The sequence below is a fragment of the Xenopus laevis genome, chromosome 9_10L (assembly GCF_017654675.1).
Source record: "Xenopus laevis strain J_2021 chromosome 9_10L, Xenopus_laevis_v10.1, whole genome shotgun sequence".
NCBI classification, from domain to species: domain Eukaryota; kingdom Metazoa; phylum Chordata; class Amphibia; order Anura; family Pipidae; genus Xenopus; species Xenopus laevis.
The window spans coordinates 135,789,536-135,911,350 of record NC_054387.1 but is presented as its reverse complement, the minus strand read 5'-3'; the positions used below and the strand labels follow the sequence as shown (position 1 = coordinate 135,911,350).

Here is a 121,815-nt window from a genome sequence, read left to right as displayed (position 1 = left end):
TTTAATAGAGTGACCTCTAATACATCTTCTAGGCAAAAGGAGCCCCCCTATAAGATATATTGGATGTAACTGTCAGTGAATATCTGACACCCAACTGCTGCATGAAGAGAGAATGAAGAGAAACAGATGCTGAGAGAGGAATAGTGAAGATAAACTTGATGATTTCAGAGACAATGCAGAATATTTAATTGATTGTATTTCAGTATGATGAAGTTTATATTACATTTTCATTTTTGCGATAGTTCCCCTTTAAAAGGGAGTTGGCCCAGGTGAGGGCGGGTCCAGAAAATCTGGACATCCCTATTGGTACATTCACCACTTTAGATCCATACCCCCATGTTTGCCCATGTGACTTTCATTCCCATCATGCATCTCTGCTAGGACCATGTACAGTTGCTCCCAGTATGGATGCCAGTGTGGATGCACTGCTCACTGATCAGCAAGATGGCTGCTGGGAACAGAAGGGTTAAAGGTGGCAGCTCAGTAGTTGTGGACATGATGGGGGGGGGGCAGATAAGTTGGGGTGAGTGTCCATGACACTGGGGAGGAGGCTCTGTACTGAAACTGTGCCAGGGAGGCTTTACTTCCCCTTTAAATAAATATTTCTACACTGTATTGGCTCAGAAACACTTGCAAAGTAATGGAAATATGAGGGGAAACCTGTTTTATGTTGTCAATAAGTGAATTTTATCCCATTTCATATAAGTCACTTTTGTTGTTTATACAAACGGTAACGAGTCTGTTCCACCTGTTGTTCTCATTGTACAAAAAACTGGGGCTTGTACCCCACCAATAGGCTGCTGCTCCCCATGAATATGCTAATAACTGCCCTACATGAGAAATAGGGGTGAATGAAGATTATTGGGGGGAAAGGAAGTGCCGGCCTTAGGCTGATTGGACAAAATTGGGCCCCGCCCCCAGACTGGATCCCTGCTTGAGTGAACGTGAACCAGTAAATCCTTATTTATTGTGTTATAATAAACAAAAGCCATGAATATCTTGTAAATTATATCCTTATAAATGGTGAGTTCTGATGTCATCAGTTATAAATGGTGAGTTCTGATGTCATTTCTGTCACATGACTCACTGAAACTTGTATTATATGTATATACATACTTATACACACACAAGGATTGGACCAATCTGGATGCAATAGCCATCCCAGCATGCACCACTCAGACTGTGAGAGCAAGGAGGAATATCACTGACTGAAGCTGCTGCACTCCATAGGCCACTTTGCTCGGGTTTCCCCAGATAGGTGAGGATGTGAAGCAGGGCTGTTATTACATGTTCCTCAGCAGCTTGAGGGGACAGAAACCACCGCTGCTGAGTTACATATCGAATCCTGTCTGTAAAAATTGGAGAATGTGTGGGGCATGGCAAGTGTCTCTACTACTCTCTGTTACACACAAACCCTAGGGTAGGCCTCAGCCAATCACCTCACTGCTAGTAGTGTAGATACTACTCATGTAGAAAACCCCTTGTGTTTCCAGATACGGGATTCAAAAGAAATACAGTCAATGCAGCTTGTGGACATCGGGGTACGAGGAGATCTTGGGATTGTCCTTGATTGATTTACTGAGAAGGTCTTGTATAATATGTGACATTACTGACAGTTTAGCTGCGTCTGAAGGAGACTTGGAAGGAATGAATCTTTGATGCCGAGGGAATTTATATCTAGTGAGACAGTTCTGAGTACCCAATAATCGGGTATATATTCTTGCCAAATGCTCCCAGTGTCTGAATGTGTTGTGACAGCAGAGTGTCAGAATCCCGACTTTTCGAGGGTCCACTCTTCCTGGAGACTTTGCTGTGGGATCCCCAGGATTTAAACCTCTTGTGTTGAGGGTCTGCCTCTATTGGAAGGTCTATTGAAAGAGCCCCAAGAACGGTGATGGTAGTTGTGTTTATGGGATTCTCTCTGTTCTCAAGCTTTGGGGAAGGGACGCTCCGGGATTTATACAATGATTTCCTTCAGTTCAGGCCCAAAAAGCTGTTGACCTTTGAATTGAAGAGAAACGAGTCAATTCTTTGATGCCGCGTCCCCTGATCACCGTCTCAGCCACAAGGCTCTTCTTGCAGCAATAGAACATCTGGCTGCCATTTTAGTTGTCTGTAGGGTTGCGTCACTGAGGAACGTCAGGTTGAGCTTGTCCAATAATATCACTGTGTGTGTGGAAGGTGATTTAACTCTTGCACCAATAATTAGCAGTGTGAGCTACACAAAATGATGCCGAGGCTGACTGAATAATCGCCGCTGAATAATAACTGCTGAATAGGGATGCACCGAATGCACTATTTTGGATTCGGCCGAACCCCCGAATCCTTTGTGAAAGATTCGGCCAAATTCTGAACCGAATCCGAACCGAGGGAAGAAAAGAAAAAATTTACTTCCTTGTTTTGTGACGAAAAGTCACTTGATTTCCCTCCCCACCCCAATTTGCATATGCAAAGAAGGATTTGGCCGAATCTGAATCCTGCTGAAAAAGGCCGAATCCCGAACCAAATCCTGGATTCAGTGCATCCCTACTGCTGAATAATAACTGCTGAATAGATAAAATCCCGGCTGACTCCATCTTCTTATCCATGGGACGAGCGGCATGTTCAGAAGGAAGAGAAGTATTTGTGGATAAGAGAAGAATTGCTGAATGAATTGAGGGATTTCTCCCAGCAGCCCTGCTTGTGTCCCACAAATCTGATGTTTCTGTAGCTACAACAGCTCCCCACATTCTTATTTACTCCCCAATCCTTATTGATGGGGGGGAGCAGCCGTTACTGACGCTACTTCCTGTCTGGCACATGTGCAGCAGCACCGCCTCACTTTGCGGCACTCAGGAGTCCGACTGTACAAAGAGGGGCGCGAGGCTACAGTGAGAGAAGAAGTCGCTCGCTGCTGATACATTGGCAGAGATTAGAAGCTTCCCGGGTGCAGAGGGATCAGTGAGACAGAGCGGGAATCTATAAGTCTCTCTGTGACAGAACAACGGCCCCAAACAAATCTACAGCTCGGACACTAGTAAAGCGCATGCGCAATAGACGTGTCTAACAAAAGGCCACAAAGATTAAAACTACAAATTCCGTAATCCTTCAGAGGGATAACTCGCTACATACCTGTCGCAACTCCAGCGCTTGGCATTCTGGGGACTGTAGTTCCGGAGCGAAAACGAGTCCTTCCTGTGCGAGTCTGCGCATGCGCGCTATAAAACTTTAGTCATCTCTGCGCTTGCGCATTACTAGGCCTCTGGTCCTTTCCTGCCTGATTACGAGCCGGGTTGCCGCGTGTGTGGAGTCGGGCGGTGAGTGAGGGGGAGACGGGACCGGGAGGGAATTTAGGCCGAAGCAGAGAACTTGTCTGTCTCCTCAGAACTCACAGAGGCGGATACAGGAAGTGGCTCTGCTCTAGTCTTTGTCTCTATCATTAACTTCAACTGAGGAGCTTCACTGACACTGAGAGATTTGGGCCCTAGGGACACTGAGAGACTTGGGGCCCTAGGGACACTGAGAGGGACAGGACATGGGGGGCCCTAGGGACACTGAGAGGGACAAGACATGGGGGGGCCCTAGGGACACTGAGAGTCATGGGGGGCCCTAGGGACACTTGGAGGGGAGGCAGAAAAAGTGCATAGGCCGCTGGGAAGCAAGAGAACAAACATGTAGGGGCCCCAGGGGATGCTGGGAAACTTGGCCAGACAGCTCTCTGTTCTACTATAGAGGGGCACTGGGCCCTGGAGCTTGCAGTCTAAAGCAACGCAGTCCATATGGCGGCACAGTGAGAGTCACATTCTATGGCCACAGGACAGATTTGGGGAGACAGGGCCCAGCATTGAGAGTCTTTTCTGTTGTGAGGGTTTGTTGGGGGCAGATAACTGGCAGTTGTGCCCCTCTGTGCCAGCGCTGATTGGCTAATAGAGGCTGTATGGGGAGGGATTACCCACAATCCCTGCTGACTCTGACTCCTCCCACAGTGACTGATCCACCGGCACCATGTCGCGTTTCTTTGCCACCGGCTCAGACAGTGAGTCCGAATCATCGCTCTCCGGAGATGAGATCCTTCCCAAGCCCGTGGGGGGCACCTTTGGCAAACAGTGAGTGTACCCGGGGAGTTGCAGGGAGTTAAAATAAGGGAGTGCTTGGGTGTCTGACTGTTGTGTAACCCCAATACAGGCCCATCATTCTCAGTGACGATGAGGAGGACACCAAGAGAGTGGTGCGCAGCGCCAAGGATAAAAGGTACGTCGTCCATTAATGTCATTAGGGTGGGTCATAATGTCTTCAGGACACTGGGAGTTGTAGTTTCCAGCCTCGTCCTGTTGCTGTGACTGACATTTCCTTTCCATTCTGCCCAGGTTCGAGGAACTGACCAACCTGATCAAGACCATCCGCAACGCCATGAAGATCCGGGACATGACCAAGTGCCTGGAGGAGTTTGAGCTGCTGGTCAAGGCTTTTATCAAGGCCAAGAACATCGTGGACAAAGAGGGGGTCCCCCGTTTCTACATCCGCCTGCTCTCTGACCTCGACGACTATCTGAATGAGGTGAGGCCTGGGCATTTCTTGTATAACTGTGTGTAGAGGAGACTGTGCATACAGGATCTGCCCCGCTGAGTGATGTAGGATACACTTAATAGCTCCTGGGTATGAGGCTGTTCCTTGAGTCAACTCATCCTGCCGTGCACTTAGTGTTGATCTAGAAACCTTGCCATCAAGCAAGACTGGGCTGCTGCTAATTGTCCACTCTTGGGCATTGGACAGCAGTGAGTAAATCCCCGATGCAGGGGGGTCACATGATCTAATATGGCTGCTGTTTTGACTCTCCATTCCTCATCTTCCTCAGTTATGGGAGGACAAAGAGGGCAAGAAGAAGATGAACAAGAACAACGCCAAGGCCCTGAGCACCTTGCGCCAGAAGCTGAGGAAATACAACCGCGACTTTGAGGCGTCCATCACTGCCTACAAACAGGTCTGATCATCTCATATTCATCCGGGCATTTATATATCTGGGCTACCAGGTTGCGGCCTTCCTGAGAGGGGCCGAATGTGTCTCTATTCCCCGTCAGTAACCCAAATCTAAACCTTCTGCCCCTCCCCAGAATCCTGAGGAATCTGCTGACGAAGACCAAGAGAAGGATGAAGATTCAGAGGGTAAGAGACTCAGAGCTTTTTTGTGAAGTCCCATACTCAGAACTAGTCCCTGCTGCTTTCACATGCTCAGCCCACAGAGATGGGCTATAAAAGGATCCGGTGTTATCTCCCCCAGTGCCCTCTGCCCCCCATGTGGGTGCCTGCTCTGGTGCCCAGTAGAGCCTTATCTCCAACTCAGTGCTTGCCTTGCAGCTTCCTCTTCCAGTGATGATGACAGCGATGAAGGGATGAGTGCCAGCAAGTTCCTAAAGAAGGCTGAATCCGCCCCACCTGAATCCCGCAGCAAGTTCCTCAAGAAAGAGGTGGGTTGGGTTTGGGAGCCAGTGATTATTACCCTACAGCAGCCGTTAAATATTCCCAGGGCAATAACTATTCTTCTCTTGCCCCCAAACACCTAATTTATGGGTTATTTATGTGGGACAGTCGGAGGGTTTTGGAAATTAATTCTTTGTTTCTGTGCAGGAGGCGGAGGATGAGGCGGAGTCGTCGGAGGATGAAGATTGGGGCTCAGACTCGGATGAATCTGATTCGGATGAATCAGATGATGAGAACAAACACGCGTCTATGGCTTCTCGCTTCTTGAAGAAGTGAGTAGTGGCTTCTGCCCGGGACGTGGCTAGTGAATAGCAGGGGGTACAGGGTGCTTCTCCCCTATCACCCTCATCCCTCACTATGATTGTGTCCCCCCCATAGGACGGTGACAGAGGGCGACCGCCAGGCAGTCGAGAAGAAGAAGGAGGACAAAGCCAAGAAGAAGCAGCATCGCAAAGTGAAGAGGAAGGATGAGGAGGGAGAGGAAGGAGAAGAAGATGACAACGAAGGTGGAGGCGAGTGGGAAAAAGTGAAAGGAGGCGTTCCATTGGTTAAGGTGAGTAATGGGGCTAAATGAACTGTTGCCCTTTTCTACTCAATGGAATCTCTCCATAGCTCTGCTCTGCTCAGTCTCTTTATAGTTTCTCTCTGCCCAATGGCGTCTCTCCATAGCTCAGCTCTGACCAATGCTGTCTCTTTATAGTTTCTCTCTGCCCAATGGCGTCTCTCCATAGCTCAGCTCTGACCAATGCTGTCTCTTTATAGTTCCTCTCTGACCAATGGCGTCTCTCCATAGCTCCGCTCTGCTCCGTCTCTTTATAGCTCTGCTCTGCCCAATGACGTCTGTGTTTAACCTCTCTCTCCCCTCATTGCAGGAAAAGCCCAAGATGTTTGCTAAAGGCACAGAGATCACTCCTCCTATCGTGGTCAAGAAGCTGAATGAGATCCTGCTGGCCAGAGGCAAGAAGGGCACAGACAGGTGAGTGATCATTGGCCGGAGAAGGACTAATGGCATTTCTTTCCTGCCATGCTGCATCGTAGCATTGAATTATATGATTGGCTGTAAAGTAGAAAGAAAACAGGCTTCTGGGGAAGTGACTAACATAGTCACGAAATGCGTCAAGCCATGCGCTCCCCTGCCTTCTTAAACAAATATACATTTGTGCAATGATTTTAGAGAATTATTTAAATAAACTTGGATTTTAACTTACTTGTCTTGCGAATCCTGCTGTAAGGTGGGCTGTAAGTGTGCCCTGAGGAGTTCTCGTGTAAAGCAGAAAGTGCTTGTGACTTCTCAGCTGTTTATATGTCTTGCCCCTGGCAGATGTCTGATTGCCCCATAATGTCACTTTAGGGCAGCTCAGATTGAACTCCTTCAGTTGTTGGCCGGAATTGCAGAGGAAAATAACTTGGGCCAAGGAATCGCTGTGAAGATCAAGTTTAACATTGTGGCTTCTCTGTATGATTACAATACAAACCTGGCTACCTACATGAAGGTAAGAGGCCATTTCTTTGGGTAGTTTGTCCCTTGGGGGGTAGGATAGAGGGGTGAATGTCTAATTGCTCCCTTGCCATTGGTCTATGGATCCCACAATAAATTTCTCTGTGTCTCCCCACAGTCAGACATGTGGAAGAAGTGCTTGGACTGTATCCATGATCTCCTGGACATTCTCTTCGCCAACTCCAACATGTTTATTGGGGAGCACATCGTTGAGGATTCTGAAAATCTGAGCAACTTGGAGCAGGTACCAAATCTGCTTTCTTGCCCCTAGTAGGGCCACAGGGTGTGTAGTCTATATATACAGAAGTCTCACCTCTGTCGTGTCTCCCCCAGCCCCTCCGTGTCCGTGGCTGTATCCTCACCCTGATCGAGAGGATGGAAGAAGAGTTTACTAAAATCATGCAGAATACAGACCCTCACTCACAGGGTAGGCAAAGCTCTTGTTCCATTGGCTGGAATCTGACACCCTTGGTGGGTTGTACTCACGTCTCCCCATTTTGCCTCCATTAGAGTATGTAGATAACCTGAAGGATGAGGCGCGAGTGTGCGAGGTGATTGAGAGAGCCCAGAAGTACCTGCAGGAGAAGGGGAGCACGGAGGAGATCTGCAGGGTTTACCTGAGAAGGATCATGCACACCTACTACAAATTCGACTACAAGGCTCACCAGAGGCAGCTCAGCACCGAACAGGAGTCCAAGGTAAGTCTCCCCAAAATATTGCCCCTTAGGAATCTGTCCCCATGCCTGGCTCCTTTCTATTCCAAGGACCTTGCACGGGTTTATGATTGGAGGAAGGGAGGTTAAATCATCCACAAGGTGAAAGGTTATGATGGAATCCTTTTGTTTCCAGTCGGAGCAAGACCAGGCGGAGAACGAGGCAGAGGACAGTGCGATCCTTATGGACCGACTGTGCAAGTACATATACGCCAAGGACAGGACAGACCGAATCCGAACCTGTGCCATCTTGTGCCACATCTACCATCATGCACTGCACAACCGCTGGTTCCAGGCTCGTGATCTCATGCTGATGTCTCATCTGCAGGACAATATCCAACATGCAGACCCTCCCGTACAGGTAAAGTGCACCCACCACCCTCACAGTGACTGCTCACCTTCCTATCCTTGCTCTTCATCTTTCAGTCTTTGTGTATCTCCAGATCCTGTATAACCGCACCATGGTACAGCTGGGCATCTGTGCATTCCGCCAGGGCATGATCCGAGATGCCCACAATGCTCTGCTAGACATCCAGTCCAGTGGCCGAGCCAAGGAGCTGCTGGGGCAGGGGCTTCTGATGAGGACCATGCAGGAGAGGAATCAGGAGCAGGAGAAGATAGAAAAGAGGCGGCAGATCCCATTCCACATGCACATCAACCTGGAGCTGCTGGAGTGTGTCTATCTGGTGTCGGCCATGTTGCTGGAGATTCCATACATGGCTGCACATGAGTTTGATGCCAGGAGAAGGATGATTAGCAAACAGTTCCACCACCAGCTCCGTGTGGGCGAGAGGCAACCACTTCTAGGTGAGGAACAGGGGGCCACCATGGTTCCATAGTTAATATGGCTTCTGGTCATTTGTGAAGATGGGGCGCTCGTAACCATAGCCTGTGTGCTTTTGTCCAGGACCCCCGGAGAGCATGAGGGAACATGTAGTCGCTGCTTCCAAAGCAATGAAGATGGGAGACTGGAAGACCTGCAAGAACTTCATCATCAACGAGAAGATGAACGGGAAGGTGTGGGACCTGTTCCCGGAGGCCGAGCGAGTCCGGGGCATGTTGGTCAGGTGAGAAGATTCGGCCAATTGCATGCTGGGATTTCTGGCTCTGTAAGAGTAGGGGTAATATCCACCATACAAATGGCTAGTAACCAACTCATTCTGACTCCATACACTTTGTAGGAAGATCCAGGAGGAATCTCTGCGCACGTATCTCTTCACCTACAGCAGTGTGTACGACTCCATCAGGTGAGGTTTCCCCTCCACTTCCTGCCCCGCCATCTTGCTTTATAATGTTCTAATCTCCTAATCTCCTGCCCCATAGGATGGGCATCCTGGGCGACATGTTCCAGCTGGAGATTCCCACAGTTCACAGCATCATTAGTAAGATGATTATTAATGAGGAGCTGATGGTGAGTTGGGCAATCAGTTATAGGGGGGAAGGAAGTAGGAATCAGCAGTTGGGGGGGGCCCTGCAGAAATGATGAACTCTCTCTCCCACTCAGGCGTCGCTGGACCAGCCCACACAGACAGTGGTGATGCACGGCACAGAGCCCAGCTCCCTACAGAACACCGCCCTGCAGCTGGCCGAGAAGCTCGGGAACCTGGTCGAGAACAACGAGAGGATATTTGACCATAAGCAGGGCAGTTACGGGGGCTACTTCAACAGAGGCGACAGAGGCGACAGAGGCGACAGAGGTGACAGAGGTAAATTACCCTAAATATTCATTTCCGATATGGCTGATGCCCTGGCCCTGGATTAACCAGGGGAAGTGATGCTCCACCCCAGAATAAACCAGGGGAAGTCATGCTCCACCCCAGAATAAACCGGGGGAAGTGATGCTCCACCCCAGAATAAACCAGGGGAAGTGATGCTCCACCCCAGAATAAACCAGGGGAAGTGATGCTCCACCCCAGAATAAACCAGGGGAAGTCATGCTCCACCCCAGAATAAACCAGGGGAAGTGATGTTTCACCCCAGAATAAACCAGGGGAAGTCATGCTCCACCCCAGAATAAACCAGGGGAAGTGATGCTCCACCCCAGAATAAACCAGGGGAAGTGATGCTCCACCCCAGAATAAACCAGGGGAAGTGATGCTTCACTCCAGAATAAACCAGGGGAAGTGATGCTTCACTCCAGAATAAACCAGGGGAAGTGATGCTTCACTCCAGAATAAACCAGGGGAAGTGATGCTTCACTCCAGAATAAACCAGGGGAAGTGATGCTTCACTCCAGAATAAACCAGGGGAAGTGATGCTTCACTCCAGAATAAACCAGGGGAAGTGATGCCCGCCCTCGAATAAACCAGGCGAAGTAGTGATGTGTGGGCCGGCCGTTACCCGCGGGTCAGAAGGGTTCGAGCCGACCCCGCACTACTCTTCGCGGGTGCAGGTTGAGCTCTTCTCCTGCTGTCCCTGTCCGCCACCTTCAAACGCTGACTTCTGGCTTCATAGCTGCCCATGCCTGCTCGCCCCGCCCCTTTTGTGACATCATTGGCAGGGCTGCGCGGGTCTATAAAAGGAATTTGAATGCGGGTGCATGGAGGGCTGTCAGGTATTTTGGGTTTTACTCGACCCGCACTATGGGGAAGTGATGCCCTGACCCTGAATTAATTGTAGTGAATCGGGCTCTGCCTTTAAACAGGCAGCAGTCGGGGGTATCCCAGTGACCTGCCCATCCATCTGCTTTTTCCCTCCCCACTGAAGGATCGGCTCATATCATTTCCTAGTGGCTGGCGGCTGCTGATAGGAGATCATTGTGAGTTTTTCACTATATCATTTCTGTTTCTCCCCACAGACCAGAAGGATCAGTACCAGAGGAAAGAGGGCGGATACATGAGAAGAGGCTACCGACGAGACCAGCAGGGCCAGAGCAATTACTGATCGGCCAATGGGCATTCATTCTATAGAAACGGATCATCAGCTCCACCTGGTGCTTTTATTTGTTATGTATTAATAAAGTGATTCTGCCGAGACCCAGCGCCTCCCTCATTGGTTCATATATAAACAGAGCCAGTTATTCGTACTCGGTACTTGTTTATAGACGTTATTCGGAGTATAACTCCAGTGTCTCATTCTTTGCGTTCAGCCTTGTAGTTGGACCGCACCAATTTCTGCTTCATTCAGCACCAGTCTTTGGTTTTATCCATGACACTTGTGGGTAGAAGCAGTCAGAATAAATCTGTCCTGTAATGTTCAGACCTGTAACCTGCACATTGGGTCCAGATGCTCCTCCCCCTGAGAGCGGCCCCACCTGTCTCCTGGGGCTCCTCCCCCTGAGAGCGGCCCCACCTGTCTCCTGGGGGCCAGATGGGAGAGTTCCCACTCTTTCATATCTTATTAAAGGGCCGGTACTACCTGTGTAGATTCCATGCAGAAATCCGATGTACCTAGAGTTCAGCGGTGTATGAGTGAGAGCCACAGTCCTGCTCCCACAATGCACTGAGCTCTGGGAGTTATTTGTAGTTCAGTGTTGTCGTCATGCAGAGTCTTTGCTTGTAAATAGGTGCCCAGTTTGAGTGGCAGCCTCCCCTGTCCTTGTGCCACCCGTATGGCCGGGGATCACTTTGTGGACAGAGGGGCTGTTTTTATCTGCCCCCCCCACTCAGGGACTGTCTGTGTTTACATGGAGTCTGCTCCCTTCCCTGTGTCCAGAGTGAATGTTAAACCTGCCGCCTCCCAGATCAGCACAACATGAGTTAATTAGTCGTGGCAGCAGGTTAATGACAAACTGACAGTGAGGGGGTGAATAAATGGGCCCTAGAGTTTTGCTCTTCTGCGCGAGAGTCTCCACTCCCAGCACCTCCTGACAGCAGTGCTATTGTAGTTCAGCAACTTCCATGTGGCACTGAGACTCTAAACATTACATATTGGGTAATTTGGGGATAACCTGTTAAACTTTCACTGACTGATAAGGGGTCAGGACCCGATGTACAGCTGCTGGTGTCTCGCGTCCCCCCGTGCTGTTTCCTGTCTTTCTATTGGCTGGGGGCTGCCCTCCTCCTGTACTCACAGCCGGTTACACTTTATCTAATGATTGTGTGAGTAACACACGCGGCACAGACTGGTGGGCAACATGCGGCTCCTGGGCAGGTACCTGAGACTCGGGTCCCCTCGGCTCTGCTCTGGGGTCTGGCCCACAGTTCCACCCTCCTGCTCTCCCCACAGTACGGCGGCTGCTGCCCAGGCTCAGGGGGCTCTGAGTTTCTCCGATGGGGGGGTATTTAAACTGAAGAGCAGCTGGGAAGTGGCCCGTGGGCTCCTGATATTTAGGATGTGCTCATTCCCGAGTCTGGTCAAGCATTCAGAGAAGGTAAGTGGGGATGAATGGGTTCCCCTTTAATATCTGTATGAATCACTTCTGCTGAGGGATGTGCTCATTCTGGGGAGTTGGGGTAACCCCCACTTGTTACATCAAAAAGAATCAAGAATCACTCAGAGAAGGTGAGTGGGCAGTGGATGGAGGGATCTCAGTCTTTGGTTGAGCAGTTCTATTCCCACCCAGTTCCAGATGGAATTTCCATCCCACATTGACTTTTCCACCATCTGACAAGCACAATGGGCACTCTCTCAAGGGTTGGCCTAATATTTTGGGGCTGGTAATGAGGGGAGGTTGGTAGAGGCAGCTGCTGAGCCAGTGAGTACCTGCACCCCCATAATCTGGCCCGATGTGTCCCATGTCCCCTGCAGATGCTGTCTGTCTCTCGTCGCCTCCTGGGCCGCCGTCTCTTTGAGTGGGGCATGAAGGGCTCAGTATATGGGCAGTTTGTAGCTGGGGAGACCCTTCCAGAGATCCGAGTGTGTGTGGATCGACTGAGGCAGTTGGGCATCCATCCCATGTTGGCAGTGCCCATTGAGGAAGATCTGGGCCAAGCCAAAAGCGGGTGAGACTGATTATTTTTGCAAAAAAATGCTCTTTATGAAGCAATACACCTACTGGTTAGCACAGGGTATTGCAGCTGAAAGTAACATTGCAGCTTTCATGATCAGAAAGATATTGGAGATCAGACTGTCTTTATAGGATAATTATTTAGAACAAGGATCCTTATTTGTCACCTTCACACAAACATGAAGATCTTTCCAGACTTATCCCGGTGCCACATATGTTGGCACGTGCCCTGGATATTTGGCTTGTGGCTCAGAAATAGGTTTGATACTGAGTCTCTTGCAGAGAGCGCTGGTACGAGCAGAACAAGTCGATCATGTTGGACTGTGTGGATCTCTCGGCCGCTGGGGGGGACCGACCCATGATGCAACTGAAAATCACTGCTCTCATGAGCGCCGAACTGTGTGTGAGTAGAGACTGAGCGGAACCTGACTGTTAGGCTGAGACACCCTAGAAATAGTGGAGGAAAGGGAGACAGAGAAGGACACAGGGGAGACAGTTAAGAAGACCACAGGGCAGACTACGAAGAAGACCCCAGGAGAGACAGAGAAGGAACCAAGGCAGACAGAAGAACACATGGAAGACAGAGAAGAAGGGCACAAGGGAGACAACAAAGAAGACTTTAGGAGAGACAGAGAAGGGTACAAGCCAGACAGAGAAGAAGAACACATGGAAGAAGGACACAGGGAAGACAGAGAGGAATGACATGGGGAAGAAAGAGAAAGGCTCAGGGGAGAAAGAGAAGAAGTACACATGGAAGACAGATAAGGGCACAGGAGAGACAGAGAAGGGGTAGGTAGAGCAGAGACAATTGCAGAGGGAAGGCAGAGATGAATGGACAAGAGAAGCTGGGATGACTACACAAAGGTAGAGATAAAGGTGCAGGAGACACAGAGATGAGGATGTAGGAGAGGCAGATCTGAAGGTACAGAGAAGAGAGAGAGGCAGAGGTTAGACTGTGGGAGTGTTAGAGTGTAAGAGAGGGGGACCAAGAAAAAGCCTACAGTCTAGATCTAGATCTACAGTAGATCAAATGTAATAGGGGATCAACACAAGCATGAAAAATGTTCCTGTGTGGTGCAAAATAAGTGCTATGACCATTTGGTAGCCCCTATTTTTTGCAACCACAACTTGAATTGGAATTCAAAAATAAGCTCCTGCTTTGAGGCCACTGAGAGCAACATCCAAGGGGTTGGTGAGTTGGCCACTAGTTGGGGATCACTGGTCTGGATCACTGGTCTGGATCATGAATGTGCAACATGTTACACCTTCACTGGTCTAGGTAAGAGCTCTGACAAAAAGTCTGACTGTTTCCCCAATAGAATTTAACATTCCTCTCCCCCCACAGAAGCTGCTGTCTGTGCATCTCTCCCACCCATCCAATGGGCCCCAGCTGTGTCCCAGAAGCATTGTCTCAATCATGGAGGGGAAGGTGAGTGCCCACTCAGGCCTTTGCACCCTATATATACCCTATACATATCTTCTCTTGCCTCTTACTTCTCTCCTGGACTTGTTCCTTGGGACTGTTCTCCCCTATTGGCTGCCTGTTTAACCCTTCATGTTCCTCACCCATTCTCTGCCGTTGGTTGCAGGAATCCGCATTTTCCTTCCTGTCGGAGGGAGAGAACAGTCACTTGCGGAACTCTGTGCGGAGACTGAGCCGCATCGCTAAGGTGAGGAACCGATGGAAAGAAGATAAAATAGGAGGTGTGCGGCTCTTGGTCAATATCGGAGCCAGGGGGTTGGTACCTGTAACTAAACAGCGGCTAGGGTGCAGGGGGTCCGACTCCTCAGACTTGGGCAATGTTGCTTCATTTACATACTCTTCTCTCTCCCAGCATGCAACAGCCAATAGGGTGCGTGTCCTGGTGGATGCAGAATACACCTATATGAACCCTGCACTCAGTCTGGTTACCATGGCAATGATGTCCCAGTGCAACCAATCAGAGCCTTGGATCTGGAATACCTACCAGTGTTACCTGAAGGTATGGGATAGAGTGAAGGATTCCCTGGTACTTATAGTCAACTTTCTACTGGGATGTCAGGGGCTCAGCAGAAAACCTCAGACCAGGGGTCCACGTTCCTCTCCTCACTCAACCTCTTTATCCTCCTAGTCTTTTATATGGATTTACACCGGGAGTTTTCCTGATATCCCTGTCGGCCAGTCCAACACTGCGTATAGTACAGTACTAAGTACAGTTCAGCAGGAACAGCCCCCCATTGTTGTGACTTTTACCCACAGGACTCCTTTTCCCTCCTCTCTCTGGATCTGGACACAGCTCGGAGCCTCGGCCTTTGCTTTGGGGTGAAGTTAGTGCGCGGCGCCTACATGGACAAAGAGCGGAAACTGTCCAAACAGAAGGGTTACGCTGACCCCATCCAGCACGACTGGGAAGCCACCAATAGAAGGTCAGGGGCAAGGGGCACAATGGGCTCTAGAGGGGGCGGGGAGTTGTTTAATCAGTCGCTATTTCTTTTTCCAAAAATAGTTCCTGTGAATTCCATTAGGACAGACAGTTGTACAGCTGCAGGGATTATTTTGTGACCCAGTAATATCTTGCATTATGGTTCCTGTAATGTCTCCTTAGTTACCAGCGCTCCCTGGATAAAATGCTGGATCTGATTGGCCAGAACGGGCAGCGGCACAACCTCATCGTAGCCAGTCACAACGAGGAGTCGGTTCTCCATGCAGTTACCAGGTAGGCACCCAGAGATAATGCTAATTACTGGTTCTGTTGCCGATCCGTTCAGATGTTACGGGCTCATTGCATAACTGCGTTCTGGTTGCAGGATGGCGGAACTTGGCATCGACAAGGGCAGCGGGTCTGTGAGCTTTGGCCAGTTGCTTGGCATGTGTGACCACGTGTCCCTGACGCTGGGTATGTTTATAGACATGTGACCCGTGTCTTTCCATGTGCCCAATGGGATGTCTCCTTTAATGGAATTCCTTGTGGAGAGGTGGCCAAATACTGCTGCTCCTCACCTGCACCATTCACTGGCCAACATGAAGCATCACCCGACCAATGAACTGACCGATATCCATGGTGTGGATTCATGGGTCGGGATTGGCCGGGCAGTGCACATGTGTTTCATGAGTATGATTTCATTGGTTCATGTATGTCCAGCTGTACATGGGCTTGGCTCCTTCACTGGGCTGGACATTCCTTTGTTCCTCTCATTTGGGGCAGATAAATGAGCAGTTATGAGACATATGAGGGCAGTTATGAGACCTGCTTGTCTACTATGTGGCTAACTGGTATTCTGTTCCCAGGCCAGGCCGGCTACCTCGTCTATAAGTCTCTCCCGTATGGATCCGTGGATTCCGTCCTTCCCTATCTGATCAGACGAGCCCAGGAGAACCAGAGTGTCCTGCAGGGGATCCGTAAAGAGAGAGACCTCCTCCGACGGGAGCTCAAGAGACGCCTGTTTAACCAGCGCTAGAGCCAACTGATGAATGAGACCTACACACAGAACCAGTTAGACACTTGGAATTATTGGGCTTTTAATGATACAAAATCTCAGGAACTGAATAAAAGGCTCTAGACCTCATGAACTTCCAAACATTCACTTATATCAGTTATGTACCCCTCGTTTTTATCTGCTCCCTTTTAATTCTCTGTCCCAAGATATGGTGCCCAAATAAATGCAGTTTGTTACCGTAGAAGTGACGTGGTCTATAGAGTTCCACCATGTCCTGCCCAGAGGGGTTTTATACCCAGACAAATGCCCCGGCACTGAACCCGAGTGCTGAGAATAATGACCAAGAGAGACATCAGACAGTAGTTGTCCTGGGGGTCCTTAATTACAGGGGTGCAGATGTGAACAGTGCCACATGGGTACAATGCGGGCGATGCTCAACTATAACTCACCGCTTGTTGTAGCTCCAAGAAATACACTGGCTGCAGCAGTCGGAATCCTGAGAAAAGTCATTTCTTGTGCCAACAAACAAGGCAACGTCTTGGGCTTGAGAAAGGGCGTTGGGCCGAAATGTTGCCCAGTTTGTTGGCACAATAAATGACTCCGAGTGCCGCAGCCAGTGTATTTCTTGCAGTGCCACATGGGAGCTCCTCTGCGCTTCCAGTTTCTCATTCTAACCCCTGCCTGGTTGCTAGGGTGAGTGAGACCCTGGATACAGGACCAACAGCTTATAGACACGAAAACCAGTCTGTCCCACTTTAAATAGCGAATGTTTGGCAAGCACTGCAGAGACACCCCCATCGTGTCTGATTAATGAGCAATTCCAAGGGTGCTGCAGACTGCACAGTAAAGGAAGGTGCCATGGTCACATGCCAATATTATACACAGGAAACACAATGAGAAGCACCCATGGGTGCACAACTGAACACGGGATGTGTGGCCAAGCTGAACTGAGCCAATGAGAGTGCTGGACTGCAATTCCCAGCATGCACTGAGAGGCCTTTGCTGCAGGTTGCTGATCCCTTGCACAAATACTTCTCGGGATCCTGTATACAGAGACATGAAAAAGAAAGGTTTGTTAATAAGAAGCCAGAAAGGGAGTTGCTGCTGCTGCTGCGCGGGACCTTTGCCCTGGGCAGTGCCAGTGGTGGAATAGCCGGTGCCCAGACTGAGTCCTGATATAGAAAGGGAATGTGCTGAGCCTGGAAAGTGCACTCAATGGGGCTGAGACACAGAGAGGCCTAACGATTGGGGGAGGGAAGGGAGAGGCCTAATGAGTTCAGCAGCAGAAAGGGCTGGAGAAAGAAACCAACAGACTTTGGATCTGGGGGGAGAGACAAGTGCAGGCAAAGAAGAAGAGATTACGCTATAAAGCTACATCTGTATTATATCTGTATTATATCTGTATATATATCTGTATATTATATTGCACCAACTGTCACACCAGGAGAACTGACACTGCAAGATATTCACCATGGAAACCAAGTAAGAACTCGCTGTACTGCACTGTCTCCCTATACTGTGACTTCTGCTGCGTCTCCCACCCCCTCCCCTACTACTACTGCGACTAATACAGCCCCTCCTGCCCCCCTGGGTTACTGCCCCTTTAAATCTGAAGCACATCACGTGCATCTACATTAACTGTTAATAAGCCATGCAGGGTATGGATTTTATATGTCTCTGCCATTACACAGGTAAGTTGGCACTGCTTATGTATATATTTAGGGTTGACACCTTTTCTTGAAAAAAAATACCGGTCTTCCTATATTTTTATGTATTTTCCCTATTAACATTAGAATCAAGCCTATATATATTATATATAATAAGCACCACTGCAGTATAGTAAATAGTGGCATTTTAGCCTGCAGCATGACGATTTTATAGGGAATATTACTGGATCCTATTCTGTTGCCTGGAGTTGTCATGTAATGACATAACAGTGAGTAATGACATAACAGTGAGTAATATCATGATGCAATAAGTCCATTATTCCTCTGCGGGATCCTTAGTTACATCCATGTGTTGCAGCCCTCCTTCCCGTGATCTGTACCGGGCGGCCATGCTCCTGAGTGCCGCGGGGGATGCCCTGGGTTATAGGAACCAGCTGTGGGAATACTGCAAATCTGGTCCCCAAATACACAACGAGCTGCAAGAGTTGGGGGGGCTGGGCAGTATCAGAGCGTCTCTCCCTGATTGGCCAGTGAGTGATGACACAGTGCTGCATCTGGCGACGGCTGAGAGTCTTGGGACAGGTGGGTCTCTTCTTTATGGTAAGGATGTTGGGGGGTATCCAGCCTTGGAGTAACGGGGGGAATCCAGCCTTGGAGTAATGAGGGGAATCCAGCCTTGGAGTAACTGGGGGGAATACAGCCTTGGAGTAACGGGGGGAATACAGCCCTGGAGTAACGGGGGGAATCCAGCCTTGGAGTAACTGGGGGGAATTTAGCCTTGAAGTAACTGGGGGATATGCAGCCTTGGAGTAACTGGGGAGAATCCAGCCTTGGAGTAATGGGGGGTATCCAGCCTTGGAGTAATGGGGGGAATCCAGCCTTGGAGTAACTGAGGGGTATCCAGCCTTGGAGTAACTGGGGGGTATCCAGCCTTGGAGTAAATGGGGTGTATCCAGCCTTGGAGTAACTGGGGGGTATCCAGCCTTGCAGTAACTGGGGGGAATCCAGCCTTGGAGTAACGGGGGGAATCCAGCCTTGGAGTAACGGGGGGAATCCAGCCTTGGAGTAACTGGGGGGAATTCAGCCTTGAAGTAACTGGGGGATATCCAGCCTTGGAGTAACTGGGGAGAATCCAGCCTTGGAGTAATGGGGGGTATCCAGCCTTGGAGTAATGGGGGGAATCCAGCCTTGGAGTAACTGAGGGGTATCCAGCCTTGGAGTAACTGGGGGGTATCCAGCCTTGGAGTAAATGGGGTGTATCCAGCCTTGGAGTAACTGGGGGGTATCCAGCCTTGGTGTAACTGGGGGGAATCCAGCCTTGGAGTAATGGGGGGAATCCAGCCTTGGAGTAATGGGGGGAATCCAGCCTTGGAGTAATGGGGGGTTTCCAGCCTTGGAGTAACTGGGGGGGGGGTATCCAGCCTTGGAGTAATGGGGGGTATCCAGCCTTGGAGTAACTGGGGGGGGTATCCAGCCTTGGAGTAATGGGGGGAATCCAGCCTTGGAGTAATGGGGGGAATCCAGCCTTGGAGTAATGGGGGGAATCCAGCCTTGGAGTAATGGGGGGTATCCAGCCTTGGAGTAACGGGGGGGAATCCAGCTTTGGAGTAACTGGGGGGAATCCAGCCTTGGAGTAATGGGGGGAATCCAGCCTTGGAGTAACGGGGGGTATCCAGTCTTGGAGTAACGGGGGGTATCCAGCCTTGGAGTAATGGGGGTATCCAGCCTTGGAGTAACTGGGGGGAATCCAGCCTTGGAGTAACGGGGGTATCCAGCCTTGGAGTAACGGGAGGAATCCATCCTTGGAGTAACTGGGGGGTATCCATCCTTGGAGTAACTGGGGGTATCCATCCCTGGAGTAACGCGGGGAATCCATCCTTGGAGTAACTGGGGGGTATCCAGCCTTGGAGTAATGGGGGGTATCCATCCTTGGAGTAACTGGGGGGTATCCAGCCTTGGAGTAATGGGGGGGTATCCAGCCTTGGAGGAAGGAAGTAAAATAAAGGAGTAGTTGTGAGAACCTTCAGTGCTCCAGCAGCTTTATAATTACAATTCCCAGAATTCCTCTGAACTCCAGTTTGTTTGGCTTGTGTGACCATTATGTTGTGGTGCAGGGAAGCTGCAGGAGGATCTGTATATGGAACTTGCTTCTAGATACGTATCAGCCATGTCCGATATGGAGGGGAGGAAGCCTGGACCCACCAGCATTCTGGGTAAGTGAAGTCCTTTCATATTATTTCTATGCTAATTCCTCAGTCTCATCAGATATAACTCCACCCAGGGACCTCTCAGCTGCACCCAGGGGAGCCAGGAGGCTACAGGATTCCATTTAACCCTTCAGCCACTGGCTGTGGGGCAGCAATGAGAGCCATGTGTATTGGACTGAGGTGAGTTGGGGTATAATGGAGGGTATTAATGCAACAAGGGGAATAATAGAAAAGGATAGGGCTACAGCCATGGGAAGGGCTCATTATGGGGGTGTAACAATTACACCTTTGATTACAGGTTTCCTCGGCCCTCGGATTTGCCTCAGCTGGTTGCCGTCAGTGTGGAGAGTGGGAAAATGACACACAATCACCCCACAGGTATGGGGCAATCCCAGTGTCCTCTGGGGCAGAACTGGTTCTCATAGGTTTCTATGAGTGTTGGTCCCATTCACTACTCACAGTAATGGAGATAAGCCTTGCACGATCCAGAAGAACATCTGAACCATCTGGTTTAATGTTCTAGTAATCGTTTCTCCCAGGTTTCTATGAGTGTTGGTCCCATTCACTACTCACAGTAATGGAGATGAGCCTTGCAAGACCCAGAAGAACATCTGAACCATCTGGTTTAATGTTCTAGTAATTGTTTCTCTCACTGATGCCTCCCTTTACTCCCGGTGTCTCTCAGGGTACCTGGGCTCTCTGGCTTCGGCTCTCTTCACAGCACTTTCTGTGCAAGGGGTCCCACTGGAGCTGTGGGGATGTCGCCTGCTGGAGGCCATACCACTGGCCCTTAAGTATGTGCAGAGCACGGAGACCGACCCAGGGCAGCATGTGCAAGTCTGGGAGTATTTCCAAGAGTCCTGGAAGAGGTGAGAAACACTGCAGCTTCCATGTCCTAAAACGTTGCTACCGACCATCTCATTGTTCCTCTACATAAGATGGAAATCCCATCAGCCTCAGCCATTCCCTTTCCTACAGGTACCTATCAGAGAGAGGTCTATCACAAGGCTCAGGCCCAGCAGTCTTTCCATCGGCTTACGGAGCTGCAGAGCGGGATGTGGAGTATAACAAGTGGAGTCTAGATGGCTGGGCCGGAAGGAGTGGACATGATGCCCCAATGATAGCCTATGATGCACTGCTTGGGGCTGGAGATTCATGGGAGGAGCTGTGCAGCAGATCAATGTTCCATGGAGGTATTTCTGTGCTGCCCTCAAACTATTGTCAATGAAACATCCTGAGATGAAGGATTTGTGCTCCTCCCCCAGGTTGTGGTCCATTGTGTATCTGATATAAGATGCTGGTGAGTCACAACATGGCCAAGAGAGAGCACTTGCCTTTAGTTCTTTATCTCCAGCACTGGCCCCTCACTCTCATACTGGTCAATAGCTGGAGATTCATGGCTGTTCCTTCTTGTGTTCAATGTCACTGGGCTGATGCTGAGATTTCTCTTTACAGGTGACAGTGACTCCACAGGAGTGATCGCCGGCTGCTGTTGGGGAGCCCACTATGGACTCTCGGGGGTACCACAGGGGAACTACATAGAACTGGAGTACAGACAGAGACTGGAGCGTGTGGCTGATGCTCTTCATGCAGTGACATGGGGAAGCTCCAACTAAATTGCCACCTGGATCTTGAAATGTGTCCCAACGGCTCTTCATTGTCCAAAATATATTCCCGCCCCTCCGACCCCAAAACTAAGAATGCGGCACCAACAATGTATAGCGAGTAAGGACTGATTGTTTATTAACCTTTAATGTCTCACAAAGTTGCAGAAATGTTTTATTTGCCCTGTAATATACAATAACCAAATAAATAGCCGTATTTTCACAAGGCAGGAAGGGGCCCTAAATGAACCCACATCATATTGGATATCATGTGTATTCCTTTAAAACACGGCAACCCTCCATAGTAGTGATCCTGCAACAGGAATCAGAAATCACGGGGCCCCACACAACAAACTTTTCTGGGCCCCCCTCACGACCCGCCCCCTAACAACGACCCCACCAGTACAAAGGTCACATGGACTCAAGCACAGAAACAGTAAATAAAATCATTTTGGCAAAAGGATTATTAAGGCTGTCACCACATCAAGGTGGACTCCTTAAAGGAGAAGCAAAGCTACCGAAACATTTTATTGCCATAAAATTTGTTTAGGATAGGAGCTGCAGTATTAAAGGAGAAGGAAAGCTACGGAGGCATTTTATTGCCAATAGATTAGCTGCAATAGTGCAAGCTAGAATGCTATATTTATTCTGTAGAATGCTTTACCATACCTGTGTAAAAAGCTCTAGAAACTCTCTGTTTGTTTAGGATAGCAGCTGCAGTATTAATGTGGTGTGACATCACTTCCTGCCTGAGTCTATCCCTGCTCTGGGCTCAGATTACAGAAGAGGAGCAAACTGAGCATGCTCAAGCCCTAGCCCTGGAGGTTTAAGCTGAAGGCAGGAAGTCTGATACAGAAGCCCATGAGTACACAATAGAAGGAAAGAAGTGTGGTGTTTCTTTTGACAGGGGACTCAGAGCAGCATTACTTTGGGGGTTTACTGGTATATTTAGATGGACCTTTCTGATAAGGCTTACTTAGTTTTACCCTTTCCTTCTCCTTTAAGGACCAAAACCCAAGGCAAAATGAAAAAGTAATTGAAATAAACACAAGTGCAAAAGTTTCAAGGTATCACACTAGGGACCAAAATCCTAGCAAAAGTACCAACACCCACAACAAAATAAATAAAGGGCAAGTTTACAAAAAATAAAGCTCTACAGTAAGCCCACAGCAGACAAAGTTAAAATAAGAAAACAGCTAAACACAAGGCACCACAAAGCAGCTAGGCCTGTAAATGCAAAAACTATATATATTTATATAAAAAAACCAACTGTAAAGATGATAGCAAGCCAAGTAAAAGTCCTATGAGATGTCAGAAAACCCAAAGTGCAAATAAATTTGATCCTAATTTGGGTGCTTTTTCATGGAACGCAAAGATACATTGTGATATGAGGCTGGAAAGTTAAAGCTTTGAGGCAATTTTCAGATATTAGAGCAGAGAGGCATAAGTTCCTATTTTAGATTCAGTAGGATGTGAACTTTCCAAAAATATATGGTTTTGGGGGGTAAATATATATTTCTGTGTTTTTACTCGACAAAAAATGCACAAAAAAGTACACAACTAACAAAAGAACTAAAGAGAACAGCTATGATACAATGACCATAACGACACTAAGGGGGGTATTTATCAAGGGTCACATTTTGAGGGGGTTAAAACCCTCGAATTAAACCATCGAATTGAAATCCTTCGAATTAGAATATCAAATTCGAAGGATTTAGCGCTAAAATAAGCATTCGATCGATCGAATAAAAATCATTCGATCGATCGAATTAAAATCATTCGATCGATCGAATAAAAATCATTCGATCGATCGAATAAAAATCATTCGATCGATCGAATAAAAATCATTCGATCGACCGAATAAAAATCATTCGATCGACCGAATAAAAATCATTCGATCGACCGATTAAAAATCATTCGATCGACCGAATAAAAATCATTCGATCGACCGAATAAAAATCATTCGATCGATTTTCAGCGATCGATCGAAGGATTTTTATTCAATGCCAAAAATGTAGGAAATGCTTGAAGAAGGTCCCCATAGGCTTATAATGCAATTCGGTAGGTTTAATTTAGCGAAGTATTGAATTTGAAGGATTTTTAAAGAGACAGTACTTAGACTATCGGATGGTCGAATAGTCAAACGATTTTTTATTCGAATCGTTCAAATCGAAGTCGAAGTCCAATTCGATGTCGAAGTTGCCTATTCGATGGTCGAAGTATCCAAAAATTTACTTCGAAATTCGAAATTTTTGAAATTCGAATATTCACCCGAGGCTTAGTAAATCTGCCCCTAAGCGATAATAAACTTGTATTAATAAAGCCAAGTGACAACAGATGTAAAACAAGAACAGCAAGTGCGATACTTACCTGTCGTCTTCACGTTCAGCAGGAGGACTTCAAGGCTGAGAATGGCGCCATGCAAACAGCTGGGCCACTCCCGCTAAATACCAACGGTTCACGTTATGTCTCAGAACTAATTAAAATCAAAGGTAATCACAGACATGCACAATTGGTGGGCAGATTCCTAACAGGGTGAAAAAAATTGGTGGCCAAGAGTTTCATAACAGGATGAAAAAACAATGGTGAGAACATTGATTAAAAAAACATTTGTGTGCAGGAGATCCCTAACAGGTTTTTAAAAAACAAAAGGCATTTTTCCCTAGAAAGAAAAAAATTGGGGACCAGGGCCCTACTACAAGGTACCAAAACAAACATTTGTGACTTGTTAAGAAAACCAGACAGGGCCCAAACCTAGAAAAATAACTAGTGGGCTAGTGGCCAGGCCCCTCTGCAAGTCAGGGGCCCTGTATTGGTGGATCAGGGGCCCTGCATTGTTGGTTCAATGGCCCTGCATTGGGGAACCAGGGGCCTGTATGGGGATTAGGGGCCCTGCATGGGGTTCAGGGGCCCGCATTGATGGTTCAGGGGCCTGTATGGGGATCAGGGGCCCGCATTGGAGAATCAGGGGCCCACATGGGCATCAGGGACCCCCACATTGGTGGTTCAGGGGTCCTGCATTGAGGAATCAGGGGCACATATGGGGATTAGGGGCCCTGCATGAGGATCAGGGGCCCGCATTGGTGGTTCAGCGGCCGCATTGGTGATTCAGGGGCCCGCATTGGTGGTTCAGGGGCCTATATGGGGGTTCAGGGGCTCGAATGGGGATCAGGGGCCCTCCCTTCTGCTCCAGTCCTCCTGCTCCCGATCTCAAGTCTGCTCCCAATCTACGCCCGCACCGTCCTGTCCTTCTAGTCTGCTCTCCTGATCTGACCTACACTCGCTCCGTCCTTGTTCATGTTCAGTCTGCTCCCCATTCTGTTGTGACTTTCCGCCCTTGTCACCCTGTTCCTGCCTTTCCTTGACGTGTCCCCATTGGGACATAGAGCTCCTGTCTCAAGGACTCACCTCATCTACCTCCCCAGCACCCCCTCCCTAATCCTTGACACTGTGGATCTAGAATATGAAGGTTTTACTTTGATGTAATTTAATAAAAATGATGGACTACTAATGTGCTTGAGCTTCTCTTGATAAAGAAGGGGGATTTGTGAGACCCTCTCCTCCTGGCACAGGGCACAGACCCCCATATACAGATGCCCCAAAGGGCACAAGAATGGATATGATTCCTGCCAGAGAGCAGAGACTGGGGAATGAGGTCTCCTCTGCCTGAATTAGACTCCGTAAAATACTGTGTGACTTGGGCCCCGTTTTAAATCCCAACCCTTTACTTCACCCCAAGACAAAATACATGTTATAGAAATGCCCTTTAATTCTCAGTGCGTGGGACTGTGATTCCGTGTAATGCACCTTCCAACCACTAGAGGCCGCAGTAACAAAGCAAGAGAAAGCAGCTCTCTCCCAAATCACCCACTGCTGTGCCTCCAGATTAACCCTAAGAACAACACTTCCAGCTGTTTCTGAACTACATTTCCCAACATTCTCTGCTGTACTGATTTGATTTAAAGACAGAACATGTATCAGTTACATTAGTATTAGTTCTGTTGTGTTTGCCCGGCCTGCCCACCTTCAGGCTTTTGTCTGACTCCGGGTCCCTGCCTCCTGCATTGAGGAAGAAGACTCGCTTGTGATAAAACTGCACATTATTGTCCCAGAGCAGAATTTTACTGTTATACGGTTTTCCCTCGCCAATAAACACGCGTTAACTGTAGGTGGGGGCCCAGGAGAACAAAAGAGCCCATCGTGACATTCACCCCCCTTATTTATAATGGACACGACTTGCCCTGGAATTCTTCTCTGTGTACAACACAAACATGGGATATTGTGTAGAAGAGTCTTATTTGTGCCAGCGCTCTTATACAGGGTGTGAGACCTTAATAACTCAGGGCTTAGAGCCTCCCACATCCCCAGCAGATTGATAAGATCAAGGTTACCAGGAACAAGTCCATTCTCTAATCACGAGTCCAATCTGTGCCATGTGTGAAGTTCAGTATTACAGTCTCCACTTGACCCCACCGTGTCTCCATCTGTCACCCTCCCTCCCCCTGGCACAGTTATCACTGTCACACCTTCTGTCTGGCACGGTCTCACCAGGGAGACACTCACTCAGAGCTCTTTCAACACACAGGTCACTCTCATGCCCCAGGTAGGTGTCTCCCAGACAAGGGATTAGAGACATACAGACAGCAGGTGCCCCTTATATACAGCACAAACTGGGGGTATGGACACGCTCATTATGCTTTGACATATTCTGTTCTATGCTGGGATGAAGAGTGTGAAGAGCATGATGGGAAATAATATCAGGATCCACAGCCCTTACAATACAATGGAGTGCAGGCCACAGGTTAGTGCCTCCAAGGCTTCCACATCCCAAATTTGCTTCAAAGTCTTCATAGTCCATCACTGTTTACCTCCACCTCCATGACTATGTGTCCAACATCTACTCCATTGTCTTCCATTTTCATCCATTTCCCAACCTCCAAGGCTTCCCTCTCTAATATGGTACAACCTCATTTTTTCCCTATCTAGCATCTCCTTCACCTTCATCACTACCAATCCAACATCTACTCCATTGTCTTCCATTTTCTTCCATTTCCCAACCTCCAAGGCTTCCCCTGTCTAATATGTTAGAACCTCAAAGTCTTTCACTATCTAGTATTCCCTTCACCTCCATCACTACACATCCAACATCTATTCCATTGTCTTCCATTTCTTCCATTTAACAACCACAGCTTTCCCTGTCTAATATGTCACAGCCTCCAAATCTTTTACTATGTAGCATCTCCTCTACCTACATGACTACACGTCCAACAACTACTCCATCTCCAAGTATTTCACTTCCTTACATTTCCCCACATCCAAGGCTTTTCATATACACTCCCACCTCCAAGTCCTTTACTGTCCAGCATCTGCTCCACATCCATGACTACACATCCAACATCTACACTCCCCGCACTAAAAGAGCCCAAGCATATAATTATAATAAACTTTAAGCCAAGTGTCTCATAAGAGTATTTGCTGCATAAACAGCCAAATAGAATATTGCATATGTTAAAGTGCTCCCCACCCAATGGGCAAAATGTTAAAAAACGGGCTAAACAACACGTGGCAAGTGAGAAAACTGAGATGATTCAAAGCAAAGTCCTTTATCATGAGATTCTAATGTGTTACCAACAGTAAGTGTATAAATACAGTGATGTCAGTTCCTTGTCACCTCCACCAATGGCACTGTCTAGACTAGCATCTCCTACACCTCCAAGTCTCAACATCCAACATCTACTCCATCTCCAAGGTATCCCCTCTTTCATGTCCAACATCTTCTCCATTTCCAAGTCTCCACAGCTAATATGCTCCCATCTCCAAAGCTTTCCCTCTTTAACATCTCTTCTAGCATCAAGACTTTTCTCTGTCTCAACTTCTCATCATTCTATGAAAAGCTGTTCTTATTAAATACACCATTCTTTGAGAAAGCCAAGCAGATGTTCTACTACGTACTACTAACTGTCCTCCTGAAATCCTACCATTCCCCACTGTAGTTTGCCTTTGCTTCAAGAATTGTCCTCCTCTCATGTAAGGGAGAATATCCAGGCTCCTCTGCTGCTGAACTCCTTGTCATTGCTTAAACCTTACAAAATATTTCTCTTTGAGGTCCCTTCATTGCTCTCCACCTCACTCCTTCTCTCGTGTCTCTGTATGTTTCTTGCTGACTCCTCTGTGCCACCACCTGGTGTTTGGGAGCCACATTGCCCTGCTCTGTAAACCCCATTACTACACCCACTGTCAATTGTTTTTCCAATCCTGTTTAGGCCTGTAGGTTATCCACCCATTTAGATTGTAAGCTCTGTGGGGCAGGGATCACCTTCCTTTTTTGTCTCTTGATGGAACTGTATCAAATATACTGTCCTCACTAATGTTCTATTATACTTTCCCATGTGCTGGGGATGGTGCATATTTCAGCAAGAGGATCACCATCTCAGGGGGGGGGGGGCATTGATTATCATTGATTAACAGATTTCCTTCACTTGTCCTTCAGTGTAGAGCATTGCATCTAGAGTTCTCACTAAATACATCACTTACATATATTATATAGCCGGGAGCCAGCGGGTGGCTGGGAGTTGGGGGGGAGCAGTAAAGGTCAGAAGGAGAGATTGCGCCTGATTGCAGGAATTCATCCCGTTCTACTTTCAATATCTGGTTAAATAGACAGATGTCAGTTTGGAGGGGGGGCTGTTAATTCGACAGATGCCTGGAGTGACATGTGATATAATCTGTATTATCCCCCCGTCTTATGATCTCTGATTCCAATACACTCAGTCTCCTCCATCAGTTCCTCTGCTCCAGCCTCTCTCTCCTGTCTCTTGTCAGTCTCAGCCCTTCTCTCCTTTTATTCATATTGGCACCTTTATTCCCCCAGCCTCACTCCTGCACCTCTAAAGTCTCCTTCTCCCCAAAATCCTCACTCACTGCTGCTTCTTCTTCATCTTCCCCCCACTGCTCCTTTATCTCTTCTCTCTGCTAAACCCTCTCTACTTGGTGCTCTCTATAGAGAAGAGGTGTCCCGCTTCTACAGAAAGGTAAGTGCTCCTGACATTGGAGAAGGACCTACCAACATATTGTCTCTTTACCTGGGACCCACCCAGATTATATAATGCAGCCTCGGGCTCCAGTTCTGAAACAGAGTATGAATGAATGAAAGTACAGAGGAGAGCGACTAAGCTGATAAAGGGAATGGAAGGGATCAGTTATGGGGAAAGTTGGGATTGGTTACACTGGAGAAGAGACTGTTAAGGGGGATATGATCACTATATATAAATATATAAGGGGGATATGATCACTATATATAAATATACTGTATAAGGGGATATGATGACTATATATAAATATATAAGGGGATATGATGACTATATATAAATATATAAGGGGGATATGATCACTATATATAAATATATAAGGGGGATATGATCACTATATATAAATATATAAGAGGGATATGATCACTATATATAAATATATAAGGGGATATGATCATTATATAAATATATAAGGGGATATGATGACTATATATAAATATATAAGGGGATATGATGACTATATATAAATATATAAGGGGATATGATGTCTATATATAAATATATAAGGGGATATGATGACTATATATAAATATATAAGGGGATATGATCACTATATATATAAATATATAAGGGGATATGATCACTATATATAAATATATAAGGGGGATATGATCACTATATATAAATATATAAGGAGGATATGATCACTATATATAAATATATAAGGGGGATATGATCACTATATATAAATATATAAGAGGGATATGATCACTATATATAAATATATAAGGGGGATATGATCACTATATATAAATATATAAGGGGGATATGATCACTATATATAAATATATAAGGGGATATGATCACTATATATAAATATATAAGGGGATATGATCACTATATAAATATATAAGGGGATATGATCACTATCTATAAATATATAAGGGAGATATGATCACTATATATAAATATATAAGGGGGATGTGATCACTATATATAAATATATAAGGGGATCACTATATATATAAATATATATTCACTAGTAGATACGTTTATAGGGCAGAAGTGCATCCCATAAAGGTGCCATATTAGACAGTTACATTAGACAGTTACATTAGACAGTTACATTAGACAGTTACATTAGACAGTTACCTTAGACAGTTACATTAGACAGTTACATTAGACAGTTACATTAGACAGTTACATTAGACAGTTACATTAGACAGTTACATTAGACAGGCGGAAGGAAGGATCAGAGTCCCTTAGATTATGGGGATAAATCACAAGCTGATCCAGGGACTGGTCTGACTGCTTTTTTGGAGACTGGAAAGGTCCCATTACCCCAATTAGGGGCAGAGAGGAGAGAGTTGAGGCTGTGGATCAATAAGAAGCCAAACTGTCATTATCTGAACAAACAGAGGGGTCGACAGAGACCTCGAAACTGACCCGGTGACCCTGGTGTTTTCTCAGGAGGTCACTGACCCGTCTGACCTTTTGTTTTACAGGCGGTGGGAGCGGTGTCGCGGTTCCGCCAGAAGCTGGTGGTGTCGGATACTGATTTGTCGTTGCCCGTTCTGACTCTTGGACCCGCAATGCAAGGATTGGGCCCGGCCTGTATCTTCCTGCGAAAGGGCATTGCTGAAAAACAGGGGGTGAGTGACAGACTGGGGGTCCCAACATCACTGGGGCAGAGCTGAATGTGTGTGTTAGTGCCCCATAGTGTGTGTTAGTGCATTTGCCCCATAGTGTGTGTGTGTGTTAGTGCCCCATAGTGTGTGTGTGTGTTAGTGCACGGGGTAACAGTGTAGTCCCCCTGCTGCTAATCAATATAAGGTAGAGGAGTCAGGTGTATATTGGACAAAACCATGGACCTGCCCTCACTGTTACACTAATACATTTCCCTCAGCCTCACTCTTTCTGTCTCTGCTGCAAATCACTCACTCCTGCTGCGAGTCCCAGGCTGAGATCTGGAGCCATTGATTGGTCATTTAGTCATTTCCCAACAGAAGTCAGGGGTCTGGTCATGTGCTCTGCTAGTTGCCCCTGGAGCAGGTGAAGAGTTTGGGGGTGACTCTCGTTCTCTAACAAATGTCCTTCCTTTCCCCCCAGTATCGGGAATTGGGCGCCGACGAGATTGAAGGTAACGTTCCCATGTCCATAGCCAAGCACCCATAAACACTCCTTCCCTGCACCCTCCATGCGAAAATGCTCCCACATTATAAATTTCATGTTAAAGGGGAAGTTAACCTTTAGAAAATGTTGCTAACAGTCCATAACTTCCTACACACTTACCTACAAGGCCCCACTCCACCCCACAAACAGCCCATCGGGTAATGATTTTTTAAATATCTTTATATTTAACGTATATTCCTAAAACAAATGCCTTGTTGCTGGGGACACTGTGCCTAGTAACCAGATAACAGCTGCAACGACACACAAAATCCACACGATATAAAAGTTGGATAATTGAAAAGCCTGAAAATGTTTCTCTTTCCCCCTTACAAAAAAAGAAATTAAATTGAAAGGCAGTTGATTCATGATAGTTGAATGTTATTTAAGTTAATCATTAGGTTCACTTCCCCTTTAAGAGCCATAATCCTTATCATTAGCAATAAAATATAGTAATCATAAAACTGCCACCCAGACGACAACATTTCTGTAAATCTCCTCCAATACAAATCCTGTGAGTAGGAGACAGTCCAGGTATGAGCAGTAGAAATGTGAGCATATCACTTTCCATTGGTCTTTAAAGGGGAAGTATCACTGTGATGATTATGGCTCACAAAGATGAAAAGCCGCATCTCTGGGGTCTTCTGTAAAGTAGTCATTTTATACAAGTAGGTTGAACACTCCTCAATGTGATGACAGGCTTCTCTATACCATAGAACATACATACAATGTATCTGTTTTCTAAATTATTTAATTTAGTCTTTAGCTTAGGGTTGATGAGCCAAAACCTACAGCTTTTTAGAGACTAAAAGCAAGAAGTCTCCAGACAAACCTCTATTATCACATTGTTGGACATTCCTTCACAACACACGAGTGGAATTAAGCTGTGTCTTATTTCTTCTCTCGGGTCCTGCAGAGCTCCGAGATGCCTTTGTGGAGTTTGATAAGGACAAGGATGGATTTATTACCTGCAAGGACCTGGGGAACCTGATGCGGATCATGGGGTACATGCCTACTGAGATGGAGCTCATTGAACTCTCCCAACAAATCAACATGAACCGTGAGTGTGAAAGCCTCGAAATAAGATTTTCCTGGTCCACAGATTTACCCTGGAACATTGACCTCCACTTTCATATTGTTCATCTGCTCTCATGATCCTAACCTGAGATCTTCTCCTTAACCCAAGGCCTTGATTATTTCTCAGTTTCTCCTTTTTGTCCTTGTTGGAAATCTCCAAATGTTCACGAAATATCTTGTGGGCTCTTTTCTTCTCCAGTTTAAGGTTGTGCACTTTCTTTACCTGTATCTGCTCACCTTGACCACAAACTTGGAATCTTCTCCTTAGCCCAAGTCCTATGTAATGTTTTCTCTTGTGTTCATGTTAGAACTTTCCTAATGTTCTTCAAAGTTATTTTTCTCCAATGTCTTAAGACCTCTCTTCTTCTCCAGTTGGGGGTTGGGCACTTTCTTCTTATTTGTCTCTTATCCTTGATCCCAGACTTGTAAGCTTCTCTTTAAACAAAGTGCTTTATCATTTCTAATCTTCCCTTTTGTGTCCATGTTAGAACTATTCTCCAAACATCTTAACACTCGATGCCTCTTTTTTTCAGTTAGTTAACTTATTTATCTGCTCTACTTGATCCTAAACCTGTCTTCTCTTTATCCAGAATCTTGTATTACTCCTCTTCTTTCCTTTTGTGGACATGTTAGCACTTTCCCAATGTTCTCCAAAATTGTTTTCCCAATTTTTCATGAACTGTTTTCTTCTCCAGTTGGAGGTCGGGTAGATTTTCAAGACTTTGTAGACCTGATGACCCCTAAGCTCCTAGAAGAGACAGCTGGGATGATTGGAATGAAAGAAATGAGAGATGCCTTCAAAGAGGTGAGATCTTTGTCTGATTATAAGCACAGATGAGCCAACGGCTTCAGGTTCTTCTCCTTGAAACTTCTACATAAAGTTTCATGTTTAGGTTAAATTTGATCATGGTGTCATGGTACATATAAAGTTTGGAAACTTGTGAAGAGTTGTGTTCATCTCTTAATTAGACAAAGCTGGGGCAATCCAAATAAACTGAGCATGTGTAGCTGTTGAATATCTAAGTACTGTATGTGTGAAGGCCAGGAGGTCACATGAATGGCAGATATACAGAGTATCTACAAAATTCCATCTGTGTGTGTGTTGATCTTGGTCTTGATGGACATACAAAGACTTTAGAGAAGTCATGGAGAAACATAGAATTGGCACATGGTGGGACCTGACTGGCTCATGATTTCGCTTCCCTACAGTTTGATGCTAACGGGGATGGAGAGATCACATTGGATGAATTACAACACGCCATGCAAAGGCTTCTGGGAGAAAATCTAACCAGTAATGAGATCGCTGATGTGGTGAGAGAGGCAGACCTGAATGGAGATGGAACGGTGGATTTTGAAGGCAGGTGCCCCTGTTCCATGTGCCTAAGTCCCTATTTTCCCTTATAAAGTCATTTTCCTGATTGAGCCGAATTCCAGCAGCTGTGGTGAAACCGAATAATAAACTTGTCTGTCACCGTTTATTGCAGAGTTTGTCCGGATGATGTCACGCTGATGCCCCTCCCCAAATAATAAACCAGTCATCTATCATCTCTGATTTTTCATTCGTCATCTTGGGGCCTTGGATTCCCAGCAGCCATTGCACCTCCTCCCTCTTCATTTTTCATTGTTCATCAATAAATAAACATGTTTTTCTAATTACATGTCGGGTCTTGGCATTTTTCTTCCTGTGTTTGGGGGTTCAGAAGGGTCAGAAAGCTGGGGTTGGCTGTTCACCTGTATATGGAGGTTCACTCAGGAGTTACAGTTAGCTTGGAATGGATTAGAGCAGTTAGAAAAGTGAAAACAAGGATCTAAATGGCTACTGGTCTCAACAAGCATTTGCCAAAGTCACATATAAGCCATTGGGTGGTGTCTGTCCCAAAGCCTGAGGAGCATCTTGAGTATCTCAAACAGTTCTGCAAGTTATGGGCCATGTACAGAGCAAGCCCAGATCTCAGCCCTTCTGTATCGAGACATTTGATCCCAAAGGTGCTGGGAATGGAAATCTGAATCTTCGTGTGATCCTCAAATGAAGCCATTAACCCCTTCTTGGTTTAATAATACCAATACAAGTTCCAATGTACCAGACACACATGTGCTACCAGAACCCCCTCCTGCCCCTCTCACTGTCTCCTCCTCATGAGAGTGTTGAACTATGTAATGAGACTGATCATTGATGAGATGAGACCTCCCTTTCCTCCGGGGATCCCATCTTGCAGGTCACAGCAACAAAATCCTTGATAAAGGGAGTCCCATGCTCCAACAGTGTCTATAAAGGGACCAACGAAGAGAGGAAACTAAAGGGAAATATTACACATCCCTAAAAGTTGTGTATCAGCGAGAGAGACAGGGAGAGAGAGAGAGAGAGACAGAGAGAGAGAGAGAGAGAGACTTGGAGAGAAAGAAAGAGAGAGAGACAGGGAAAGAGAGAGAGATGGAGAGAGAGCGAGACAGGGAGAGAGAGAGAGAGCGCACACAAGGTATCAGTCACATTCTAGGGAATCTGCTCCCAGATAACTCAATTACTGAGAATATTCAATTATCTTCTTCAACTTCCTTATAATATTCCAAATTCTCTGCCCCCCCCAGGAAACTTGAGTTGTTCCTGCTCTTTGGCACCACAGAGAATATTTCTACCCCTGGGATTTACCCCTCCAGCCCCCGACCCTCCAACAAGAGGACGAGACCTAGAGTTGCACTGAGACCCATCCAGGCAAGAGAGAGAATTCCATGGCAGTCACTATGCCTCTAATCTCTCTCTCTCTAATTGTCTCTATACAGGCCATTATTTCTCTCTCTCTGTCTCTATACCAGCCATTATAGCTCTAACTATTATATCTCTCTCTCTAACTGTCTCTATGTCAGTCAGTGTCTCTCTCTCTGTCTCTATAGCAAGTAAAGTACCAATAACAAACCCTCTCTAATTACCCCACCAGTTGCCCCCACTCACCCTGCCATTAACCCTTTGTATAAAAGTGGTATGAAGATTCCTGGAGATTTAAGGGTGGAGGGTGAGACAGGTCTCTGTATCCCGTGGGTGTCTCAATACTGGCTCCGACTCTCTAATCTGATTCCTCTCTCCTCTCTGTCTCATTCACCTTTCATTTGTTTGGGCAGAATTAAACTACATTATAATCTACATTCCCTGTGTGTCACGTCCTTACTTGTCCTTTCATCTACCTGCCGGGGGTTACGTGGGCGGGGGGGGAGGAATGTGGGTCACATGACGGCAGATAATCTCTGATTTCTTGTGTTTGACCCAAATCAGTAAGTGACTGATGGGGATTTCTCTCTCATTGGAATAAACAACTTGTGCCAATAAGAACCAATGATGAGCCACAGACATGGAGGTCTTATTGTAAGAGGAACCCCCCAATGATTTGTAACCCATGGCAACCAATCAGATTGCTGCATTCATTGTTCTACCTGCAGCTGCCTTTAAAAAGCTAATCACTGATTGGTTGCTATAGGTAAAATTTGCCCAGAGTTGATAATATATAAATATATATAAATAAGCCCCAGTGTATTATGTATAGGGTTAGAGTGTAAGCTCCTGGACGAGCCAACTTCACATTCCTGACACTGATACAAGTTTGCACCCACTCAGCACAGGCAGCTTTATTATAATATGGGCACCTCTATGGGTGTTACATTGCATGGCCTTTAATGATTAGGTAGATTACTTACATTTACTTACCTGTACCTACTTTTATTTATCTGCACTTACCTGTACTTACTTTTATTTACCTGTACTGACTTTTATTTACCTGTACTGACTTTTATTTATCTGTACTTACCTGTACTTACTTTTATTTATCTGTATTTACCTGTACTTACTTTTATTTACCTGTACTGACTTTTATTTATCTGTACTTACCTGTACTTACTTTTATTTATCTGTATTTACCTGTACTGACTTTTATTTATCTGTATTTACCTGTACTTACTTTTATTTATCTGTATTTACCTGTACTGACTTTTATTTATCTGTATTTACCTGTACTTACTTTTATTTACCTGTACTGACTTTTATTTATCTGCACTTACCTGTACTTACTTTTATTTATCTGCACTTACCTGTACTTACTTTTATTTATCTGTACTGACTTTTATTTATCTGTACTTACCTGTACTTACTTTTATTTATCTGCACTTACCTGTACCTACTTTTATTTATCTGTACTTACCTGTACTTACTTTTATTTATCTGTACTTACCTGTACTTACTTTTATTTACCTGTACTGACTTTTATTTACCTGTACTGACTTTTATTTATCTGTATTTACCTGTACTTACTTTTATTTATCTGTACTTACCTGTACTTACTTTTATTTATCTGTACTTACCTGTACTTCCTTTTATTTATCTGCACTTACCTGTACTTACTTTTATTTACCTGTACTGACTTTTATTTACCTGTACTGACTTTTATTTATCTGTATTTACCTGTACTTACTTTTATTTACCTGTACTGACTTTTATTTATCTGTACTTACCTGTACTGACTTTTATTTATCTGTACTTACCTGTACTTACTTTTATTTATCTGTATTTACCTGTACTTAATTTTATTTACCTGCACTTACCTGTACTTACTTTTATTTATCTGTACTTACCTGTACTTACTTTTATTTACCTGTACTTACCTGTACTTACTTTTATTTACCTGTACTTACCTGCACTTACTTTTCTTTACCTGTACTTACCTGTTCTTACCACATAGATTCCTCCTGCAGAAAGAGATTTTGGTTTATAAGTGAAGAAATGAAAGAATAAAATGTATATTTTTCCTCAATGCCCCCCCCCCCAGTATTAATCTCTATAAATAAATCTACTTATTGGGGTGGCGGCAGCTCCTATCCTGGGGGGGGGGGAAAGTTAAACAGAAATCCTGGTGGTTTCCGGATAAAACTGGAGAGGAGCCAAGGAATGTGCAGGGAGGAGCCTTAATCCCTGGAATGAGTCTGTTTGGAATCAGCTGTATCTAGAGATATATATGACCCCCACCTATGGGTGCTGAGCTGTATCTAGAGATATACATGACCCCCACCTATGGGTGCTGAGCTGTATATAGAGATATATATGACCCCAACCTATGGGTGCTGAGCTGTATACAGAGATATACATGACCCCCACCTATGGGTGCTGAGCTGTATATAGAGATATATATGACCCCCACCTATGGGTGCTGAGCTGTATACAGAGATATACATGACCCCCACCTATGGGTGCTGAGCTGTATCTAGAGATATATATGACCTCCACCTATGGGTGCTGAGTTGTATCTAGAGATATATATGACCCCCACCTATGGGTGCTGAGCTGTATATGGAGATATATATGACCCCCACCTATTGGTGCTGAGCTGTATATGGAGATATATATGACCCCCACCTATGGGTGCTGAGCTGTATCTAGAGATATATATGACCCCCACCTATGGGTGCTGACCTGTATATAGAGATATATATGACCCCCACCTATTGGTGCTGAGCTGTATATGGAGATATATATGACCCCCGGCTCCATGAGTCCCAACTAAAGACAAAAGAGGAGACAAGTGTTAAGTTACTGGTCACCAGTCAATTAGTCTGACGCACAACACAGGGATATTTGGAATAAATCCCAGTTAATCAGTAGCCCAATAGCCACGTGTGTCACTGATATTCACCACCTCCCTGCCCCCCCCATAACTGATGCCCCTCCCCCTGGGCCTTGGCACAGAGCGTGAGATATTAGAGTGTCAGCTGTACGTCACACACAGTCTGGAGCCAGTGAAAGATAAATACAGATCTGTGAGTCTGTTGAACAAATATCTCTCCTTGTACAGATACAACTGGTTCTTTCCATGGGGGGGGGCTAAAGGGAACGGAAACTAAACATCACCGGGGATATTGCCCATAGCAACCAATTAACCATTAGGTTTCAACACTCACTGCAAGTGCAGCAATGACCTGCTGAGGATTCTGGGAATTGTAGTGCAGCAACTGGATACAGAGAGGAACACTTGGGTTTTACCCCTCCCCCCCAACAGAGGTCACAATTAACTACTGAATTGCCCCCCGGGGTAATTGATCAGCCAATAGGAAGCTCAGACAGATTCATCATTAATTCCCTCTGTTTCCATTAACCCTTCCTTTATCTTCTACTAAATGAACCTGAACCCGAGATCATTAACAGGTTATGACCCGAGTCACCCACTCACACTATTGGGTTAATACTAATAATACTAATAATACTAATAATACTAATAATACTAATAATACTAATAATCATCCCACCCCACGTCATTAGGGAGACAATAGAAATGAGATAAAAAAATAAGCAGATCGTTAACCTAATGACACAGGGTTCATTAATAAATCATTTGCTCGTTAGACATTCAGCAAGTGGGTTTCACTTGTATCCAGCGTTACAGGGGTTACATGACACTACTCTAACTTTACTATCACATTGCTAGCTGTTGCCATGAGCAGGGACCCTAGTAACCAGATCTGGACAAAGGCAGGAGATGAATTAACCCTGAGTGCATGATTGTTAGACTTCTCAAGATTTATAATAATTACCTGCCTGACCACAAGCGGTTAATAGAAACTTCTGTCTCATTAGGCCAACCCAGCCCTGGAGATGGTGCCTTTATTGCCCAACAGCTGGCACTCTAATTGTGATTATTTACTAATAGAGATAAAGTCCAAATCCCACGCGGGACCCCACAGAACCAGACTCACTGGAGCAGCAACCACTGAGGTGAGGGGGGATTAGCCCATAAGTATATTGGGGTGACTGTTACCCCAATGTTTCTATATATCTGTAACCTTGTTATGAGCTAAGGGGGCCCAGTCTGAAGGTCAGTTAGGGGGAGATTTGGGGTGAGTGTTTATTTGTACCCTGGGTACCCCTGGAACTATAGCAGGGTGACTGTTACCCCAATGTTTCTATATATCTGTAACCTTGTTATGAGCTAAGGGGGCCCAGTCTGAAGGTCAGTTAGGGGGAGATTTGGGGTGAGTGATTATTTGTACCCTGGAACTATAGCAGGGTGACACCCCAATGTTTCTATATATCTGTAACCTTGTTATGAGCTAAGGGGGCCCAGTCTGAAGGTCAGTTAGGGGGAGATTTGGGGTGAGTGTTTATTTGTACCCTGGGTACCCCTGTAACTATAGCAGGGTGACACCCCAATGTTTCTATATATCTGTAACCTTGTTATGAGCTAAGGGGGCCCAGTCTGAAGGTCAGTTAGGGGGAGATTTGGGGTGAGTGTTTATTTGTACCCTGGGTACCCCTGGAACTATAGCAGGGTGACTGTTACCCCAATGTTTCTATATATCTGTAACCTTGTTATGAGCTAAGGGGCCCAGTCTGAAGGTCAGTTAGGGGGAGATTTGGGGTGAGTGATTATTTGTACCCTGGAACTATAGCAGGGTGACACCCCAATGTTTCTATATATCTGTAACCTTGTTATGAGCTAAGGGGGCCCAGTCTGAAGGTCAGTTAGGGGGAGATTTGGGGTGAGTGTTTATTTGTACCCTGGGTACCCCTGTAACTATAGCAGGGTGACACCCCAATGTTTCTATATATCTGTAACCTTGTTATGAGCTAAGGGGGCCCAGTCTGAAGGTCAGTTAGGGGGAGATTTGGGGTGAGTGTTTATTTGTACCCTGGGTACCCCTGGAACTATAGCAGGGTGACTGTTACCCCAATGTTTCTATATATCTGTAACCTTGTTATGAGCTAAGGGGGCCCAGTCTGAAGGTCAGTTAGGGGGAGATTTGGGGTGAGTGATTATTTGTACCCTGGAACTATAGCAGGGTGACACCCCAATGTTTCTATATATCTGTAACCTTGTTATGAGCTAAGGGGGCCCAGTCTGAAGGTCAGTTAGGGGGAGATTTGGGGTGAGTGTTTATTTGTACCCTGGGTACCCCTGTAACTATAGCAGGGTGACACCCCAATGTTTCTATATATCTGTAACCTTGTTATGAGCTAAGGGGGCCCAGTCTGAAGGTCAGTTAGGGGGAGATTTGGGGTGAGTGTTTATTTGTACCCTGGGTACCCCTGGAACTATAGCAGGGTGACTGTTACCCCAATGTTTCTATATATCTGTAACCTTGTTATGAGCTAAGGGGGCCCAGTCTGAAGGTCAGTTAGGGGGAGATTTGGGGTGAGTGTTTATTTGTACCCTGGGTACCCCTGTAACTATAGCAGGGTGACACCCCAATGTTTCTATATATCTGTAACCTTGTTATGAGCTAAGGGGGCCCAGTCTGAAGGTCAGTTAGGGGGAGATTTGGGGTGAGTGTTTATTTGTACCCTGAGTACCCCTGGAACTATAGCAGGGTGACACCCCAATGTTTCTATATATCTGTACCCTTGTTATGAGCTAAGGGGGCCCAGTCTGAAGGTCAGTTAGGGGGAGATTTGGGGTGAGTGTTTATTTGTACCCTGGGTACCCCTGGAACTATAGCAGGGTGACTGTTACCCCAATGTTTCTATATATCTGTAACCTTGTTATGAGCTAAGGGGGCCCAGTCTGAAGGTCAGTTAGGGGGAGATTTGGGGTGAGTGTTTATTTGTACCCTGGGTACCCCTGGAACTATAGCAGGGTGACACCCCAATGTTTCTATATATCTGTAACCTTGTTATGAGCTAAGGGGGCCCAGTCTGAAGGTCAGTTAGGGGGAGATTTGGGGTGAGTGTTTATTTGTACCCTGGGTACCCCTGGAACTATAGCAGGGTGACACCCCAATGTTTCTATATATCTGTAACCTTGTTATGAGCTAAGGGGGCCCAGTCTGAAGGTCAGTTAGGGGGAGATTTGGGGTGAGTGTTTATTTGTACCCTGGGTACCCCTGGAACTATAGCAGGGTGACACTCCAATGTTTCTATATATCTGTAACCTTGTTATGAGCTAAGGGGGCCCAGTCTGAAGGTCAGTTAGGGGGAAGATTTGGGGTGTAAATACTGACACTGAATGATCTCTAATGGGTATTTTTCTAGTTGGGAGACACTGCACATTCCGTGGTGCTGGGAGTTAGTAGAGGATGGGTGCTGGGAGTTGGTAGAAGTTGGGTGCTGGTTAATGAGTAACTGGTCCCGTGCAGAGTTTATGGGTCGGGAAGAGTAAACTGATGTAATTAAACTGATCCCATTGGTGCCCATTGTACGTTGCTGTATTATTGGTCAGAGTAGAAGTTGGGGGAGGTTTGTAGAGTGTAAGTAATTGCCCCGCTGAAGGTTCTGCTGGAACTGATCCAAAGACTCCCCAGTTGGATATTCCCAGCGCAGTTGTTCTGGGAAGTGTCAGTGTTGGTTCCATTCTGTTGCTTTAGTTACTGTTCCTATCACAGCCCTAGAAATGAATGTATAGAAAGATCACTATTTACCTTGTCTATTTACATTAGACACATGGTGCCGGAAACCAGTGCAGTCTGCGTCTGCCTCCCTGTTCCTTCTGCTGCTGGAGCAGATTTGACCAGTCTGGCTTTAAAGGACAACTAAAGCTCAATAACCAAATCTGCTTTAAATGCTGCACATTTTGTTTTCTATTTGATGATTTCCCCCGACCCCTAAACTCTCCCTAATGCTCACTGAGCATGTGCAGAGCCACTGACACCCCTAACAAAATGCAAGATGGGGCTCCGGGTGCAATTAACTCCCTGTATAAAATATGTCGTTGTTAGTCAATTGTGTCTAGGATTTGCAAATTTAGTATTTCTTTCCTCTTCTGACCCAGTTTAACCTCTTTTCCCCCTTTTCCTTGGATTTTCCAACAAGTCTTCCAGCAATATCCACATATTGAACACGGTGGGAAGATTTGTCCCCCCAAATAATAGTCCTGCAGGGGTCCCTGGGTGCACACAAATATTCACTTTACACGTCCAATAAAACATGGGGGTGCAGGATATTCGGCATATGGGGTCCCTATTTATCTGCCCTTTGTCTTTGGCTGAAGACACAACCATAACCTTCAATCAAAACCCCAACTCTCCAAACATCATTAAATATGGTGGAACAAGGCTTTGAGAAAAGTATTGTTTAACAAGTTGTCCCCTTCCCTATGATACTTAAAATGGGGCTGCCCTCATAGGGTGAGATTTTGGACAAAGAATTATTTGATGGCCTTGATATTTTGGGGAGCAACTAGATGTTATCAGATCCAACTAGGACTTGTATTTAGCTTGGAGCCCCTGTAGGGGACCTGCCAGGCACCTTGAAAATCACTGCTATAAAAGTTTTACAGTTTTCATGGTTTTTATTGGGTCAGTGTCTTTAAGAAGAGATTGCTGCTCCACATTTCACAAATGAATTTTTTTTTCTCCTGTTCTGGTACTTGGTTCAGTCCAGTTAGATTGGCTGGGTCACATATGAAGTGGGTCCCTGGGTAATCAATGCCCCATTCCTCTTCTCTGCTTGGGTCTCCTCCTTGGGCCTCCTCCTCTCTCTCTGCGCTTGGACCTCCTCCCTGTACTTGGGCCTCCTCCTCTCTCTTTGCACTTGGGCCTCCTCCTTTTCTCTCTCTCTGCACTTGGGCCTCCTCTCTATTTGCACTTGGGCCTCCTCCTCTCTCTCTGCGCTTGGACTTCCTCCCTGTACTTGGGCCTCCTCTCTCTTTGCACTTGGGCCTCCTCCTTTCCTCTCTCTGTGCTTGGACCTCCTCCCTGTACTTGGGCCTTCTCCTCTCTCTTTGCACTTGGGCCTCCTCCCTGTACTTGGGCCTCCTCTCTATTTGCACTTGGGCCTCCTCTCTCTGCGCTTGGACCTCCTCCCTGTACTTGGGCCTCCTCTCTCTTTGTGCTTGGGCCTCCTCTGTGCATGGTCCTTGCAGATGGGTTGGCATGAGGTAACAATGGTAAAGTTGTGTTGGTAATTGCCAGGAATGGGCCATGTTTGGGTGCTGTGGGGGTTATTATGCACCTGAGAGTGGGGAAGTTCACTGCACGGGGGTAACAGGGTTCTGCACTGCAGGAGACACCATGGAATGATGAAGGACACTTTCGGGGTGGCACGGGGACACTTAGGTTTTGCTTTCTCACACTCGGGTCATTTCTCGAAGGAGGGAGGGTACATATTATTGCTCTGACTCCTCCGTTTAGGTGGAAAAGTCTCTGGTTTGTGCATCACTAATAAGATTCCCAACAATGGGGCAAATGTGAAGGGTCGTTCCTGCTCCAGGGCAGGTACAGTGTGTGACGGGTATAAAATAAGGGGAGGGAGGGAGGGGTGTATAAAATTCAGCATTTCTTTTCCTAATTATAAAAGACTATAGAAACGTAGTGTTTCTCTGGTTCCTGTAAGTGACTTTCATTTTCAATTTGTATTCATTTGCTCCAGGTCACACGTTCAGTCCTCGAATCAGAGGGAAATAAAGAGATGGAGCCGTTTCCCAATCTCTGATTCTATTTGTTGTGACTGCAGAATAACTGACTCCTCCACAATCTCTCACTGTTGGGAAATCTCTGACGCAATAAAGTGGGACCTGCCCTGAGGGCCACAAACGACACTGACCCAATACCCCAAATTACCCGATATCATCCGACAGCCCCTGCTCGACTGAGACTGACCCCCCCCCAGCTGGGGGTTTATCACAATTATTATAATTAACTTGTCCCTATATGAGAACCAATCACGTGCCATAAAGTGATTAACTGCCCATCTGATTCCACTAAATCATTATCCGGATTAATATCCGAGTGGAACCGTAATGCAGATAAACCATATGTTATATTGCTGGGTTACATAATAGAGTGCAGGAGAGAGAGAAGAGAGTATTATTACAGCTGAGTGTTGGGGAAGAGAGAAGAGAGTATTATTACAGCTGAGTGTTGGGGGAGAGGGAAGAGAGTATTATTACAGCTGAGTGTTGGGGGAGAGAAGAGTAATATTACAGCTGAGTGTTGGGGTAGAGAAGAGAGTATTATTACAGCTGAATGTTGGGGAGAGAAGAGTAATATTACAGCTGAGTGTTGGGGGAGAGAAGAGAGTATTATTACAGCTGAGTGTTGGGGGAGAGGTAAGAGAGTATTATTACAGCTGAGTGTTGGGGGAGAGAAGAGTATTATTATTACAGCTGAGTGTTGAGGGAGAGGGAAGAGAGTATTATTACAGCTGAGTGTTGGGGGAGAGAAGAGTATTATTATTATTACAGCTGAGTGTTGAGGGAGAGGGAAGAGAGTATTATTACAGCTGAGTGTTCAGGGAGAGGGAAGAGAGTAATATTACAGCTGAGTGTTGGGGGAGAGGGAAGAGAGAGTATTATTTCAGTTGGGGGGGAGAGAGAGTATTATTACAGTTGAATGAGAGAGAAGAGAGAGCAAGTTTGATCGTTGGGGAGAGTTGGAAGGGGGAGTTAGAAGGAGGAGTTATATTTGGCCCCTCCCTTTAGGGCTCGTGTCTCTGATTTAATAAAAGTTGTTTATTTACAATCCGTGTTTAATCAGCCAATGACAATGTAGAATTCATTAGTTTCACTTTATGGCTCCACCCACAGCAGCTCTTTAAACTTTTGTGTCTCGTCCACCCGGACTCCCAGACTCACTGTACTTGGGCACCCGGACTCCCAGCACCCAGACTCCCAGCACCCAGACTCCCTGTACTTGGGCACCCAGACTCCCAGCACCCAGACTCCCTGTACTTGGGCACCCAGACTCCCAGCACCCAGACTCTCTGCTTGGCAGGACCAGTCCCTTTTGTTGGGGTCACATGTGAGGGGCAAGTGAAGAAATAAACATCAGTTGTGGGGGGAGAGGAGCAGCCTGGGACAGACACACAGACAGGTACAGTCCTACAATTGTATCTGGAGTCAGAACTGACTGTGCAGAGTGTGACACTGATGTTTGTGTAAGTACAGTGTTTATATGTACAGTGAGTGTCTATACAATATATATATATACAGTGTGAGTATTAGTACAGTCTATACTCGTATCTCTACTAGAGGCTGCTGGGAGTTGCAGTCCGATGTAAAGTCTCACAAGTGTTTAGCAGTGAAAGGGTTAAAGTGGTGCTTGTCATTTCCTCTTTGGAAACAGTCGGTGGGGGGGGGACAATGAGCCGTTTGGCTGGAGTCAGTCTGGGGGGGGGAGGCAGTTTGGTGGTAGAACCAAGGGCCACACAACAATGTCTGTGTCCCTGAGTGTGGCCCCTGAGTGTGTCTCTTAGTGTGGCCCTAAAGCTGCCACAGACACAAAGATCTGATTGTACAACACACAATGGGACGTCCCCATCTCCAGAGCTGCCACTGACCATCAGATGAAATAAAGAAGTAAAAGAAGAGCCGATGTTCTGCCCCTGACAGTAATCCTACGATACTTATGTCTGACAGAGCTGGTGAGTCTCTCTGATAATCCTACGATGGGCAATACACACAGAGATAATATCAGCAGCGACAAATCTTCTGACCTCTCCCATCAACCACACGACGATCTCCGCCGGACGAAAAATGTCGCCACAATTCGTACGATCAGATCGTTGCGTCTATAGTCGGATTTACTGAGGCCCCTGAGACTGAGCAATGACTTGTCCTCTTGACTCTGGGGGGTCTGAGCCAAATGGGCAACTCACTGACCCAATTACTGGGGAATCAATGGATCATTGGCTCAATTGGAGTGAGTACAGGGGTGAGTGTGAGTGAGGAATAACTGAGGGGAGTGAGTGAGGAATAAGTGAGGGTGGTGAGTGAGTACAGGGGTGAGTGATGAATAAGTGAGGGGAGTGAGTACAGGGGTGAGTACAGGGGTGAGTGAGTACAGGGGTGAGTGTGAGTGAGGAATAACTGAGGGGAGTGAGTGAGGGGAGTGAGTACAGGGGTGAGGTATGAATAAGTGAGGGGAGTAAGTACAGGGGTGAGTGAGGGGAGTAAGTACAGGGGTGAGTGAGGGGAGTGAGTACAGGGGTGAGTGATGAATAAGTGAGGGGAGTGAGTACAGGGGTGAGTAAGTATTAAGTGAGGGGAGTGAGTGAGGGGGTGAGTGAGGGGAGTGAGTACAGGAGTGAGTTCAGGGGTGAGTGTGAGGAATAAGTGAGGGGAGTGAGTTCAGGGGTGAGTGTGAGGAATAAGTGAGGGGAGTGAGTACAGGGGTGAGTGCGAGTGAGGGGAGTGAGTTCAGGGGTGAGTGAGGAATAAGTGAGGGGAGTGAGTACAAGGCTGAGTAAGTATTAAGTGAGGGGAGTGAGTTCAGGGGTGAGTGAGGGGAGTGAGTACAGGAGTGAGTTCAGGGGTGAGTGTGAGGAATAAGTGAGGGGAGTGAGTACAGGGGTGAGTGCGAGTGAGGGGAGTGAGTACAGGGGTGAGTGATGAATAAGTGAGGGGAGTGAGTACAGGGGTGAGTGCGAGTGAGGGGAGTGAGTACAGGGGTGAGTGAGGAATAAGTGAGGGGAGTGAGTACAGGGGTGAGTGCGAGTGAGGGGAGTGAGTTCAGGGGTGAGAGCAGGAAATGAAGTACAAGTTGAGAGGAAGAAGGTGGGGGAGGGGCGGGTGCCAGACAGGAAAGAGAGAGGGGTGGGGGGGGGGTGCAGAGCTGAGTGTAGAGAATAAATATTGTCAGTATATTATTTGTGTTACTGGACTGCTACATATTGGCTGGAGCTTCTGGGGGGTTTTGAGCTCCTGGGTTCTGACTGATGCACCTATAGGTGTCCTGTATATATTGTATATCTCCTCATCAGTCTGTATATATTATTATATATCTCCTCATCAGTCTGTATATATTATTATATATCTCATCATCACACAATCTGTGTATATATTATATTTCCTCATCAGTCTGTATATATTATTATATCTCTCCTCCTCATACAATTGCCCAATTGGTCAGTGAATCAGCCGCAGACTCCGCTGTAACTTTCTAAGAACTTCCATGGACCTGGGGTCCAACCCTATAGTGTGAGGTCACATGTTCTTCATCATATAATAATAATAATAATAATAATAAATTAACGCATGGATCAGTTCATGCAGAGGAAGCAGATGGGGTCTATTTAAAGAAGCAGCTTCTCAGTTGAGGTTCTAATGAGAGACCTTTCGGGCCCAAGGAGAACTTGTTCTGAAGTTTTTTGGTTTGTGTCCTTGGTGTTGTCCCAACGAGACGCCTGGATTCATTTAACCCCTTCTCTGTGCAGGTTCCAGCACCTTGGCAAGATGACGGCTACAATGGCAAAGGTCCGGTGGTGCTTCCCAGTGATATTTACCATGGTGGGGCTTTGTGCTTCTATGCAGGGTGAGTAATTGTCCTCCTTCTCTAAAGGGAACATGATTTCACAGCTGGGGCACAACTTAAAGTAATTGCCCCCCTCCCATTGCTAAATAATTTTAGCCTTACTCCAAACCTTGGGCAAGATATTTATCTTCCACTTGTGCTTTTGGATCCATTGGGCCCTCAGCTGGGGCATCAGGAGATGATGGAGCTTCTAATGATCTACGTTCCCCTCTCTGTGCTGCTTGTGCTCTCAGGCCTAACAAGTGAATAAAGTTGGGGGCATTGAAGTGCTGGGTTCTTGTGTTTGCAGCTCAATTAATAAACCTCTTTCTTTTCTTATCAGATCAACAAATGATCCCCAGTCAGCCGGCAGGACCCCCCCATGCAATTTACTGGGCCCCAGCCCTTCTGATCGCGGTGTTGGCACTGGCTTTGTATTTCCTGCTGCCATTTTGTCACAAACCTCAACTACAAGAAGAAGAAGAGGCTGAAGATTCCTGGGGCACTTGTATTGATGCACTCAGCTGCTGCGGAAAGGGGGTCCCTATTGGGAGCATGTATGGGGCCTCCAGAAGTGCAGAATGGCTCTAGTGATCCGTCACCAGAGACCTGTGTGACTTTGTGGGAATATTCTGCCTGAGTGGCATATGGGGTACAAATATTGGCTTGTGCTGCAAGTGTTCAGGGGGGGGGCAAGTTTATTGTTTTGCTTGTGCTCTTGTGGGGGCCAGTGGAGATGAAGGGAGTGGCTGGGAGGTCCCAAAGAAACCTTTGTATATAAAAGAAAATGGGTTGGACAAGATGGTGATTCCTTGTCAGACTCAAGCCAGAAGAAGACCTGAGAAGACTTCTGAGAGGAGTTGATTTCCCAGGAATGTGTGTGTATATAAGAAGGGAACTTCCTCGGTGACGGTTTTGTACATTCACCCATTCTGCCAACCCAGTAACCACAACTCATTTCTCTGTTACCGTATTAAGCCCCTATTCTGTACCCTATTCCTTGAACTGCAAAATAAAAAAAAACTTATATTTTTGTATGAAATCTTAACCTATCTTGAGCTTTATTACCTACCACTAGAGCCCCCCATGAGTGGGCACCTGTATTAGACATTGTATTCTACTCCAAAAAAACCTAGTGCTCCCCCCCCCATTATCGGCACATGTAGGGAGATTTTACTTATGCATTGGCTTCCCTGTCTGCTCCAAGATGGTCATCCTGATGATGTCCTGGGGCAAGATGGTCACACCAGTTATGCTCTAAAGCAAGAGGATTCCTGATGGCACTGATGATGCTCTATGGAAAACAAGACATCACAGATCACAGCTGGACATGGAAGAGAAAGATGTGGACAGGATGGAAACCGTAGGGCAAGAAACAATCTAGCAAGATGGCGACAGTAAGAGAAGATGGAGAGAGTAGGACAAGGCAGAGACAGTAGGGTCTTCATTGATAAAGATCCCAGTCATGCTGACCACACTGATGAGCTGTTGTAGCTGGCATGCAGCTCTAAGCTAGATGAATTTAGGGAGCATTCAGTGTTTGATAAGTTTCAAAACCTTCTCCCCACATTTCCAGTCAACCCCTAACCCTTTAAGATGGTGGGTAATGTAAATACTGCCACCCAAACCCATGACGTTTCCAGGGAATATTGGTGAGAAGGGCCAATTGGGCTCATACAAATGTCTGAACAAGCAACCAGTTTCTTCTTCTTTCCCTACAGGTCAAACTGCTTGGACCTTCCCCTTGTAGTTATTTCCTACAGGAAACTTCTTGCCCAATGAGACAATTGCTCATCTCTCCTGCCGCAATCTCTATTGGGGGAATAAATATTGGAGATCCCCCCCCCCCTAAAAGCTGCTAAAGTCTTTTATGGGTCAGTGTCTCCATCCCCCATGATGTTGGCAGGTGTAGCATTTGAGTGACTCAGCAGGTACAAGTGAATACAGGAGAGGTCCCGTTGCCAATGGAGATTATACTGGATATTGTGGGGATGGAGCAGGTTCCAAGTTACACATATTAGACAGGTTGAGACAAGGAGGGAGAGTGATAAACGTGATCCTGTTGGGAACCCAGTGGGGTAATTGGGAGGGGTGTATTTGCTGCCTATTAAAGACCTAAAGAAACTTTGTTTTTTTTAATGTAAAGTCTTTGAGGTTGAGCACAGGTAGCCTCACACGTTTTGATGGTTAATTGCCAAGGATTCTACCCAACATTTATAGACACAATGACGTCCTTCAATAAAGCATCACGAGATGCAGAAACATCTCCCCAATTTGTCAGATCAGGCAGTTCAAGGCATGTTCCTGTTGTGTTTGGGCACCAGTAGTTGCCCCTCCATGGTGCTGGTTTCTTTGCCAGATCTTCTCAAGGAATGTTTAAACCCATTCACATTCACCCACAGGGTTTTGCCTCTAAGTGCTCCTCTCAGTTTAGGGAAAATCCGTTGTCGGTGCCTCCTTTGCTTTGCACCTGGATCGGATGGATGGCTGATCACCCTTGGTGGACCCCTTACTGTTAAACTTGCTGGATAAGTCCAGGAATCCGCCCCCTGAGACCTATAAATAAAGAACCAATGGAGAGCAGGGAGTGTGTAGAAAGTAAGTAATGAGTATGTAAGGAGTGAGCAGGACATGAGTAGGTAAATGAGCAGGACATGAATAGTGAGTGGGCAGAGGCGGGTAGGCCACGGTAAACCAACCCAAGTGTAAAGGATTTGGTGCCGCATTATTATTATTTCACGTTCAGTCCCACTGAGTCATTAAGTGGTTGGAGTCACAAGAGTGAAGGTGGATGGACACTTACTTCCACTTACCACCCCAGGCTACTGAGACTTACCTTCCTTGGCTGAGGCTCAGGAGTCATAGGAATCTGGTGTATTGCTCTGTGTCCCTGCTATTGGGTGGGGTTGGGAAGCCGTGGGCCCCTCATGTTAAAAAACACACAAATATAAAGTAGTATGTGAGTCGCTGAAGAGACAAGTGAGTGCAGGTCAGTTAAAGGGAAAGGTGGAGCATTTTACGCTTTACCCAGAGCCTTGTGACACATTCCTCATTCTATTGGGGCCCCATCAGTTTTTCTCAGATCAGCACCGTGTCCCTCAGAGGGTGTAAAAGTCCTAAAAATTCAGCAGAAAAGCACAGGTGCCCTCAGGGCATAAACAATGAAGCGCATGGGGTGTGAGAAGGAAGAGGAGCCGGTTCTGTAGCTTTTTAAGAAGAAATATAAGTGTTTATATTTGAATTTCTTACCGTCTTTTGTTTACTTATGTTATCATTCCGAATATTCTCCCTGCGCTGCCATATCTACTTACCTGGATCACCTTTGTCATATCTACTTAAAGTGTCGGACTGGGACACCAGGGGCCCACCAAAAACCATAGACCAGGGGCCACTCTCAGTACTATTATTCTTCCTCTCCTCACTCAACCTTTTAGTCTCCTAGTCGCTTTTCTTTACATAGTTTAATATATTATTCCATCTATTTATTGTCATAGAAATAGGGAATTGACATGAAATAGGCCAAATGTTTAGCAGCACTAGGGCCCCCTGACACCTGGGTCCCCCGGGAGTTTGCCTGGTATCCTGGTGGGCCAGTCTGATACTGTCTACTTACCTGGATCACCTGTGCCAAATCTCACTTGGATCACATGTGCCATATCTACTCAACTGGATCACCTGTGCCAAATCTAGATATGGCACAGGTGATCCAAGTAAGATTTGGCACATGTGATCCAGGTAAGTAGACAGTATCAGACTGGCCCTTACCTGGATCACCTGTGCCAGCTCTACTTACCTGGATCACATGTGCCATTTCTACTCACCTGGATCACTTGTGTCATATCTACTTACCTGGATCACCTGAGCCACTCACCTGGATCACCTGTGCCATATCTACTCATCTGGATCACCTGTGCCAGTTCTACTCACCTGGATCACTTGTGTCAAATCTACTTACCTGGATCACCTGAGCCACTCACCTGGATCACCTGTGCCATATCTACTCATCTGGATCACCTGTGCCAGTTCTACTCACCTGGATCACTTGTGTCAAATCTACTTACCTGGATCACCTGAGCCACTCACCTGGATCACCTGTGCCATATCTACTCACCTGGATCACCTGTGCCAGTTCTACTCACCTGGATCACCTGTGTCAAATCTACTTACCTGGATCACATGTGCCAGCTCTATTCAACTGGATCACCTGTGCCATATCTACTCACCTGGATCACATGTGCCAGCTCTATTCAACTGGATCACCTGTGCCATATCTACTCACCTGGATTATCTGTGCCAGCTGCCTATAGTGGGTCATGTGATAGTTACTATAAACCCAAAAGTTTGCTGCACATACAATTAGTTGTACAACCATGTAGTAACATTGGAACCAATATGACACACACACACACATATATATATATATTTGTTTAGAAAGTAGCCGCACTCTTGCCAAAGCTTTCTTGAGGTGGGTGTTTGGTCAAAATATATATAGAAGAGAGGACCAGCAGTCCGTATTTAAATCACCAAGTGTTTATTATCACATCACTGTGCATCCAACGTTTCGTTCCCCACTGGGGCCTTTATCAAGAATAAAAGTGATAATACAACAATATTTACCCATAATCCCCTCCAAAAAAGGCACCAAAATGACATCATCAGATTGCTAATCTGAGAAAGGACCCTAATCTGATGATGTCATTTTGGCGCCTTTTTTGGAGGGGATTATGGGTAAATATTGTTGTATTATCACTTTTATTCTTGATAAAGGCCCCAGTGGGGAACGAAACGTTGGATGCACAGTGATGTGATAATAAACACTTGGTGATTTAAATACGGACTGCTGGTCCCTCTTGAAAAATGATATATATATATATACAGTAAATATATACCAGGCTAAAAAGGTTTATTACCCAGGAAGCCAATGGCAGGACAGGTGAGATAATAAAGCTGAATGTTTAGCTGAGGGAAATCTAGAGCAAAGGGAAAGTGTTAATTACCTGTAAATGACAGACATCTCACATTACTGGAAGAACCAGTAGACATTTCGGTTCAATCCAAATCCTTGTTGGTTCATGAGAAGACTGTCTGTACCCGCCGCTGGCATAGAGTCCCCTGGCACTACCAACCCCATATATTAGTAATTCTGAGTAATGAATAGATGGGGCAGGTAGATGATTCCCATGCTTAGTATATATATATATATATTGGCTGCCCCCTATATCTGCCCTGATTTCCTGTTCAGACTCCTTGTACTCAGGATCTAGGGGTCTTTGTAGATAACAAGTTGTCTAATTCTGGGCAGTGTCATTCTGTGGCTACTAAAGCAAATAAAGTTCTTGTATAAAAAAGGGCATTAACTCAAGGGATGAAACATAATTGTGTCTCTTTATAGGTCCCTGGTGAGGCCTCATCTGGAGTATGGGGGCAGTTTTGGACTCCAGTCCTTAAGAGGGATATAAATGAGCTGGAGAGAGTGCAGAGACTAAGTGCAACTAAACTGGTTAGAGGGAGGGAAGAGTTAAATTATGAGGGGAGACTGACAAGGTTGGGGTTGTTTTCTCTGGGGGAAAAAAGGCGCTTGTGAGGGGACATGATTAGACTTTACAAGTACATTAGAGGACATTATAGACAAATAGCAGGGGACCTTTTTACCCATAAAGTGGATCACCGTACCAGAGGCCTCCCCTTTAGACTAGAAGAAAAGAACTTTCATTTGAAGCAACGTAGAGGGTTCTTCACAGTGAGGACAGTGAGGTTGGGGAATGCACTGCCGGGTGATGATTCAGTTAATGACTATAAGAGGGACTTGGAGGATTTCTTGGACAGACATAATACAAAGGCTATTGTGATACTAAACTCTATAGTTAGTATAGATATGGGGATATATCATTTATGTGACAGTAGGGAGGGGTGTGTGTATGGGGCTGGGTTTTCATTTGGAGGGGTTGGACTTGATGGACTTTGTCTTTTTTCAACCCAATTTAACTATGTAACTATGTAACTATGTAACTTTCCACCACATACAAAGAAACTCCAGTGTAGCTTGTCCCCAATAAGTTCCCAATAAACTCTTGCCCACTAGGAGCCACTAGGAGGCGCTGTCTCTTCTCACTTCTCTCTGGGATTGTCCCATGGGGAGCGTTACCAGTATGTTCTGGCCAATAAGAGGATCTGCCATGGGGTCCGGTTTGTCCCCCAGAATGTTCTGTAGATTCATTGACTGGTTTTTAGTGAAACAGAAGTGATATTGTTCTCTGAACATTCAGTGAGACACATGACAGTTGTGTTTATAGAATGAGTTGTGTTTCTTCTCTAATAAAATCCTGTGTCAATAGGAAAAAGCAAATAGTAAAAGTGAAAGCAGGAGCGGGTGAGAGAGTAGAAATAAAAACAAAATGAGGTCTCAGGGGGAAATCGTCAGAATTGTTGTATTTGTTACAAAGATAAAATGTACAGAGTTGTCTGTGAATACAAATTCTTTCTTATTTGTTATTTCTATCAATGAGCTGAAAAACAACACCGATCCATCAAGTTCAACCCATCCAGGTGGCAACGTCCAATTAGAACTTTTATTCTTCAAGCCTTCTGTTCACTGATTGGTTGATGCACTTTAATACCGTTCACAAACCATTTTTTCAATCTAGAAAAAGAAAAGTTCTGTCCCCGGCCCACAGCTGGATCTGGTTCTGGTGCCACCTACTGGTGATTCAATAAAAGGACATCACCCTGATCAGCGGGAGATTAATGGGGTGGGACACTTTTAGTATGTTGTAGAATGGCGAATTCTAAGCAACATTAATTGGCCTTTGTTATTTTTTTATTTTTTGAATTATTTGTCTTCTTCTTCTGACTCTTTCCAGTTTTTAAATGGGGGTCACTGACCCCATCTAAAAACAAATGCTCTGTAAGGCTACAAATGTATTGTTATTGTTACTTTTTATTCCTCATCTTTCTATTCAGTCTCTCCTATTCATTTTCCAGTCTCTTATTCAAATCAGTGCATGGTTGCTAGGGGGATTTGGACCCTAGCTACCAGATTGCAACTGGACCAGACAGCTACTGAATAAAAAGCTAAATAACTCAAAAACCACAAATAATAAAAAATGAAAACCGGTTGCAAATTGTCTCAGAAAATCCCTCTCTACATTATACTAATAGTTAACTCAAAGGTGAACAACCCCTTTAACACATAAAAATAATAAAACTGAGGTCTCTTTACAGCAGAAAATATCAGTATGTGGGTGCAGCAGTGCAAGGGTGCAGGATGAACCTTCAGTGTGTGGGTGCAGTAGTGCAAGGGTGCAGGATGCACTGTCAGTATGTGGGTGCAGCAGTGCAAGGGTGCAGGGTGAACTGTCTGTGTGTGGGTGCAGTAGTGCAAGGGTGAACTGTCAGTATATAGGTGCAGTAGTGCAAGGGTGTAGGGTGAACTGTCAGTGTGTGGGTGCAGTAGTGCAAGGGTGCAGGGTGAACTGTCAGTGTGTGGGTGCAGTAGTGCAAGGGTGCAGGGTGAACTGTCAGTGTGTGGGTGCATCAGTGCAAGGGTGCAGGATGCATGGTCAGTATGTGGGTGCAGCAGTGCAAGGGTCAAGGGTGAACCTTCAGTGTGTGGGTGCAGCAGTGCAAGGGTGCAGGGTGAACCGTCAGTGTGTGGGTGCAGCAGTGCAAGGGTGCAGGATGCACTGTCAGTATGTGGGTGCAGCAATGCAAGGGTGCAGGGTGAACTATCAGTGTGTGGGTGCAGCAGTGCAAGGGTGCAGGGTGAACCGTCAGTGTGTGGGTGCAGCAGTGTAAGGGTGCAGGATGCACGTTCAGTGTGTGGGTGCAGCAGTGCAAGGGTGCAGGGTGAACTGTCAGTATGTAGGTGCAGCAGTGCAAGGGTGCAGGATGCACGGTCATTATGTGAGTGCAGCAGTGCAAGGGTGCAGGATGCATGGTCAGTATGTGGGTGCAGCAGTGCAAGGGTGCAGGATGCACGGTCAGTGTGTGGGTGCAGCAGTGCAAGGGTGCAGGATGCACGGTCAGTGTGTGGGTGCAGCAGTGCAAGGGTGCAGGGTGCACTGTCAGTGTGTGGGTGCCCCCGGGGTATAACCCCCCCCCCATGCATTTGCTCATATCCTCCTGTAATAACATTACTGAGCCCTCAGCTCATTTGTTAAAGGGCAAGTGAGACCTGAGTGAAGTTGATGAGTATGGGGGGCCCAGGATCCCACAGTAGCAGCACGGGGGGGGGGGGTTATGTGCAGCTGGGGGGGTCAGAGAGCTGCAGGAGGGGCAACATGTAATCTCAGCTTTACTTGCCCTTTTCTCTAATATGATTTGCACATCTCTGGGTCACAGCAAATCCCTTTATCCAATCAAATCATTTTCCATGATTAATAAATAAAGTGGGAAGTGGGGGCCCCTCCCAGAGATGTGACCCCCCAGCTGCCCAGTCCCATTCTAATTCCCTGTGATAATGAATGAGATTTCCCTGTGGCTCATTTCCCTGTGGACCAGTCCAGCCCAGTAATCCCAGTTTGGCCCCTCAGTGAGACTTCTGCCCCCCCCCCGGAGCCACCGACACCCGCACTGGGCAGGGACAATTAATTGAATTTATATCCGGGATTAACCCGGGACTCAGTCCCTCATCCCATCTGATCTCTCAGCTCCGTGCCTGGGGGGGGGGGCAATCACATTCCTTGTATATTTATTATAAGTATATTTATTTATTATAAGTCTTTTTATTATAAGTGTATTTATTAGAGGTGTATTTATTTATTAGAGGTGTATTTATTTATTAGAGGTGTATTTATTAGAGGTGTATTTATTTATTAGAGGTGTATTTATTTATTAGAGGTGTATTTATTATAAGTGTATTTATTTATTATATGTGTGTTTATTATAGGTGTATTTATTAAAGGTATATTCATTATAGGTGCTGAGTATAAAGTGGGGGCTTAGCAAAGGTTGGGGGGGCACAGTTTGGAAATCTTTGGGCTCACCTTTCTGAGAATAGCAGAGTTAATTCTGAGTGTCAGCTCTGTGGTGTAACTACATGTTACTGGGCCCCACAGCAAAATCATTTTAGGGTCCCTAAAGAGGTTGTCCTGTTATATTAAAATGACTAATTAATTAGGGCCTCATAGAGCCCCCCTATACCCCCTGGGCCCCAATGCTTCCTCTGTAGTTACCCCCCTGTGTGAGCTCTTGGGCAGAATGTTCCCTATAATAAATATGTCCCTTAGCTCTATACTGCCCCCTACATGTATTATACCTGTAATAACCAGTCCATGTACTTATTATTATTATTATTATTATTATTATTATTATTATTATTATTATTATTAATAACATGTATTTCTAGACTGACAACATATTAGCTCCTTCCAGCCAATCAGAACTTCTGTCTGCCCCAAGGATTTGTCCGCTGCCCTCAATCTGCAGTTTGGACCCCCCCCCCCTGTCTTGGAATTAACCCAGTTCTGTATGGGGTGCCGTTTGTCCCAAATACATTCTGTATACAAAACTATCCCTAATACACAGAATGAATGTCTCTCATGTTATACAAGTATTTGTAACCATACACAGATAAAAAAATATACAAAAGACTTATTTCTATTAAAGAATGAAAACAAAATCTGGTTAGTGCACAAAAGGATGTCATTATATCACAAACTCCATTCTGTACAGTTTAACAAGCAATCTGTCTCACAAATGTATAACCTCCATGTAACGGACACACTTATGTGCAAAGTTACTTACAGAATGAATTATGTAAAAACAAAGTTGGACATAATATATAATAGTGTAACTAACTAGTGCTTGTCAAGCTAGATTTGACTGACAAAATAGATATCTGTGACAGAAAGCAAGATTTTATAGTACAGGATTCATTCTTTCCACAAAATGACAGTTTTGTTTCACAAAACAGATAAAATAACCATTCTGTGAAGCAACACTGTCAGTCACATTCCTGAACCAATAAGAACAAAGCTTATTGCCATATACAAACAAGATGAGAAGTGGCCAGCTCTGCTCCACATGGCTAAGGCAAAGTATCAGTTGCCGGTAATTTGTAATATCCTTTAAAAAAAAGCCCTCGGCCTGCCCCCAGAATTTACAGAACTTACCTTTTTTGTAGTCTTCTTTGCATCTCCGTGATGTTGCTCCGCCCCTTTTTGTGTCACGCTGCGTAGCCCCGCCCCTTTTGTGTCATGGCCCCACCTCCTTTTTGTACCCACCGTCCGGTTATTTTTTTCATTAACGGTGGCAACCCTAGCACTGACTAGGGTTGCCACCTTATCTGGAAAAAAATACCAGCTTTCCTAAATATTTATCTTTTTTTCCCTATTAATAACATTGGGATTAACCATCATTTTTACCGGCCAGGTGGCAACCCTCGCACTGACTGATTATAAATTGCATGAAAAAAAAAATGATTGTTGATCCCAATGTTATTAATAGGGAAAATGATAAATATATAGGAAGGCCGGTATTTTTTTCCAGAAAAGGTGGCAACCCTAAGCTAAGCACATTATTAAGAGACTACTACAAGCTAATTGGTGCAAGATTACAGCTAGGAGGAGACATTGGAGTCTAACTATCATATACAAAACTTTCTCTGAGAGTCAGGCAAAGCAGCCAGACAAGCACAGTAAATTCTGGTACATTTAATAGAAGATGGCAGGTGGGTGTGGCCTGTCCTATTATTGCTCTCAGCTTAGACAGGAAGAGGAACAGGAGTGAGTCATAAGATAATGGCAAAACAGCAGGAATGCCCTTAACCAAAATGGCCACACGAGCAGGTTACTACAATAAGAATAGCCATATCACCTAAAATGATCATATTTATGTTTTGCATACTTTTATTTCTCTACAATCATTATAAGTGCAGCATTATATTTCTCAGCCATTTGTAAAAACTTCCATTTATGAACCTGTAGTGTTTAACAGCAGCTCTTTTAGGAAAGGTTTGTTCATGTTTATTACTATGCAGCACAGGGGACATTAGAGGAGCCTCTATATCAGGCCAGATACTTTGCCTTAGCCATGTGGAGCAGAGCTGGCCACTTCTCATCTTGTTTGTATATGGCAATAAGCTTTGTTCTTATTGGTTCAGGAATGTGACTGACAGTGTTGCTTCACAGAATGGTTATTTTATCTGTTTTGTGAAACAAAACTGTCATTTTGTGGAAAGAATGAATCCTGTGCTATAAAATCTTGCTTTCTGTCACAAATATCTATTTTGTCATTCAAATCTAGCTTGACAAGCACTAGTTAGTTACACTATTATATATTATGTCCAACTTTGTTTTTACATAATTCATTCTGTAAGTAACTTTGCACATAAGTGCGTCCGTTACATGGAGGTTATACATTTGTGAGACAGATTGCTTGTTAAACTGTACAGAATGGAGTTTGTGATATAATGACATCCTTTTGTGCACTAACCAGATTTTGTTTTCATTCTTTAATAGAAATAAGTCTTTTGTATATTTTTTTATCTGTGTATGGTCACAAATACTTATATAACATGAGAGACATTCATTCTGTGTATTAGGGATAGTTTTGTATATAGAATGCATTTGGGACAAACGGCACCCCATAGTTCTGACTCCAGAGAAAAACTGTGAAATCCTCGGTGTCGGGAGCCAATTTACTGGGCAGGGTGGAAGGATCTCATCTCTGCCGGAACTTTATTAATTTGCAGTCAAGTGATGAATAAGATTGATGAGAGCAGAGCAGTGAGATTAGATTGTAAGCTTTTAGGACGGGAGTCTGTGTGCCTCTTGTATCAGTATTCAGTTGTATTGATAATAATAATAATCCTGCCTGTATACCAGTCGGGGGTGCTGGGCTATGGGAAGTCTATTAATGAAATCAATTCCAGCTGCTGGTCACTAGGGGACACTGGAGGAATCAGGTTCCTATATTTGCAGTACGAGCAGTTTTGTCGTGGAACCGGTGCCCCTCTCTTTTCTACTCGTTACACCTCTGTTTTTGTAGCTTGTGCCCCCAGACCACTTCTGTGTCTCCTAGAGATCTATAGGCTTCTTTCACTGATCTCCCCTAAACCCAGTGCTCCCCATATCTACTCCAGGACTGGGAATAGAAATACACACTTATCACATAGATAGTTGGCCCTGGGGGTATCAGAGGAAGCAGTTGGGGTAATTCCCGTACCAGTCCCACATCAGGGCTCCTTAGATGATACTGGGCAGACTGGGGAGGACTCGGCAGCTAAAAGATGGTTGGATTTTGTCTCTGATATTTCTTTCCTGTAGGAGAAACACATGGGAAGGAGTCATTTCTGTTCCTATACTGAATGGGCCTAGTAACCCTGAGTATCCAATCAGCAGGCAGCATTTACTGGTCACGAGAAAAGCCACAACAATTGTGACTCCCTCCAAAAATCAGTCAAAGTAGTAAAAAAAGTACAAAGTATTTATTAAGACATAATAAACAGCGGCTAACGCGTTTCGTGCCTATTGGGGCACTTACTCATAGTCTTTACTGGTCGGCACTTTGAAGCCAAACATCTGATTAGTTGGCTCTGGGTTAAAAGATACGGTAAACTTTCCACCATTTATTCCAACAGAAAATATAAACTCTCATAGCGCTGAAAAAATGAATACACAGGTGTGGGATCCATTCTAAGGAAACCCGTTATCCAGAAAGCTCCAAATAATGAAACGGCCATCTTCATTTTATTCAAATAATCCAGATTTTTTTCTGCGTAATAATAAAACAGTCGCTTGTACTTGATTCCAACTAAGATATAATTAATCCTTATTGGAGGCAAAACCAGCCTATTGGGTTTATTTCATGTCTATATGATTTTCTAGTGTATAATAAAGAATCCCAGAAACATCCCTCCCAACTGTCCAGTTTTTTCCGTGACAGCTCAGCCCACAGTCCCGGATTATTATTGAAATGTCCCAACTTTCTCTTTGATCGGCTAACTGCCAAAATAAAGGAACCTGAGCAAATTCATTCTATTTTTCCAACATAAACTTCCCCATACAGCTACGTACTCCTATACCCTGTGTTATTCCCATAGATTGTAAACTCTTGAGGAAAGGGTTCTCTTGGCCCTCTGTATTTGTTTGTTTGTCTGTATGTTTTAGAAATGATTGTACTACTAGTGATGGGCGAATTTATTCGCCAGGCGCGAATTCGCGGCGAATTTGCGCGATTCGCGCCGAGCGAATAAATTCGCGAAACGCCCACGAACATTCGCGGTAAAAATTCGCCGGCGTCAAATTTTTTTTTTTCGAAAAACGGACGCCGGCGCCAAAAACGGGCGCCGGCGTCGGAAAAACGGGCGCCGGTGTCAAAAACGGGCGCCGGCGTCAAAAACGAGACGCCGGCGCGGTTTCGCGAATTTTTCGCCATTTCGCGAATTTCGCGCGAAATTCGCGAATCTTTCGGCGAAGCGAAACGGCGCAAATTCGCCCATCACTATGTACTACTGCTAATAAATCATATTAACTGCACTGCCCCCAAGCAAGGACTGGGCCCCATCAGGCTGCAGGTGTTTATTGCCCCACTCGGGGTGCCAGTCTGTTTTTGAGGTCACAAAGTCATGTTTTTCACATTGGGGCACATCAGGCAAAACAACAGCTCGTGTATCTGAGATGCTCAGGGGAGGCTGGAGCCAATGTGGCTACTGATAAGGAGGCTGCTTGGCACACCCTGCCCCTTCCCAGAGGGTAAATAACTGACTGTCTAAAGAGAGACCACAGACCAAGAACCAAGTACAGAAGAGACATCAAGAGCAATGGCAGCACCAATCATCTTCCTTCTTTGCCTCCTTCTGGCTTTTGATGCTTCAAGTAAGTACAAGGGTACCTTGGGGGTGTTTTTGTGTTGCAGCTGCCCCCCACCTTTTTTACTTTATTCAGTGGGGGCAGGTTATAGGTCATCCAAGGTACCTGAAGCTTCCTTGCAGTTGCCCTTACACTATCTATTGTGCCCCAATCTAGAGGCCGTACTGAATGTCACCGTTCTCTGGTGGTTGTTAAATCTGGAGATGTGGTGCAGCTCAAGTGCCTCCAGAAGCTGCAAGAAGTGGAGCCAAGTAAACTGATGGAGCAGTGGTTCAGCCGTGGGGTCCAAGTGGCCGAGTACAAGAGGAAAGTGACTATTGACAAGCCAGGGTTGTCCTTATCAGAGGAGGCGCTGAAGAAAGGTGATGCCACCCTCACCATCTCACCAGTCAAGGAGGAACGTCTACTAATGCTCAAAGTTCACCACGAGGCAGATTGTGCTGAAGGTTGAAGGTAAATTTGGCTTCAGCTGGAGAACGTGTCCATGTCATGCTGACCAAGTCTCTAGCACCGAGCCAGATGTTTCATAGGCTTACGTCAATTCCATAGTCTTGTAACCTATAGCAACCAGACTGCAGTTCCATGTACAGGCCTATAGTGCAGTTCTGAATAGTGAGTAGGCTAAGCAAGGCAGGTGGAAGTATTTGGGGTACGGTGCCCAGTAAGGATTGTGTGTGTCATTGTGACAGATCCCGACAAGCCAAAGCAAGAGGAAGAGGAGATCCAGACGGACGGACAGGTCTATAAGAAGATCTTGAATTGGATGGGGAAACTCAATGGAAAGGTGGACGAGCTGCTCACTGAGGCAAAGAAGTGTTTCCCCCAGCGCAACCCTAAAAAACCCAACTTGATCCATTATCCCCCACCTACAAGAGGCGCTAACAAGCCAATAAAGCAAATATATTGTCCTGTTTACACACTCACTTACATCTTATATTTAAGTTGTTCAGTCTTTTATCTTCTGTCAAATGATTCACATCACTCTGCAGCTTCCAACAGGGAATATCAGCTGGTATCTAGGGAATAATTTCCTTAGCAACACTGGACCCTCATACACCAACTCTTTTAAGAACAGGCTCTGCAACAATTATATGCTAAGTTTTCAATTGCTGTTGAACTTCCCCTTTACTCCAACCTTCCTCATCCCCTTTCACTTTCAACTACCGTAGTTTCCCCTTTTAAAATAATATAATTAATTATAAGCTTTTCTCATTTGCAAATACTTTCTGTCCTTCATCTTGTGAATCCAACTGGTATTTCTGATTCAAATAAATAAATCTTCTCAATTGACTTTCTCTATTTCATTCCACCTAAATAGTTAATTTGGGTCTTAACTACAAATGTCATGTGTTCATATTAGACTTGACCTCAGCCTGCAGCCTTGTGCCTTTATATGGTCACAGAACAACCCCTCAGTGACTTCTAATATCCTTATCATTTACAGTAGGGGGTACATTATCCCTTATAATACATGAGTGATACTCAGAGTTCAATGTATAACTCAGCCTGCAGCCTTGTGCCTTTATATGGTCACAGAACAACCCCTCAGTGACTTCTAATATCCTTATCATTTACAGTAGGGGGTACATTATCCCTTATAATACATGAGTGATACTCAGAGTTCCCTGTATAACTCAGCCTGCAGCCTTGTGCCTTTATATGGTCACAGAACAACCCCTCAGTGACTTCTAATATCCTTATCATTTACAGTAGGGGGTACATTATCCCTTATAATACATGAGTGATACTCAGAGTTCCCTGTATAACTCAGCCTGCAGCCTTGTGCCTTTATATGGTCACAGAACAACCCCCAGTGACTTCTAATATCCTTATCATTTACAGTAGGGGGTACATTATCCCTTATAATACATGAGTGATACTCAGAGTTCCCTGTATAACTCAGCCTGCAGCCTTGTGCCTTTATATGGTCACAGAACAACCCCTCAGTGACTTCTAATATCCTTATCATTTACAATAGGGGGTACATTGTCCCTTATAATACATGAGTGATACTCAGAGTTCCCTGTATAACTCAGCCTGCAGCCTTGTGCCTTTATATGGTCACAGAACAACCCCTCAGTGACTTCTAATATCCTTATCATTTACAGTAGGGGGTACATTATCCCTTATAATACATGAGTGATACTCAGAGTTCCCTGTATAACTCAGCCTGCAGCCTTGTGCCTTTATATGGTCACAGAACAACCCCTCAGTGACGTCTAATATCCTTATCATTTACAGTAGGGGGTACATTATCCCTTATAATACATGAGTGATACTCAGAGTTCCCTGTATAACTCAGCCTGCAGCCTTGTGCCTTTATATGGTCACAGAACAACCCCTCAGTGACTTCTAATATCCTTATCATTTACAGTAGGGGGTACATTATCCCTTATAATACACGAGTGATACTCAAGAGTTCTTGTATAACTCAGCCTGCAGCCTTGTGCCTTTATATGGTCACAGAACAACCCCTCAGTGACTTCTAATATCCTTATCATTTACAGTAGGGGGTACATTATCCCTTATAATACATGAGTGAGGGAGATGAGAGGGTGTCTGGTATCTGAGCACAGACAGGTCTATTCCAGCAGATGTTTAATTAGATAACTAACATTCTCAGTACAGGAGGTGCCTCCCAATAGAGCCGTCAGTCATTGAGGGAGACAATCATTTCAGACTATGATGTCCGTATCTATTTATTCCTTGGTGTTGGTGCAGTTTGTAGGTAAGTGGCTCATAATTGTGTGTATAGTACGTCTGTCAGATTTAAAGAGACAGCAGGGCAATATCATATAGTAGTGCAGTTGTACTGAGGCCTACAGGAAACTAGAAATGGAGCTGTGAAAGTGACAAAGCAATCAATACTCCACTTGCAACTGCAGTTTCCTTTGTATGAAACATCTCCCAGACCTGGGGCACATGAGAGGCACTAATTACAATTAAAGGGGTAGTTCATGTCTAATGTAACTATTCGTATGTTATAGGATGGCCTATTATTCACAGTAGTTTTATTGTTTTGTTAGTTTGAATGATTTCCCTTTCTCTTCTGTCTCTTTCCAACTCTCAAGTGGGGGTCACTGACCCCAGCAATCATATAACCTTTGCCCTGTGAGGCTACAGTTATATTGTTATTGCTACTTTGCATGATGCCTATGACTAAGTATCTTTGGATACGAAACGCGTAAGGTTTATTGTTTTAGCTGTTCCAATAAAGACTTTTTATTACATCGATTGGTCCATGGAGTGCGTGCTTCTTCGCTATCTACTTTGCATGTCTCCTCCTTCTATTCTGCCCATCTCCTGTTCATCTTCCATTCTCCGTCCAGCCTCCCATTCACACCAGGGCCTGGCTGCTAGGGTAGATTGGACCCTAGCAACCAAAAAGCTGCTGACATTCCAAGACTGAGTGTATGTGTATATTACTATAACGCTGCCCCAATAACAGTACCAATATACAGACTAGATGTGTATGAGTTTCCCCAGGAATATTATATGACTCAGTGTTGTCCTCCATTTCTCTGTGCAAAGTGCCTCATGCTATGGAGCTCCTTATTAACTCCCTGCATTGCCTCCACAGCTGTGACTGCAGCCCCCACACCCACAAGTGGGGCACCTTTCCTCACCCTGATGGTCCTCGGGTCTCAGGAGGCCTTGGTGGGTAGTGACATCATCCTGCTCTGCTCCTTCAGGATTTACCCCTCTATGGATGCCAGGCAACTAACTGCCTCCTGGTCCAAGGACGGGCTCCCGAAATTCTTCCAGAACACCACCTACAACTACTCAACAGACTCTGGGACAATAGAGAAGCACCTGAAGGGAGGGATTGTCTCCTTAAGGCTGAGAAATCTCACCCTGGAGGATGCTGGGAAATATAAGTGTGACGTGCAACATGATACCCTCCGTGCAACCAAAACAGTCACCCTGAAAATCTTGGGTATGTCCCCTCCAAACTATTATTCCCCAGTCTTGGGTACCCCCATACACAATACACAGAGATTAGGTAACAATGGGCCATTGTGATTGGATTAGAGGAAGAGAACTTCCCACACCAGTGAGTTGTACTGAAGAAGCTGCTCGGATGAGTAGTGAAACGTCTTCTTACTAAATGTTTTACTTGTTTTCAATCTCTGTACAGAGAGAGGCACTGCCAAACATGCGACCGACTTAACACCAGCAGGTAAGTGCCCCCGGCCTGAGGAATTCCTCCTCCATCTTTCATAGGATTATAAGGGAAGATAAAGAGTAAAGGGCACAGAGGGCAGCCAATGGGCATTTATGTGTGGGCATGGGAGGTGGGGGGCATGGAATTCATTGTCCGATCCCTCTTTACAGACACAATGAGGCGTGAGGGTCCCGGTACCAAACACCGGACTCTGAAGATTGGGATGGTGCTGGGGGTATTTGCAGTCACCTGGTGTCTGGCCCTCCGGCTCTTCTTCTGTTATAAGCCATGAGGCATCTACTGACGGCTGAACATACAAAGATTCTGGAGATGAGCCAAAATATATGGGTGGGTTGGGGGAGAGCGCAAGCTTCTCAAATCACAATGTATAAAGATATTTTTTCACTTGTACTGTAATATTCACATGTATTGTACCAATAGGCTGGGGGACATGTAAGGGAACAATAAAGAGATTTCCCTTATAGTCACATGGCTGCTCATTTTTGCTGCACATATTAAATAAGGTCCAAATAAATCCATGAAGTTTGCCCTGCTGCCCAGGTACTTACCTCCCATATCTACACACGCCATATGTTCATACCACACATTTTTGAAACAGAAAGAGGGATAACAAGATTTTACAAAATTTGGCAGGTTATGAAACCTGCTTATCTTAAATTGTTACATTTATTGATTTGCTTATCTTAAATTGTTACAAATGTATCCAAGTCCAGCTAAAATGTATTCTGGGCTCCCTGCCAAAAGCCAATTAAGTTTTAGAAATGTTGTATCTTTTTCTGGCTGTTCAGTGCGGGAGATCACAGAGAAAGTCGGGACATTTCGAGACTGTGGGTTAAGCTGTCCAAATCAGGACTGTCCCGCGAAAAACAGGATAGTTGAGAGGTATGTAAGTAACTCTGTGCGTCCAGACCCACACCCCCTTGGGGCCCTCCAGACTCTGGCGCCGATGTGGAGGTGCACAGAAAACTCCATGGGGGGACATAGTGCACTCAGCCGCCCCTCCTTAGTTCCATCACTGGTGGCTTCAGTTTCACACAAGCTCTTTGTGGCAAGTGAGGGGTTAAGTCGGCATTGTAGGGATGTGCCCCCTGTGTGTTATCTGGGCTGAGAAGTCAGAGTGTCTCTTATCAGCCGGGTCTGTAGTCACATGGGAGTAACACTGAGCTGTGAGTGTGAGTGAGAGACTCCATTCAACATGTGCCTGAGAGTCGTTACTGTGACCCTTCTGCACCTCCTCATCTGTAAGTACTACTACGTGTGTACCTACTCACACTTACCTCTGTATACTCACACAACACCTTCACTGGCACAAACATGTACATATACACTACTACACCTTTCATTCCACCACACAGGCTGCCTAGGAGTTATACGAGACTCTCATCTGTCTTTTTCACCAACATTCAAACACTTGCAAAATCTTGTCGTATTCAACTGCGCAACATTGCTCGAATACGACCCTATCTCAGTTCAGAATCAACTAAAACACTGATTCAGTCTCTCATCATCTCCCGCCTTGATTACTGCAACTTACTCCTCACAGGTATTCCAACAAGTCACCTTTCACAACTCCAATCTGATCTAAACGCGGCCGCTAGACTCATTCATCTATCTCACCGCTCAACATCAGCTGCTCCCATATGTATGTCCCTTCACTGGCTCCCAATCTCTTCTAGAATCAAATTCAAATTACTTACACATTCAAGGCCCTTAATAATGAAACCCCTCCCTATATTTCATCTCTAATCTCCAAATATTCTCCTTCACGAAACCTTCGCTCTGCTTCTGATCTTCCCTCACTTCTCCTCTCATCACTTCTGCCCATTCTCACCTACAAGACTTCTCTCTATACTTCTACCCATTCTGATCTACAAGACTTCTCTCTCATCACTTCTGCCCATTCTGATCTACAAAACTTCTCTCTATACTTCTACCCATTCTGATCTACAAAACTTCTCTCTATACTTCTACCCATTCTGATCTACAAGACTTCTCTCTATACTTCTACCCATTCTGATCTACAAAACTTCTCTCTCATCACTTCTGCCCATTCTCACCTACAAGACTTCTCTCTATACTTCTACCCATTCTGATCTACAAAACTTCTCTCTCATCACTTCTGCCCATTCTCACCTACAAGACTTCTCTCTATACTTCTACCCATTCTGATCTACAAGACTTCTCTCTCATCACTTCTGCCCATTCTGATCTACAAAACTTCTCTCTCATCACTTCTGCCCATTCTCACCTACAAGACTTCTCTCTATACTTCTGCCCATTCTCATCTACAAGACTTCTCTCTCATCACTTCTGCCCATTCTCACCTACAAGACTTCTCTCTATACTTCTACCCATTCTGATCTACAAAACTTCTCCTCTGATCACTTCTGCCCATTCTCACCTACAAGACTTCTCTCTATACTTCTACCCATTCTGATCTACAAAACTTCTCCTCTGATCACTTCTGCCCATTCTCATCTACAAGACTTCTCTCTCATCACTTCTGCCCATTCTCACCTACAAGACTTCTCTCTATACTTCTACCCATTCTGATCTACAAAACTTCTCCTCTGGTCACTTCTGCCCATTCTCACCTACAAGACTTCTCTCTATACTACTACCCATTCTGATCTACAAAACTTCTCCTCTGGTCACTTCTGCCCATTCTCACCTACAAGACTTCTCTCTATACTACTACCCATTCTGATCTACAAAACTTCTCCTCTGGTCACTTCTGCCCATTCTCACCTACAAGACTTCTCTCTATACTTCTACCCATTCTGATCTACAAAACTTCTCTCTCATCACTTCTGCCCATTCTCACCTACAAGACTTCTCTCTATACTTCTACCCATTCTGATCTACAAGACTTCTCTCTCATCACTTCTGCCCATTCTCATCTACAAGACTTCTCTCTATACTTCTACCCATTTTCACCTACAAAACTTCACTCTCATCACTTCTGCCCATTCTCATCTACAAGACTTCTCTCTATACTTCTACCCATTCTCATCTACAAGACTTCTCTCTATACTTCTGCCCATTCTCATCTACAAAACTTCACTCTCATCACTTCTGCCCATTCTCATCTACAAGACTTCTCTCTATACTTCTACCCATTCTCATCTACAAAACTTCACTCTCATCACTTCTGCCCATTCTCATCTACAAGACTTCTCTCTATACTTCTACCCATTCTCATCTACAAAACTTCTCTCTCATCACTTCTGCCCATTCTCACCTACAAGACTTCTCTCAGGCTTCTGCTTTTCTCTGGAACTCTCTGCCACAAGCTGTCAGACTTTCTCCTTCCTTCCAAACTTTCAAGCGCTCCTTAAAGACCCACCTGTTTAAAGAGGCCTATTCGATGTACCTTAATTAATCATTGTTGTATCAAAGATGACAAAGTGTTTATATAATCCTAATGTCTCAATTGTACCCTAACCTTTTAGTTTGTAAACTCTAATTTGTAGGTCCCTCTAATCCTATTGTATCTGTAACCCTTGTTGTTATCCACCATTTATTCCCTTTTTGTTATAACTGCAGTAAAGCACTAAGTATCTTATAAGTAAATGATGATGATGATGATGATACATTTATATGTGAGCACTCACCCATAATGCTATATACATGGTGGAAACACACTCCCACTCCTGCACACAGACAATTAAACATACTGGTGCATATTCACACACAGTTACACACTCATAATCACACTAACTGGCACATAGATGGACACACAGTTACACACTAATAGTCACACTTACTAGCACATAGCTGGACACACACTTATACACTCAGTGATTAATACCTGGACACACACTCATGCCACTAGTACACAACTACTCATATATTACTCTTGTGTTGTACTATATCCCATTTGACATATTCATCTTTCACGCTGTTTCTAAACCTTCCCAAGTCCTCTCCTCCTGTCCCACCTGGACTACTGTAACTTTTACTAACTATATTACACACTCACATTTACCAGTTGTGAGGATCACTTTCCCAACTGATACTGTAAGCACCTACACTACAGATATACTTTGTAATTTCCCTCCCTAGGCTCAGCCTTCATCTCCTCGTTCCCTATAATGTTCTTCTCACCTTCAAAGTACCATTTCCCCATTGGCTGTGCCTCCATACATCTCAACCCTCCCTTTCTTCTCATCTTGTTACCCCCTCCCATAACGTATGTATCTATCACCCACCTTCTACTGGTCACTCAAGCTCTTGTTTGGAGGCAAGTTTTGGTTGAATAAAATCCAGATGAAGAGCCAAACAGAGCCTCTTCTAGCTGCAAGTCCCAATAGAGCAGAGGTAGACAACCCACGGCTCCGGAGCTTCATGTGGCTCTTCATCCTGCTTGTTGCGTCTCGGTCTTGTCTGTCTCGTCTTTACAGCCCTCGCACCTGCTGGCGGCTTCTTGAGTGTGCGCTCACAGAATTCTAACGGTTATCTTACCGCGGTCGCACACTCAGGAAGCCGCCAGCAGGTGTGAGGGCTGTATAGACGTCCCACGAGTAACAGGCAAGACCTGTACTTCACCACTTTCTTCACTAGTGATTTTCCACTGACGGAGAAACATCCGATTCAGTGTCATATTATCAGCCCTGGCAAGTTGTTATTCACCTGACTCAGCACACAGGGAGGATTGTTGTCTATAAATGCATCACAATCTGAGATCTGTCCCCTACATGGGCTGACTTCAGCGCTACTAACTGATGGGCCCACAGACTATATAATTAAATATTAAGTCATTTTCCACTTGACATGGACCAAGCCAAGACTATTTTGAAAATAATATTCACAGCACACAATTATAGAAAATGTTCAATTTATCCACATTACTGGAAATCAGGGTCAATGATCGGGTTGTTTCACATTAAACTATGTTTATTGGTCGACTTGCACACAAAACACAAGGGATATACTAACGGTGTCATTTATGAGACTTCTTACATGCACAAAGTATAATGTAATACAATATAATAGTATATGAGAATATATAAAACTAAGGGAAATTAGCCCAACTGATCTGCTAGATGCCCAAGCGGCAGGGGAAATGCAATAAAGACACATATACTACAGTAAGAAGGAATGGAATATTTATTTGGCAGGCTGCTAAGGATACAAGGCCTTTAAAGGAGAACTAAACCCTAAAAATGAATATGGCTAAAAATGTCCTGTTTTATACAGTGAACTTATTGCACGAGGCTAAAGTTTGAGCTTGTCAATAGCAGCAATGATCCAGGACTTCAAACTTGTCACAGGGGGTCACCATCTTGGAAAGTGTCTGTGACACTCACATGCTCAGTGGGCTCTGATTGGCTGTTGAGAAGCTAAGCTTAGGGCTCGTCACTAATTATCCAGCAGCAGAAAATGAGCTTCCCTGGCTGTAATATAAGCTGATGCTACAGGTTTGCTGATTATTCAATTCTGATGCTAATTGCACTGGTTTCTGTGCTGCCATGTAGTAATTATGTGTATTAATTACTAATCAGCCTTATATTGTGACATTTCTATTCTATGTGTACTGTATATTGTGAGTGGCTCCCTAAGCTCAGTAAATGACAGCAGCACAGAGCATGTGAATCAGTGAATCAGCAGAAAAGAAGATGGGGAGCTACTGGGGCATCTTTGGAGACACACATCTTTACTGCTAAAGGGCTGTGGTTGCCTTGGGCTGGTACAGAAGCACAAAACATCATGTACAACATTTCTACCTACTTCTTTAGTTTAACTTTCCTTGTCCTTTAACCCCTTAAGGAAACAGTCACCAATATCCAATCACAATGGTTCCATTGAACTATTCAAGTAGGTGTTGACTGAAACTCACAGAGGTGGGAAAGTGAGATCTGGTCCCAATAATGACTACATCACACCTTCACAGTTTAAGTGAACACCTACCTAATGAAACTGCCGGTGAACATTGCTATAACTCCTTCTAAATCCCGTATCCAGTATAAGTTCAGGCGCAATGTAGGTTACACATACCAGACAAGCAGGTGGAGGACAAGCAGCTACTTTGTCTCTTGGCTTATCCCCAGTTTGGGAACAGCTGAAGAGTCAGGGGCTGGAGATTGTTGGTCAAATCTTTTAAAATCAACAAGGGAAAGGCTCAGAAAGCAGCACTTGTATAGGTCTCCTGCCAATAATCCTTCATTAGAGAAAGTCATATAGTTCCAGCCTTACCAAGAGACCATCCCTTGTGTCTTGAACAGACTGAATACCAAATGGCATAGATTACAAGGAACAGAGATATGACTTTGATCTTCCCTTTGTCTTCTCTCCATTCACCTTCCATTCTTTCTTCTCTTGCCTTCAATTCTTTCCTACTTTCTCCTTCTATTCTTTCACACTCTCAACATTCTCCCTTTGTCTTTTTGTCTTCCCACCCATCTGCATTCTTCTCATCTCTAGCACTTGGTGGACTTTTGACATTTACTATGGAACTATTACTTATCAGCTCTTTCCCGTCTATTCCACAACTGTGCTTGGCACTCAGATCAGCTCATAAACTTTTCCATCTGGAATCTTACATTGGGAATATTACCCCTAGGACACCTCTGTAAACCTCACCCACAGAACTGCACTTGCTACTTACCCTGCTGTCTCTGTGCTATTCCCCTTATCATTATATACTGTAAAGAGCTAAGGGGTTCATGAAACAAAGGGTAACTGGGAAAGAGCTGATAAGTAATAGTTTCATAGTAAATGTCAAAAGTCCACCAAGTGCTAGAGATGCCTAAGAGAAGAATGCAGATGGGTGGGAAGAAAAGAAAGAAAGGGAGAATGTCGAGAGTGTGAAAGAATTGAAGGCAAGAGAAGAAAGAATGGAAGGTGAATGAAGAGAAGACAAAGGGAAGATCAAAGTCATATCTCTGCTCCTTGTAGGCTGAGCCATATGATATTCAGTTCAACAAAGACACAATGGAGGGTCTCTTGGTAAGGCTGGAACTGTATGACTTTCTCTAATGAAGTAATATTGGCAGGAGACATAAACAAGTCTAAGCTTTTCCCTTGTTGATTTTAAAAGATGTGACCAAGAATATCCAGCCCCTGACTCTCCGACTCTTCCCAAAACTCCAAGCCATCATTATGCATTCACTTCAATTCAACGTCACCAACATAATGCCTGACACTTTTCCATGATATAGACAGTTCCATGTGACCCCAACACACACACAGTCTACGTATAAGTAGGTATAAACTTCTCCCAGGTTTGATGGTAACATCTGCCCAGACCTGGAGTTGGTGTTGGCCATAGGACCAGTCTAGAGTTAAGCTATGAGACCTAGTGAACAATAATTAGGCAGAGTTAGAAAAATCCAATTACTCAAAAAGTAAAAGACAGCCCAGCAGGTGTAAGATACACTGGGCCATTTTATCAGGTTAGTTCCCGAATACATTTTGTGTATTATCCATCCAAGGTGCCACCTTTCATGTTCTTTCTCTTGTTGTTTAGTTTGTAGACTGAAGACTCCAGCAGGTTCTTCTGGGCCAGACAAGCTTCTTTCCAAGGATGTGTTCCTCAAGTGCCTGTTTGAAGCAGACACCATGCCCATTAAGCTGCGGGGTCTGAGTGTGAGTTGGGCACACAATGGCAAGTCATTAGTGGAGTTCCGCCATGGAGAACTTGTGGTTCATGATCCCCGGGCGCTGTTGTCTCCAGCAGAACTTGAGAAGGGAAATGTTTCTCTAACACTGACCAATGTGACTCTGACTGACGGCGGCAAATACATCAGTGTAATTCAGTACGGAGTTAGCCAAGTGCAGTGTGGGTACACTCTGACTGTGCAAGGTGAATATTACTTGTATCCCAGCAAGCCACAATGTGTGTTCCCACTAATCCACTGGGAATTCTCATTGGGTCCTGACTAAAGCACAATAATAACTGCTGTACCGAGTGCTCTGGACTTATTGTACCAATCCATAGGAACAACAGCTCTATAGCATATCAGTTCCAGCCCCCCCCATATCTATCATATTAGATGTGGTTTAATATAAATACACAGTGTTGTATTCTTGTTGTATGTGAACAAAACATCTAATGTCCTATTTATCTTCCTCTCACATCTTTGTTCTTTGTCTCGTTTCTTTCCTCCAGAGCAACAGAACCGCATTGACATTGAGCTACTTTCTGCCCCAGTGCATGCTGGTAAGGCCCCGAATCTTACATATGAGTGTGTGATGGGGAAATAACACAAAGATATTAGTATTGTTCTCTCTTTCTCTCCCCTCTTTGCTCCAGCACAAGAGAACCAGATGGGCCTGGAGTCACGTTCTGCCCCAGAGCATGCTGGTAAGGGCCCCAGTTCATACCCTAAATACAGAACTGTGAGGTTAATAAGAACTCTTTTGTCTACTGACATTGTGTTGTGCTGAAATGTAATGTATCACAACATGATGTCATTATAGCAGCAGCCTTATAGAAAGCAGGACATTCAGTCTCTATTGTCTTTGTACTGCGCTATGGAACATGTTGGTAAGTTACTCACCACCTCACCTGAAGGAGTCCATCAGTAAGACTTATGTTGATCAGTGGAAGGGGCGAGCCGGAGACTCCATCACTACAGGACTCAACCAGCTGCAGAAGGAACATTCAATGTACGGCACATGATTCTTTATAAGGGGAAGGAGAGGCGCAAACTTGCCCTCCCAAACTATAGAAGAAGCCCAGGGGTCAGCAATGGAGGAATGAGTAACCTCATGAATCAAGCAGAACTAAATGCAACAGGGCAAAGCCTTGTAAGTTTATTAGGGGAAGGTCAGGTGTCAGGCCATGCCCCATTGTTAAGATACATTATTCCCCATGGCACCTGTCTCCACCAACATGATTCCCTTAACTCATTTGGATAATTTTACCAGTTTTTCTGTCTTTTTACTAACAGAGACCAATATACTCAGGGTAATGTATACAAGGGCACAGTTACATTTTGCATGTTCTATAGTCTGATCCAATGAGCTTGGCACAGTCAATGTTCTATAGTCTGATCCAGTGAGCTTGGCACAGTCAATGTTCTATAGTCTGATCCAATGAGCTTGGCACAGTCAATGTTCTATAGTCTGATCCAATGAGCTTGGCACAGTCAATGTTCTATAGTCTGATCCAATGAGCTTGGCACAGTCAATGTTCTATAGTCTGATCCAGTGAGATTGGCACAGTCAATGTTCTATAGTCTGATCCAGTGAGATTGGCACAGTCAATGTTCTATAGTCTGATCCAATGAGATTGGCACAGCCTCACCCCTACATGTGTTTGATAATTGTAGGGTTGCCCATCAGTGGCATTTTACTGCCTGTAAAAATAATGTTGATTCCAATGTTATTAATTGGGACGATAAAAGCACAGAATGGCCAGCACTTTCCACAAAAGATGGCACTCTAGATAAATAATTACCCACCTCTATATGGGAGGATCCTCACAAGCACCTCATGAGCCAGGGACTGAGACACAAACATCCCAGGCTGAACTTGCTGCACTTGCTGAGTTTCCCCCTCATTTTAGCTGTGTTTGGGGGTAAGTGCCTATACCCCATGTCTCTATGTAGAATAATAGCTGAATGGGAAGGAGCATGAGTTGCTGGTATGTGAGAGGGAAGGAGAAACACATGGGAATGGTGAAACCAGGCAGCACTAGGGTCCATGTTACATTAAAGGGGAACATTACCATGCAGCTATAAATAGTAGTACAGTAAATGGTACTTACTGATCGGTTGCTATGGGTTATAGATATGGAGCAAGATGACCACCCTCAGCATATGTTCCATTAACTGAAAAGGGACCCCTCTCGGTGCAGTCTCTGAATGAAGTCTAACATCCCACATACAGAAAATGCTGCAGGGATCCCTATGGAAGTGCTGGTGGGGTAACTACTCTGTGTTCCCACATATTCCGTCCCATGTAGATAATGTGGCCATTCATGCACTGCTTAAGTTGGGCTCTTTGGGCAGTTTCAGCCAGGGTGTGTTTGTTTCTCTACTCTGAGCTTCACTTGATGTTGTGTGATTGTATGAGTGTGTGTGACTGTATCAGTGTGTGTGACTGTATCAATGTGTGTGACTGTATCAGTGTGTGTGACTGTATCAGTGTGTGTGACTGTATCAGTGTGTGTGACTGTATCAGTGTGTGTGACTGTATGAGTGTGTGTGACTGTATGAGTGTGTGTGACTGTATCAGTGTGTGTGTGACTGTATCAGTGTGTGTGACTGTATCAATGTTTGTGACTGTATCAGTGTGTGTGTGACTGTATCAGTGTGTGTGACTGTATCAGTGTGTGTGTGACTGTATCAGTGTGTGTGACTGTATCAATGTTTGTGACTGTATCAGTGTGTGTGTGACTGTATCAGTGTGTGTGACTGTATCAGTGTGTGTGTGACTGTATCAGTGTGTGTGTGACTGTATCAGTGTGTGTGACTGTATCAGTGTGTGTGACTGTATCAGTGTGTGTGTGACTGTATCAGTGTGTGTGACTGTATCAGTGTGTGTGTGACTGTATCAATGTGTGTGACTGTATCAATGTTTGTGACTGTATCAGTGTGTGTGTGACTGTATCAGTGTGTGTGACTGTATCAGTTTGTGTGTGACTGTATCAGTGTGTGTGACAGTATCAGTGTGTGTGACTGTATCAGTGTGAGTGACTGTATCAGTGTGTGTGACAGTATCAGTGTGTGTGAGTGTATCAGTGTGTGTGACTGTATCAGTGTGTGTGACTGTATCAGTGTGTGTGACAGTATCAGTGTGTGTGAATGTATCAGTGTGTGTGACAGTATCAGTGTGTGTGACAGTATCAGTGTGTGTGACTGTATCAGTGTGTGTGACTGTATCAGTGTGTGTGACTGTATCAGTGTGTGTGACTGTATCAGTGTGTGTGACTGTATCAGTGTGTGTGACTGTATCAGAGTGTGTGACTGTGTCAGTGTGTGTGTGTGACTATATCAATGTGTGTGACTGTGTCAGTGTGTGTGACTGTGTCAGTGTGTGTGTGACTGTATCAGTGTGTGTGACTGTGTCAGTGTGTGTGACTGTATCAGTGTGTGTGACTGTATCAGTGTGTGTGACAGTATCAGTGTGTGTGACTGTGTCAGTGTGTGTGTGTGACTATATCAATGTGTGTGACTGTGTCAGTGTGTGTGACTGTGTCAGTGTGTGTGTGACTGTATCAGTGTGTGTGTGACTATATCAATGTGTGTGACGGTATCAGTGTGTGTGACTGTATCAGTGTGTGTGACTGTATCAGTGTGTGTGACTGTATCAGTGTGTGTGAGTGTATCAGTGTGTGTGACTGTATCAGTGTGTGTGACTGTATCAGTGTGTGTGACTGTATCAGTGTGTGTGACTGTATCAGTGTGTGTGACTGTATCAATGTGTGTGACTGTATCAGTGTGTGTGTGACTGTATCAGTGTGTGTGACTGTATCAGTGTGTGTGACTGTATCAGTGTGTGTGACTGTGTCAGTGCGTGTGACTGTGTCAGTGTGTGTGTGACAGTATCAGTGTGAGTGACTGTATCAATGTGTGTGACTGTATCAGTGTGTGTGACTGTATCAATGTGTGTGACTGTATCAGTGTGAGTGACTGTATCAGTGTGTGTGACTGTGTCAGTGCGTGTGACTGTATCAATGTGTGTGACTGTATCAGTGTGTGTAACGGTATCAGTGTGTGTGTGTGTGTGACTGTATCAGTGTGTGTGACTGTATCAATGTGTGTGACTGTATCAGTGTGTGTGACTGTATCAATGTGTGTGACTGTATCAGTGTGTGTGACTGTATCAGTGTGTGTGACTGTATCAGTGTGAGTGACTGTATCAGTGTGTGTGACTGTGTCAGTGCGTGTGACTGTATCAATGTGTGTGACTGTATCAGTGTGTGTAACGGTATCAGTGTGTGTGTGTGTGTGACTGTATCAGTGTGTGTGACTGTATCAATGTGTGTGACTGTATCAGTGTGTGTGACTGTATCAATGTGTGTGACTGTGTCAGTGCGTGTGACTGTGTCAGTGTGTGTGTGACAGTATCAGTGTGTGTGTGTGACTATATCAATGTGTGTGACTGTATCAATGTGTGTGACTGTATCAGTGTGTGTGTGTGACTGTATCAGTGTGTGTGACAGTATCAGTGTGTGTAACGGTATCAGTGTGTGTGTGTGTGTGACTGTATCAGTGTGTGTGACTGTATCAATGTGTGTGACTGTATCAGTGTGTGTGACTGTATCAATGTGTGTGACTGTATCAGTGTGTGTGTGACTGTATCAGTGTGTGTGACTGTATCAATGTGTGTGACTGTATCAGTGTGTGTGTGACTGTATCAGTGTGTGTGACTGTATCAGTGTGTGTGACTGTATCAGTGTGTGTGACAGTATCATTGTGTGTAACGGTATCAGTGTGTGTGACTTTATCAGTGTGTGTGACTGTATCAGTGTGAGTGACTGTATCAATGTGTGTGACTGTATCAGTGTGTGTGTGACTGTATCAGTGTGTGTGACTGTATCAATGTGTGTGACTGTATCAGTGTGTGTGTGACTGTATCAGTGTGTGTGACTGTATCAGTGTGTGTGTGACTGTATCAGTGTGTGTGACTGTATCAGTGTGTGTGACAGTATCATTGTGTGTAACGGTATCAGTGTGTGTGACTTTATCAGTGTGTGTGACTGTATCAGTGTGAGTGACTGTATCAATGTGTGTGACTGTATCAGTGTGTGTGTGACTGTATCAGTGTGTGTGACTGTATCAATGTGTGTGACTGTATCAGTGTGTGTGTGACTGTATCAGTGTGTGTGACTGTATCAGTGTGTGTGTGACTGTATTTGTGTGTGTGACTGTATCATTGTGTATGTGACTGTATCAGTGTGTGTGACTGTATCAGTGTGTGTAACGGTATCAGTGTATGTGACTGTATCAGTGTGTGTGACTGTATCAATGTGTGTGACTGTATCAGTGTGTGTGTGACAGACCCAACCCAACTGCACTTGGACAAGTGTCACCATGAAGAGGCCCAGGTTGGTACTAATGTCACTTTATGGTGCAACTTCACAACCAAAACTGCAGCACAACTGGGCTAAGGACGGAGTCTCCATATTGTTTGTGAACTAAACCTACACTCACCCCAACAGTACTCGAATCAGTGAGGAGAAACAACAGAAAGGGGACACTGAGCCACGTCAGCAGAGAGGATGCTGGGATATATACCTGCTCCATACAGTATGGCACCAACAGGGGGTACCTGAGTGTAATACTAAGGGTTATGTGCCCTCATTGTCCTATGTACCACAGCCCTGAGTACCCCCTTCTGAATTCAACACAAATAGCTAATTGTTATCTTCTATATATATTACACCCACGTGTTCAATAATGCAACGTTCCTGTTCCCCCAACCTTAAGGTTCCCCTCCAGTCTTTCTTCGCAGCTCTCTTGTGATCTTCCCTTTGCCCTCTGTGCCCCCCATTCCTATATACAGTTATTGAGCCTATACAGTTTGCACAATGCTTCTCATCATAGAGCTGCCTGTGTAGGTCTGGAACCCCCATCTCTGCACCCCAACCCTAGCACAGAGCATTGGTTTTCTGGCATTCTGTGGTTGAACTAATTCTCTTATTTCTCTGTACAGGTGATGGAGACCCAATGGGGCAGAAGGGTGATGGGCCCAGTACCAAGCACAGGACACTGAAGATTGGGATGGTGATGGGAGTTCTTGTGGGTGCCTGGTGTGTGGCCTTCCTCATCTTCTTTTGCTACAAGCCATAAAGTACCTGCCGACAGGGAATCCCAGGAGAGCCAAAGTCACCGGCACATTCTACTGGAGGAATAAAATGAACAATATAGAAGTGCAACAGAACCAGGACTATAAAGCCTTACAACTTACTGCCTATAGAACAGAACTTGTTGGTTACTTTATTGAGCACAAAGCAAATGTTTCTCCTTTGTCTCTGTTGCCAATGAATTAAGTAGAAAATCTCAGGCCGGTGGTATAGGTAAGGTTTTCACTACCAGAGATGAACTTGGTGCTCATAACACCCCCCTTCTACCTACGTCCCCTCACTCTCCCCTCCCTGAGTGACCCCCTAACTGCCATAGTGCGGTTCCCTTTGAAAGGAGCAGTGGGTTTGTAACTACAAGGAATCATCTCTCTGCTGGGTTTGAACCAGTACCTTGTATATAGCAGCCTATTGTCTTATCTCTCTACTATTAAGGCAGATTCGAGGTATAGGTTTACCCTGTATTGAGGTTAATCTGGTTAACCCTGGTGCATCTAATTATTTCAGCTGCTCTTCATTAACTGGCAGTTGCAGCCTATTGTCTAATTAGCTCCCAGGGCCCTTATTTAAAGCATGAGTTGAATTCCCCCCCTCTCGCCAGTTCATAGGTCTTCAAAATTACTGGACACCCGGTTTATGTTTCTACTTTCCAGTGTGACCCTGTTCCAGGACTCTCTCCCACGCTGATGTTCCTGATTCTTGTTTCCTTTTTGGCTAAATTGTACCTGTTCATGGACTTTTGTTTTACTTTGAGCTCCTGAGCCTGTAAGTTGTTCTGCTGACTAATAAACCTGTCTGTCTGCAAATATCCTTGTCAGTCTACTCCCTCCTATTTATACTTTAAATATCAAACCAGTGGCCCTTCTAGTCACTCCTGGCCAAACATTTCTGAGGGAGTGTTCCAGAGACTGGATCAAATGTTGGCTGCCATGACACGGTTGGAGTGAAAATGCTGCTCTTTCCATGCTGGCGTTATTGTGGGTGTTGGGATCAACCTCCCAGTTGGCTTGTCCTGTGTCGGCTTTACCTCAGCAGCCGCTGCCTCCAGCTCCTATGTCAGCTCCACCACTTGCCAGTCTACTCCCTCCTAGTTACCTTAAAGGGACCCTGTCATCGGAAAACATGTTTTTTTCAAAACACATCAGTTAATAGAGCTACTCCAGCAGAATTCTGCACTGAAATCCATTTCTCAAAAGAGCAAACAGATATTTTTATATTCAATTTTGAAATCTGACATAGGGCTAGACATTTTTTCTCAATTTCCCAGCTATATATATATATATATACAAATATATAAGGCGATATGATCACTATATATAAATATATAAGGGGATATGATCACTATATACAAATATATAAGGCGATATGATCACTATATATAAATATATAAGGGGATATGATCACTATATATAAATATATAAGGGGATATGATCACTATATATAAATATATAAGGGGATATGATCACTATATATAAATATATAAGGGGGATATGATCACTATATATAAATATATAAGGGGATATGATCACTATATATAAATATATAAGGGGATATGATCACTATATATAAATATATAAGGGGATATGATCACTATATATAAATATATAAGGGGATATGATCACTATATATAAATCTATAAGGGGGATATGATCACTCTATATAAATATATAAGGGGATATGATCACTATATATAAATATATAAGGGGATATGATCACTATATATAAATATATAAGGGGATATGATCACTATATATAAATATATAAGGGGGATATGATCACTATTATATATAAATATATAAGGGGGATATGATCACTATTATATATAAATATATAAGGGGGATATGATCACTATATATAAATATATAAGGGGGATATGATCACTATATATAAATATATAAGGAGGATATGATCACTATATATAAATATATAAGGGGGATATGATCACTATATATAAATATATAAGGGGATATGATCACTATATATAAATATATAAGGGGATATGATCACTATATATAAATATATAAGGGGATATGATCACTATATATAAATATATAAGGGGATATGATCACTATATATAAATATATAAGGGGATATGATCACTATATATAAATATATAAGGGGATATGATCACTATATATAAATATATAAGGGGATATGATCACTATATATAAATATATAAGGGGATATGATCACTATATATAAATCTATAAGGGGGATATGATCACTATATATAAATATATAAGGGGATATGATCACTATATATAAATATATAAGGGGATATGATCACTATATATAAATATATAAGGGGGATATGATCACTATATATAAATATATAAGGGGGATATGATCACTATATATAAATATATAAGGGGGATATGATCACTATATATAAATATATAAGGGGGATTTGATCACTATATATAAATATATAAGGGGGATATGATCACTATATATAAATATATAAGGAGGATATGATCACTATATATAAATATATAAGGGGGATATGATCACTATATATAAATATTTAAGGGGGATATGATCACTATATATAAATATATAAGGGGATATGATCACTATATATAAATATATAAGGGGATATGATCACTATATATAAATATATAAGGGGATATGATCACTATATATAAATATATAAGGGGATATGATCACTATATATAAATATATAAGGGGATATGATCACTATATATAAATATATAAGGGGATATGATCACTATATATAAATATATTAGGGGATATGATCACTATATATAAATACATAAGGGGATATGATCACTATATATAAATACATAAGAGGGATATGATCACTATATATAAATATATAAGGTGGATATGATCACTATATATAAATATATAAGGGGATATGATCACTATATATAAATATATAAGGGGGATATGATCACTATATATAAATATATAAGGGGATATGATCACTATATATAAATATATAAGGGGATATGATCACTATATATAAATATATAAGGGGGATATGATCACTATATATAAATATATAAGGGGGATATGATCACTATATATAAATATATAAGGGGATATGATCACCTAATATAAATTTATAAGAGGGGATATGATCACTACATATAAAAAAATAAGGGATATGATCACTATATATAAATATATATGGGGATATGATCACTATATATAAATATATAAGGGGATATGATCACTATATATAAATATATAAGGGGATATGATCACCATATATAAATATATAAGGGGATATGATCACTATATATAAATATGTAAGGGGATATGATCACTATATATAAATATATAAGGGGATATGATCACTATATATAAATATATAAGGGGATATGATCACTATATATAATATATAAGGGGATATGATTACTATATATAAATATATAAGGGGGATATGATCACTATATATAAATATATAAGGGGATATGATCACTATATATAAATATATAAGGGGATATGATCACTATATATAAATCTATAAGGGGGATATGATCACTCTATATAAATATATAAGGGGATATGATCACTATATATAAATATATAAGGGGATATGATCACTATATATAAATATATAAGGGGATATGATCACTATATATAAATATATAAGGGGATATGATCACTATATATAAATATATAAGGGGATATGATCACTATATATAAATATATAAGGGGATATGATCACTATATATAAATATATAAGGGGATATGATCACTATATATAAATATATAAGGGGGATATGATCACTATATATAAATATATAAGGGGATATGATCACTATATATAAATATATAAGGGGATATGATCACTATATATAAATATATAAGGGGATATGATCACTATATATAAATATATAAGGGTACAGTTGCGCAGGTGTCGGCACTCCCAATACATCAAATAAACGAAGCAAAAGTGCTGGTTAGAGCAGGTTTATTTTGTCCCGGACAAAATAAACCTCATGACGGGTAGGGACTACCTAATGAAATACTACATCTGAGGGCAGATTTATCAAGGGTCAAATTTCAAAGTCAAAAATATTTCGAAATTCGACCATCGAATTAAAATACTTCAAATTCGAATACTGAATTTGATTTTTTTTCATGGAATTTGTGTATTCTACGGTTGAAGTAAAATTGTGAAATACTTCAAATTGAACGATTCGAGCGTTTTTTTCTTATGATTGAACGATTTTACTTCAAATACAAAAAACTTAGAACTATGCTCTGGAAGGTCCCCATAGGCTAACATAGCACTGCGGCATGTTTAAGTTGGCGAAGTATTAAAGTCTATGTTTTCTTAAAGAGACAGTACTTTGATTATCAAATGGTCGAATGATTTTTACTTCGAATCGAAGTTGAAGTAAATTTGAAGTCATAGTATCCTATTCAATGGTGGAAGTATCCAAAAAATGACTTTGAATTTTGAATTTTTTTACTTCGAAAATTCCCTCGAATTCACTTCGACCCTTGATAAATCTGCCCCTAACTGTCAATCTGATTATGTGATTTTGTTATCTATATAGTGAAATGCCCGTATGGGAAGCTCTTATGTAGGAGAAACAACAAGGGCACTGAGCGGCACATTTAATAATGGTCGAATATCGAGGGTTAATTAACCCTCGATATTCGACCAGGAACTAAAATCGTTCGACTTCGAATATCGAAGTCGAACGATTTAGCGCTAATACTTCGATCAAACGATCGAAGGATTATTCGTTCGATCGAACGATTAAATCCTTCGAAACGAACGATTCGAAGGATTTTAATACAACGATCGAACGAATATCCTTCGATCAAAAAAACATAGGCAAGCCTATGGGGACCTTCCCCATAGGCTAACATTGAGTTCGGTAGCTTTTAGCTGCCGAAGTAGGGGGTCGAAGTTTTTCTTAAAGAGACAGTACTTCGATTATCGAACGATCGAATAGTCGAACGATTTTTAGTTCGAAACGTTCGATTCATGGTCTAAGTCGTAGTCGAAGGTCGAACTAGCCCATTCGATGGTCGAAGTAGCCAAAAAAACACTTCGAAATTCTAAGTTTTTTTTATTCTAATCCTTCACTCGAGCTTTGTAAATGTGCCCCTGAGTGTTTGGATTGGAGAACATAGAAGTGACATAAGATCCCCTATAGCCACATACTTAATGCAGGAACCAGGTGAGCCACTTACGGGTCATGGGCATAGAATGGGTGAGAAGAGCAGCAGGAGCTGAGATGGATCTACAGACTGAATATCCTTTCCCCTAACGGCCTGAACTAGTATAGGGAGCTGTCGCTCTTCTTCTCACTGATCTGTAATGTGTTGACTTCAACTTGTGTTGATCTTGAGTTTTCTATTATTCTGTTTTTAAACAATAAATTTGAAACAATGGATTTGAATTCTATAAGTTGTTTTTACGGGTTACATAGGACCCTCATGTTGGTCTCATAAAACACCTATTGTGGACTTTTAACTTTGCACTGACACTTTAAATGAATTTTTATGATGATGAGGAAGAAGAGTAATGGATATGGCCATTCTTGTTTTAGTCCCGGCACCACCATGATGAACGTGTTCTAGATAATTTAATGGTAATCCTGTGATAAAGACGCAGTATTTGCCAGAACACAGGGTTCTAGACTGTAGGGGGCAGATTTATCAAGAGTAGAAATTCGAGGGTTAAAAAACTCTCAAATTCGACCCTTGAAGTAAAATCCTTCGAATTCGAATATCAAATTCGAAGGATTTTAGAGCAAAATGTTCGATCGAACGATTTTAAGCGATCGATCAAATGATTTTTCTGCGATCATAAAAAGTGTCCCCATAGGCTAACATTCAATTCGGTAGCTTTTATTTGGCCAAGTATTGAGTCGAAGGACTTTTTAAAGAGACAGTACTTCGATTATCGAATGGTCGCACGATTTTTACTTTCGAAACGTTCTATTCGATCGAATTTGACCAATTCGATGGTCGAAGTACCCAAAAAAATACTTTGAAGTTTGAATATTTTTGGATTCAAACTATTCACTCGAGCTTAGTAAATCTGTCCCTAAATGTATGTGCCTAATCCTATGTACTGTATGATTGTATATATTTCATTATTTAATATAAAACCCCCTGATGATTTGTAACATATAGACATATGAGATCTAATCTCCATATAGGGATACGGGGTACACTAGCATTCTCTATTCTCGCTGAGGTCTGTTGACTGAATCCTCCCAATTCCATATAAGACGCGGTTGCCGGTTGCTAGGATACAACGAACGCTTACACCAACGCTAGGGAGTTTGTGCAAATAGGGAGCCGCGTCATGACGCTGAGTTGAATACCCGGGAAATTGCGTTGGCGCACGTGACGTCACGAATGCGGGAAGCGCGCGGACACAGAGATTTTCGCATCTAATTGCATGGGGTATTTATATTTTATATACCTTGGTGACACATCAGAATTCCCCTTGACAAAGGCTTTAGTGCTGAAACGTTGGGGTCTTCCAATCCTTGGCAAGAGTATCTGCTCCCTGTGGTTTGTCTCTGTTTTTGTCTCGTTCTTGTAACTAAGTGCTATATATTTGTGTTGATATTCCTATGTATAAACTGCTCTGTACAATATACCAGCCTAAACTTGTTTGTCATCTTATATCAAAGAGGATTTTTCTAATACCACCTTTGTTTGTCTAAGATTTTTTCTTTGAGTGTGTTCATACCCTATCTATTTTGTATTTGGCTTTGGGTAAGTAACTGTGGGGGTATCCCAGGGTTGATTGCACCTCAAATTTCTTTAAAAGTAGTTTCCTTTTGTTTGGAGTGCCCTCCATTGATTTATATGTGTTGCATGGTGTTTAGCAAGTAAGGGAATACAGGGATATGGGAGATAGCTCATAGTACAAGTTGATCCAGGGACTGGTCCCATTTTGGAGTCAGGAAGGAATTTTTCCCCCTCTGAGGCAAATTGGAGAGACTTCAGATGGGGGTTGTCTTCCTCTGGATCAACTGGCAGTTAGGCAGGGTTTACTTTAAAATAACCTGCTCCCTCCCTGAGATCCTCCCTGCCAGTCTCCCCTCCATCCATCGCCTATGACTAGTCCCTAGTCCCTAGTCTAACAATGTATTTAATGAAAGGTACAGACTGTTATAGAGGAACTTTCTTACACAATGTGCCATGTAACGGCTGGTGTTGTTGGGGGAAACACTGCGGCCCCTCTCTGCCTCAAACTAAATCTCGTTTCTGCCCAGTCCAAGGTCCAGAAACCCATGTAAGAAGTTGACTGGTGGATTAGGTTACAGTATATTGTGTTATATTGGTACCACACTGAGAAACGGATTAAAATCTGAACTCCTTCCCTGTGGTGGAACTGTGGGTAATTTGTAGCATATTATATGGGAATATCCTACAATGAAAGTCTTTTGGAAACAAGTTGAAGTGTTGTCCTTTCCTCCATAATTTGGTGGGGAAACCATTGTGCTGAAATACTGGCTCTGAGCTGACATTCATATTACTAATTCTTACAGCGTCAATCTCCCAACACTGGAAAGATCCCTAATCACCCTCCTGGTCTGAAGTTATTCCCAAAATATGAGAGAGATGGGACACATGATAACTGGGAAAACCGTTGCCCCAAACTGAAAGTGTGTGGTCTAGATGGGATCTGCCTGCATCAGGGATAAATCCAAATCAGCACATGACATGAGGCCAATTGAGGTAATAATTCAACTATTGTGTATCCATATATATGGGAGAGAGCTCATAGTACCAGTTGATCCAGGGACTGGTCCCATTGCCATTTTGGAGTCGGGAAGGAATTTTTCCCCCTCTGAGGCAAATTGGAGAGACTTCAGATGGGTTTTTTGCCTTCCTCTGGATCAACTGGCAGATACACAGGTTATATATAGACTTAAGGTTGAACTTGATGGACGTGTGTCTTTTTTCAACCTCACTTACTATGTTACTATGTAAACATATCTCCCCTTTTTCCCTCAACGAATCACTATGCTCTGCCTTGACTTTGTCACATGCTATGCTGCACCTGCTTTTTAAAATTCTCCTTTTATAATGTAATTGGTTTCTGCTGCTTTTTTCTTGCCACCATAATGACTGTTTATTGTAAAAACTAGGGATGCACCAAATCCAGGATTCGGTTCGGGATTCGGCCTTTTTCAGCAGGATTTGGCCAAGTCCTTATGCCCAGCCGAACCAAATCCGAATCCTAATTTGCATATGCATAGTAGGGGCGGGGAGGGAAATCACGTGACTTTTTGTCACAAAACAAGGAAGTAAAAAATGTTTTCCCCTTCCCACCCCTAATTTGCATATGCAAATTAGGATTTGGTATTCAACAGAATCTTCGGGGGTTGGGCCGAATCCAAAAAAGTGGATTCGGTGCACCCTAGTAAAAACAGATAAACTGTGAGTTATAAGACTAAATATGAAAATAAGGTTACAATCTATTGGAGGGAAGCTGTTGGCATTATTAGATGTAATTATGTGTCATGTAAAGATTTCCATAAATAGGGGGTAAATAGCTGCCCATCACTGCCCCTGCCTTTGTCTGTAGAACTTTCTCTCCTTTCTGCCCAGAACAAGGTCCAGTAACTCATCGAAAAGTTTGACTGGTGTTTTTTGGACCATAATATGGTGTATGAGTAACATTGATCCACCCATAGTCTCAGATATTATACTGTGACAACTGTGACCTCCACGAAGGCTCAATAACTAAATATTTATCCACCACTCCACTGTCTGGCTACAGTCACTGGGGTTAGAGTATCTGACCTGCCCTACTATGTCTCTAAGGTGTGTATGTTGGGCACCCAGCTATATCTCTGTAGTTACTACTCACTCCTTCCTCATTGGAGGCCACAGGCAGGTGCAAGATGTAAGTGGCTGCTCATGTTTAAATTAGGGATGCACCATATCCAGAATTCGGTTCGGGATTCAGCCAGGATTTGGCCTTTTTCAGCAGGATTCGGAATCGGCCCAATCCTTCTGCCCGGCTGAACCGAATCCTAATTTGCATATGCAAATTAGGGGCGGGGAGGGAAATTGTGTGACTTTTTGTTAGAAAATGCTTTCCCCTTCCTCGCCCTAATTTGCATATGCATATGTTCGGATTCGGTTCGGTATTCGGCCGAATCTTTCACAAAGGATTCGGGGGTTCGGCCGAATCCAAAATAGTGGATTCGGTGCATCCCTAGTTTAAATCGATTTTAACGTTAGCAAGTAGATATCAGATTAAGTAATCTAGTGGATCTGTAGATCATCCTTTAACGGAAACCAATCAAATTTAACAGTGGTGCTAAAAGCCCAACCCCTACCCAGAACTCCCCTTTAGTGGGGCTCTAAATGCTACTTGTCTTTTTGTATTTTTCATTTTTCATATTGCCCAGTGATTATGTATATAGACTTGACACAAGGCTGGGGGGCAGTGCCAAGCACAGATCTATTGTAATAATAAATGACATTGGTTTTCCAGCCCACTGGATCATTGTACCATAGGTAGATACTGTCACGGGACGTACCGTGAATAAACCCACTTAATTACTTCTTTATTAATATCTCAGTCTAACCCTCAACTGAAGACTCCAACTGGCAAGTCCTTACATAATGTCAGCCACAGACTTCTTCTTATGAGCCCCTCATACCCCATTGTGTCATTTTCATGGAGAAACGTGTTGCTCATCAATAAACATGGGCATTAGTGAGTAGGAATAGAGCGTAGATTTCCAACAAGGAGGGCGAGACTGTGGGTTGAGACTGTTTCCATTATCAGGAGCCACACAAGCTTGACTGTTAGACTGGGCGCCAATGCTTCTTCCTTTAATCTTGGAACAGCCAAGCCCCCTACATGTGTTTGATATGATAAATAATTAACCACCTTATTAAGGGAAGAGCCTCCCAACCACCATATGCACCAGAGAGTCAGACACATTCCAGGCTGAACATGTGGACTTTCACCCTCATCTTACTGGCGATCGGGGGTAAGTGTCTATACCCCATGTCTCTATATAGAACAGTGACTACATAGAAAGGAACATACAATATAATATTACAGAGAGTTGCTGGTAGGAGAGAGGGATATACAGTCACCCATGGAAATGTCCAAGGAACCGGCACAAGATGATGTTCAGGTCACATCATAGGGGAACATTAACTGACAACGAAAGACAATTGTAATATATTCACTTTTCCAGCTTTTAATTGGTCTGGATGAGGCTCAGCAATGAGTCCACTGCACTTAGAATAAAGACACTTTCTCTGCTATGGGTCCATGTGTCCAGGATTAGAAAATCAGACCCATTGTGTTGAAATGATAAATGATCCTACGCACCCATCTCAGGTTGTTACTGGCCAGCAAGTCCCACCTCAAATAGCAGAGGTGCCAGTGGTCCGGGTCATTATTTCTTCCCAAATAGTCCTGCCCGTGTAGTAAATGGTCCCTACATCTACAGGTTTGGTGTATTTCTGCCAGTGTTAATGATTGTATCAGTGTGTGTGTGTGTAATATACAATGGGGCAGAAGAATGATGGATCCAGTATGAGACATGGAGCAGCTGTGGGTCCCTGGTGTGTGGCCCTCCTGCTGGTCTTTGGCTACAAACCATAAAGTACCTGCCAATGGGGAATCCCCAGAGACCTTCCAGCTTAATGTCTAATAATGTGTCCTTATTATTCTTATTATTATCCTTAATATTGCGATTTTGCACAATTCCAACTTTGTGTCTGGTGCCAATTAATTTAGTATAAAGTCTTAGGCTCATGGTATAGGTATTGTTTCCTCTGACTCCATCATGGACTGGCAATTGGTATATTCTGGGGCTGCTGTAAGATGTTATAGACCCTCACTATCTATTGGGGGGCTCTTTGGGCCTCTGAATGCCAAATGTGTCAGTCTGAACCTGCCTGCCATGCTCAAAACACCCCTCACCCATCTTCCACTTGCACCCACTCAATTTCTCGGTTCTGTGTGACCCCCCAACTGCCCCAGTGGCTGCCATTGTGCATTTTCCTTTAACAGAAACAGGAGGGTTTGTAATTGTCTGATTTAAATATGTCCCACCTCTGTGCTCCTATTAAACACCTTCTAATAAGCAAAGTGAGTGAGTGTTTCTTTAAGAGCTTGTGTGTGGTGTGTGTGTGTGTGTGTGAGTGTTAGTGTGTGTGTAAGTGTGAGTATGTGTGTGTGTGTAAGTGTGAGTATGTGTGTGTGTGTGTGTGTGTAAGTGTGAGTGTGTGTGTAAGTGTGTGTGTGTAAGTGTGAGTATGTGTGTGTGTGTAAGTGTGTGTGTATGTGTGTGTTAGTGTGTGTGTAAGTGTGTAAGTGTGAGTATGTGTGTGTGTGTAAGTGTGAGTGTAAGTATGTATGTGTAAGTGTGAGTATGTGTGTGTGTAAGTGTGAGTGTGTGTGTGTGTGTAAGTGTGTGAGTGTAAGTGTGTGTGTGTGTTAGTGTGTGTGTAAGTATGTATGTGTAAGTGTGAGTATGTGTGTGTGTAAGTGTGAGTGTGTGTGTGTGTGTGTGTGTGTGTAAGTGTGAGTGTGTGTGTGTGTGTAAGTGTGTGAGTGTAAGTGTGTGTGTGTGTGTAAGTGTGAGTGTGTGTGTGTGTGTGTGTAAGTGTGTGTGTGTAAGTGTGAGTGTGTGTGTAAGTGTGAGTGTGTGTGTAAGTTTGTGTGTGTAAGTGTGAGTGTGTGTGTGTAAGTGTGTGTGTGTAAGTGTGAGTATGTGTGTGTGTAAGTGTGAGTGTGTGTGTGTAAGTGTGTGTGTGTAAGTGTGAGTGTGTGTGTGTAAGTGTGAGTGTGTGTGTAAGTGTGTGTGTGTAAGTGTGAGTGTGTGTGAGTATGTGTGTGTGTAAGTGTGTGAGTGTAAGTGTGTGTGTGTAAGTGTGAGTGTGTGTGTGTGAGTGTAAGTGTGTGTGTGTAAGTGTGAGGGTGTGTGTGTAAGTGTGTGTGTGTAAGTGTGAGTATGTGTGTGTGTAAGTGTGTGAGTGTAAGTGTGTGTGTGTAAGTGTGAGTGTGTGTGTGTGAGTGTAAGTGTGTGTGTGTAAGTGTGAGTGTGTGTAAGTGTGTGTGTGTAAGTGTGAGTATGTGTGTGTGTAAGTGTGTGAGTGTAAGTGTGTGTGTGTAAGTGTGAGTGTGTGTGTGAGTGTAAGTGTGTGTGTGTAAGTGTGTGTGTGTGTAAGTGTGTGTGTGTAAGTGTGAGTATGTGTGTGTGTAAGTGTGTGAGTGTAAGTGTGTGTGTGTAAGTGTGAGTATGTGTGTGTGTAAGTGTGTGAGTGTAAGTGTGTGTGTGTAAGTGTGAGAGTGTGTGTGTGAGTGTAAGTGTGTGTGTGTAAGTGTGAGTGTGTGTAAGTGTGTGTGTGTAAGTGTGAGTATGTGTGTGTGTAAGTGTGTGAGTGTAAGTGTGTGTGTGTGAGTGTAAGTGTGTGTGTGTAAGTGTGAGTGTGTGTGTGTGTAAGTGTGTGTGTGTAAGTGTGAGTATGTGTGTGTGTAAGTGTGTGAGTGTAAGTGTGTAAGTGTGAGTGTGTGTGTGTAAGTGTGAGTGTGTGTGTGTGTGTAAGTGTGAGTGTGTGTGTGTGTGTAAGTGTGAGTGTGTGTGTGTGTGTGTAAGTGTGAGTGTGTGTGTGTGTGTAAGTGTGAGTGTGTGTGTGTAAGTGTGAGTGTGTGTGTGTGTGTAAGTGTGAGTATGTGTGTGTGTGTGTAAGTGTGAGTGTAAGTGTGTATGTGTAAGTGTGAGTATGTGTGTGTGTAAGTGTGAGTATGTGTGTGTGTAAGTGTGTGTGTGTAAGTATGAGTGTGTGTGTAAGTGTGAGTAGAGCAGAGTATTCAGGAGGGGAATACAATTCTGGTCTATTACATATGACAAGACCGAGGGATGTACCTATAGAGAGAAGAGGGACATGAGAGGGAGTGGAAGTTGCACTAGTACATATATACTGTATATACACATGGAGCAATGCTCTGCATGACAGAGGAGTCAGATCATTAAGGGGTTAAACTACAAGAACAAAATATCTCATGTCTGTTCTCCCCTTTATCTCCCTCTCACATCTGCTGGTGTTTTCGCTCACTCTCTACACTGCCCCAGAGCATGCTGGGAAGGGCCCCAATCTTCCATTACATACAGTATTGAGAGTGTGTCCCAGAAAGGAAACCTCAATATAATTTGTTCAATAACAATGTTGTGTCCAGCAATATCATCTATTCCCTTAACTCATTTGGTTGCCTTTCTCTGCACCTTTCCCAGTGTCTCTTTATTACTGGTGAGTGTCCCCCATACTCAGGGTATAGACTAAAATATTGTTTATACATGAGCCAGTTGTTTTGCTCTCCTGGAATCAAATATTTCTGCATCTAATCTTCCCTCATGTGATACCCCCCCCCAAATAATGACGGACCCCCCTCACATGTGTTTTATCTGATAAATAAGTGGCAGTTACATTGGGCGACTCACATGAATCCCAAGTACCAGGGAGTGAGACACAAACATCCCAGGCTGAACATGCGGCACTTGCTGAGCTTCCCCCTCATCTTAGTGGTGTTTGTGGGTAAGTTCCTCTACCCCGTGTCTCTATATAAAATAATGGCTGAAATACCCCAAAGTGATAGTCCATATTTACTGGAACACCTGTCCCCTAACTGGACTCCTTCATAATGTAACAACTTTGTGTCAATCATCAGATTGTACTGGTTCATTAGATCATGAGATTGTACTGGATCATGAGATTGTACTGGATCATTAGATCATGAGATTGTACTGGATTATTAGATCATGAGATTGTACTGGATCATGAGATTGTACTGAATCATTGGATCATGAGATTGTACTGGATCATGAGATTGTACTGGATTATTAGATCATGAGATTGTACTGGATCATGAGATTGTACTGAATCATTGGATCATGATATTGTACTGGATCATGAGATTGTACTGGATTATTTGATCATGAGATTGTACTGGATCATTGGATCATGAGATTGTACTGGATCATGAGATTGTACTGGATTATTAGATCATGAGATTGTACTGGATCATGAGATTGTACTGGATCATTGGATCATGAGATTGTACTGGATCATGATATTGTACTGGATTATTAGATCATGAGATTGTACTGGATCATGAGATTGTACTGGTTCATTGGATCATTAGATTGTACTGGTTCATTGGATCATGAAATGGTACTGGATGATTGGATCATGACATTGTACTGGATCATTGGATCATGACATTGTACTGGATCATTACATCAGGAGATTGTACTGGATCTTTGGATCATTATATTTTACTGGGTCATTGGATCATGAGATTGTACTGGATCATGATATTGTACTGGATCATTGGATCATGAGATTGTACTGGATCATGAGATTGTACTGGATCATTGGATCATGAGATTGCACTGGATTATTAGATCATGAGATTGTACTGGATCATTGGATTATGAGATTGTACTGGATCATTGGATCAAGAGATTGTACTGGATTATTAGGTCATGAGATTGTACTGGATCATTGGATCATGAGATTGTACTGGATCATGAGATTGTACTGGATTATTAGGTCATGAGATTGTACTGGATAATTGAATCATGAGATTGTACTGGATCATTGATCATGAGATTGTACTGGATGATTGATCATGAGATTGTACTGGATCATTGGATCATGAGATTGTACTGAATCATTGATCATGAGATTGTACTGGATTATTGATCATGAGATTGTACTGGATCATTGGATCATGAGATTGTACTGGATCATTGGATCATGAGATTGTACTGAATCATTGATCATGAGATTGTACTGGATTATTGATCATGAGATTGTACTGAATCATTGATCATGAGATTGTACTGGATTATTGATCATGAGATTGTACTGGATCATTGGATCATGAGATTGTACTGAATCATTGATCATGAGATTGTACTGGATTATTAGATCATGAGATTGTACTGGATCATGAGATTGTACTGGATGATTGATCATGAGATTGTACTGGATCATTGGATCATGAGATTGTACTGAATCATTGATCATGAGATTGTACTGGATTATTGATCATGAGATTGTACTGGATCATTGGATCATGAGATTGTACTGGATCATTGGATCATGAGATTGTACTGAATCATTGATCATGAGATTGTACTGGATTATTGATCATGAGATTGTACTGGATCATTGGATCATGAGATTGTACTGGATGATTGGATCATAAGATTGTACTGTATCATTGATCATGAGATTGTACTGTATCATTGGATCATGAGATTGTACTGGATCATGAGATTGTACTGGATGATTGGATCATAAGATTGTACTGTATCATTGATCATGAGATTGTACTGGATCATTGGATCAGTTGTCTGGGTTGGGACTGCTCTTTCATGGGTCACAGCTTATATATACACTGGAGTCACTAGTTGACACTTTTTCTGAATTTGCTTTATCTCTTAATGCACCTGTCCGTCAGATATAAAATTGGCATTTCTGGGGGGAGGGGTTTATTTACCTGGGAAAATTATACATCATTTTTTAAGGATAACCTGGGCTTTCTAAATCTGCCTAAATGTTTGTGTAATTCCACTTCTAAATACAAGATGTGAGGCTCTAAGTACAAGAAATGCTATTTTGCATAATGTAGGGATTTGTATTAGTGGTTTTACCTTCCTGTGGATCAACTGACAGTTAGGAAGGTTAAAACAGAGTTCAAAGGTTAAACTTAATGGATGTGTGTCTTTTTTCAACCTTATTCACTATGTTACTATGTTACTGTGTTACTATGTTACTATGTTACTATGTTACTGTGTTACTATGTTACTGTGTTACTATGTTACTGTGTTACTATGTTACTGTGTTACTATGTTACTATGTTACTGTGTTACTATGTTACTATGTTACTATGTTACTATGTTACTATGTTACTATGTTACTATGTTACTATGTTACTATGTTACTATGTTACTATGTTACTATGTTACTATGTTACTATGTTACTATGTTACTGTGTTACTGTGTTACTATGTTACTATGTTACTATGTTACTATGTTACTATGTTACTATGTTACTGTGTTACTGTGTATCAGAAATGTTTTATTATCTTAGGCCAAGTGTCTAATTGCTGCTTAAATGACTGGGGGGCTTTACTTTCCCTTTAGATAATATATCCACTCAAATTGCTAATATTGGCTCATTCATTAAGCTAAAACTAGTAAAATAACACAAGAGTAAAAAACTGTTTATATATAAAATTGTATAAAATACACGTATTTTTGTTTAATCAGTGTTTTACTTGTTTTGTTAATGAGGCTTTTACACCTAACAATATTTTGGAAATAAAAAGAGGGCTAAAAAAAGTTGACGGGTGTAGCGCCAATCTTTGTGACCACACCCCCTAATTACCATGTTCATTTTACAAAATTTGGCAGGTTATGAAAGTTTGAATATATTTCTGTGGGTTTTTTTTCCAGTTATTACAGTTTTGCTAATGAAGGTGAATTGCCCTTTAAGCTTTGAGTCTAACTTTTCCTAAGGGACCTCCTTATCTAAATTGTTACAATTACTTATTTGCTTATCTCGAAATTGTTACAAAGGATCTTAGTTGAACTTGGTGGCTGTTCTGGGCTCTGTGCCAAATCCAATTAAGTTAGAAACTTTGTTTCTTTTTCTGGCTGTTCAGTGCAAAGAAAATCTGGACTTTTCAGTACCAACGCGGGACTGCAGGGTGAGCTGTCAAAAATGGGACTGTCCCGCTGAAAACGAGACAGTTGGGAGGTCTGCTATGGGGTTAGACAGAAACTTGTGTCCTGACTATAAGATGCTTATCTCTATTAATATCATAATACTTCCCCAATGGGGCACCTACAAGAGGTGTGAAATGATTGATCTGATACATGTATATTATACTGAGTTTACTCCATTTTTAAAATGGTAGAAAATGTTATTAAAATGTCATTTTTACGCCATTTTAATGTCATTTGAAAGACAAAGTCATGAAAGTATCTGCAAACTGTACAATTAAACCAAAACTGTAGGGCATATTCTAGATGGGGCCTTACCAGTGCTCTATACAGTGGGACCCCCTCCTCCCGTGACTCTCTGCCCCATTTAATACAAGTCAAGACCTTATTTGCCCTTGATGCTGCTGACTGGCATTGCTTGCTACAGACAAGTTTATTATCTACAAGGACTCCAAGCTCCGTCTCCATTATGGATTTGCCTAGTGCAGTCCCATTAAGGGTATAAGTGGATATTGTTACATCCCAGGTGCAGGACTTTACATTTATCAACATTGAATCTCATTTGCCACTTAGCTGCCCAGATTGCCAGTTAGTCAAGATCCTGTTGCAAGTGCCACATCCTGGATGGAATTAATTGGGCTGATAGTTTTGTGTCATCTGCAAACACTGATACATTACTTACAACACCCTCCCCTAAGTCATTAATGAACAAGTTAAATAAAAGTGGCCCCAATACTGAGCCCTGAGGGACCCCACTAAGAACCTTACTCCAAGTAGAGAATGTCCCATTAACAACCACCCTCTGTACCCGATCCTGTAGCCAGTTTCCTATCCACGTGCAAACGACTTCATTAAGCCCAACAGACCTTAGTTTAGAAAGCAGTCGTTTGTGGGGCACAGTATCAAACGCTTTGGCAAAATCCAAATAGATCTACTGCCCCCCCACTGTCCAGCATCTTACTTACCTCATCATAAACAGCAATCAAATTAGTCTGACATGACCTATCCTTCATAAAGCCATGCTGATTGCTGCTCATTCACTAGGACAACATTTTGAATATGATCCCTTAAAATTAGCCTTCAAATAATTTGCCCACCACAGATGTCAGACTTACTGGCCTATAATTGCCAGGCTGAGATCATAATCCCTTTTTAAATATTGGAATAACATCATCTTTTCTCCAATCCATTGGTACCATACCAGATGAAAGTGAATCTCAAAAAATCTAAAACTGATCTAAGCTCTCTTAGAACCCGGGGGTGTATGCCATCTGGCCCTGACACCTTGTTTACATTAATTTTTAGGGTTAGGAGATTTTGGGGGAAGTATAATGTAAAATAGAATAAGGCTAGAAATGCTGTATTTTGTATACTAAACATAAACATGAACTCACTACACCACAGGCCTAATCAAACAAATGATTTATGCTTTCAAAGTTGGCCACGGGGGGTCACCATCTTGTAACTTTATAACAAGACCTTGCAAGACCAAGACTGTGCACATGCTCAGTGTGGTCTGGGCTGCTTATTGATCGCCATAAATGATCAAAACATAAATGATCAAAACAGCAAATAAGTCAAATAATATCTGCCAGAAGCCGATACAACAAGACTGATTAATAATCAGAATATACAGACTGCACTGGGTCCTGTGTTGTCATGTAATCTAATGTGGATTTTATAGTTTTTCTATTGTTTAATATAAACTTTTTCCAACTCTGCAGAACCAGTGGCTGCAGCAAAATAATCCTCCAAATAGAATCCCAGTTTATCTGTTTAAATCTGGCTCCATGATCTTTGTCCCTGCAGCTGGAGTTGGAAACAGTAAAGGGGATGTAAAGGCAAAAATAAAATCCAATACAAATCTCTACACTGTCGCCGACTGCTCTACAGGGAAACAAACAAAGCTGCTTCCTCCACCCGGCTGTTCATAAGTATGATGGTTTCCCTGCAGAGCAGTTAGGGACAGTCTGACAATTCCTATCCACAATATTAAATGAAGGGAGAATTTCACTGCAGACAGTCAGGTTTATTATAAAAACGGTAAGCATTTTTTTAATTAAAGTATATTGGAGATAGGTTTCTTTTTCATTAAAGAAAGGAAAATTTGGATTTTATTTTTTTACCTTTACATGCCCTCTAAAGCTTTATGAATCATTCCCAGAGTCAGCTACTGACTAGCTTGAGCTGAGCCATTAGTGCAGTTATTAAGTGAGCATGGGAACTCAGACTCCTCTATTGTATACACTGAAGAAAAGAACTGATTTAACACATTTGCCTTTTCTGTATCTGTTACAACCATACTGGTACCATTATTTAATGGAGCAACACTCTCAACCTGCATCTTTTTACTATTAATATATTTAAAAAACTTGTTGGGGTTAGCCTTAGCCTCAGCCGCAATGCGCTCCTCATTTCCTTTCTTTGCCTTCCGGATTGCTGATTTACAACATTTATTACAGTGTTTATATTCATTAAATGCAGCTTCTGTCCCAACAGACTTGTAGTTTTTAAATGCCTTTCTCTTCTTTCCTATTATCTTCTTTACTTCTATCACAGAGGGTGATTCTTAGTGCTTCAGGGAATACATTTAAAACAGTAACAATTAAATATAATTTTTAATGACAACCATTTCTGTTCTGTGTTTTTAGCTGAACAAATAATGCCCCAATCCATGTTCTGAAGGGCAGCCCCTAAAGGCACTAAAATTAGCTTTTCTGAACTTGATGGTTGATATTTATTTTTGTACCAGATATTAAATTATATAATATTATGGTCACTATTACCCGGGGTTCAATTACTTGAATCTGTGCCTTGTGTTATTATAGTTGTGACTGCAGACCAGACACCTACAGACTCAACCCAACTGCACTTGGACAAGTCTCACCATGAAGAGGCCCAGGTTGGTTCTAATGTCACTTTATGGTGCAACTTCACAACTAAACCTCCTGCACAACTGGGAAACCTCACTGTCCACTGGACTAAGGACGGAGTCTCCATATTGTTTGTGAACAAAACCTACACTCATCCCAACAGTACTCCAATCAGTGAGGAGAAACTACAGAAAGGGGACGCGTCTCTGTCACTGAGCCATGTCAGCAGAGAGGATGCTGGGATATATACCTGCTCCATACAGTATGGCACTAAGAGGGAGTCACTGATTGTAACGCTAAGAATCCTGGGTAAGTGCCCTCATTGTGATTTACTCCATTTTTCATAGATCTCTATAACAGTCTCTTTCACAGCTCAGGCTTTCTCAGTTGTTATCAACTTCTTTTCTTGGTTTCTATTATCATCATCTTCCCCTTCGTTCTGCCCCAACTTTCATCTTTCACTCCTGCCTTTCACCCCATCTCCCCTAATGTGATTTTTTGTATTTTTTTTCCCTTTGGCACAAATGGGCTCTTTCCTTACCCACCCTTAATGCTCTGATTCAACTGATTCTCTCTGTACAGATGACCCAGACTCAATGGGGCAGAAGAATGATGGATCCAGTATGAAACATGGAGCAGCTGTGGGTCCCTGGTGTGTGGCCCTCCTGCTGGTCTTTGGCTACAAGCCATGAAGAACCTGCCAATGGGGAGTCCCTGATGTGCTCAATACAAACCCTTCCAGCTTATCTCCCATGTAATAATCTACATCCACATTGTCACCAAAATATTTCAGCTTTGTACCTGTTGCCAATATATTTACACACCTCCCAACACTTTAGAAAGAGGGACAAAAAGATTTGCCAAAATGTTTTTGACCTCACCCATTGTGTGGCCACACCCCCTAATTACCACGTTCAATTTTCAAAATTTGGCAGGTAATGAAAGTTTGAACACATTTCTGTGTTTTTTATGTGTTATTACTAATGAAGGTGAATTGCCCTTTAAGTTGCAAGTCACATGTCCCCTAAGGGACCTGCTTATCTTAAATTGTTACAATTGCTTCTTTGCTTATCTTAAATTGTTACAAATGTATCTAAGTGGAGCTGTCACGTATTCTGGGCTCTCTGCCAAAAAGTCAATTAAGTTAGAAACTTTGTATCTTTTTCTGGCTGTTCAGTGCAGGAGATCAAAGAGAAAGTCGGGACATTTCAGTAACAATCCGGGACTGCGGGTTGAGCAGTCAAAAAACAGCCCAGTTGGGAGGTGTGTATTTAGTACAAAACCACAGGCACAAACAGGGAAAATCCTGATGTTTAAAAACACCCCTTACCCCCTCTTCAACCCCAGCAACTGCCATAGTACAGTTCCCTGATAGGAACAGGAGGCACCTGCAGGAGGGCAGCCTATCAGCTCCAGTTTGTATTAAACACATTTCAACAAGCAAAGCGAGTGTTTGTTTCTTTAACAGGTTAGACCAGAGTATTCAGGAAGGGAATATAATTCTGGTTACACTGACACAGGGACCTACCTAGAGAGAAGAGGGAAGGAGGTCACATGACAGGAAGTGAAGTATATATAATAAATAAAGTACCCCCTATTGTAAAATATAAGGATATTATATGTCACAGAGGAGTTTCGTGACCATATAAAAGTACGAGGGTGAAGGTCATGGAACTCCGAGGTGACTTCTTATATCCTCATATTTTATAACGGGTACTTTATTTATTATAATACACACGTTTTAATGAGTCATGTGACAAAAATGACATCACTACGCACCGTTTATAACTGATGTCATCACTAGTCACCGTTTATAATTTAGGATATAATTTACAAGATATTCATGACTATGAAACGAGTCCGAGTCAATCTAGTGCAGTTAGAATAAAGCAGGCAGTGGCCCAGCAATATCTGGGGTGTGTTATATACAATATATCTATGTGTATTACATGAATGTGCATATGACTAACAGGGTGAGCAATACAAGTCACCACATTTACACTGGGTCTTGTAACTAAGAGCAACCAAGCAGCTGTTATTTCTATTACATTATCCCCTACCTGTTCCATTAACCACCCCATGATACTCATGGTCATACAGAACAAAGAGATTTATACACAAGCAATCACCTATATAAGGGGGAAAGAGGGCCCTGCCCAAAAGAGCTTGCAATCTAAAAGCAGAAGGGGTATGAGACTTAGGGTGTGGGATGGGCAAGATCAGGAAGGTGAGGGACGTGGCACTGGGAATTGCATTTAGCACTGAATCTATGCCAGGCCAGATGGGGGAAGATGGGGGGAAGCTCAGAGATTTGGGGAGTCACAAGACTGATGTGAGATGCAGTGTAAGTGTTAATGAATCAAAGGGGAAGTGGAGCCTGAAAGCAGAACTGCTGCAAAAAGACAAAACATCTGCAAAGACAAAAAAAAACAGAAAGCCACAAGAGCTCCTGTTGGAAGCCATTGGCCACTATGTGCCCAGATACAGTGCTGGTGGGCCCCATTACTTGCCCTTGTTGTATAACAGTATATGAGCTCACACTCGGGCTACTTCATGTACAGCCTTCACATTTCCACTGCTCTCTCATTGTCTCGCTCATAAGAGAAGAAAGTGGGAGTGAAGGAGCAGCCCAAGCAAAGGCTTGAGTGTGAGTGTGAGTGTGAGGAGGGAATGAGAGAGGAGCTGAGGGGCCGGTCAGTGAGGGGTGGAGAAGAATTGGGGACAGTTTTGAATTTTATTCTGAAAAGCAGCGGAATCCGAGTGCAGAGACTGGCACAAGAGGAATGGTTGCTAAGGCACACGAGCTTAGTGACAGCATTCATTATGGACTGGAGAGAAATGGGAATTAATAGTCACGTGTCAGTGTGTGATATGAGGAGAGAGTGAAGCAGAACTTTAGGGGAGAAATGATTGTTTGGAGACAGTGATAGGATTTAGTGAGTGAGTAGATATGTGGGGGCAGGACAAGAAGTGAGGGAGACGGGGTGCAGGGGTGCAGGGGGTTCTTACTCTCCCCTTCAGTCTGGGAATCCGCAGGACAAATAAACATTGTTTCACATGAATTATATTGAATTATCCAAAATAGTAAACAAAAAAGATGATTTTTGAACTTTATGCAAAGACAAATAATTTCCACATTGGGGGGCTGTAATGCTAATGCTGTTTCTCTCTGGGGTATTTAGCAGCTTCTCTCTATATGAGCACTCAGGAGCTGACACTTTATTCAGGCACACAGCAGCTCTTGTTAAAGGAACAGTAACACCAACAAATTAAAGTGTTTTAAAGAAATGAGAAGACGGTGTTGTGCTGTACTGATACAACTGATGTGTTTGCTTAAGAAACACTACTATAGTTTATATATACAAGCTGCTGTGTAGCCATGGGGGCAGCCATTCAAGCACAGGATACACAGTAGATAACAGATAAGTACTACTATAGTTTATATAAACAAGCTGATGTGTAGCCATGGGGGCAGCCATTTAAGCACAGGATACACAGTAGATAACAGATAAGTACTACTATAGTTTATATAAACAAGCTGCTGTGTAGCCATGGGGGCAGCCATTCAAGCACAGGATACACAGTAGATAACAGATAAGTACTACTATAGTTTATATAAACAAGCTGCTGTGTAGCCATGGGGGCAGCCATTCAAGCACAGGATACACAGTAGATAACAGATAAGTACTACTATAGTTTATATAAACAAGCTGCTGTGTAGCCATGGGGGCAGCCATTCAAGCACAGGATACACAGTAGATAACAGATAAGTACTACTATAGTTTATATAAACAAGCTGCTGTGTAGCCATGGGGGCAGCCATTCAAGCACAGGATACACAGTAGATAACAGATAAGTACTACTATAGTTTATATAAACAAGCTGATGTGTAGCCATGGGGGCAGCCATTTAAGCACAGGATACACAGTAGATAACAGATAAGTACTACTATAGTTTATATAAACAAGCTGCTGTGTAGCCATGGGGGCAGCCATTCAAGCACAGGATACACAGTAGATAACAGATAAGTACTACTATAGTTTATATAAACAAGCTGCTGTGTAGCCATGGGGGCAGCCATTCAAGCACAGGATACACAGTAGATAACAGATAAGTACTACTATAGTTTATATAAACAAGCTGCTGTGTAGCCATGGGGGCAGCCATTCAAGCACAGGATACACAGTAGATAACAGATAAATACTACTATAGTTTATAGGAAGTTTGTCACAATGTCACACACGGACTGTTCACGCTGCTCCCATCCGGCAGACGCTTTCGCAGTATTAAAGCCCGAACAAACAGGCTGCGCGAAAGCTTTTTTCCACAAGTGATCAGACTCCTCAACTCACTGCCTGTCCTCCCACAACATTCCAGACACACTTTGTGAACTGTTAATTTATTTGCACAATTCTAAAGGTTTACACGTGTATATATCCAATTTCTGCCTATATATTGCACATTTTACATACTTATTGTGTATTCTATGTGGCTGTTTGTGATATGTACCAGCTGGAGCCACGGCGTCTCGTCTCACTGTATATTCGTATACTGCTGAGATGATAATAAAGTTTACTTTACTTAACTTAGCAGAGCTTCATGTGTCCCTCCCATTAGACCAGTTTTATATCCATTGTACAGAGAATTCACTATAAGGAACAGTGGCGTAACTACCGAGGAAGCAGGAGCCGCAGTCGCGTGGGGACCCGGGGGTACAGGGGGCCCGGCGGGGGCCTGCTTCCTCAGTAGTATGCACAACCAGCAGAAGCTGTTTCGGTGAATCCAGAGGTCTCTAGGACCGCTCCGCCATCCTGTCTTCCATCGTGGCTCTGCCCCTCCCACTCCTCTCCTCCGTTCTCGCGCTGCTGCTGTCTCCTGTGTGAGTGTCCCAGGAGGATTATTGATACGAGTATTCGCGTGAGCAGCAGTTCCATATCCAGGAGTCGGAAATTAGCGATTCTACCAACTGTCATGAACATGCTAAAATTTTAATTGCACGTGAGTGCTTAAATGTATACTTAACTTGCTAAAGAACCAGGGCCTCAAATTTCTAATGACTTTATTATCAAATGGGAATTGTTGACAGAAAGCAAAACAACATACAACAGTATGCATAAAATCATTCCTCATAATGGTAATTTCCCCTTTATTGAAGCTTTGTTCTACCCTACAGGATTCTTAGTTGTAGATCAGAGGGAAGCAGATCATTTGTTTGCACATCATCCCATATAAAGGTGTAAACAGCAGACTATAGGGCTCATATACATCAATTTCACATGCTGCTCTGTAATTGGGGCCATGTGGGAATTTGAGCCCACCATAATTGATGTGGTAAAACAAGTGCACTTGAGATTTTCAGAATGAGGATGGGTCACTTCTGGTGCTCAGTCATAAAACAATGGGATTCTTCAGTGATTTCTAATATCCTTATTATTTACAGTAGGGGGTACATTATCCCTTATAATACATGAGTGATACTCAGAGTTCCCTGTATAACTCAGCCTGTAGCCTTGTCCCTTTATATGGTCACAGAACAACCCCTCAGTGACTTCTAATATCCTTATCATTTACAGTAGGGGGTACATTATCCCTTATAATACATGAGTGATACTCAGAGTTCCCTGTATAACTCAGCCTGCAGCCTTGTGTCTTTATATGGTCACAGAACAACCCCTCGGTGACTTCTAATATCCTTATCATTTACAGTAGGGGGTACATTATCCCTTATAATACATGAGTGATACTCAGAGTTCCCTGTATAACTCAGCCTGCAGCCTTGTGCCTTTATATGGTCACAGAACAGCCCCTCAGTGACTTCTAATATCCTTATCATTTACAGTAGGGGGTACATTATCCCTTATAATACATGAGTGAGGGAGATGAGAGGGTGTCTGGTATCTGAGCACAGACAGGTCTATTCCAGCAGATGTTTAATTAGATAACTAACATTCTCAGTACAGGAGGTGCCTCCCAATAGAGCCGTCAGTCATTGAGGGAGACAATCATTTCAGACTATGGTGTCCGTATCTATTTATTCCTTGGTTTTGGTGCAATTTGTAGGTAAGTGGCTCATAATTGTGTCTATAGTCAGGGGCGATCCTGGCCCCTCTGCTGCCTGAGGCAGCAGCAGTTGCTGCTGCCCCCCCCTCCCCCAGAAATTAGCTCTTAAAGTACCAGGAGCAGCATTTTTGCTGCCCCTGGTACCTAGTGGGGCGCTGCCGCATGAGGCAACAGCCTCAACTCGCCTCATTGGCGGAGCACCCCTGTCTATAGTACGTCTGTCAGATTTAAAGAGACAGCAGGGCAATATCATATAGTAGTGCAGTTGTACTGAGGCCTACAGGAAACTAGAAATGGAGCTGTGAAAGTGACAAAGCAATCAATACTCCACAATACTCCACTTGCAACTGCAGTTTCCTTTGTATGAAACATCTCCCAGACCTGGGGCACATGAGAGGCACTAATTACAATTAAAGGGGTAATTCATCTCTAATGTAACTATTCGTATGTTATAGGATGGCTTATTATTCACAGATGTTTTATTGTTTTGTTATTTTGAATGATTTCCCTTTCTCTTCTGTCTCTTTCCAACTCTCAAGTGGGGGTCACTGACCCCGGCAATCATATAACCTTTGCCCTGTGAGGCTACAGTTTTATTGTAATTGCTACTTTGCATGTCTCCTCCTTCTATTCTGCCCATCTCCTGTTCATCTTCCATTCTCCGTCCAGCCTCCCATTCACACCAGGGCCTGGTTGCTAGGGTAGATTGGACCCTAGCAACCAAATAGCTGCTGACATTCCAAGACTGAGTGTATGTGTATATTACTATAAAGCTGCCCAATAACAGTACCAATATACAGAGTATGTAGATGTGTATGAGTTTCCCCAGGAATATTATATGACTCAGTGTTGTCCTCCATTTCTCTGTGCAAAGTGCCTCATGCTATGGTGCTCCTTATTAACTCCCTGCATTGCCTCCACAGCTGTGACTGCAGCCCCCACACCCACAAGTGGGGCACCTTTCCTCACCCTGATGGTCCTCGGGTCTCAGGAGGCCTTGGTGGGTAGTGATATCATCCTGCTCTGCTCCTTCAGGATTTACCCCTCTATGGATGCCAGGCAACTAACTGCCTCCTGGTCCAAGGACGGGCTCCAGAAATTCTTCCAGAACACCACCTACAACTACTCAACAGACTCTGGGACAATAGAGAAGCACCTGAAGGGAGGGATTGTCTCCTTAAGGCTGAGAAATCTCACCCTGGAGGATGCTGGGAAATATAAGTGTGACGTGCAACATGATACCCTCCGTGCAACCAAAACAGTCACCCTGAAAATCTTGGGTATGTCCCCTCCAAACTATTATTCCCCAGTCTTGGGTACCCCCATACACAATACACAGAGATTAGGTAACAATGGGCCATTGTGATTGGATTAGAGGAAGAGAACTTCCCACACCAGTGAGTTGTACTGAAGAAGCTGCTCGGATGAGGAGTGAAACGTCTTCTTACTAAATGTTTTACTTGTTTTCAATCTCTGTACAGAGAGAGGCACTGCCAAACGTGCGACCGACTTAACACCAGCAGGTAAGTGCCCCCGGCCTGAGGAATTCCTCCTCCATCTTTAATAGGATTATGAGGGAAGATAAAGAGTAAAGGGCACAGAGGGCAGCCAATGGGCATTTATGTGTGGGCATGGGAGGTGGGGGGCATGGAATTCATTGTCGGATCCCTCTTTACAGACACAATGAGGCGTGAGGGTCCCGGTACCAAACACCGGACTCTGAAGATTGGGATGGTGCTGGGGGTATTTGCAGTCACCTGGTGTCTGGCCCTCCGGCTCTTCTTCTGTTATAAGCCATGAGGCATCTACTGACGGCTGAACATACAAAGATTCTGGAGATGAGTCAAAATATATGGGTGGGTTGGGGGAGAGCGCAAGCTTCTCAAATCACAATGTATAAAGATATTTTTTCACTTGTACTGTAATATTCACATGTATTGTACCAATAGGCTGGGGGACACGTAAGGGAACAATAAAGAGATTTCCCTTATAGTCACATGGCTGCTCATTTTTGCTGCACAAATTAAATAAGGTCCAAATAAATCCATGAAGTTTGCCCTGCTGCCCAGGTACTTACCTCCCATATCTACACACGCCACATGTTCATACCACACATTTTTGAAATAGAAAGAGAGATAACAAGATTTTACAGAATTTGGCAGGTTATGAAACCTGCTTATCTTAAATTGTTACATTTATTGATTTGCTTATCTTAAATTGTTACAAATGAATCCAAGTCCAGCTAAAATGTATTCTGGGCTCCCTGCCAAAAGCCAATTAAGTTTTAGAAATGTTGTATCTTATACTGGCTGTTCAGTGCGGGAGATCACAGAGAAAGTCGGGACATTTCGAGACTGTGGGTTAAGCTGTCCAAATCAGGACTGTCCCGCGAAAAACAGGATAGTTGAGAGGTATGTAAGCAACTCTGTGCGTCCCTTGGGGCCCTCCAGACTCTGGCGCCGATGTGGAGGTGCACAGAACACTCTATGGGGGACATCGTGCACTCAGCCGCCCCTCCTTAGTTCCATCACTGGTGGCTTCAGTTTCACACAAGCTCTTTGTGGCAAGTGAGGGGTTAAGTCGGCATTGTAGGGATGTGCCCCCTGTGTGTTATCTGGGCTGAGAAGTCAGAGTGTCTCTTATCAGCCGGGTCTGTAGTCACATGGGAGTAACACTGAGCTGTGAGTGTGAGTGAGAGACTCCATTCAACATGTGCCTGAGAGTCGTTACTGTGACCCTTCTGCACCTCCTCATCTGTAAGTACTACTATGTGTGTACCTACTCACACTTACCTCTGTATACTCACACAACACCTTCACTGGCACAAACATGTACATATACACTACTACACCTTTCATTCCACCACACAGGCTGCCTAGGAGTTATACGAGACTCTCATCTGTCTTTTTCACCAACATTCAAACGCTTGCAAAATCTTGCCGTATTCAACTGCGCAACATTGCTCGAATACGACCCTATCTCAGTTCAGAATCAACTAAAACACTGATTCAGTCTCTCATCATCTCCCGCCTTGATTACTGCAACTTACTCCTCACAGGTATTCCAACAAGTCACCTCTCACAACTCCAATCTGATCTAAACGCGGCCGCTAGACTCATTCATCTATCTCACCGCTCAACATCAGCTGCTCCCATATGTATGTCCCTTCACTGGCTCCCAATCTCCTCTAGAATCAAATTCAAATTACTTACACATTCAAGGCCCTTAATAATGAAACTCCTCCCTATATTTCATCTCTAATCTCCAAATACTCTCCTTCACGAAACCTTCGCTCTGCTTCTGATCTTCCCTCACTTCTCCTCTCATCACTTCTGCCCATTCTCACCTACAAGACTTCTCTCTATACTTCTACCCATTCTGATCTACAAAACTTCTCTCTCATCACTTCTGCCCATTCTCACCTACAAGACTTCTCTCTATACTTCTACCCATTCTGATCTACAAAACTTCTCCTCTGATCACTTCTGCCCATTCTCACCTACAAGACTTCTCTCTATACTTCTACCCATTCTCATCTACAAGCCTTCTCTCTCATCACTTCTGCCCATTCTCATCTACAAGACTTCTCTCTATACTTCTACCCATTCTGATCTACAAGACTTCTCTCTCATCACTTCTGCCCATTCTCACCTACAAGACTTCTCTCTCATCACTTCTGCCCATTCTCATCTACAAGACTTCTCTCTATACTTCTACCCATTCTCATCTACAAGACTTCTCTCTCATCACTTCTGCCCATTCTCACCTACAAGACTTCTCTCTATACTTCTACCCATTCTGATCTACAAAACTTCTCCTCTGATCACTTCTGCCCATTCTCACCTACAAGACTTCTCTCTATACTTCTACCCATTCTGATCTACAAAACTTCTCCTCTGGTCACTTCTGCCCATTCTCATCTACAAGACTTCTCTCTATACTTCTACCCATTCTGATCTACAAGACTTCTCCTCTGATCACTTCTGCCCATTCTCACCTACAAGACTTCTCTCTCATCACTTCTGCTCATTCTCACCTACAAGACTTCTCTCTATACTTCTACCCATTCTGATCTACAAAACTTCTCCTCTGATCACTTCTGCCCATTCTCATCTAGAAGACTTCTCTCTATACTTCTACCCATTCTGATCTACAAAACTTCTCTCTCATCACTTCTGCCCATTCTCATCTACAAGACTTCTCTCTCATCACTTCTACCCATTCTGATCTACAAGACTTCTCTCTCATCACTTCTGCCCATTCTCATCTACAAGACTTCTCTCAGGCTTCTGCTTTTCTCTGGAACTCTCTGCCACAAGCTGTCAGACTTTCTCCTTCCTTCCAAACTTTCAAGCGCTCCTTAAAGACCCACCTGTTTAAAGAGGCCTATTCAATGTAACTTCATGAATCAATCATTGCTGTATCAAAAATCACAAATTGTTTCTAAAACCCTAATGTCTCAATTGTACCCTAACCTTTACTTTGTAAACTCTAATTTGTAGGCCCCTCTAATCCTATTGTATCTGTAACCCTTGTTGTTATCCACCATTTATTCCCTGTTTGTTATAACTAAGGTAAAGCACTGAGTATCTTATAAGTAAATGATGATGATGATACATTTATATGTGAGCACTCACCCATAATGCTATATACATGGTGGAAACACACTCCCACTCCTGCACACAGACAATTAAACATACTGGTGCATATTCACACACAGTTACACACTCATAATCACACTAACTGGCACATAGATGGACACACAGTTACACACTAATAGTCACACTTACTAGCACATAGCTGGACACACACTTATACACTCAGTGATTAATACCTGGACACACACTCATGCCACTAGTACACAACTACTCATATATTACTCTTGTGTTGTACTATATCCCATTTGACATATTCATCTTTCACGCTGTTTCTAAACCTTCCCAAGTCCTCTCCTCCTGTCCCACCTGGACTACTGTAACTTTTACTAACTATATTACACACTCACATTTACCAGTTGTGAGGATCACTTTCCCAACTGATACTGGAAGCCCCTACACTACAGATATACTTTGTAATTTCCCTCCCTAGGCTCAGCCTACATCTCCTCGTTCCCTATAATGTTCTTCTCACCTTCAAAGTACCATTTCCCCATTGGCTGTGCCTCCATACATCTCAACCCTCCCTTTCTTCTCACCTTGTTACCCCCTCCCATAACGTATGTATCTATCACCCACCTTCTACTGGTCACTCAAGCTCTTGTTTGGAGGCAAGTTTTGGTTGAATAAAATCCAGATGAAGAGCCAAACAGAGCCTCTTCTAGCTGCAAGTCCCAATAGAGCAGAGGTAGACAACCCACGGCTCCGGAGCTTCATGTGGCTCTTCATCCTGCTTGTTGCGTCTCGGTCTTGTCTGTCTCGTCTTTACAGCCCTCGCACCTGCTGGCGGCTTCTTGAGTGTGCGCTCACAGAATTCTAACACTTATCTTACCTCAGTCGCACACTCAGGAAGCCGCCAGCAGGTGTGAGGGCTGTATAGACGTCCCACGAGTAACAGGCAAGACCTGTTCTTCAACACTTTCTTCACTAGCGATTTTCCACTGACGGAGAAACATCCGATTCAGTGTCATATTATCAGCCCTGGCAAGTTGTAATTCACCTGACTCAGCACACAGGGAGGATTGTTGTCTATAAATTCACTACAATCTGAGATCTGTCCCCTACATGGACTGACTTCAGCGCTACTAACTGATGGGCCCACAGACTAGATAATTAAATATTAAGTCATTTTCCACTTGACATGGACCAAGCCAAGACTATTTTGAAAATAATATTCACAGCACACAATTATAGAAAATGTTCAATTTATCCACATTACTGGAAATCAGGGTCAATGATCGGGTTGTTTCACATTAAACTATGTTTATTGGTCGACTTGCACACAAAACACAAGGGATATACTAACGGTGTCATTTATGAGACTTCTTACATGCACAAAGTATAATGTAATACAATATAATAGTATATGAGAATATATAAAACTAAGGGAAATTAGCCCAACTGATCTGCTAGATGCCCAAGCGGCAGGGGAAATGCAATAAAGACACATATACTTCAGTAAGAAGGAATGGAATATTTATTTGGCAGGCTGCTAAGGATACAAGGCCTTTAAAGGAGAACTAAACCCAAAAAATGAATATGGCTAAAAATGTCCTATTTTATACAGTGAACTTATTGCACGAGGCAAAAGTTTGAGCTTGTCAATAGCAGCAATGATCCAGGACTTCAAACTTGTCACAGGGGGTCACCATCTTGGAAAGTGTCTGTGACACTCACATGCTCAGTGGGCTCTGATTGGCTGTTGAGAAGCTAAGCTTAGGGCTCGTCACTAATTATCCAGCAGAAAATGAGCTTCCCTGGCTGTAATATAAGCTGATGCTACAGGTTTGCTGATTATTCAATTCTGATGCTAATTGCACTGGTTTCTGTGCTGCCATGTAGTAATTATGTGTATTAATTACTAATCAGCCTTATATTGTGACATTTCTATTCTATGTGTACTGTATATTGTGAGTGGCTCCCTAAGCTCAGTAAGTGACAGCAGCACAGAGCATGTGCAGTGAATCAGCAGAAAAGAAGATGGGGAGCTACTGGGGCATCTTTGGAGACACAGATCTTTACTGCTAAAGGGCTGTGGTTGCCTTGGGCTGGTACAGAAGCACAAAACATCATGTACAACATTTCTACCTACTTCTTTAGTTTAACTTTCCTTGTCCTTTAACCCCTTAAGGAAACAGTCACCAATATCCAATCACAATGGTTCCATTGAACTATTCAAGTAGGTTTTGAGTATAACTCACAGAGGTGGGAAAGTGAGATCTGGTCCCAATGGTCCCAATAATGACTACATCACACCTTCACAGTTTAGGTGAACACCTACCTAATGAAACTGCCGGTGAACATTGCAATAACTCCTTCTAAATCCCGTATCCAGTATAAGTTCAGGCGCAATGTAGGTTACACATACCAGACAAGCAGGTGGAGGACAAGCAGCTACTTTGTCTCTTGGCTTATCCCCAGTTCGGGAACCGCTGGAGAGTCAGAGGCTGGAGATTGTTGGTCAAATCTTTTAAAATCAACAAGGGAAAGGCTCAGAAAGCAGCACTTGTATAGGTCTCCTGCCAATAATCCTTCATTAGAGCAAGTCATATAGTTCCAGCCTTACCAAGAGACCATCCCTTGTGTCTTGAACAGACTGAATATCAAATGGCATAGATTACAAGGAACAGAGATATGACTTTGATCTTCCCTTTGTCTTCTCTCCATTCACCTTCCATTCTTTCTTCTCTTGCCTTCAATTCTTTTCTACTTTCTCCTTCTATTCTTTCACACTCTCAACATTCTCCCTTTGTCTTTTTGTCTTCCCACTCATCTGCATTCTTCTTATCTCTAGCACTTGGTGGACTTTTTACATTTACTATGGAACTATTACTTATCAGCTCTTTCCCGTCTATTCCACAACTGTGCTTGGCACTCAGATCAGCTCATTAAATTTTCCATCTGGAATCTTACATTGGGAATATTACCCCTAGGACACCTCTGTAAACCTCACCCACAGAACTGCACTTGCTACTTACCCTGCTGTCTCTGTGCTATTCCCCTTATCATTATATACTGTAAAGAGCTAAGGGGTTCATGAAACAAAGGGTAACTGGGAAAGAGCTGATAAGTAATAGTTTCATAGTAAATGTCAAAAGTCCACCAAGTGCTAGAGATGCCTAAGAGAAGAATGCAGATGAGTGGGAAGAAAAGAAAGAAAGGGAGAATGTCGAGAGTGTGAAAGAATTGAAGGCAAGAGAAGAAAGAATGGAAGGTGAATGAAGAGAAGACAAAGGGAAGATCAAAGTCATATCTCTGCCCCTTGTAGGCTGAGCCATATGATATTCAGTTCAACAAAGTCTCAAGGGAGGGTCTCTTGGTAAGGCTGGAACTGTATGACTTTCTCTAATGAAGTAATATTGGCAGGAGACATAAACAAGTCTAAGCTTTTCCCTTGTTGATTTTAAAAGATGTGACCAAGAATATCCAGCCCCTGACTCTCCGACTGTTCCCAAAACTCCAAAGAAGCCAACAAGCCATCATTATGCCTTCACTTCAATTCAACGTCACCAACATAATGCCTGCTGCTTTTCCATGATATAGACAGTTCCATGTGACCCCAACACACACACACAGTATACGTATAAGTAGGTATAAACTTCTCCCAGGTTTGATGGTAACATCTGCCCAGACCTGGAGTTGGTGTTGGCCATAGGACCAGTCTAGAGTTAAGCTATGAGACCTAGTGAACAATAATTAGGCAGAGTTAGAAAAATCCAATTACTCAAAAAGTAACAGACAGCCCAGCAGGTGTAAGATACACTGGGCCATTTTATCAGGTTAGTTCCCGAATACATTTTGTGTATTATCCATCCAAGGTGCCACCTTTCATGTTCTTTCTCTTGTTGTTTAGTTTGTAGACTGAAGACTCCAGCAGGTTCTTCTGGGCCAGACAAGCTTCTTTCCAAGGATGTGTTCCTCAAGTGCCTGTTTGAAGCAGACACCATGCCCATTAAGCTGTGGGGTCTGAGTGTGAGTTGGAAGCACAATGGCAAGTCATTAGTGGAGTTCCGCCATGGAGAACTTGTGGTTCATGATCCCCGGGCGCTGTTGTCTCCAGCAGAACTTGAGAAGGGAAATGTTTCTCTAACACTGACCAATGTGACTCTGACTGACGGCGGCAAATACATCAGCGTAATTCAGTACGGAGTTAGCAAAGTGCAGTGTGGGTACACTCTGACTGTGCAAGGTGAATATTACTTGTATCCCAGCAAGCCACAATGTGTGTTCCCACTAATCCACTGGGAATTCTCATTGGGTCCTGACTGAAGCACAATAATAACTGCTGTACCGAGTATTGTACCAAACCATAGAAACAACAGCTCTATAGCATATCAGTTCCAGCCCCCCCCCCATATCTATCATATTACATGTGGTTTAATATAAATACACAGTGTTGTATTCTTGTTATATGTGAACAAAACATCTCATGTCCTATTTATCTTCCTCTCACATCTTTGTTCTTTGTCTCGTTTCTTTCCTCCAGAGCAACAGAACCGCATTGACATTGAGCTACTTTCTGCCCCAGTGCATGCTGGTAAGGCCCCGAATCTTACATATGAGTGTGTGATGGGGAAATAACACAAAGATATTAGTATTGTTCTCTCTTTCTCTCCCCTCTTTGCTCCAGCACAAGAGAACCAGATGGGCCTGGAGTCACGTTCTGCCCCAGAGCATGCTGGTAAGGGCCCCAGTTCATACCCTAAATACAGAACTGTGAGGTTAATAGGGACTCTTTTGTCTACTGACATTGTGTTGTGCTGAAATGTAATGTATCACAACATGATGTCATTATAGCAGCAGCCTTATAGAAAGCAGGACATTCAGTCTCTATTGTCTTTGTACTGCGCTATGGAACATGTTGGTAAGTTACTCACCACCTCACCTGAAGGAGTCCATCAGTAAGACTTATGTTGATCAGTGGAAGGGGCGAGCTGGAGACTCCATCACTACAGGACTCAACCAGCTGCAGAAGGAACATTCAATGTACGGCACATAATTCTCTATAAGGGGAAGGAGAGGCGCACACTTACCCTCCTTAACTGTAGAAGAAGCCCAGGGGTCAGCAATGGAGGGATGAGTAACCTCATGAATCAAGCAGAACAAAATGCAACAGGGCAAAGCCTTGTAAGTTTATTAGGGGAAGGGCAGGTGTCAGGCCATGCCCCATTGTTAAGATACATTATTCCCCATGGCACCTGTCTCCACCAACATGATTCCCTTAACTCATTTGGATATCTTACTTTGCAATTTTACCAGTTTTTCAGAGACCAATATCTGCCGCCCTATACTCAGGGTGATGTATACAAGGGCACAGTTACATTTTGCATGTTCTATAGTCTGATTCAATGAGCTTGGCACAGTCAATGTTCTATAGTCTGATCCAATGAGCTTGGCACAGTCAATGTTCTATAGTCTGATCCAGTGAGATTGGCACAGTCAATGTTCTATAGTCTGATCCAGCGAGATTGGCACAGTCAATGTTCTATAGTCTGATCAAATGAGCTTGGCACAGTCAATGTTCTATAGTCTGATCCAGTGAGATTGGTACAGTCAATGTTCTATAGTCTGATCCAGTGAGATTGGCACAGTCAATGTTCTATAGTCTGATCCAATGAGCTTGGCACAGTCAATGTTCTATAGTCTGATCCAGTGAGATTGGCACAGTCAATGTTCTATAGTCTGATCAAATGAGATTGGCACAGTCAATGTTCTATAGTCTGATCCAATGAGCTTGGCACAGTCAATGTTCTATAGTCTGATCCAGTGAGATTGGCACAGTCAATGTTCTATAGTCTGATCCAGCGAGATTGGCACAGTCAATGTTCTATAGTCTGATCCAATGAGCTTGGCACAGTCAATGTTCTATAGTCTGATCCAGTGAGATTGGTACAGTCAATGTTCTATAGTCTGATCCAGTGAGATTGGCACAGTCAATGTTCTATAGTCTGATCAAATGAGATTGGCCCAGTCAATGTTCTATAGTCTGATCCAATGAGCTTGGCACAGTCAATGTTCTATAGTCTGATCCAGTGAGATTGGTACAGTCAATGTTCTATAGTCTGATCCAGTGAGATTGGCACAGTCAATGTTCTATAGTCTGATCCAGTGAGATTGGCACAGTCAATGTTCTATAGTCTGATCCAGTGAGATTGGCACAGCCTCACCCCTACATGTGTTTGATGTGATAATTATAGGGTTGCCCATCAGTGGCATTTTACTGCCTGTAAAAATAATGTTGATTCCAATGTTATTAATTGGGACGATAAAAGCACAGAAAGGCCAGCACTTTTCCACAAAAGATGGCACTCTAGATAAATAATTACCCACCTCTATATGGGAGGAGCCTCACAAGCATCCAATGAGCCAGGGACTGAGACACAAACATCCCAGGCTGAACTTGCTGCACTTGCTGAGTTTCCCCCTCATTTTAGCTGTGTTTGGGGGTAAGTGCCTATACCCCATGTCTATGTAGAATAATAGCTGAATGGGAAGGAGCATGAGTTGCTGGTATGTGAGAGGGAAGGAGAAACACATGGGAATGGTGAAACCAGGCAGCACTAGGGTCCATGTTACATTAAAGGGGAACATTACCATGCAGCTATAAATAGTAGTACAGTAAATGGTACTTACTGATCGGTTGCTATGGGTTATAGATATGGAGCAAGATGACCACCCTCAGCATATGTTCCATTAACTGAAAAGGGACCCCTCTCGGTGCAGTCTCTGAATGAAGTCTAACATCTCACATACAGAAAATGCTGCAGGGATCCCAATGGAAGTGCTGGTGGGGTAACTACTCTGTGTTCCCACATATTCCGTCCCATGTAGATAATGTGGCCATTCATGCACTGCTTAAGTTGAGCACTTTGGGCAGTTTCAGACTGTATCAGTGTGTGTAACGGTATCAATGTGTGTGACTGTATCAATGTGTGTGACAGACTCAACCCAACTGCACTTGGACAAGTGTCACCATGAAGAGGCCCAGGTTGGTACTAATGTCACTTTTTGGTGCAACTTCACAACTAAACCTGCTGCACAACTGGGCTAAGGACGGAGTCTCCATATTGTTTGTGAAGTAAACCTACACTCACCCCAACAGTACTCCAATCAGTGAGAAGAAACTACAAAAAGGGGACCCTGAGCCACATCAGCAGAGAGGATGCTGGGATATATACCTGCTCCATACAGTATGGCACTAAGAAGGGGTCATTGAGTGTAATACTAAGGGTTATGTGCCTTCATTGTCCTATGTGCCACAGCCCTGAGTACCCCCTTCTGAATTCAACACAAATAGCTAATTGTTATCTTCTATATATATTACACCCACGTGTTCAATAATGCAACGTTCCTGTTCCCCCAACCTTAAGGTTCCCCTCCAGTCTTTCTTCGCAGCTCTCTTGTGATCTTCCCTTTGCCCTCTGTGCCCCCCATTCCTATATACAGTTATTGAGCCTATACAGTTTGCACAATGCTTCTCATCATAGAGCTGCCTGTGTAGGTCTGGAACCCCCATCTCTGCACCCCAACCCTAGCACAGAGCATTGGTTTTCTGGCATTCTGTGGTTGAACTAATTCTCTTATTTCTCTGTACAGGTGATGGAGACCCAATGGGGCAGAAGGGTGATGGGCCCAGTACCAAGCACAGGACACTGAAGATTGGGATGGTGATGGGAGTTCTTGTGGGTGCCTGGTGTGTGGCCTTCCTCATCTTCTTTTGCTACAAACCATAAAGTATCTGCCGACAGGGAATCCCAGGAGAGCCAAAGTCACCGGCACATTCTACTGGAGGAATATAATGAACAATATAGAAGTGCAACAGAACCAGGACTATAAAGCCTTACAACTTACTGCCTATAGAACAGAACTTGTTGGTTACTTTATTGAGCACAAAGCAAATGTTTCTCCTTTGTCTCTGTTGCCAATGAATTAAGTAGAAAATCTCAGGCCGTTGGTATAGGTAAGGTTTTCACTACCAGAGATGAACTTGGTGCTCATAACACCCCCCTTCTACCTACGTCCCCTCACTCTCCCCTCCCTGAGTGACCCCCTAACTGCCATAGTGCGGTTCCCTTTGAAAGGAGCAGTGGGTTTGTAACTACAAGGAATCATCTCTCTGCTGGGTTTGAACCAGTACCTTGTATATAGCAGCCTATTACCTTATCTCTCTACTATTAAGGCAGATTCGAGGTATAGGTTTACCCTGTATTGAGGTTAATCTGGTTAACCCTGGTGCATCTAATTGTTTCAGCTGCTCTTCATTAACTGGCAGTTGCAGCCTATTGTCTAATTAGCTCCCAGGGCCCTTATTTAAAGCATGAGCTGAATTCCCCCCCTCTCGCCAGTTCATAGGTCTTCAAAATTACTGGACACCCGTTTTATGTTTCTACTTTCCAGTGTGACCCTGTTCCAGGACTCTCTCCCACGCTGATGTTCCTGATTCTTGTTTTCCTTTTTGGCTAAATTGTACCCGTCATGGACTTTTGTTTTACTTTGAGCTCCTGAGCCTGTAAGTTGTTCTGCTGACTAATAAACCTGTCTGTCTGCAACATCCTTGTCAGTCTACTCCCTCCTATTTCTACTTTAAATATCAAACCAGTGGCCCTTCTAGTCACTCCTGGCCAAACATTTCTGAGGGAGTGTTCCAGAGACTGGATCAAATGTTGGCTGCCATGACACGGTTGGAGTGAAAATGCTGCTCTTTCCATGCTGGCGTTATTGTGGGTGTTGGGATCAACCTCCCAGTTGGCTTGTCCTGTGCCGGCTTTACCTCAGCAGCCGCTGCCTCCAGCTCCTATGTCAGCTCCACCACTTGCCAGTCTACTCCCTCCTAGTTACCTTAAAGGGATCCTGTCATCGGAAAACATGTTTTTTTTCAAAACACATCAGTTAATAGTGTTACTCCAGCAGAATTCTGCACTGAAATCCATTTCTCAAAAGAGCAAACTGATTTTTTTATATTCAATTTTGAAATCTGACATGGGGCTAGACATATTGTCAATTTCCCAGCTGCCCCTGGTCATGTGACTTGTGCCTGCACTTTAGGAGAGAAATGCTTTCTGGCAAGCTGCTGTTTTTCCTTCTCAATGTAACTGAATGTGTCTCAGTGGGACCTGGATTTTACTATTGAGTGTTGTTCTTAGATCTACCAGGCAGCTGTTATCTTGTGTTAGGGAGCTGCTATCTGGTTACCTTCCCATTGTTCTGTTGTTTGGCTGCTGGGGGGAAAGGGAGGGGGTGATATCAGTCCAACTTGCAGTACAGCAGTAAAGAGTGATTGAAGTTTATCAGAGCACAAGTCACATGATTTGGGGCAGCTGGGAAATTGACAATATGTCTAGCCCCATGTCAGATTTCAAAATTGAATATAAAAAAATCTGTTTGCTCTTTTGAGAAATGGATTTCAGTGCAGAATTCTACTGGAGCAGCACTATTAAATGATTCATTTTGAAAAAAATGTTTTTTCCCATGACAGTATCCCTTTAAATATTAAATATAAACAAAATATGAGAGAGATGGGACACATGATAACTGGAAAAAACGTTGCCCCAAACTGAAAGTGTGTGGTCTAGATGGGATCTGCCTGCATCAGGGATAAATCCAAATCAGCACATGACATGAGGCCAATTGAGGTAATAATTCAACTATTGTGTATCCATATATATGGGAGAGAGCTCATAGTACAAGTTGATCCAGGGACTAGTCTGATTGCCATTTTGGAGTCAGGAAGGAATTTTTCCCCCTCTGAGGCAAATTGGAGAGACTTCAGATGGGTTTTTTGCCTTCCTCTGGATCAACTGGCAGTTAGGCAGGTTATATATAGACTTAAGGTTGAACTTGATGGACTTGTGTCTTTTTTCAACCTCACTTACTATGTTACTATGTAAACATATCTCCCCTTTTTCCCTCAACCAATCACTATGCTCTGCCTTGACTTTGTCACATGCTATGCTGCGCCTGCTTTTTAAAATTCTCCTTTTATAATGTAATTGGCTTCTGCTGCTTTTTTCTTGCCACCATAATGACTGTTTATTGTAAAAACTAGGGATGCACCAAATCCAGGATTCGGTTTGGGATTCGGCCTTTTTCAGCAGGATTTGGCCAAGTCCTTATGCCCAGCCGAACCAAATCCGAATCCTAATTTGCATATGCGTATTAGGGGCGGGGAGGGAAATCACGTGACATTTTGTCACAAAACAAGGAAGTAAAAAATGTTTTCCCCTTCCCACCCCTAATTTGCATATGCAAATTAGGATTCGGTATTCGGCAGAATCTTTTGCCAAGGATTCGGGGGTTGGGCCGAATCCAAAAAAGTGGATTTGGTGCATCCCTAGTAAAAACAGATAAACTGTGAGTTATAAGACTAAATATGAAAATAAGGTTACAATCTATTGGAGGGAAGCTGTTGGCATTATTAGATTTAATTATCTGTCATGTAAAGATTTCCATAAATAGGGGGTAAATAGCTGCCCATCACTGCCCCTGCCTTTGTCTGTAGAACTTTCTCTCTTTTCTGCCCAGAACAAGGTCCAGTAACTCATCGAAAAGTTTGACTGGTGGTTTTTGGACCATAATATGGTGTATGAGTAACATTGATCCACCCATAGTCTCAGATATTATACTGTGACAACTGTGAGCAAATTCACACAAGGCCTCCACGAAGGCTCAATAACTAAATATTTATCCACCAGTCCACTGTCTGGCTACAGTCACTGGGGTTAGAGTATCTGACCTGCCCTACTATGTCTCTAAGGTGTGTATGGTGGGCACCCAGCTATATCTCTGTAGTTACTACTCACTCCTTCCTCATTGGAGGCCACAGGCAGGTGCAAGATGTAAGTGGCTGCTCATGTTTAAATTAGGGATGCACCATATCCAGAATTCGGTTCGGAATTCGGCCAGGATTTGGCCTTTTTCAGCAGGATTCGGATTCGGATGAATCCTTCTGCCCGAACCGAATCCGAATTTGCATATGCAAATTAGGGGCGGGGAGGGAAATTGTGTGACTTTTTGTTAGAAAATGCTTTCCCCTTCCTACCCCTAATTTGCATATGCATATGTTCGGATTCGGTTCGGTATTCGGCCGAATCTTTCACAAAGGATTCGGGGGTTCGGCCGAATCCAAAATAGGGGATTCGGTGCATCCCTAGTTTAAATCGATTTTAACATTAGCAAGTAGATATCAGATTAAGTAATTTAGTAGATCTGTAGATCATCCTTTAACGGAAACCAATCAAATTTAACAGTGGTGCTAAAAGCCCAACCCCCACCCAGAACTCCCCTTTAGTGGGGCTCTAAATGCTACTTGTCTTTTTGTATTTTTGTTGACGCTGGAGGCTCATATTGGCCAGTGATTATGTATATAGACTTGACACAAGGCTGGGGGTCAGTGCCAAGCACGGATCTATTGTAATAATTAATGACATTGGTTTTCCAGCCCACTGGATCATTGTACCATAGGTGGATACTGTCACCGTAGGTACCGTGAATAAACCCACTTAATTACTTCTTTATTAATATCTCAGTCTAACCCTCAACTGAAGACTCCAACTGGCAAGTCCTTACATAATGTCAGCCACAGACTTCTTCTTATGAGCCCCTCATACCCCATTGTGTCATTTTCATGGAGAAACTTGTTGCTCATCAATAAACATGGGCATTAGTGAGTAGGAATAGAGCGTAGATTTCCAACAAGGAGGGCGAGACTGTGAGATGAAACTGTTTCCATTATCAGGAGCCACACAGAGCTTGACTGTTAGACTGGGCGCCAATGTCCTTATTATTCTTATTATTATCCTTAATATTGCGATTTTGCACAATTCCAACTTTGTGTCTGGTGCCAATTAATTTAGTATAAAGTCTTAGGCTCATGGTATAGGTATTGTTTCCTCTGACTCCATCATGGACTGGCAATTGGTATATTCTGGGGCTGCTGTAAGATGTTATAGACCCTCACTATCTATTGGGGGGCTCTTTGGGCCTCTGAATGCCAAATGTGTCAGTCTGAACCTGCCTGCCCTGCTCAAAACACCCCTCACCCATCTTCCACTTGCACCCACTCAATTTCTCGGTTCTGTGTGACCCCCCAACTGCCCCAGTGGCTGCCATTGTGCATTTTCCTTTAACAGAAACAGGAGGGTTTGTAATTGTCTGATTTAAATATGTCCCACCTCTGTGCTCCTATTAAACACCTTCTAATAAGCAAAGTGAGTGAGTGTTTCTTTAAGAGATTGTGTGTAGTGTGTGTGTGTGAGTGTTAGTGTGTGTGTAAGTGTGAGTATGTGTGTGTGTGTGTGTGTGTGTGTGTGTTAGTGTGTGTGTAAGTGTGAGTATGTGTGTGTGTGTAAGTGTGAGTATGTGTGTGTGTGTGTAAGTGTCAGTATGTGTGTGTGTGTGTGTGTGTGTGTGTGTGTGTAAGTGTGAGTATGTGTGTGTGTGTGTGTGTGTGTAAGTGTGAGTATGTGTGTGAGTGTGTGTGTAAGTGTGAGTGTGTGTGTGTGTGTAAGTGTGAGTGTAAGTGTGTGTGTGTGAGTATGTGTGTGTGTAAGTGTGTGTGTGTGTTAGTGTGTGTGTAAGTGTGAGTATGTGTGTGTGTGTAAGTGTGAGTGTAAGTGTGTAAGTGTGAGTATGTGTGTGTGTAAGTGTGTGTGTGTAAGTATGAGTGTGTGTGTAAGTGTGAGTAGAGCAGAGTATTCAGGAGGGGAATACAATTCTGGTCTATTACATGTGACAAGACCGAGGGACGCAGCTATAGAGAGAAGAGGGACATGAGAGGGAGTGGAAGTTGCACTAGTACATATATACTGTATATACACATGGAGCAATGCTC

The 121,815-nt window shown here is 43.6% G+C and overlaps 7 protein-coding genes across 15 annotated transcripts; all 7 read left to right on the top strand.

Annotated features, from left to right (window-relative positions):
• Window positions 1-2,227: 2,227 nt before the first annotated feature.
• On the top strand, window positions 2,228-10,643 carry eif3c.L (eukaryotic translation initiation factor 3 subunit C L homeolog). 2 transcript variants are annotated; one of them, XM_018239981.2, is made up of 21 exons: window positions 2,228-3,296; window positions 3,966-4,085; window positions 4,165-4,230; window positions 4,347-4,536; window positions 4,835-4,960; window positions 5,091-5,142; window positions 5,335-5,444; window positions 5,605-5,729; window positions 5,836-6,010; window positions 6,330-6,433; window positions 6,809-6,950; window positions 7,074-7,199; window positions 7,289-7,382; window positions 7,466-7,653; window positions 7,805-8,029; window positions 8,112-8,475; window positions 8,576-8,735; window positions 8,850-8,915; window positions 8,992-9,079; window positions 9,173-9,374; window positions 10,466-10,643. In XM_018239981.2, exons 2-21 carry the CDS (start codon window positions 3,985-3,987, stop codon window positions 10,549-10,551), a joined length of 2,790 nt encoding a protein of 929 aa, XP_018095470.1. In that variant the 5' UTR covers window positions 2,228-3,296; window positions 3,966-3,984; the 3' UTR covers window positions 10,552-10,643.
• Window positions 10,644-10,788: 145 nt separating this feature from the next.
• prodh2.L (proline dehydrogenase (oxidase) 2 L homeolog) lies at window positions 10,789-16,214 on the top strand. Of its 2 annotated transcripts, NM_001089659.1 has the most exon segments (10): window positions 11,473-11,980; window positions 12,358-12,551; window positions 12,839-12,959; window positions 13,902-13,985; window positions 14,146-14,226; window positions 14,392-14,538; window positions 14,796-14,962; window positions 15,142-15,252; window positions 15,344-15,432; window positions 15,825-16,214. In NM_001089659.1, coding segments are annotated over 10 exon segments (1,401 nt in total). In that variant the 5' UTR covers window positions 11,473-11,743; the 3' UTR covers window positions 15,995-16,214.
• A 942-nt stretch (window positions 16,215-17,156) lies between these two features.
• adprh (ADP-ribosylarginine hydrolase) lies at window positions 17,157-21,704 on the top strand (the record flags this gene model as incomplete). The annotated part of the gene is given in 8 exon segments (NM_001094795.1): window positions 17,157-17,455; window positions 17,999-18,222; window positions 19,755-19,853; window positions 19,922-20,027; window positions 20,146-20,225; window positions 20,533-20,716; window positions 20,826-21,040; window positions 21,303-21,704. Coding segments are annotated over 8 exon segments (1,080 nt in total). The 3' UTR covers window positions 21,464-21,704.
• Window positions 21,705-26,063: 4,359 nt separating this feature from the next.
• Window positions 26,064-33,381, top strand: LOC108703912 (calcium-binding protein 5). 2 transcript variants are annotated; one of them, XM_041577059.1, is made up of 7 exons: window positions 26,064-26,252; window positions 29,985-30,131; window positions 30,589-30,619; window positions 31,565-31,708; window positions 32,421-32,530; window positions 32,935-33,082; window positions 33,210-33,381. In XM_041577059.1, exons 1-7 carry the CDS (start codon window positions 26,175-26,177, stop codon window positions 33,233-33,235), a joined length of 684 nt encoding a protein of 227 aa, XP_041432993.1. In that variant the 5' UTR covers window positions 26,064-26,174; the 3' UTR covers window positions 33,236-33,381. The 2 variants fall into 2 exon arrangements, with proteins under 2 accessions (XP_041432993.1, XP_041432994.1); XM_041577060.1 differs by lacking the exon at window positions 26,064-26,252 and adding an exon at window positions 28,206-28,482.
• Window positions 33,382-60,646: 27,265 nt separating this feature from the next.
• On the top strand, window positions 60,647-79,262 carry LOC121398111. 3 transcript variants are annotated; one of them, XR_005964115.1, is made up of 5 exons: window positions 60,652-60,734; window positions 64,309-64,665; window positions 64,867-64,908; window positions 65,064-65,241; window positions 78,520-78,573. XR_005964115.1 is itself a non-coding variant. In XM_041576683.1 (5 exons), exons 1-5 carry the CDS (start codon window positions 66,110-66,112, stop codon window positions 78,654-78,656), a joined length of 621 nt encoding a protein of 206 aa, XP_041432617.1. In that variant the 5' UTR covers window positions 65,884-66,109; the 3' UTR covers window positions 78,657-79,262. The 3 variants fall into 3 exon arrangements, 1 of the variants encoding a protein (XP_041432617.1); XM_041576683.1 differs by lacking the exons at window positions 60,652-60,734; window positions 64,309-64,665; window positions 64,867-64,908; window positions 65,064-65,241 and adding exons at window positions 65,884-66,155; window positions 72,383-72,718; window positions 73,025-73,075; window positions 73,169-73,219 and having other exon boundaries at window positions 78,520-79,262; XR_005964116.1 differs by lacking the exons at window positions 64,309-64,665; window positions 64,867-64,908; window positions 65,064-65,241; window positions 78,520-78,573 and adding exons at window positions 60,885-61,181; window positions 61,418-62,018 and having other exon boundaries at window positions 60,647-60,734.
• Window positions 79,263-88,446: 9,184 nt separating this feature from the next.
• pdcd1l2l.L (programmed cell death 1 ligand 2-like L homeolog) lies at window positions 88,447-99,078 on the top strand. Of its 2 annotated transcripts, none has more exons than XM_018240216.2 (3): window positions 88,447-88,635; window positions 98,227-98,580; window positions 98,854-99,078. In XM_018240216.2, exons 1-3 carry the CDS (start codon window positions 88,599-88,601, stop codon window positions 98,961-98,963), a joined length of 501 nt encoding a protein of 166 aa, XP_018095705.1. In that variant the 5' UTR covers window positions 88,447-88,598; the 3' UTR covers window positions 98,964-99,078. The 2 variants fall into 2 exon arrangements, with proteins under 2 accessions (XP_018095705.1, XP_041432102.1); XM_041576168.1 differs by lacking the exon at window positions 88,447-88,635 and adding an exon at window positions 92,092-92,197.
• Window positions 99,079-103,117: 4,039 nt separating this feature from the next.
• Window positions 103,118-117,535, top strand: LOC121397920. 3 transcript variants are annotated; one of them, XM_041576165.1, is made up of 7 exons: window positions 103,118-103,405; window positions 105,255-105,611; window positions 105,813-105,854; window positions 112,840-113,175; window positions 113,473-113,523; window positions 113,617-113,667; window positions 116,583-117,535. In XM_041576165.1, the coding sequence occupies exons 1-7, from the start codon at window positions 103,381-103,383 to the stop codon at window positions 116,717-116,719; spliced, it is 999 nt and encodes a 332-aa protein (XP_041432099.1). In that variant the 5' UTR covers window positions 103,118-103,380; the 3' UTR covers window positions 116,720-117,535. The 3 variants fall into 3 exon arrangements, with proteins under 3 accessions (XP_041432099.1, XP_041432100.1, XP_041432098.1); XM_041576166.1 differs by having other exon boundaries at window positions 103,120-103,269; XM_041576164.1 differs by lacking the exon at window positions 103,118-103,405 and adding an exon at window positions 104,097-104,331.
• Window positions 117,536-121,815: the final 4,280 nt, after the last annotated feature.

Coding starts and splice junctions, on each gene's coding strand:
- eif3c.L (XM_018239981.2), top strand. CDS start 3,985: ATGTCGCGTTTCTTTGCCACCGGCTCAGACAGTGAGTCCGAATCATCG. Junction 5,730..5,835: donor GCTTCTCGCTTCTTGAAGAA/GTGAGTAGTGGC, acceptor TCCCCCCCATAG/GACGGTGACAGAGGGCGACC. Junction 8,476..8,575: donor CGAGAGGCAACCACTTCTAG/GTGAGGAACAGG, acceptor GCTTTTGTCCAG/GACCCCCGGAGAGCATGAGG.
- prodh2.L (XM_041575544.1), top strand. CDS start 11,744: ATGCGGCTCCTGGGCAGGTACCTGAGACTCGGGTCCCCTCGGCTCTGC. Junction 14,539..14,795: donor CCTACCAGTGTTACCTGAAG/GTATGGGATAGA, acceptor TTTTACCCACAG/GACTCCTTTTCCCTCCTCTC. Junction 14,963..15,141: donor TGGGAAGCCACCAATAGAAG/GTCAGGGGCAAG, acceptor ATGTCTCCTTAG/TTACCAGCGCTCCCTGGATA.
- LOC108703912 (XM_041577059.1), top strand. CDS start 26,175: ATGAAGAGTGTGAAGAGCATGATGGGAAATAATATCAGGATCCACAGC. Junction 30,620..31,564: donor GGGCGCCGACGAGATTGAAG/GTAACGTTCCCA, acceptor CGGGTCCTGCAG/AGCTCCGAGATGCCTTTGTG. Junction 33,083..33,209: donor TGGAACGGTGGATTTTGAAG/GCAGGTGCCCCT, acceptor CGTTTATTGCAG/AGTTTGTCCGGATGATGTCA.
- LOC121398111 (XM_041576683.1), top strand. CDS start 66,110: ATGTGCCTGAGAGTCGTTACTGTGACCCTTCTGCACCTCCTCATCT. Junction 72,719..73,024: donor GTACACTCTGACTGTGCAAG/GTGAATATTACT, acceptor TCTTTCCTCCAG/AGCAACAGAACCGCATTGAC. Junction 73,220..78,519: donor TTCTGCCCCAGAGCATGCTG/GTAAGGGCCCCA, acceptor TTCTCTGTACAG/GTGATGGAGACCCAATGGGG.
- pdcd1l2l.L (XM_041576168.1), top strand. CDS start 92,104: ATGAATCCCAAGTACCAGGGAGTGAGACACAAACATCCCAGGCTGAAC. Junction 92,198..98,226: donor CATCTTAGTGGTGTTTGTGG/GTAAGTTCCTCT, acceptor GTGTTATTATAG/TTGTGACTGCAGACCAGACA. Junction 98,581..98,853: donor TGTAACGCTAAGAATCCTGG/GTAAGTGCCCTC, acceptor CTCTCTGTACAG/ATGACCCAGACTCAATGGGG.
- LOC121397920 (XM_041576164.1), top strand. CDS start 104,286: ATGGTGTCCGTATCTATTTATTCCTTGGTTTTGGTGCAATTTGTAG. Junction 105,612..105,812: donor AGTCACCCTGAAAATCTTGG/GTATGTCCCCTC, acceptor ATCTCTGTACAG/AGAGAGGCACTGCCAAACGT. Junction 105,855..112,839: donor GACCGACTTAACACCAGCAG/GTAAGTGCCCCC, acceptor CTTGTTGTTTAG/TTTGTAGACTGAAGACTCCA.